The 142,531-nt window shown below is 37.0% G+C and overlaps 8 protein-coding genes, 1 long non-coding RNA gene and 2 other non-coding genes across 15 annotated transcripts; 7 read left to right on the forward strand and 4 right to left on the reverse strand.

Annotated features, from left to right (window-relative positions):
- Positions 1-1,118: 1,118 nt before the first annotated feature.
- On the reverse strand, positions 1,119-9,230 carry mtfr1l (mitochondrial fission regulator 1-like). 2 transcript variants are annotated; one of them, XM_055053476.1, is made up of 8 exons: positions 9,129-9,230; positions 8,543-8,660; positions 8,341-8,448; positions 7,797-7,906; positions 6,687-6,898; positions 4,864-5,254; positions 3,917-4,053; positions 1,119-1,416 (listed from the first exon to the last, which is right to left on the reverse strand). In XM_055053476.1, exons 2-7 carry the CDS (start codon positions 8,555-8,557, stop codon positions 3,936-3,938), a joined length of 954 nt encoding a protein of 317 aa, XP_054909451.1. In that variant the 5' UTR covers positions 8,558-8,660; positions 9,129-9,230; the 3' UTR covers positions 1,119-1,416; positions 3,917-3,935. The 2 variants fall into 2 exon arrangements, with proteins under 2 accessions (XP_054909451.1, XP_054909452.1); XM_055053477.1 differs by lacking the exons at positions 1,119-1,416; positions 9,129-9,230 and having other exon boundaries at positions 2,374-4,053.
- Positions 9,231-10,266: 1,036 nt separating this feature from the next.
- On the forward strand, positions 10,267-27,749 carry si:ch211-15d5.11 (nuclear receptor coactivator 7). 3 transcript variants are annotated; one of them, XM_055053466.1, is made up of 16 exons: positions 10,267-10,375; positions 13,298-13,486; positions 14,190-14,389; positions 15,046-15,110; positions 16,482-16,592; positions 18,054-18,212; positions 20,562-20,693; positions 20,763-20,947; positions 21,656-21,987; positions 22,433-22,571; positions 23,404-23,572; positions 23,648-23,764; positions 24,403-24,555; positions 24,626-24,721; positions 25,305-25,378; positions 26,202-27,749. In XM_055053466.1, the coding sequence occupies exons 2-16, from the start codon at positions 13,386-13,388 to the stop codon at positions 26,335-26,337; spliced, it is 2,169 nt and encodes a 722-aa protein (XP_054909441.1). In that variant the 5' UTR covers positions 10,267-10,375; positions 13,298-13,385; the 3' UTR covers positions 26,338-27,749. The 3 variants fall into 3 exon arrangements, with proteins under 3 accessions (XP_054909441.1, XP_054909442.1, XP_054909443.1); XM_055053467.1 differs by having other exon boundaries at positions 18,057-18,212; XM_055053468.1 differs by lacking the exons at positions 10,267-10,375; positions 13,298-13,486; positions 14,190-14,389; positions 15,046-15,110 and adding an exon at positions 15,330-15,411.
- On the reverse strand, positions 13,669-21,152 carry LOC129374833 (uncharacterized). Its single transcript, XR_008607553.1, has 4 exons — positions 21,066-21,152; positions 20,862-20,965; positions 16,452-16,569; positions 13,669-13,912 (listed from the first exon to the last, which is right to left on the reverse strand). It is a non-coding gene; the product is annotated as an uncharacterized LOC129374833 (long non-coding RNA).
- Positions 27,446-36,351, reverse strand: selenon (selenoprotein N). Its single transcript, XM_055053469.1, has 12 exons — positions 35,979-36,351; positions 34,521-34,638; positions 33,707-33,837; positions 33,425-33,637; positions 33,224-33,348; positions 32,502-32,639; positions 31,889-31,970; positions 30,813-31,001; positions 30,631-30,736; positions 29,807-29,919; positions 29,621-29,722; positions 27,446-29,227 (listed from the first exon to the last, which is right to left on the reverse strand). The coding sequence occupies exons 1-12, from the start codon at positions 36,162-36,164 to the stop codon at positions 29,060-29,062; spliced, it is 1,671 nt and encodes a 556-aa protein (XP_054909444.1). The 5' UTR covers positions 36,165-36,351; the 3' UTR covers positions 27,446-29,059.
- Positions 36,352-38,204: 1,853 nt separating this feature from the next.
- Positions 38,205-39,325, reverse strand: znf593 (zinc finger protein 593). Of its 2 annotated transcripts, none has more exons than XM_055053478.1 (4): positions 39,256-39,325; positions 38,810-39,025; positions 38,569-38,631; positions 38,205-38,492 (listed from the first exon to the last, which is right to left on the reverse strand). In XM_055053478.1, exons 2-4 carry the CDS (start codon positions 39,007-39,009, stop codon positions 38,366-38,368), a joined length of 390 nt encoding a protein of 129 aa, XP_054909453.1. In that variant the 5' UTR covers positions 39,010-39,025; positions 39,256-39,325; the 3' UTR covers positions 38,205-38,365. The 2 variants fall into 2 exon arrangements, with proteins under 2 accessions (XP_054909453.1, XP_054909454.1); XM_055053479.1 differs by lacking the exon at positions 39,256-39,325 and adding an exon at positions 39,235-39,243.
- Positions 39,326-41,220: 1,895 nt separating this feature from the next.
- rlf (RLF zinc finger) lies at positions 41,221-57,661 on the forward strand. Its single transcript, XM_055053465.1, has 8 exons — positions 41,221-41,408; positions 44,977-45,131; positions 46,730-46,811; positions 48,031-48,166; positions 48,987-49,189; positions 50,188-50,324; positions 50,554-50,695; positions 51,124-57,661. The coding sequence occupies exons 1-8, from the start codon at positions 41,229-41,231 to the stop codon at positions 55,636-55,638; spliced, it is 5,550 nt and encodes a 1,849-aa protein (XP_054909440.1). The 5' UTR covers positions 41,221-41,228; the 3' UTR covers positions 55,639-57,661.
- Positions 57,662-57,882: 221 nt separating this feature from the next.
- On the forward strand, positions 57,883-64,559 carry zmpste24 (zinc metallopeptidase, STE24 homolog). The gene is made up of 9 exons (XM_055053470.1): positions 57,883-58,343; positions 59,297-59,443; positions 60,229-60,432; positions 60,510-60,662; positions 61,480-61,621; positions 61,693-61,883; positions 61,952-62,053; positions 62,640-62,783; positions 63,418-64,559. The coding sequence occupies exons 1-9, from the start codon at positions 58,236-58,238 to the stop codon at positions 63,640-63,642; spliced, it is 1,416 nt and encodes a 471-aa protein (XP_054909445.1). The 5' UTR covers positions 57,883-58,235; the 3' UTR covers positions 63,643-64,559.
- Positions 64,560-65,528: 969 nt separating this feature from the next.
- atp5if1b (ATP synthase inhibitory factor subunit 1b) lies at positions 65,529-68,573 on the forward strand. The gene is made up of 3 exons (XM_055053480.1): positions 65,529-65,664; positions 67,427-67,539; positions 68,118-68,573. The coding sequence occupies exons 1-3, from the start codon at positions 65,596-65,598 to the stop codon at positions 68,257-68,259; spliced, it is 324 nt and encodes a 107-aa protein (XP_054909455.1). The 5' UTR covers positions 65,529-65,595; the 3' UTR covers positions 68,260-68,573.
- A 672-nt stretch (positions 68,574-69,245) lies between these two features.
- On the forward strand, positions 69,246-72,202 carry rpl13a (ribosomal protein L13a). The gene is made up of 7 exons (XM_055053175.1): positions 69,246-69,374; positions 70,346-70,418; positions 70,500-70,565; positions 70,756-70,857; positions 71,302-71,387; positions 71,570-71,629; positions 71,947-72,202. Exons 1-7 carry the CDS (start codon positions 69,246-69,248, stop codon positions 72,154-72,156), a joined length of 726 nt encoding a protein of 241 aa, XP_054909150.1. The 3' UTR covers positions 72,157-72,202.
- LOC129374908 (small nucleolar RNA Z195/SNORD33/SNORD32 family) lies at positions 70,606-70,687 on the forward strand. The gene has a single exon (XR_008607572.1). It is a non-coding gene; the product is annotated as a small nucleolar RNA Z195/SNORD33/SNORD32 family (small nucleolar RNA).
- LOC129374909 (small nucleolar RNA SNORD50) lies at positions 70,905-70,979 on the forward strand. The gene has a single exon (XR_008607573.1). It is a non-coding gene; the product is annotated as a small nucleolar RNA SNORD50 (small nucleolar RNA).
- Positions 72,203-142,531: the final 70,329 nt, after the last annotated feature.

The raw sequence follows: 142,531 nt of genomic DNA on the forward strand, positions 1-142,531 counted from the left end.
CTATGGCCTCCGTTATTCAACAACCCCCAACATGAAAAAGTTTTTCACAGGGATGAAAAGAAAAGCGGAGAGAGACAAAGATAATGAGACAACAGAAAGTCAACCGAAAGCTAAGAAGAGGAAATACGACGAAGCGTATTTAGCGCTTGGCTTCACTGTGACTACAGTTGGAGAAGAGGAAAGACCGGTGTGTTTGCTGTGTCTAAAAATGCTCGCAGCGGACAGCATGAAGCCAAATAAATTAGCGCGTCACTTAAATACGTTACATCCCAATCACGCCGATAAGCCGCTAGAGTTTTTTCAGCGAAAACGTGCTGAATATTGCCAACAGTCATCCCGCTTTGTGAAGGCTACTTCAGTAAACCATCGAGCGCTGCTAGCATCATATAAGGTGGCGTACCAAATTGCGCAGTGCAAAAAGCCCCACACCATAGCAGAGGAGCTGATACTGCCTGCAGCAGTAGACATGGATTTATTTATTAATTTCAGGCATTGATGCACTTAAAATCTTTTCTGTTGCAGACTTAAAACACAATTTAATAAAGTTATTCTTTGTAAGTTTGACCATATGTCTTTCTGTCTTTAATGTTAATAAGGAAAAAATGTTATGCAGAGATGGATAGTCACGGTGGGGAGTGGGGGCGCGAATAGTTTTCTTCTTGCTAGGGGGGGCGCAACGGAAAATAATTGAGAAGCACTGTCCTAATGTATGAATAATAGTCGATTAGTTTAATAGTTATAATCAATTAACTGTATCGTCGGCTGTAGTTTGGCCGCCACCCAGCAGAGGGCGCCGCCACTCATTCTTAAGTGGAGTCAGCGAATCAGTATTAAAGATGGCGGAGCGATACCAGAACGGAAAAGAGAACCAGTCGACTGGAGTCTGAAAAATCAATGTTTAGCAATATAAACTCTGGACAAACTCCTTAAGTTTGTCATTAGTGGCGCTTCATTCAGCCGAGCTGCGTATGAGCATCTCGGTCTCGCATGTCTTTCTTTTCGTCTTTTATTTTTCTTATTAGCAACTTAAGTAGCAACCATAATGCTTCGCATCAACAACGACCACCTTCCTAAACTTTATTTTGAGTAAAGTAAAAAAAACGCAGATTTTGTTACAGTTAGCTTTAATAATGTTTTAATCTGTTTTTTAAAGTTCTCTAGCGAGTGTTGATTTGAAGGCCGGTACTTATCGGTTCACCAGAGCCTCTTTTTGACACAAAGTCCCATTAACAGCCCTCCAAAGATATCTGCCCGCGTCTAAAATTGGCGGATGGATCTATTCTTCTTCACCTCCACGGCGGAGGTGACGAGGCACAAAGTAGGCCAAGGACTCAGAAAGTAGGCTGAGAACCACAGAGGAGCTGGATCATCCAGGGAAGGAGAGGAAATGGGAAAGAATGTGGGCCAGCGCTGATCCTGGAAATTTAGACAGAGAGAAATCAAATTACACATGAAAACCAGGGGAAAGAGACATTTGTAAGCTTCTTATCAATAATATGTTGGTTCTAAAGTTAATTTTCTTGTATTTAATGTTAGAGGTGGGCATTTTTACTGCGCTGTACTTTTCACTTTTACTCAAGTAGTTTTTCTATTAAGTATTTCTTCTTTTATTTGAGTAAAATTTCTGGATTTTCTACCCACTGAATGAAAAACAAACATGTTTTAGCCAAAAATTCACCAAACACACCTGCAGTTTCTTTTGCCTGATGTCTTTTTTTTGTATTTTTTGTAAAAAATTGTCACTTTGGTCCTTAAAACATCAAAATATCCACATAATCAAAAAAATAACGATGTAATTTGAAGTATTGAATATTTTGATGAGTTACTCAGGAATTGGACTTTTTACCAAATACATTGTTACTCTTATTTAATTTCTTGTAGTGCTACTTTTACTTGGGTACATTTTTTGTTCAGCTCAGGTCAATTTATATAAAATTGTCTGCATCAAACTTAAAAAAAGAGACAGTATACAAATTTTATTTAATCAACATCATATTCTTTCTTCATTTACTAAGCAACACATTTTTTAAAATTAATTTCAGAAATATTTTGTACTCCAGGATATGTAAAAAAAATGCAATTATTTGAGTTTTGGTACCCAATTTTATTTATCTCTAGTAAGACTAGCACTACTTCAAGATATATTTTACTCAAGGAAAATTTAAAATGCAATAAAAAGGCTATATTTAATCAGGTATTTTTTCATAAACGTTTTTACAGTATTATTCTTTATGTTTGCCTATTTTCAAACCCATCATGAAAAAGAAAAACTAACATTTTTATTTTGAATATTTAAAATGATTTATTTTGGTTGCACTGCCCCCAGGTGGTTACACACCGTTACTACACAATAATAAGAAAAGGACGCAATCATTTTGAAAACAGTCGCACAACCTTTATTTACAGTTACTTGCATGAAAAAACAAAACCATTAAAAACAACAAAAACAGAATAAACACATTTTGATGAGGTACAAGGGTTACACACTCATTCTATGGCAGAAAAACTCCCAACAAAACCAGGAGGTTCCCTTTGACCAAGCATGCTGTGGGAGGTTTACGACACATTTCACCTCATTTAGAATTAAAAAACAAAAAATGAGCGCTGTAGTGCCAAAAAGGAAAAAGGAAAAAAAAAGAGAAAAAAACAGATTTCCATTCTTCAAAACATCCAAATGACCAATAAAGAGAGAATCTTTATTTGGAGAAACAAATAAATCCCAGACAGATTCAGGAGAATCTCAACCTACATGGGAATAATCTGTTTCCTTTTTTTTTTCTCACAAAAACGTAACTAATTTTGTTCAAATCGGGCTCAGAAAGATGTAAACACACATTTTATTAGGTAGACCTGTTTACTGTTGAATTAAAGCATTAACTACTAACTTTACCGCTAATAAAAAAAACACTCATGCCAGGTTTCATTTGGTTTTCTAACAGTCAAAACAACAAATTCAACTCCATAAATTAGAATACAATCGCAAATTTATCAGTTTTAAAAAGTGAAACTGTTTAGTTTTAATTATTTCTTATATTTTATTTTAATAATTGTGTTGTATTTTCCTTTATTTGGTATTTACTGTTCAGAAAATGTGTATAGTTTGGTCATTTTAATGTTATTTTGTGAAACTATTGTTTGTTTTTAGCAGTACAGGTGAAAAAAATAGCCCTTTGGCTAATTCTAGATATTTACAGACATATTAATGTGTACTGCCTCTGCCAAAGAAATGAAATATATATGTATTCGATTCATTCTTTATAGTTGTACTTTTTTAGATTTATTCCTGCTTGTTTATAACATCAGAGCAAAAAAAGATTTTAATCGTTTAGTCTGTTATCAGAAATCCATCAAACAAGCTACTAAAGCTAACTGCTAAAGAAAACAAGTGCAGTGGAAAGTTGAGTGGAAGAAAAAAAATCCACCTTACATGTATCTGTGAGAGGATGAAGTATTGGAGTTATTTTTGATGTATCACTGTATAAAACAACAATGAATATATTTGATGTAATATATTTCAAGCAATAGTTAATCTATACAAGTTCCACTTTTTAGAGCTGAAATAAATCAACGTTGCAATCATATTCTAATTTGAAGAGATAAAAATGTTTCTGGAATCAAAAATAACAATTTTCTTCACTTTGACACAAGAGACTTTTATCCCAACGATGCAAAATGGAAAAGAAAATTAAAAAATTGCATCTTTTCTGGTGGAAATCAACAGCCAAGTCGCCTCATTTAGATCTAATAAACAATAAAAGTTTGGACAAAGCCAGAAAAGAATCTCGATTCTAAATCTCTTCTCCGTCTTTTGTTCTGGGATCAGATCAGCTGCTGATCCATGGGAATAAACTGTAAAGGCTAAAGTTAAAAATAAAAATTGAAAAGCCTAAAAAAATTCAGCTCTCCGCTGACTTACATGGCGCAGCAGGAAGTGGCTACTTCCGTTTCACAGCAGCAGAATCCTCGTCCTTCAGGACAAACTTTTTCCTCAGAGCTTCAGAAATCAGCGTGGCGGAGTCTTCCTCTCTGAGCGACGTGCAACCGCGGCTGTACCTGGGAGACAACGCATCGTCAGCGCAGAGCGCAGGCTGACAGATTTTATTCATGCAAGACTCATTTTAATCCACCTGTGTATCAGATCTTATTCTAATTGTTTTTCAATTAGAATAAGATTTTGATCTTTTATTACCGTACAAGATACGATTTAAATCAGTTTTTATTTTTTGTACCACATCTGATTTAACTTTTTTTCATATTATGTACAATCCATTTCCTTTCCTTTGATACCAGATTTAAATCGGATCTTGTACAAAAATTTTTTTACAGAATAACATTTTTTTGTACTAGATTCAATTTAATTCTTTTCATCCCAATTACGGTTTCAATCAGTTTTTTTGATGCCTAATTTTAGATCAGTTTCTCATAGAAATCCGATGAATTTTTTTAGTACCAGGTTTGATTTTAATTAGTTTTCTTTTTAAGAAAAGAAATTAGAAATGACAAAAAATATTTTCTGAAACTCTTTTTTTTTTATTTAAAGTCTCTCTTCTGTTTGCGGCGTATTAGAGCCCTGCAACGAGTATTTTAGTTTAAATGAGAAAACAGTCGAAATATCAGAATAAAGACAATTTTACCAGAAGAACGTCTTAAAATTATGACAAAAAAATGTGTTTTAGTGAGAAGAAAAGGTTTGATAATGAATTTAGTACATTTTCATGTTGGAGTTCTGATAAAGCGACGAGTTCTATGCTCATTATTTTTTAATATTAAAGTTTTACTCTCGCGTTATTTCGCCTGTGTGGGATCTGGTTTTATTCTGGTGAACAAACAGGAAGCTGCAGGTGAGCTCTGCGCGTTCCTCACCTGTCTTTGCTCATTTTCATCTTGTTCATGTCCTTCAGGATGTCCATGACGTCGGCGAAGCTCGTCGACTTGGACAGCGACACCGTGTCTTCCTCCGCCTCCCTGAACTCCATGCTGGGCCGGTCCAGGTCGAAGGTCGCCGACGCTGTCATGGAAACCGGCGGCAGCGGGTCGGGCAGCAGCTCCGACACGATGGAGACCACGTCCTTCTCATCTTCCTCCACTGGCTCTTCGTCGTCCTCCTCCTCTTCCTCCTCGGTGACGTCGCTGATGACGAAGGAAGCGGGAGCGGCGGCCGCCGGCTGGAAGGAGGCGGCCTCGAACGGCGCCATGGAGAACGCCATGCTGGTGTCGTCGGGGGAGAGAAGTTCAGGGGTCAGCGGGTTGGAGTCTGGGGGAAGAAGAGCAGATTGCTCCGGTCGATCACTTATTACCGATTAGAGGAACTTTAAAAGGATCAAAAACGGTAAAATCTAAATGTTGTTACGGTTTTTTTTTTTTTCTGCTAAAAACACAAGTATAATTTTTGGACAAGTTTTAATATTTTGCAGAATGGGTTAAAAAAAACCTCTTTAAATGTAACCAATCAGCAGGCGCTACACCGTTACCTAGCAACCCCAGGGGAATTCCACCGTTACCTAGCAACCAAGGCAAAGCTCCAGCATGTTTGGTCAGATTTAAAGTGACAGAGGCCCTAAAAACAGATGAAAATATCTAGAACAGGACAGAGTAAAATCTTATTATCTAATCATGGTTTTGTGCTAAAAATGTAAAACATGTTTTGAATAGAACAGAAAGAAAGCAGGCAAACAAGCCGACAAATGAATGGAGATACGGATCTTTTTAGGACAAAACTGGGAATATGATACGGAACTGAAAACTAAGTCAAATTCTTCCAGGAACCTTTTATGCAACTCAATCAGAAAACGTCGAAGAGAAAACATTTTAAATTATCTGTCATGTGATGTGCAGCTGCCGCTGAACAGAGGGGATAATCTTCCATCGCTGACCTACAAACCGGCGCCGAGTCTCTGCACCAACAAACGGCTTACAGGGAATCAGGGCGGCTGACTGGGCAGCAGCACAGAGTCACATGAAGACTCAGCTACACAAGGAAAACTAACCAGAAGAAATGAGTTATCAGACTTAAACAGCAGCAGGTTCTTCCACTGATACAAAACCGGAAGAAATGCGACTTTACTGGAAGTTTGATCAACAATAAACAGCATCAGGAGCCGGATGTAATAGCTTATTACAGTTTAGTTTCATTTTGTTGTGACTTTTTCGATTACATACATAGTTCGGTGACTAGTTTTTAAGAGCGTTTGCTAGTTAAACATTGTTTATTTATTATTAGCTATTAATAATTCAATGTTTAGTTTTTGTTATTTTTTAGATATTGATTATTTAAATATTGTTCAATTTTTCTTAGTTACTAAAATGTTTAGTTTTTATTACTAATTAGTTGAACACTGTTTAATTTTCAATTAGTTTTTAGTAGTTAATTTTTTTAACACTTGCAGAATTTATAAAGGACAAAGTATTGTATTGCGATTAGGTTTACTTTGATTGGTTGATAAATACTCAACAGAAAATAAAATTTTCAGAAATAAATATTCAGTTATTGTTGAATAACAAACTAACTGGTGTTTTCTTCCCGTTTTTAGTTGGTTTTCTTAACACACAGTATAGTTCCAGTTAGTTTTTCCCACATTAACTACAGTTTTATTTATTTCATTTAACCAAAATGTTTTCTCAGCTTCAGTTCTTGTTATTTTGCTAGTTTTATGTAAGTATAATAACTCTGTTCTGGAGTTACTGACCTGAGTCACTGGCAACGATCTTGGCGATCTGTGCTCTGAGGCGGCTCAGCTCCTCCTGGAGCGCCGTGGTTCGGTTCAGCGCCGTCACGCCCGGCTTCCTCAGACCCTCCATCCGCTTCCCCTCCCGCCGGAAATTCGGCACAGATGAGTTCCTGTGCAGAACGAGGAGCGGCGTGGGTCGCCACTCGTGTTTCAGGGGCCGCGAGTCGCTTCTGCAGAGAACAGGGGTTACTTTCAAAAAGCAGAAGACACGATTGTTTTAATTTGTTTTACGTTCCACGTACGCCGTTTTATCTCTCCTGTTTTATTTTTTGTGAAACACTTTGTGGTTTAATAAAGTTTAATTGGCACAAATCAAACCAAAAAGGAAGCAAAGTTTATCATGTCAAACCTCCAATTTGATGCATCCCAATTGAACAAAGAAGTTCCAAAAAATAAACATTTGGTTGGCAAAAAGTTTGAGAGGTAGAGTTTAATCAAATATAACTTTACTGTCACAATATCGGGGTTTATAAACTTTCTCCACAGTAAAATTCAAATACTTTTCAACCATTTTCAAGATAAGTCTTCAAACTTTTCCATCACTGCACTTTGGAAATAAGAACAATACAAAATAATCTAAAAAAAAAAAGAGCTTAACTTTACTGTTCTATATGATTTATTACTGCTGTTAATGATGCTCATGATTTACAGCAGAAATGAGGTAAACTAAAGTTTTACATTTTAAAATGTTTGTATTCAATTGCACAAATCAATAACTCATTTATCCATTAGGATTATTAAATATTCAAAATTAAATAAAAAAAAAAGTTCTTGTTAAGTTTTTTCTCATTTAGAAAATATGAATAATTTTGGTAACTGAACTAAAATAGAAATGTTGTTTTTCTCCATTTCTCAGAAATGGAGAAAAACAAATATTTGGCTTCAACATTAAAATGATTCATTTGGGCTTTTAATCAAACATTAGATTGTACTTTATTGCAAAACTGTGCAGTTTGAATATTAAGCACTAACAAGGACTTTATACAGAAATCAATCACTTTCTAAATCTTTAAAACTTCTAATTGTACTTTTATGCTGCTTTTTCAGAACCAGATTTGGATTTCAGACCTGACTCTGGCGTACGTCTCCTCCTCGTCTGCGACGATCCAAGCGATGTCAGCCAGGGTCGGAACGGACGGGCCGTCGAGCGGACGGAGCGAGGGCAGACCGGGCAGCTCCTGGTGGAGCAAGAGTCGCCATTTTAACTCATCCAGAAGTGGATTTATTGGTTAAAAGCATCAAAACACAGAATAAACATCCCAATAATATAGGACAATATTTTAGTAAAAAAATACCAACTAAAAGAGGTTTTTAACTAATAAAAGAGGCTCTCACCTGATATTATGCAGAATATCAAGTGATACAAAATAGATCCTGATAAAGAATCCAATATAGGAAGAATTTGACTGGAAATGGAAAGTTAAGTATGTTTACATCCCCTCTTATTTTTAATTTTGTAAAGGAACCATCAACTGCATGTTGTTGGAGAAAATGTGGGAAAATCAAAGACAATACGCATATATTCTGGGAATGTCCAATTATCAAAAAATATTGGAGAAATATTAAGGTAGAGTAAACAAAAACACAGTGCAACTCAGGATATGAAGCGTACCTGAAAACATGCCCTCTGTGGAGGCTTTAGGGGAAGAGTGGAACCTATCCTTCTGACGACGCTGCGGGCGGCTCCATGGGGCTTATTCTGCCAGATGGGAATCATTTCCTGCAGAATTAAAAATAAATAAAAACATTCCTGATCTCTCCTCATGGTGTATACCTGCTTTCTGCACAACTTTCCCACAGCAGCATAATCTTACTGTCTCTGTTTCCATGGTGACGGTGCCTCATTCGTTGCAAACCAAATCTTGGTTTAAGTATTGTCTGAAGAAGCAGCAGCTCAGCAAACAGATGTCATGCTGCTGCTAATGCCAATTCCTGGGATCAAACACAAAACTTACTGAGGTCAAATTTGAACAAATAAAAAAAAACTGTTACAAGGGTTTTCAGTTAAAATTATCTTTCCAATGTTTCATTAATCCATTAAAAATGTTTCCCAAATGAAGCAAATTTAAGTAACTACAGTATTTTTACAAAACAAAGAAAATTAAATTAAGTTTTATTTCAAACATTACTGTTACGACTGGCGTCGTAATTATTCTAACATGAGTCGCTTTCGGTGGTGCCAGAAAAGAATATTCACCAGAGAAAAGTGTCGTTGCAATAATTATTTCAACCGTTGGTAGAAAGTACCAACAGCCCGGCCGGGTGGCTAGGCTAGCATTAGGAACCCAGTTAGCATTCACCGAACCGACACCGACAACCCAGTTGACCTTCTTTACAAAGTGCACTCGGTAAACTAAACACTTCTGTCTAAATGTCACTATAAAAAAGAGAACAACTTACGGGATATAAAAGCTGAATCGTGAGAGGCTAACGAACAACTGCTTCTGAGAGTAACCGCTTCTCTTCTGTTGACGTTTATTAGGCCGGAAGCCTGAGTCTCCCTGTCCTGTAATCTGATTGGCTGCAGCAGGACCGGCTTCCTTTATGGAGCAAACCGAACAAAGCAAATACAAGCTCGCCATCTAGCGAGAGAAACGAATACTGCAGGGTGAACATGTTAACTCATCAGAATCCAAAATAACCCAGAGTTGTATCTAACAGGTTCCGTTGAGTTCATATCTTATGGTTCTTTAATTTTCTAATGTATTTTTCCAGCTGCTTTTTGTGTTGTGTGTTCCTTATACATGTTACCAAACATAAAAAAACATCTTTAGATGTACCTTTATTCAGCTTCGTTCAAGTTTTAGTTATATAACACAAAATTACAATAACAACAACAAACAACCTGACCTTGTTTTAAGATCATGTTTTATTAACTGATTTTATGGAGCAAAATATTTTAATTACTTGTTTTATAATTGATTGTAATTTCTGTTTGTTTTCAGCAAAAAAAAGATCTCTCGTAAATGAGATCTTGAAACTTAAAGTTCAAAAAACAAAATCCTGCAGAATAGACAAAAGGACATGTAAACATATGGGTTTTATTAAGGTGATAAGAAAAAGAAATCCAAAATTGTGTCTGAAAGTAATTTTTGTAAACAAGGGAAATGTGAGAGAGTACATTAAATTAAATTGTCTTGTCATATAGTGTATGCAAATTTGTAGTTTTTTTTTTCTGAATAAATAGGAAAAAGAATGGACTGAAACACTGAGCCTTGCGGTATTCCATAAAAAATCTAGTAAGACGAACAAACGGGACAAAAATTAACTTGTTTTCATAATTAATTTGCTCAATTGTGATTTATGTCGACTATTTATTTCAGCTGTATAATATTGCACATGGTTAGAAATGACGAGAATCAAACAGTGTTGAAACATTTAGTCTAAAAATAACCATAATATTCATTGTTTTCTTTCTTACTTTTATTTTTTTCAAAGATGTTTGAATCTACAAGATGTATCACTCCCATTACTTTATTCCGCGTGTCTAGAAGAGGAGGGGAACTATCTTGACAAATGGCGGAGTCGGCGCTCCTGACAGGGAGGAGCCTCAACTTGTTTCTGTTGTCTGCAGTGATATCATAACCCTGCAACATGAAGGTGCGCTCATGTGACAGCCGCTCGTCCCATCCTCGGGCTGGACTCAGGTCAGTAGAGATGCAGCTCACGTTCCCCTCTCTGTTCCCCGTTTGTTTTCATTCTGCTCGCTGCAGGGTGTCGCTTGCTTCTGCAGTAGCTGCTCTCTAGATCATTCTGTGTGATGTCGTCTGAAATGCTCACATCCTCCACAGCGATCATGTTAACGCCAGCTTTTACAGGAAACAAGTTCTTGCATAATCTCAACAGTACGACTGAAGAATGGAGGGAAATGACTAAACATGTTTTGGTGACTCTCTGTTGCTAATGAACCACCACACAGAGGGATGTGAGCCCGGAATACCAAATGAGGGCTGCAATCTAATGTTTATTATATTGTTATTATTGGCTCTTATTTAACTGAACCATATTATTCGAAACATATTCGACGATTAGGCTTATGGTCGAGTAATGCTGTTTTACAAAATAACAATGACCCGTCCATTAGCTCCACTTGACCCCTGAGGGTGTGCTGATGTTTAAGTTATGAGGTAGGGCCTCCCTTCACGGGACTGGTTTAGGCAGCAAATCCCACACATTCTGGACTGGAATGATATCTGAGGAATCTGAAGACCAAGTTAGCAGTTAAACCAGTTGTTGTGCTTTAAAAGTGCTAAAACTGGTGGTATGACAGTACCTTTGCACAGGAGTGCAGCTAAGTACTTTCTGAAGTGTATGGAGACGCATGATAGGTAATTATATGTTCATAGCACAAGCAGCTGTAAAATGCAGACTACAAATATTTTTCCATCATCTGGCGCCGGCTCTAGTGGCGCCCCTAAGCGTAGATATATTTTTGCGCCACTGTCTCTGCAGGATAACTTTTCTTACATGTTCCCCAATGAAGTGACTTGGTCATGTAACAATTAATCAAATGAATCGCGATGAAAATGATCCTCAAATAATTACTAGTCCATTAATGATTAACTGGAGAGTCAAAAAAAAAATAGATAAAGAACACAAATACAATAAACATTTTGCATTTAAGATGAAAAACCCTATGTTCTGGCCAAAACTGCTTACGTGGCAATTTTAGCTGCACTTGGTTCAGATTATGTAAAAAATAATCTCCTATTAGGCACCTTTTGCTATCCAATTATCAATGCATCAGCTCAACTGTAATGATGCTAAGTCAAGAAGAAAGGGCAGTCTTTGCTACAAATTATCAAGCGTTAACTAAAAAAATGCTATGCGATTGCATTTTAGGCAAGAAAATGTTTATTTTCTAATTTACAAAAGGACTTGGATAACTTTATTATTTGCATTTTACTGTATTTCTATTATTATATAAAATAATCTAAAGTGGTAAGCAAAAAACATCTGCAGATAGTGGCAATTTCTGTACCTGATTGTCAGAATAAAATAATAATTTTCTGTAACCCCAGGATATCTTTGTTCTAGCATCTATATTAAACAATGTTAGTCATTTCTTATTGGTCCAATAAGTAAAACTGTTTACTTCCATCTTGTTATTCCCTTCACTTATTGAAAAGTTTTGTACCTGATTGGTGAATTTTTCAGATAAAATAAAGTATTGCAAAATATGATGCATACATTTAGGTAGCAAACTAAAATAGTTATGTAATTTCGCAGAATTGTTGAAATTCAGCCACTTTGTAGCATTTAAGGTCCTGTCACATGATTTCAATCAGATTAATAATAAGCCTCCAGGCTCTTACAAAACCTTCATTTTAGTGTTTAAGCCATTCAGACGTGAATTTTCTGGTGCTTTGGATCATTTTCCACCTGAAAAATGATCCAAAAACTCTCATCTTGCTGGTCAGACGTTTTCTCTTGATTTTCTGATAGAGACTGTAACAAATCATCCAGACTCTGGGTGATTTGTTGATGCATTATTTGAGTAACTTTGGCTCCAACTGTGATTGATTGGAGATCCAAACCCTCAGAAAAAGCTTTGTACCAGGAGTCACTGTCATCAATATCATTCAATTAAATTCGTAACATTCAAAGGGTATTTTACAAGCAAAACCAGAACAAGTGGACGTGTTGGATTCTTTTCTATATTCATGAAGAGTGAAAAGTTAAAAGCAGAAGAATGAGCCACAGCCCAACTGAACGCCAGACCAGATTTTGCTTCTATGGAGAGAAAAACAGCAAAGAAAGCAAAACACTGACAGTTAACATAACAGCAAATGATACAAATTGTAGAGTAGAAGAAGAAGAAAGTGAGAATAAGTCTCCAGTTTGACCTCCAGCAGCCTGAGCCTGTGGCAGCGTAATTACAGAGACAGATCAGAATAACTGAACTGCCAACTTTATCAAAAAGGAAAGAATTAAAGACAGCATATTATGTAATCTGATCTTTTTGAGCTTTACATTGTGTTATAATGTTTCTCCCTCATAAAAACTGCTTTGATTTTTCCATGCATGTATGGAAACCAGTCAGAACGACTGGGTGGTCCTAGCTCCTCCTTGAAGGTCAAAGCTCCTCCACCACACAGCTCCTTCAGACTAGCCAGCAGAAATGAGCAAACACCTGGTGGAGCTACTCAGCCCATTATAGGAGCTACTTTTCAGTGAAATGCTGATAAAAACATTGATGAAGGTTTAATAAAGGAGCAATGTTGTTATTTAGATCAGGACATGATGTGTTGCATTTTTGCCTACTTCATGTCGTCAACAGGCTCTATTGAACTCATTTCTAGTTTCTTGCAGCAATCAGACCCATAAAATAGTTGAATTATGGTTCAACTAAGGGAGCGGGTTGGTTTTTCCAGCACCGCCTCGCAGCCTTGGGCTACCAGCTCATATTGATTGTCAGGCTTATGAACCAGTGACATGGGATGATTGGCAGTTTTCCTGAATTGATCGGCTGCCTCCATTATTCTGATGAGCGTCTGGCTCACGTCCTCCTGTCTGGTGAATGCAGGTAAACATCAGCTCACATTGTATGATTTTCCCGTCTCCTGCAGGTGGAGTAACAGGGGCTAAATAGTTAGCATGGGGAACAAAAGGAGGAAGGACGCCAGCTGAGCTCCTGCACCAAACCAGAAAACAGAAATGGCTCAATCAGTGAGACGGCCGGAGACGTTAGGAGCCGCCAGCCTCAAACCGCAGGCGGATAAAACCAGGAGCGGCTACTTCTGCAACGTGAAGAGCAGGTAGCTAAGCCAACTGACCGGCTGGCTGAAACCTTAATAAATGCTTCCAGAGGTCATAAAAGGTCAACTAAGCCAAAATCTAACAAAATTCATGCCAATTAACTCAATTATGTTTGTGCAGCAAACATTTTCATTTGCGCTGCTTTTGCTTTGAAGATATTCGGTAACTTGTGTGACTTTTTATTGATATTTAGTAACTTGTTATTAATATTTTTAAAATAATAGCAAAAAACAAAACAGTTTTCTTAGATTTGAGGACGGTGGGGGGCCGACTGCTCTGGGCCTCCATCATGTGGGTGAGAGGAGCCCCATCTTGGCAGGAAATGTTCGACGGCGCCCACTCCACTATAAATAACTCACAGCCGACTGCGGATGCTGCACTGCTCACACTTTGGCTCTCCAAGTCCGAAATCCACATAATAAAATCTGTGAAGAAAAATGAAAAGATACATGAAATCAAGCAAATATTGTTAAATCTTTCTTCTTTTTTTATGCTATTTATTGTAGATCCAAAAGTTTAAAACTTAGACCACACCCTAAAAGTATCCAATGTGGATAAGAGGAAAATACTCAGTGCAAATTTCCACAATGGAGATTTATGAATGCAAACTGTGTGGCACATTGCTCATTTATATTGTTAATAAATTACTTTATATTGGTATTAAATCAGTTTGTATTGGTAATAGGTCAGTTTGTGTCTCAGGTTAGGATCCAAGCTGCCTGCCGGTGTTTCTCAGCCTCCACGGTTCGCTAAGCCTCCCTGGGAGAATCGACCTCAGTCCCACATCATGCAGAACGCCACGGCCGGCGCTCCGCATAGCAACGACCCCGTCGCTGTGGGCCGAACTCTCGATCACGTCCCCCACATCAGGAACCCAAAGCTGAGGCAGTATTACCTGCAAGGTGCTGCTTGGCCGCATGATTTCAAATTTACTTCAGCATCAACTGCATGGTTTGAGGGAATGTGTGTTGAACTGAAATGACACTGTTATTATTTTTCTGGTAGCGCTTCAAGACGACATTAAACAAACTGAATTCAAGAGGTCATAAAAGGTCAACTCAATTCAAATCTGAATATTATTCAGATCCTGGTTTCAGTTTCATGGAGAGGAACCGGGCCACTGAAAAAAGGAAAACAATGTTGGACTTTTCACTCATAATTCTGACTTTAAATTAGACTTGAATTTGTTTGTCTTTGTACGACAATAATCTCAGAATGTATTTTTTTGTTTCTTAAATTTTAATTTTATTTTCAGAATTTTGACCTTTTTTCTGGAATTTAGATATTTTTTTTCAAAATTTTGCCTTTTTTAGAATTTTGAAAATTTTCTGAGAATTTTGACTTTTAGAATTTTTTTCAGAATTTTGACTGTCAGTATTTTTTTTCTCAAATTCTGATTTTAATCTCAATAATCTTGACTTTTTTCCTTCTCCAGATTAATGTCAAAATTACGTTTTTTAGTGTACCTTATCCTCTTTCGTACAGCTTTGTGTCCTAAGCAGATTTTACCCAGAAGTATCTTCAAAAAATGAAACAAGCTTAATTTTGTCCCTCACAGGAACTGCGTGGGAGCGAAGCAACACCGTGGCCACTGAGGTTGGTTCACCAGCAGATGGCAGCACTGTGAGTCACCGTTCATCATATCCAGTGGTTGTTACAGCAGCAGCTCCTCCATTGAAACGGATGAGCGAACTGATAACTGGGACATTTATGTAACATCTGTGTGGTTGCTAGGAATAGGACTTTTGGTTTTGAAATGCGTCTTCAGTTTTATGGCCTGAAAGTGTTACATAGGACGTGTCCAAGGTTCAGAGTTACGATTCAAGTTCAGCAGTTCTGCGACATCATGGGGAAAACGAGTCTGTTTAAGAACTTCTGCAGTAAATACAGTGGAAGAAACACACTTTCAGGCTTTTACTCCAAGGTACCTATCAGTTTAACTTTGATCATTTACTTATATTGTATTTCTGAGTTAAAAACGGGAAGCTTGGATTGATTTTTTATGAATCTCATATTCTCACACATTTAGAATAGCATTAATAGTTATTAGAGCTGTAAAACATTATATTCTGCTTCTTTGAACCTCTACTGACCCAGCAGTAAAATCTGAAACATCTGAAAATCTGAGCTGTATCTTGCTCCTATAAAGCAAGATATCGGAGGTTGTTTTAATCAAATAACAAATTAAAATTGCAGAAGAAGTTATAAGTGAAATCTGCCAATAGAACAAGGCATTTTTCCCATGTTATAGAAATAGAAATTACTTTGATATACGCTAAAAAAGCAATTAAATTAATACTTTTAAAAACTACAAAAAAGCTGAAATCACACTTAGCTTAAGAGTCTGCTATTATGAGTAAACATTTTCCAGTGGCAGATTATTTCACTTATAACTAGAACGTAATTAGGAAAACAAGGTTTTAAGGTAACAATCACTAAGTTAGTTTTGTCTTATTTCAAGTGTACTAAAATATTTGCACTAGAAACTAGACCAAAAATACTTGGTAAGTTTTTGTGTTTTTGCAGTGCGTTGTATCGTTTATAGCTGAATGCTTTTGGAGAATAATTTGCAGGCACTTTGTGGGGCTCATGAATGTTCTCATTATTAATTATTTACCACTGAAGTGTATGTTGAATGGAGATGTGTCAGAAGAGGTCTAAGTGTTGCAGGGTGGTAACTTTTCGTTTTAACTTGTCAGGAAATAGAAAACTGATTCACTGCATCAGTTAGTCACTGAGCGACGCTAACTGACCGCCGTATGTAAACCAGCTGCAGATGTTTTACATTTTCTTTTAATTTGCCTCCCAGCACCAATGAATTGCACAACACTTTAGATCATAAATTGTGATAACTGATGACATACACAAGACTTTTATTGTCGTTCAACGGACACCAACTGTTATTTATTGCATTAGCAAAGAGGTACATGTGAAGTGTTTGAACATGAGGTGATAAAAACCAACCGGAAACCATTTTGTTGCTGCTCGTTGCAGGGTCTCCCCGGGGACACGGTGTTCAGCGTTTCGTCTACGTTCAGCAGCAATGGATCCTCAGGAGACAAAACTGCATCGCAACTCAGCTCTGATACCAACGAAATAAAAGAGGTATGAGCCAGCTGTTAACATCTGATGTTTGCAGAAATGTGACTTGTGTCGATTTGTAATGCAAACGAGAACTTCCCCTGCTCTTATGACTAAAATATTCAGCAAGAAGGGAAGTTACTCCCTTAGTTTCCAGGCCTCACTCAGAACATTCAACTTAGAAATAAAAGCTAATATTATTTTAAGGGGTGCATGGTATGCCAAATTCACATTTTGCACATATTTGTGGTTCCATTCGGTATTCTGCTGCTTCTGAACACAAACCAAGCGATTATTAAACCCACCCAGCTGTTTTTTGGCAATAAATTGTTATTTTTGGTTGATTTGAAAACAAACCATTTCAAAAACGTCTCAAATGTAACATCACAAATCAGCAGACACTGACCTGGTAACCCCAGGGAAGCCCGACCCATTGCCTGGCAACCCCAGCAGAGTTCTTCCCGTTGCCTAGCAACCCCAGCAGAGTTCTTCCCGTTGCCTAGCAACCCCAGCAGAGTTCTTCCCGTTGCCTAGCAACCCCAGCAGAGTTCTTCCCGTTGCCTAGTAACAACAGCAGAGTTCCACCAGTTTCCTAGCAACCCAAGGAGAGTTCAAGGACATTTGGTCAACTTGTTTTACAAAGACATGGTCTTTGTTGTTGACTTTCCATCCAGAAACTACTTGTTGCATTCTTGTTGGTTTTGCAGGAGTATGGAGCTAAATTGGGACCATAAAGAAAAGGGGGAAAAAAGTTTAACTCATAAAAGAAAAATTTTATTTGAAATTATATTGAAACTGAAAAAAAATCTAAAAGAAAAAAAAGAAAAAACACTTTTGAATCTGAAAAGTAGATTTGAATTGTTTCCAGTTTTGAATCTTTTAATTTCTGTTTCAAAATGTTTTTTATTTTCAGTTTCAATTTTATTTATAATTTTTTTTTTTTTTTACAAATTTATCGCTCCAATTTAGCTCCATACAGGAGGCTCCACCTCTGCTTTTCAAAGTAGAGATATACCTTTGTGTAATTGCACATCTGTTTGCAGCCATTTTCATGTGGGAGAGTAAAGGTTGAGTAGGGGGGCGTGGCCAGCCGACGCTTATTTGGAATTAAAGTAACAAGACGCCGTAAAACATTAGGCAGAATTGTGCAGACAAAAATTTCATTATCCAAGAATAATTTTGTAAAAAAAAAAAAAAAAGTAACATTTAATTTTATTTCAGCTTAGGATAGGTTTTGCATTGATCTATCCTAACCTGTTCAAGACAGCACAGCAGTTCACCTTTAATCTGACATTTTGGAGCATCGCAGATAAAACAGCCGCTTCACATTTACAGCCCTCATCTCCCTCCTGTAGATCAGATGTGACTACAAACACGGAGAGGAGGGGAAATGCAGAAAGAGGAAGTGATCCCTCCTGTCTTCGTGGTGCACCGTGTGTCCATGTCAAAGTCAGAGTTAATCTTATCATGGCTTCCTTTCTGAAGCAGCTGGTCTCGAAGAGAAAAGATGCCTCAGTCAGTGGAAAATCCTCTCAGCTAGAGCTGGACTGCAAGGAGAAACCGGAGGCAGATGCAGATCAGGACTGTTTGGATTCGTTCCCGGCTCAGACGCCGTCTCCAGAGGCTGAATATGACAAACTTCTTGTAAGTGGAAAAATTGCTGCATGTTCTCCATTTTGCTGAGAAGTGTCTACAAGTTGCAACCTTTTAGAAAGAGGTGGTTTGCACCCAGAGATTGTTTATTAGCAATTATTTATTAGTTGGATTAATTGTGATGCACTAAAGAAACCTGCAGGTGTTTATGTTTCATATCTAAAATGATTTACAGAAAACAAACTTATTTACTTCATTAAAATATTGTGTTTTATAGAGCTGGAATGATTAATTGGATTAATTGTGATTAATTGATTATTTAAATAGCCATCAACTAATTTAGTAATTGATTAATCATTAGCATTTATTGATAAAACGACAGCAGTACTAAAGCCTAGACTACAAAAATATACATGCTTTGCATTTAAAATAAAAATAAAAACTTTTTTGTCTGTAAATATGTTCTACAGAATTTTGAACTTCAATTGGTTTCACATTCTGTTAAATAATTCTCCGATTAAGCACCTTTTGCTCTCCAATTATTAATTGGTTAATCCAAAAATCAATCACCAGATCAGACTTACTCTGTGATGACGTTAAATCAGAAGGAAACGACTGAGCTTTCCACATTTTTACTTATGCATCCTTTGTTTCTGCAAAAGTGACTCTTTTCAAGATGAAAAGAGTCACTTTAGGTAACAATAAATAAATAAATATGAAAAAAACCTTTATATTTAAAAAGGTAATTGAATTGTTTCATTTAATCTTTTAATGTATTTTTACTATTACACAAGAAGCCCTTTAGTGGAAAATCTGCAGAATATGGCAATTTTTATCTGATTAATTGATTAGTCGTCAGAATAATTGATTACTAATATATTAATGATTAATGTTACTTATATTACTAATAATCAATAACTAATATTATATTATACAAAAAGTTTTAAAAGGAATATCTGCAAAAGATGCCAATTTTTATTTGATTGATCAATTAATTGTCAGAATAATCAATACAATAATTGATTACTAATATTAGTAATACTATTGTTATTACTAATAATCCATTATAATATGGTATAAAGAGGCTTTAATAAAAAATCTGCAGAATTAATTTTTTTAATTTAATTGATTAATTGTCAGAATAATTAAGTACTAAAATAATTGTTACTTGCAGCTCCACTTGTGACGGTGCATCATGTCTGCCTTCTCATTTGAAAACTAACATAATCAATCCCAATACAAAGCAAAAGAAATCTTAGAAAAGCAAAGGTGGTTATTTTTTGAGCCTACAGACTTTTCAGGATTTATAAATAACTACTTAAAGAGGCCCAACATTTTGGTTTTGCATTTTAGACACATAAAATAAACAGTTTGGAAAGCATGCAAACTGCTCTGAAGGGACACTTAGAGGATCTAACACCATCCTTTATAAATCCTGAAGGACTCTTGGCTGAAGGAGTATTTACAGGCTGGGATACCTGCCAGAAGTAGGTTAGGGTTTGGAGGTATTACTGCTGTCACTTTAACTGGTGACTTTACAGCGTTGGTACCTGAGGTGGATGTAGTTTTTTATTCCCAATGAATAACGTGCTACGCTTCTCTTTGGAGATTTTTTTTACTCCCCTTATTGTCCTCCATATTGTGTGATATGGTAAAAACGGGTTATGTCCTGCCTTGCTTGTCACAGATTGTGCTGTTTTCACTGCTTTAACTGCTGTTCTCACTGTAGATATGGGTGAGTTCAGAGGAGAAGCCTTTCAGAGATCAATATTGTATTTATTGTAGCTAGAAAAATCATGAAGTCCTTTAATCCACGATGTCATTTTGGTTAACTGACTTAATGCTACTGTAGTCTTACATAAGCAGAGCCGGCCCAAGGCATATAAATTTAAAATTGCATTGAATAATACAAATTAAATACAGTTACTCATGGAAAAGTGATTTCTATATTATTTTTTTTATAGTTGTTACACAAATAAGTTAATATCTCCCTGCTGTTGACTGCTGCCACTGTTGATGGAAAGATAAGACTTCAACCTTTTTAACTTCTTTACTGCCAATTTAGTTTTTATCAGTTTTTATAAAACTGATAAGTCAGCCACAATTAAAATAATGTGGCTGACTTAAACACCGCTCTCATTTCAAAACCAATGTTTTTAGTTTGCTATTCCTGTAAGTTTGAAATCAACAGCCATAATAATACTGGTATGATGTAAGCTAATGATAAGATGTTACCACAAAGAGTAGCTTAGGAATGTTGGTATGTGGAGCCCTAAACAAATAGGGTCGGCCTTCACATAAGCTGTAAATCAATGAAAAAAACAAACTGATTCTTATATCTTAAGATAAAAAAAATCCTCTTGTTTTTATGAACCTGTTGATGTGACTTGCTGCTGGCAGGACGTGGAGGCGGTGCCGCTGCCAGATGGACACCTCTGCCTTCTGGCTCTCCCTCCGGAGTGCTGCCAGGGCGAGCGCCCGGCCGCCATGTTGTATCTCAAACTGTTCTGCCGTTACATCACCGACGGAAAGGTGAGGAACTACAAAATACAAACTCTGATTTCAAGAGTCTGAAACCCCATCTCCGTCTGTCTCTGTCAGGGTGTGGTTTCTGGTATCCTGGTGGTAACGCCCACTAAAATCTTCTTCGACCCGTCCAAAACCCATCCGCTGGTGACGGAACATGGCTTCGAGGATTACCTTCTGTCTTGCGCTGTTGACAGTTTGGCGTCCGTCTCTTTCTTCTCTGACGTTTCACACGTTCACTTCAGCGCCTCCCAGCACAGGTCGGCGCTGTTTCACTGCTTCGCACAAATCAGACAAATAGGTTCCAGTTAGGTCGATTAACGGTTTATCAGATTAAAATTAGTTGCAGTCGACTAACTAGTAACTTTTTAGACGTACTTTAAGAGCTGTAGTTGGGCCGCAGTCCAGCAGAGGGCGTAGCTGGTCACCCTTTTTAATTATGAAGACACAAAGATGGCGGCTGTGTAACAGAAGAGAAGCGTTCAGAGTCCGGTTTCGTATATAAAATGCACCTTATACGGTTCTGTTTTGAAGTATAAATACCCGACAAGCTCCTTAAGTAACATTATGGGGGAAAAATATCTAAAATTTGCAAGAAAAAACTTTAGATTAATCCAGGAAATTTTTGTGAGAAAAAATTAGGGTAGAAGAGTTTCAAAGATAAAAAAAAAAAGTTTACTTTTCAAACTCAGAAATTTTCTCTTTTTCAAGAAAATTTCTGAGATTAATCTCTTTTTTCTATCTGCAATGTCCCAAATACATCGTTGTATAATTCAACTGACAAAATAATATTGAAATTTAACTACTTATATTCAGCATATTATAAAAAATGATTTATGTTATGAAAAGATGGTTGATCTTCTTGTTACTAGACAAAACTGGTCTTTACATTCAGTTATTAATCGATAACTTGCCTCCTTAGCTCAAGGAAAAAGCTGAAATTGCAGATTTTGTTATTTTCATTGCAGAAGGAGAGGAAACGCAAAGAACATATTCCAGAAGCTTAAATCCACTAAGAGTCATGGAGGCAAAAAGCCAGAGGATTTCCCCCCGGCGCTGGTTTCTGCGGCTCCATCGGTGCTGCCCAGTCCCACCCTGAGCCTAACCAACCAGGTTTCCCAGCAGGACGAGGCGGACAGCAGAGACACGGACGATGTGGACGGGGGGCTGGACGGCGGCTCGCTCAGGGTGCTGACCGAGGATCCTGTGGGCGGTCTGGCCGTCCTGAGCAGCGCCGCAACTTTCTGCTGTGGTGGACCAGAGGACACGGAGAAATCCTCTGAGAAGAGTCAGACTGAAGGTAAGGCTGGATGACATGGTGTTTTAAAACTAAAACCATGAAGCTCAGCAATAAATTCAGCTTTTTGTTTATAGGTTAAATTTTGTTATTAGGATAGATTTGTATAGGTTACTAATATGTAAATCATTTCACATCCCAAAGTTAGAAATGTTCAGTGTATTCTAATCAACTAGAGCAGGATTTGTGTCACTCTTAAAAATTTACAATTTTAATTAGTGAATTAAGAAAAAGCGGATTTGGGAGAGTCTGCATATTTGGGGTCCTGTTTATGATAAAATCAAAATTAGAGTAAACATAGTTAATTTTAATTTATCAGAATTTTGCTCTTGTTGAAAATAACTATTTTCCAACTGGGCCTTATTACTGGTGGAAAAACCACCTGCTCTTTTACGTCTGCTGGTTTCATCTTGGCTTCTTCTTCTCTGGACGTCTGTTTGCCTTCCAGCTCCTCGAAGGCCGTCGGCAGGAAGTCTCGGCGGTTTGATGTTCTTGCGACTGCGGGTTCAGTCGCCTGCAGGGAAGAAGAAGAGTTCATCTAAAACTTTACCCAGGAGGGACACCTGGCTCGCTCTGACACAAGAAAGGTACAGAAAGGAAAAACAATGTCAACAGCAAAACCCACAGACAATACTACAAAACATGTGAAGAAATACTGACTTTTAGAACGGTTTTTCCTCAGCTTTTTTCAGTATTTCTCACTTTTGGTTAGCACAAGTGCTAACCTCACCTCTTCTGATTTCAGGTTGGTATGTGGGCTGAATTTTTTTTGTTTTGTAACTGAACCAAAAACACCAAATTCCACGTCACATCTACATGATAAGGTTGTCAAAGTGAAGTTAGCATAACTGAACTACTTCCCTCTCCCTCACTATTTTTTTCTCTTAATTAAAGCACTGTGTCCCTTTTCTTTGATATATCATGCATACATTTAAGATTTAGCGTGTAATATTGATAACCTAACAGCTAAAACCAATGCTAGTCATTGTCAGCTAGCAGGTTTTTGCTCTCCAGCTGGAAATGGGGGTGGGATCCATGCGACGTCATGCTGCAACTGGTCTATAAGAACTGATGGTCGATGTTGAAAGAACAAGAAAAACTGAAATGTTTTGCTGTTTGGCTTTTGATTTTGTCAGATTTATAGTGAATTTATTCTGCTTTGGGGGTTTTTTTTGTTGCAAGGTATTTCTGCTGTTTTTACTGAAGTGAATGAATGATTCCAACTCATTTAAAGTCACCACTTGTTAACAGGTGACTTTTTAACATGCAGATTTGCTATTTTTTCCTTGTTTGAATGAGAGAGGAAAAGCAGAGTTGATGTTAAATCCTGCCTTCCTCGCAGCAGCGTCTCCTTTCTGCTGCAGCTGTCGCTGTTGTTTGTCATCCCAGTAATCCTGACTCATCCTGCTCCCTCTGCAGCTCAGAAGAGCTGCGCTCCTTCCTGAAGCTTCACCGGTCAGACCTGCGTCTCCTGGACGGGGAGGAGGAGCCAGACCACGATGAAGAAGAGTTTGTTCTCATTGAGGACAAAGTAGAGGAGGACGCAGAGATGTTTCAGACGCTGCGTGGCTCTGGAGATGACTGGGAGGTGAGCAGGACCCTTTCCTACCTGTAGATTAAAAGCAAGAGGAGCTAATTTGGCGTCTGTGTTTCTTCTTTGGAGATGGTGTTGATGGAGGAGAATAAAGACAAGCTGGACGCAGTGATTGACAGGGAACCCGAAGGGGTCGGTAACGTCGTGGAGAACAGCCGCGTTTTGCAGGTTTCACATGTCAGAGAGGTGAGCGCCGCGCCGCCATGTGATCCCACTGTTGACACAAAGCACACATGCACTTTGAAAAGGCTCGACTCAGTTGAGCTCAAAGGTTTAATTACTGCTTTGTTGCTTTTAATTCAATTTAAAACTTAGTAAAGTTTTGATTACATAGGGCTGCAACTAATGATTAATCTGTTTATTCTGTACAATACTGGAAATACATTAATGAAATGCAAATAAAAAAATGATTTAATTCCTCTATGATTAATCGATTACTAAATTAGTTTCTGATTATTTCAATAGTAGATTAATCATCTCTCCTTTATTGGTTAATTTTCTGCAGATCATCTCGTTTTAGGAACTCAACCAGATAAATATTTCGCACCTTTTGACTTTAAATGCCAACATTGAAAAGTTTATGTGGGAGATACAGTCAAGGTTTGTAATACTTCAACTTTTTCAGTATATTCCGGCTTGTGCAAACGAATGTTGAGAATATTAATCAAATAAAACATTTACATTCTGCTTCTTTTAGACAATCTGAAAACAATAAAAACATTTATAAGTTAAAATGTTTCACAGGCTGCTGATTTGTTGCATAAAATCCCAGAAAAACCCTTTGAGGTTTTTGGTTTTCAAGTGAAATGTTTGTTATTTTCCAGCTGTGTAAGGAGCTTCCTGCCCGGACGGTGGGCCGCGCCTGGCAGCTTGCTTACAGCACATCCCGGCATGGCGCCAGCCTCAAGTCTCTCTACAGGAAGCTCAGCAGCACCGACTCTCCTGTGCTGATCGTCATAAAAGATGCTCTGGATGAGGTAAAAACTGTAACAGAAACTATAAATGTGGTGCCGGCTATTTTTAATCGATTGTGAACTAATCCATCAGCTTTTTGGGGCCTTCCTGTCTGATCCTCTGAGACCCAGTGAGACGTTTTATGGTACTGGAGAAACCTTCCTGTTCATGTTGCATCCTCGTTTTAAGGTAAGCTAATAAAACAAACTCTAGATTTTAATGTTATCATAAAGAGAAAACATTTCCAAAATGACATAATTTGTGCGATTTTTTTGTAACTTAGAGATTAGTATGGAGGTTACCAGAGAGCATTAACCAACAAACAACGATACAAAAATATGAGAAGAAACATCGACTTTTGGAAAGTTTTTACTCATTATTAAATAATTACTACATTCATTGGGCCAAAATACGAACCTCATGAGTCTTGTGGAGGAAAACTTCATTATCATTTAACATATTATTTTATAACACAATGTTTTGTATTATAATTTTTTTCGAAATACAATTTTGATTATAAAAAAATATATATTTCATATTAATCACATCCTTTTTTTCTTGTCAGAAACATTTCCATTACATGTAAATAAGTTACTTTATTTCAATGTATTTCATACTAGTTTTTCCGTGTCTTTTTTCTCATTCTACCAAAAAAGTGGATGATAAAAGTCTACAGTTTTTCTTTGGTTTTTAAGGACAATATAGTTTGCAGAGACTTAATAATTTGTTTCTTTTGGATATTTAAAATGTCTTTTCTTTAAAATGTTTTCAGAGCTTCAAGTGGACAGGAGAAAACTCCTTCTTCATTAAAGGAGACTTGGACTGCTTCGCTGTCGGCGGTGGAAGGTAAAAATGTTTTCAGCTTTGCATTTCGTCTGTTTCAGGATGAGATAATCCTTTATTAGTCACATGTGGGAAATTTAGGCTGCTTGGCAGAAAAGTTGGGACAATCTGCAGGTTTTTCATTTTACACTTGAGCCGTTTTTAAATACAATATAAAAAATACATAAAAAGATGTGAATAAACAAATAATTCAGTTACTTTTTAAAATAAGAAAATTTACATTTTAGAATAATGTAAGAATAATATGTATTGTATTGAAAATGTAAATCTATAATAAAGTATACCTTATAATAAAAGAAATATATAGAAAATATGTTTACTTGAGTTATCAGTTTGCTGTTAGATGTTCGCGATTAATCGATAACTATATTAGTTGACAATTATATCAAATCTATTAGTTTTGAATAGTCAATTACTAAGTTACTTAATGATTATTTTGAGATTTGATTAATTATGATCAATTGTGATTGTGAGTAATTTTAAATTAGTTTATTACTTCAATAATTAATTACTTGATTACTGAATTACTTCACAATTTTAATAATTGCTTAATTTTGACTAATCATTACTAAAAAAGTTGATAATTATTTTAATAATTGATTGATCATGATATTAATGTATTATGGATTACTAAATTAGTTGACAAGACAAAATCAATTACTCAAATTAATCATTACTAAATTAGTGAAGAATTGTTTCAAAGATCAATAAATTATGATTAATCAAATAATTTTTTTCATTAATCATGATTAATTGTATTAATCGTGATTAATTGGATTGATCCTGCTGCTCACTCGGCCTCGGTGCGTCTCTCTCTCCCCCCCAGCGGTCACTTCGGGCTGTGGGTCGATGAGAACCTGTATCTGGGCCGCAGCAGTCCTTGCTACACCTTCAACAACTGCTGCCTCTCTGAAACCGACGATTTCCGCATCATGGAGCTGGAGGTGTGGACGTTCAACTGAGGACAGGGCTAATCGCCCAGAAGAAGAAACCAATCACGTCTACATAGATCACATATATAGATGTGTATCACCAGACTGACCTCAGACAAACTGAGTGCTCTTAATGTAAATTAGCATCCCCATTGTTTTATAATTGAACATTAACACGTGTAAATACAATCTTGCCTTCTTAATGCATGACTAATGTTAAAATACGTACGAGATCTGAGGAGTTAATCTGCTCTTCATCAGCGCTGCGGGTTTTGGTCCAGCTGGAACGGAGACGATTCGTTTTTCTCTTCTACGCCGTAGAAAGTGGAGAACGAGCGTCATCACTGCTGGTCAGGACTCTGACCGATCTACCTGACTTACATCATTCAGGCGATTAATTCATGGAAATCTGCACAATGTGAATTTGAATGATTGTTCAGTGGATCTACACGGACAGTAAAACGTTTGCTTTGACCCGTCATCACCTCCAGAGACGCCATTTTGATCTGGGATTTAATGACGCCTATAAATTGTTTTGGTAAGTTGGAGTGATCACATACGATGAAGTATTACGGCCATACTAACAAAATAAAAAGTAAAAAATGTAATTTATGAGAATAAAGTCATGGTATTACAACTTTATTATCAATACTATGAATAAAGTACTACTGAATTAGTTTATTATTTCAATCTATTTATAATAATATGAATTAAGTTGTAATAAGAATAAAGTCATATTTTGAAAATAGTCTTATTACAAAAATGAACTCAAAATAATTCAAGACCAAGCATATGACTTTATTCTCATGACTGCTTTATATTACAACTTTATTCTCAGTTTACTCTGTTGCAAACAATTTACGAGACTTGTCACATTTTCTTAGTGTGGCCCTAAGGCTCTGTCACAATTATATAAAACAATTGGGTTTTTAAAGGCAAAATTTAATTCACAGCTTTGAATTTGTTGGTAATTTTCTCTAATCTAAACTCTGCCTCCTAATATTTGATTAAACATTTATTATCCAGCTCCAGAGAAACTGCACTTTCGCAGCTATCCATAAATCTGGATGGATATTTGACTTCTCTTTTAATGCTGATGACCAGAACTGTTAGATTGCTAAGAAGAAAAAAAGACTGATTTGTACAGAAAAACGTGTATTTATTATGGAAAAATGGCACCAATAGTTCAGGGAAGAACTTGTTTCTCCAAAAGGCTTTGTACAGGAAACTGAAATGACCTGGTTATCGCTCTGGGAAGTCTGTAGTAACCAACTTGTTTTATTTTCAAATGTAAATTAATGAAGTAACTGAGGCATGAGATGAAAACAAAAATGTTTGTCTAACACAGTAAAACAGGCTCTATACCCAAAACATCTTTGCACTCAAAACATCAGTTTTGTCTCCTGTAAATATGAAGCAAGTGGAATAAACCTGAAACAATGCTCTTTGGTCTGATCACATTGATATCTGCACACTACACATTTTTAATAAAATAAACGAAAAAAGAAAATCTACATTTTATGTGCCAGAGTTTGAGTGTTTTGCTGCTCCAGCCGCATCGGCAACAACATCAGGCGTCCCCCGGCTCGGAGAGCTTTCAGGCGACGACGTCACAAAATGCACAAAACACGGCAGGAGCAGCTCTGGACGCGAAGACGCTTCAATACCACACAGGCAGAGCCGCGAGAAAGACCCACTGTCTGCAAAAAGGTCCTTTAACTAGGGCTGGACCAATTAATCATGATTAATCAATCTGAAATAATCAATTTAGTAACTGATTAATTGCTAACTAGACTGCACAGTGAAAAATCCATCAGATTGATTAATCGATTGAATCAATAGGATTAATCAAATGTGATTAATTTCTGAAATAACCATGAATTAAGTAATTAATCGTTAACTGGTGCATACAGAAATACAAAAGAACTTGTGCACATCAGTAACTAAACAAAATTTATCAGCTGATGTTGATAATATCAACTGATTATATCAACATCAGTTTTTGTTTTTTTTTTTGTTTTAAATATCTGAAATACTAACAAACTTTTGGCACTTTTCTTGTTTTACCAATTTTTTTATTTTTAATCAGTTATGAGTCACTGTGGCAAAACTTTAAACTGCTGCTGTGCAAGTTACTCAACAAGCTGTTGCTAGGTAACCATAAGTTACTCAACAAGCTGTTGCTAGGTAACCATAAGTTACTGGACAAGCTGTTGCTAGGTAACCATAAGTTACTCAACAAGCTGTTGCTAGGTAACCATAAGTTACTGGACAAGCTGTTGCTAGGTAACCATAAGTTACTGGACAAGCTGTTGCTAGGTAACCATAAGTTACTCAACAAGCTGTTGCTAGGTAACCATAAGTTACTCAACAAGCTGTTGCTAGGTAACCATAAGTTACTCAACAAGCTGTTGCTAGGTAACTATAAGTTACTCAACAAGCTGTTGCTAGGTAACTAAAGAGTGAGTTAGAATATTCCACCAACTTTGCTGAGCTAGCCAGGAGAGTTTGAGTGAAATTATTTAACATTTTATCAAATGTAATATGTGTTTATCTTGATCTACAAAGAAATGTGTTGTTATTGATTATTGTCCTGCCCTATGTCAGAATAACTGATGGATTACTGAATTTGCAGCCCTAATTTTAGCACAAAAAGTGTGTAAGTAAATAAAAATTAAGTGGGAAAAAAACTTCTGCTGCAGACAGATCATAGATCTTCTCTAAATGCCAGTTGCTGTGAAATACATAGTTATTATTGGGTTACGTAGTCCTTTGCTTTCTTCAGTCCCTCCTTCAGGAAGTTGATGTACGTGGATGTGGAGGGGTCCTCGAACCCCCCAGAAAAGCTGAAAGTTGCCCCTTCGTCCTCTGGTTTCATTGCCGTTTGGTCGAGGAAGTAGTTAGCGTTGATGTGGTGGACCTGAGGAACACGCAAGAAAGCCATTTCCGTTTTTATCTGATCAGGAAAGGAGGCTGCACATCGCTGAACTGATACCAAGAGTCCAGAGCAAAAATAGTTCAGGGCTGTCTGGTTACAGAACAATGAACAATTATAACACTGAACGCAGGCAGCCTGCTGCACATTCCCCCAACATGCATTTACTAAATTAACATTTTAACACGAGTCGTATATAGAATACAATATACTGTATTGATCCCCACAGGGAAACAGCTCATGAGTTCACAAGCTACTCCATCTACAGTATTAAATATCAGTAAAAGTAAATAAAAGCCATCACAAGTAATTGCAGGTAACTTCTAATTAAAATTTACATTTACAATAAAATAAATGCATAGTTGACTCAATATTTACAATGGTTCCATTGGGCAACGCCACCAACATCTCCACTGGGAAGCTGTACTTCTCCAGATGTAACTGGGCCTTTTCGCTCAGCGCAGGGTTCTGCTTGTCAGCCTGAAACAGAAACAAACTGAGCACTTGTGTAGCTGCAGAGCAGGTAAATGGTTTCACTGGTTCTCCACTGCACTGGGAGCTTACCTGCATGTTCTCCAGCTCTTTGACCAGAGACCAGCTGCTGATGAAGCTCTGGTTGAGCAGAGCGAGGACGGGCGAACTTTCCAGGACCGTCTCCCGGAGAGTTCGCCCCGAACCTGCAGAGAAGACAAACTGAAGGTGAAAAAAGTAGAAAAACCTGTAGAATCAAGAAATAACATCAACCTGCCTGACCAGTGGGGGGTATAATTCTGCTAAAGTGCTAGCAGAGGAACACATTTTCAAGCTTATTGCTTTAGCTTTGCATGATTTCTGACCAAAGCCCTTCAGTAGTCAGCTAGGTAAAAATTAACAATAGAACTCACCAGCTATAAAACTGAAACCACTAGCAAAAGATGCTAAGTTTAGCATGGTTAAAATACTGCTTAGGAATTAGCTTCAGCTAAATAACGCATTGATGTAGCGCTTCATTGTCAGTAGAAGTAGTGGTCATAATTAGAGCTTTAAGGTTGTGCGCTAACTTTAACATGGTAAAAGTTAGCACTTTAGCATTAGCTTCCACTAGATACCATGTTGTTGTAGTTCTTTAGCATTAGCAGAACTAATATTTATGATTAGCACTTTTGGGTTGTATGTGCATCAACTTTATCATAGTTAAAGTTAGTTGCGAAGAATTAGCAGCCACTAAATACCATGTCAGTATTCATGATTGGATCCTTCAGGTTGGGCGCCAACATGTGCGCTAACTTAATGTTTTAGCATTAGCTGTCCTTGCTGGAAAGTGTGGGTGACAATTCCTCACTCATCGGCAGTTATTATTAAAGCTGGGTGGCTAATCCTGTAAATTAGCTCCTCATTAGCAACATTACCTCAGCAGGACTGATCATCTAAAGCTCCCCAGAGCAGAATCGAATGGACCAGCTTCTTCTCTGATTCTGCTCGTTCAAAAGCCTCTGCAAAAGGCAAGTAGGGGACCTGCAAACACATGAAGGTCAACAACAACCCGCTGCTGCCACCTACTGACCGTTCAGCCTCTCCAGTGGATGGTTACCTTCTTAAACGGGTAGAAAGTGACCTCCAGGCGGTAGGAAGCTTCCTCCTGACTGATCGCTGAGGTCCAGCGAATTTCCTCAAAGACGAACTGGATCGGTTCGCTGCGTCCGTCCCGGCTGTCGATGACGTTTCCATCCTCATCCACAATGACAGAGGGAGTGGAGGGGCCCGCAGACCGCAGTTCCAACTGCAAACAAAAAGGTTTTCTACTCACACTGAACTACAGTGGAAATAAATAGGGCTGTTGAATGACGCTGACTTCAACTGTCTTTCATATTTATACTCAGATCTGCAGGGGGGAAACTGCAAGAATTAAAAAATTACAATAAATTGGTTACTTTAGTACAGAACAAAATTAGGGCCTCTGAAAAATTCGGACTATAATCTCAGAATCCAACTTTTTCCCCCAAATTTTGACGTCAACCTCAGAATTTGAAATTTAATTTCCTCCCAGAAACTCGACTTTTTATCGAAATTCCAAATTTAATGTCAGAATTCTGATGTTTTTCACAGAAAACTCAAAATGTGGAGTGTGAAAAGTGCAGGTTTACAAATCCTCAGAAGGAACAATTTGAGGTCTAAAAACATCATACCCAAGAATATTTGGTTATTGTTTTGGATTTTGACACGCTGACAGAATTATGATTCTTAGTTCAAGGTCAAAATTCTGAGAAAAAAGTCAATTTTCAGTGAATGAATTTCATAACAAAATCAATAGTAATCCAACAAATATGCGTCGACTACGCTAAAAAAATGTTGCTTCATAAGAATATAAAAAGTTAATTTCTATCAATTTTATTTGCTTTTGTTAATGTGTTGAGGGGAAGGCAAAATAATATTTGGTGACTGATGGAAACTTGATATATTTGCTATAAATAGTTTCAATAGAAGTTAAACTAAAGAAAAAATGGAGATAAAACGGTTGCTTGTTTAAATGAGAAACAGAAGTAGTCAGGTTAAACTTGAACAATGAAAACTTTTATCTCCTAAGAAATTAGACAGTAATTTCTATTGTTACAGAGCAAGAAGTGATCTAGTGATTCCTGCATGTAAACAGTAAACGTTCATTCTCACCTGTGGCAGGTAACCGATGTCCACCTCCATGTTGCTGCTCTCGCTGGCGCCATACAGCCACTCCATGTCCACGTTCAGAGACCTGCGACACAGCGGGACACAGTGAGCGCAAAACTTCTGCTGATATTCCGCTAATGTCGAAAAAACAGAATTGCTGTGTTTCCATTAATTAATTAAAATCACATGTAAATAGGTTTGTTTATGCCGCGCCATCTTCCTCCGACCACTTCAGGCTCTTCCTGGTTTGCGCCAGTGTCAACTGCCAGTTGTTGATCATGTGACGAGAAAACGTATTTTGCAAAACACATTTATTTCAATGTGGCCAAAAACCATCTCGTCCTAGGGTCAAAAATTACAATTTATTTTTGAAATATCAAATTGCGCAATTTGGTCAATGGAAACGCAGCTACAGTAACTGCTGTTTCCTCGCATGGCATGGATGATGATATATGTTAATATAATCTCATGTAACTATTTACATCCATCGCTGCCATGATTTCTAATAACTTATCGCATGAACAAGCCAATTCAAATGTGACTTTAATTACGTTTCTTATTCGATGCTGGCGTGGCCGAGCACCGCAGAGGGAAAACGCGCAGCAGCAGCTTTTACCTGTTACTGGGGACATAAAGGCGGAAGTGACGGACGTGGGAGGCGTCCTTCGAGATGACGATGTTTCCGGTGAACTGACCCGGGGTGAACCAGAAGGGAAAGTTTGGAACATCATTGAGCTGAAACTCTGCGTGAATCCTGCACACAATGAAAATCTGAGTTTGCATTACACACATTTCAATGAAAGAGCTACGTATTAATATGGATTTGTGAGATCCACCCACTTCAAAAAGTCTAATTTCTTCCCTTTTATTCGTTTACAATTACGTGGTAAGGTTTCAGGTTCCAGAATTCTAAACAAAACCAAAAAAATATTTCTATAAACTAAGAAATTAACACCTAGTCCACACAGCTAACAAGCTAATTAATTACCTCATTAATGATCCCTGCAGCTGTTGATTAGCTAATTTAAACACCTGTTGTACCAATGATCTGTCAGAGTTGGTGTATACGTCGCCTTTTTTTGTCCACTGAACCAAAACACGGCAAATTCCACAGCACATCCACATGTTAAGGTTGTCATAGTCAAGCTAGCATAACTGACATACTTTCCTTTCACTCACTACTTTTTGTAATTGCAACTTTTTTGAATTACAAAAAAGTAATTTTGTAATGAAATAAAATTAACGAACTAGTTGTTATATAGTTAGTAGCATAACAACATGACACTGTTATGCTCCCAGCAGGAAGCCTGGGATGAATGAAGCTGCTAGCTTCCTCACCTGAAGACGATGTCATAGTAAAAGTCGCTGCTGGCTCTGATGCAAGCGACGGTTCCCTGCGGTGCAAACCTCGACTTGACGAAAGGCCGCGGGTGGAACATGCTCAGCAGGGAGTGGATCAGAACCTGCAGCAGAACCAGAACGTTGGATCAGAACAAAACCCAGCTAACCCAAACAGACCGAGCCGGAGCGCTGGATCACCTCTTTGCCCTTTGGGGTGGGAGGGTGGTACCGGTTGTTGGGCAGGTAGCCAGTGAAGATGTTGAGTTCGCTGGGAATCACCCACCATGCGTCTCCCGGCTCCGTTTTGCCCTTTGGGGGCAGAAACACCCGGAAGTGTCCGGCGGGGAACGAGGAGGAGGGAACGACAGGGTGCGTCCAGGAGCGGAGGCCGCTCAGCGAGCTGTGAGAAACCTGCACCAAAACAATACCGGTTCATACACTTCAACACCTTTTGGATGTTTTTTATTTAATGGTTTTTACCCCGAGAAAGCCGTCGCGGCTTTTTGTCATGGAGTCCAGCAGCAGGGGCTTCATGCTGGCCTCCAGAACCAGAGTCTCCCCGTTTGGGTCGTCAATCACATCCTCTTCCAGATCCACCGACGCTGTGATCCCTGCAAGGAAAACACAGTTACAGCTCCTTGGAAAAGTACTTTCATCCCCTAAACTCAATACAACCACAAACCTGAAGGGGTTTCATTGAGATTTTATGTGAAATGTTACATTAATCTGATTTGACTGACAAAAACAATATTGAGAGTTGGCCTATTATGTAACATTGCATTGTACTCATCATATTTTCATTTGGGTCTCTATTGCTTCTGAAAACAGCAAAGCATTTAAAAAAACAACAAACAGCCGTTTTTGACAATAAGTTAATGTTTTTTGGCAACATGATTATTCTACCTAACTCTGGATTCAATAAGTATTTCTTGAAATTAATTAAATTAACATCTTTTCACATTGATGTAATTTGTCAGTGTACAAATAAAAAACTGCTTTGATTTCACTATAAATTATCATAAAAATAATATCTAAAGAGGACCTATTATGCAAAATGTATATTTTTATACTTTCATCTGATAAAATGTTTTGGCATAAATTTAATGCTTCTGGTGTTTAGAAAACAAGCCGTTTCAAAAACCTCCTGATTGTTAAGTCACTTTCCACTGCGCCGTTTTTGGTCAATTGGTTTTACGTGAAAGCATAATGGGTCACAGCGAAAAGGTTGAATATTGCAGATAAACAGAACGACCAAAGGACTGGTTAGGAAATGAAAACAGGTGAAGAGATTGACCTGTGAGCTTCTCTGCGATGGGTCTGAACTCCTCAGCGCTCAGGTAGAGGTCGTGGTCCGTGTCCAGAGAGGAGAAGAGGAACAAGCCTTCGACTCCCAGAGTCTGAACCGCCTCTTCCTAATGAGCAGCACGGATATTTATTTACATAAAAACCATTAAAGATCACTAATGCTCAACCAAAAACTGGGACACGATGAGTCGTGACAACAGTTGAACTGAAATCCTCCAGGGCACAAATAGTCACAAGCTTAGATCATGGGTGTAGGCACACAAAAATGTATTTACAAAAATTCATCAGTATTCTATGGAGGAAGAATAGAGAATTATGATTTTTATGCAGATGGGCATCTGGGAGCAATCATCTAATGAAACAGATAGGAAGACAGCAAACATTCGGGAGGAACGCCTTAAATCTAAGGGACTTTCTCACATGGCTGAGAATATGATAATTATGAGAAAAAAGTCAGATTGGAGAGAATACAAGTCAGAAATCCAAGCTCAAACTCTGAATTTGGAGAAAATGACAATTTATAGATTGAAGTCAGAATTCTAATGTTAGTCCTAATCTTGATTCCCCCCTATGCCCCCACCCCTAAAATTTCTAAAATCAAAATTATGAGAAAGAGTCATAATTCCAAGGTTTAAACTCTGAAATCAGATTTTTTTTTTACCATCAGAACGCTCAAATTAAAATCAAAACTCAAGATTTTTTTTCCACAGAATTCAAAGATTAAAGTCACAATTCAGAGAAAAATGTCAGAATTCTGTGGAAAAAAGTCAGAACTCCAAGAAAAATCAAAATTATTTTTTTTATATTTTACTCAGATTTCTGAGAAAACTAGAACTCTAATATTTTTCAGAAAATTCCAGAATTAACGTCAAAATTCTGAAAAAAAAAGTCTGGATACTGAGAAAAAAAGTTTAATTTTGGGAAAAAGACAATTTGGAAAAAAGCGTTAGAATTTGGAGAAAATAGTCAGAATTCCAAGGCTAATTCTGATCTTTATTTTTTCTTTGAGATCCATTTACTTTCTTCTCAGAATTCCAATATTAAGATCTTTGAGGGAAAGTCATAATTCTCAGTTCATTGTCCTGGACGGAGCCTGAGGAGCCATTATGTCCAGTCTGACCAGCAGAAGATGCGTGTCTGCCAGCAGCTCTGCAATGGAGGGACGTTTAGGAGGGCTGCAACAACTTGGAGCCAAACTGCTGTGGACTTCAGGCTTTGTCATGTTTTAGCAGCTGGCAGGCAGACAGACAGACCTGCCCACCCAATAAAACCACAGCGGGGCCACAAAACTGCTGATGGGACGGATGACAGAAAAACAGCGAGTAATTGGAGGAAAATACCAAAATTCACGTTTTCTGATTAATCCCAGGTCATTAAACGCAACTATGAGTCATTAAATTATGTCTTTAAACGCAACTGAGATGGAAATCCCAGAAGTGGATCTTACATGACGCTTGAGAAGCTGGGAGTTCTGGTAGTATTTTATCCCAAGTCCAGCCAGAGGAACCGCGAGGACCGCCAGCAGGGACCACATCCATCCGCGGAACCAGGCTCCACATCCCGGACTCCTCTGCCCACTGCGCCCGCTGCTGCGTTCTCTCTCCGGGGTGCTTTTATCCACGTCTGCGGCCATGCTCGACCCCCGCTTCAGGAGCTCATTGTAGCCTGATTAGCTGCTAAACCTGCTGCAGGCAGGGCTTCAAATCAAACAACCGAAGAAGAAGAGTTCGCCGGGAGAAGAGACGCTTCCCCAGCTGTTATTTCTGCACAGATTTCTGTTTCCACATCCAGACTGGAACCATATGGATGCGGTTACACGAATAAAGTTAGTATCGCCGATCAACACGATAAAAACCGGATGTTGTGCAAACCGGGCTACACATTTAAAGCTCCGATAATCGAAAGACTTGTGGGTACACTGCAACTTCATTTGCTTTATGGAATCCAATTAATTTGTCAATCTTACTTTATTTATGTTTAGCAAGACAGTTGACTAAAATTTATATTTTTATTTAGATACATTTAATTTATTGACAACTTAATGGACAAGTTAATTTACTTAATTTGGAGCAAATGATCAAAATTGCCACAAGTTATGCAATTTTGTAAATTAGATTACATGTCTTCTTAAATTAAGAGATTTTTTGGGGGAAAAAAGTGGGAAATTCTCTGAGCTCCAAAACTGGTAAATTTGTCAGGAAGACATTACAAATTTTGAGACTAATTTCAGAAATATTCACAGAAAGAACAAGAAAGTTTGCCAAGCAAAAGTAAAAAAATATTCAACTTCAGATTATCTTTTCTTTAATTTTTTTTTCTTGAAAATATGTGAAATTTATTATAGATTTTTAAATTTAATTATTATTATTATATACATTTAATTTGTTTATGGTGCATTTATTTATATAATTTTGCCACCCCTAGCACTCCATACATCTCAATCAACTATGACTCAATATAACTTCTTGCTGCATTTCTTTTCATTGCAAATAAGTTTCTTGCCATTATTTGCACATTCTTATTGTTTGCAAAGTTATTTTTAAACTTTGCATATTTAAATCCATGTATGTCTGATTCATATATTTTTCTCTAAATTAACCTAAATCAACATCAACTTTATAAATGCATTGAATTCAACTATATTTTTGAAAAGGCTGCTGGATATTAATTTTCTTATCTTGTAAATTTGTCATTACTGTTTAGTTTCTTGTTCTTTTTAGTCCTTATTAAACTCGAATTGCCTCACTTTGTGTCACAACAAAAACGTTGAATAAAATACAAAAGTCAAGCTGACCGCGTATTTATTTTGAAAACAAACCGGAAGCTTTAACCATATGACTCGTAAATATTTGAACTTTGACGTGCTGGCTCGGGACTCCCATTTAAAGGGGCAGGGTCCCCTTGACCATCCGAAGAATGTCTCCCTATCCAGAGTCAATTCCACTTTTTGTGCCAGAAAAAAAACTGCTGTTAGTTTTCAACCCAAATCATTTGCTTTTCCAGCAGAGCTGGATAGACAAACTCTCCTGAAAATAATAAAACCAGAGAAAACAACTACATTTTGTTTACATGAAATCAAAATAAAACATCAACATTTATAGGTGTAATGTGAAAAATGTTAAGGTTATGAATTTATCAGGTACTGCAGTTCCGCATTTGAACTGAATCTTTAAAATAAATTTTTATATAAATTAAATAAGGAATTAATTTGTTTAAAATCTTGTAATTTCACCAATTAAGTTAGCATAGCCACCAATGACACTGGATAAACAGATATGGTGAGTCAAGAACAAAACACTTGTCTTTTCCAGCAGCCATTGTACAGCGCTGAATCACCTGACCAAATGCTGGAACTCAGTCGGGGTTGCTAGGTAACACAGCTAGGCTATGCTAGAGGTTGCTAGGCAACAAGCTATGCCTGCTGATTTGTTACATTGTATTTCTAGACACCAGAAGACATGAAATTATTGCCAGAAATCAGCCTGGTGGTTTTTAAGCACTTGGGATGTTTCTAGAAGAGAAAAATGGAAGAAATGTGCAAAACATGAATTGTGCATAAAAAATACGCTTTAAATATTTTATCAGTATTACCAAATAAATTTTTTATTTGTATACTGGACAATTACATTAACTCAAAATTATAATAATAATTAATTACCTTTAAGAATTACTCTGTAATTTCAACATTTTAATATGTAATTTGTAGTCTATTATTCCACATTTACATGGATATAGATGGCAGAAAGTTACAAGCTGTCATATACATAGCAGCTTTGTGATCATAATAAATAACAGAAGGATTCTGTTGATGAGAGTCCGTCCATTAAGCAGCGTTCAGTCCATGTTTTCCTCCACAGGTTGCGTTTTCACTTCTACGGTTTTCGGGGCGATGTAAGATCCCATCCCTGCGGCGCGCTCCGCCTCCGCCTGCGAGTACGGCTCCTCCCTCAGCTGCTTCAACCTGCAGACACACACAGGTGAGCCGCCACACTCCTGTGGGGACAAGCGTCTCTCCCCAGGATGATGCTGCCACCTACCGCTTCTTATGCACTTTGGTTTTGAAATGCTCCTTCAAGGATCGCATGTCGACAAAGTATCGCCTGCAGAAGAAGAAGAAGTCAACAAACACAAGACAGAAGAGTCAGGCGGCCATTAATTATCTGTGACTTTACTTTTGACTTTGCTTTGTGATGTTTATGAATACATTCATTTAGCCAACACTTACTGGTTTTAACATCTAAACAAACTTCTTTCTACCTATCAAGAGGAAACACTCACGCGCAGTGTAAGCAGTAGTGTTGTGCGCATCCCGTTACGTCATAGTCTACGTCCTGACGCAGCAGCTTGGCCGCAGTTTCCGGCTTCATGTCCGAGTGGATTTGGTCCAAATCTTTGGTCCGGCGCTTCGTCTTCCACTTCTTAGCGATGTTCTTCTTCTTGTCGCCCTTGTGGTTTCCAGTTTGTTTGGACTTCCCCATGTTGGACCGAGCAGGACTGGAGAACACGACATCATTACAACAGCTGGATGGAAGGGAATCTGACGTCACATTCAAACACAAACGCGTTTAAAGGACAACAAACGAGCTGAATGTCAGATTTAGCCATTCAGAGCTTTCCACTTGGCTCCAAAATCACAAACAAACCGGAACATAATCGATAAGTACAAACAGAACACAGTTTTATCTAAAAACCCAGAAACAGACCGAGTTCCAGACTTTGCTTACCTTCTGCACGTGCAACCCAGGGAGAGAGAATGTGCTTCCGGGTTATCGCGGCAGTTTATTTGCTCGCCTCCAGGGGGCGCCAAACATCTATATTTAAAGCGATGAGAGAATAAAGTCGCTAAATTGGGGTCATAATGTTTGAAAGAAAAAAAATTAAAAAGGTTTGAAACGTTTTACTGTTACTTAACTAATTTCTTAGACGGTAAAAATGAGTAAAAATGTGTTAAAGTTGTGATACCTTATACTGTTATATTTTTAGCTACTTTTCCTACATCTGTTCATTAAATATATATCTATTGTCGTACTTCAAATTTTAATTTTATGCAAATTTCAGACACAGAAATTAAGGTTGTCATTATCTGTAAGCCGTAATAATCAAGTAAGAAAGAAAAGAAGAAACAGTTCACTCTCTGTGTAACTATATGAAGTTCCATCATGGCCAAAAGTATATTTCTGTCAGTCTGTTGAAAAATTTTTTGGGTGGGGTTAATGTGCCAATATATTTCCCCTCCCTAGTCTAGTATAAGGATTCAAAGGAATAACAGGAAAATAACTTGGGAATATTTCCACCACAACACAAATTTTTGAATCACTGTTAACAGTTAGCACTGAATCAGACTCCAATGATAATAAACTATTTAGTTTCAATTCTGGAGCACAATTAAAGTCACGCATGAATAAGTTTGTTCACACAATGAGTAACTGGTTCTCCAACTACTTCCTGTTGTCTTCTTCTTCATGGTTTGTGCCACTGTCAACATCTGGTTGGTGATCATGTGACTGATGTGATGCATAAAAACATGTGTCCATTGCAGTTTTGAGAAATAAACCAAAAAACCACACCTCATTTGGTGGTTAAAATTTTTATTGAGTTTTTTTTTTCCAAATTGGCATGTTTCCATTAAACAAAGTTACTTCTAAAATATCAAATTGCACAAATATATGGTCAATGGAAATGCAGCGTTTGTAAGGTAAGTATGTATGCTTACGTAATGTAAGGCCTCTAAGTGCACATAAGCAGGCATGTAATGGAATCCCAGATTTGGAATCTATATTAAACACTGTCACGTCATAAAATTGCAGTTACAACTATTTTATGCCGAAAGTTGATTTGAGTCAAAACATTTTTTTTTATTTACCAAAACTGATTTTGGCATTATTCTAGGAAGGTGACAATATGAGTTTCACTTTCTGAAATGAGGGAATCTCTGTCCAGTATTTGTAGAATGATTTAATTTTATTACAGTACATCTTTTGTTACACATGAAATAGTGTTTGTATAGAAGATTGTGCTCATGGACACATTTTCTGTGTCTTTGGTTGGTTTTCCTACAGGTAAAGTTTCTCTGATATGTTTAAAAATTGAAATGAGAGTTTTTTTTTTTGTAGTACTTTTGTTTTTGTTTGTGTGTTTAAATTGGCACACTTTATTAAGCAAAGTTGTTTTTTTCAAAATGTCAAATCACAAATATATGGTCAACAGAAAACACATATTATGTAAGGTGCGCATGTATGTATATGTAATGCAAGGTGTATAAGTGCATTTCTAACAGACATGTAAACATATATTTGGCACTAATGGGATCTCATATAGCTTAAGTAAAGTAATTTTGGCAAACAAACAAACAAACAAAAAACCAACAAAAAGACAGAAAAAAAAATACAATTTCTTTTATGGCAAAATATAAATTAGGTTTTACAAAAAATATTTTCGACCAAAAAAAATATTTAAGCCATTATTTTAGGAAGGGGAAGAAAGGAGTTTACGTTCAACTTGTGTAATTTAATTACAATACTTTTTTTTATTAGAAATGAAACGGTGTTTGTATGGAAAATTCTGCTCACATTTAAATTTCTAGTGTTTTTGGTTGGTTTTCCCACAGGTGAAATTCCTCTGACGTGTTTAAAATTTCGGACGGCCCCTGAAGGCAGCACCAGGCGACACTGCATACGCGCCGTGGCGGAGAGCGAAGATGGCGGAGAATAATGTCGAAGCGGAGCACGACTGGAACGACTGGGCCCTGGATGCGGCCGAGGATACTGTCATCGCGATGGAAACCCTGCTGGCCACGCTCAGAGCTTTCGAAGACGTTCTCAGACAGCAAGAAATCTCCGTGGCTTCTTCCACGGAGTACTGCGACAACTTCTGTCAGGTAACGTGTATATCGTAGCTATCATTAGCTTCACGTTAGCTCAGCTAGGACTGTGTGGGTCTTTTTTCATAGAAACATGAAGAGCCGCTGCTGCTCTTCTCCTCCCCGTTATTTAGAAAACTGCTGTGTATTTGCTAATATTCCTCAATGCGTTCAGTTGTATGTATCTCATCCCTACTGGAGGGGAAATTCACAATATTTGCAGTACGTTTTGTTTACTGGTTCCGCTCATTATGTTAAATTAGTTTTAGCTGTACCGTCACCTCAATTAGCTTGTTTTTTGTTTCTAAAATAAATCTGAAAATGCAGAATTAGCTCATGACATCGCTCCACTTTGCACATGATGCCTTGCTGCATGCATGTGGGGCGGGGCAGCAGCATCGCGGTGTGTTTACCCCAAAATGTCAAAGGTTCTACACCTCACTGATAACTTAATCAGTTTATGGTTTCCAAACCGGTCACCACCCGGTTTGCATGGTGATCGGACTCTCTGCCATGTCGTTTCTGAATGATAATGACCATAAATCATCACGCAAACACTGGGGTGCTCAATGTGAAAGTGTAACCAGGACCTTTTGTGTTATTTCAATAAGGTTTTGAAAGCGCTGCACCAATCGCAGTATTCAGGCCGATCACCGATCTTTGAAAATCCTTTAAAAGTCATTGAATGTAGCAACAAAGTTGCTGAGTTGGCAGCAGTGGGATAAGCAATGCTTTAACTGCAAATATGCATCTCTCACAGGCGAGCAAAAGAGGACAGTAGCTATTTTTAAAATAGCGGATACAAGATCAATTTCCCAAAATTAAGAAAATCACGGCCAAATTTTTCAGTGCGTCCCTTATTTTAACCCTTTAAAAATATAAAATGAAAAGCAAAAGTCGTGTTGAGAGAGTTTGGTCGCCACTAAATACTGATTATTTATAAGGAATATTCTTAATTCATACGCCTGTAGGTCATCTTCTGAAATCAACTCAAATCCCAAAAATCAGAGCTGTTCAAAATATTGACATTAACATCTGTATATGCTAATAATTTTTATCATATCGGGCTAAATATCGGCTATCGCAGAAATATTAATATCGAATATTGGTGCATTTCTACCAAAAATAACATTATGGCACCTTAGAAATATTGTAAAAATATTAATTGCAAGATGTGAAATGCGTTTTTGATATTTTTCCAGGATTTTTATGTTAAATTAACTGATAAAGTAATATATTCTAAATCCATTTTCCCTAAATAAAATATTTATTAAAGGGCATTAATGACAGTGGTACATTTAGTAAATGATTTATTTTTTAACTTCATCTTATAAATTTGTATTAGTGACGATCTTTGTTGAGAAATTATTTGAATGAATAATTTGTTAAAGTTTGGCTCAGATGAACATTTTTCTGTTTTCAACCAACTTATGCATTTATTTAAAATAAAAATGAGAAAAATAATTCTAATTAGACAATTAAGTAAATCTTTCAAATTAATCAAATATCCCTTGAGAAGGCAAAATAATAATAATAATATATAAATTATTATTATTATTCTTTTGTTTCAATATTTCCTAGGTAATATTTTGTTTCCAAAGGTGAAGAATTATTGACTCGACAATCTTCCAACTGTGCAGTTTGATTGTTTATAACAATTAATTGGTTTATAAAGACAAAATATGGCAAAAATAAAAAGTTTCTGTTGAATATGAAGCTGCAAATTTTTCTTGGATTCAGCTAAAAGCCCCAGGTGAGTTTTTCTGTGTTCTGGGAATAAAACAGGTAAACAACGTTTTCAGAGTTCACGTTTTAACTTCTGGTGTATCAGAGTGGACTGAACATGAGAAAAATTATTTTAATCTATATATTCTATATTTCTTTTCTTGTGTTGTTAAGACGTCAACTAACCGATTAATCAGTAAAAAAATTTAACCACTTTACCCTCTTTATATGATATAAGAAATGCATTAATAGACTCAAATAAATACTTTCAATTTCTTTTCTAAATTAGAAAATATGCATTATATTGGCTATTATATAATAAGTTTCCTTTAGTGAACATTTGATCATTTGCAGCAAGAAGTGCATCTGCAGATAAAAAGATATTCAAATCTTTCTGCTTGACTTAACATCAATACAGTGTAGAGCTGATTTGTTGATTATTGTGATTAATTTACCAATAATTTATATCAAAATATGATTGGATGTTTTTCTTTCTTTAGCAAATTGGCTCTTTTGACTCTGTTTACTCCGATCAACAACTAATCGATTACTAAATTAGTTGACAATTATTTGATGAATCACGATTAATCGTTTCAGCCTTTCTGTTGATTAAAACTTGTCTCCATTCATTTTTAATTACTTTAACAATGTGCCATTTAATCATTTTCTTTTTTACATTTTGTTTAAGCTGTTAAAACTTTATAGTTTTAATTGGTAGAGAGACAAACAATTATGTGGGTCATTGAGTTTTGGTCGGAAGTAGTTCAGCGTTAATTAGTCTGCGGATGCGGGTCTCTGGGGTTGGGACTTTATTCCTGGCTGCTGTATATTTAGACAAGGGGGAATTAATTCAGCAAAAAGTTTCTCCTGTCTGATAATTGACACTCCTGAGATGTTTGTTGTGCTTGCATGCAGGTAAAAACAGGTGAAAATGTTGGGTCCTTCCGTTTGTCCTTTTCTGAAAAAAAAAAAAACGCTGCTAAGGATGAAAATCTTAGATTACTTTTCAGTTTGGTGTCATGTACTTTTGGTTTTTTAATTTTTACAAGTTTTCACAAAACCAGGAATAACAGTTTTTTTGCTGTTATTCCTGGTTTTGTGGTGCAGATTTAGGCGTGTCAATTCCCTTCAGGCCCAATCAAAAAGCAACCTTCAGTTTGTCAACTGGGATCAAACAGGTGCAGACTGGTTTCTCCCCATGGAGGAAAACCCCCAGTATTCCAGACAGAAGGTGTGTTAGGTCCATTTCCGATGGGGGGGAAAGAGGAGTACATTTATTTTAAAAAGACTGTAATTTAGTGATCAATCTGAGGTCATGAACATTTCTGAGCTTTAAATTGATCCAAATTTGCTTGGAAATTTGAGTTCGAAATTTTGAGATTGATTGATGACATTTTACAGAAAAAAAACAAAAATTTCTGACTTTGAAAAGTAAAAAAATTCTCAAATTTTGAGATTCACCTAAAGTTTTCTAGAAGAAAAATGTAGAAATTTCAGAGTTTAAAAAAGACAACAAAAATTCTAGAAAAACTCAAATTTTGAGATCAATCTCAGAAATCTTCTAAAAAAAACAAGGAATTTGCAAATATGCAAGAAGAAAACCAGAACATTTAGAAATTAGACTCAAAAATTTCCTAAAATAAACAAGAATATTTCTGAGTGTTAAAAGTTGAAAAATTGCTTGAAAAAAGTGAAATTTTCAGAGTTGGAAAAGATATTAAATTGAGAGAAAAAAAAAACTCAGCTTTTGTTAGAAATTTCCTCCTTTCTATCCAGAATGGCCTCCGGCGCCGTGGTACCAGGCACATTTGACCGAAACGTTTCCTGACTGTTTTGTTTTCTGCTGTCTGTCTGTCTGCAGGCGCTGATGCACTATGCGGGGAGCAGGAACTCCATAGAGCACGGTCTTCCTCTGCTGGAGGTCTACTGCCTGTCCATTAACTGCTTCGCCGCAGCCAGATCCCACCTGACCGCAGACTCCGACAGAGTGGGGCTCGTTTTGAAGAGGCTCGCTCTGTACGTAATGAAAATAATCCCCAAACATGAAACGTTTCGACCAGAATCAGTCACGCTTCTTCTTTAGCAGAGATCACACCAGATAAAAACACAGTATTTTTATCTACTTTTCTAAAGAAAGTATCGTAGTAAGTTACAAGTAGATTTTAAGTAAGATAAATGAGTTTAAGTCAATAATTCCTTAATTTTGACTTTTAAAACCCACAAGTTCCACTTGCAGATTATTTTTCAGTTATAAGACATTTTTTAAGTGTTATGTGTAAATGGACCTTTTTTCAAATCAAATTTACAGAATAATTAACTGAAAACAAGCTCCTACATCTTGCAGAAAAGCAAGTTACTTAAAACAGTTGCATGTTAATTTTGTCTAAATTCATGTGTGCTAAGATATTCCATACAAATTTGACAAAAAATACTTGGTGAGATTTTGTTTTTGCAGTCCAGACAATTAGCACGACTGTTTTCTTTGCTCTGCAATCTTAGAATATTTATTCCGATAATTTTTTTTAATTTACCACTTATCTGTACTTTAACAGCGTTCAGTATCTGCAACCTTTCTCAAGCATTCAGTTGAAATATAAAACAAGTGTTTAGCATAAATGTTTTAGATGCTGTCAGAAATAGAAATATGTTCTTGACAGGCAGCATTTTTATGTTTTGTATCTTTGAAGATATTTTGTCCCAGCAGGCCCTTGTGGTTGCGATGGATTGATAGTAAGATGACGATAGTAATTTTAAAAACGCTGCTGCTCTGGTCTTTGCTAAAGCAAGTTTTCGATTTGTCCCTTCCAGGCTTCGGTTACGTGAGAAAATGTTATTAAAATGTATTTGCAAATCATAATTTCATGTAATTCTGCAAAATCCTCTCCTAAATACTCCCCAGTTCACATTTAATTGCTGTGCAGGAAACAAAGTGTGTTCTTTAAATAAATCTAACAGCTCCGAAGAGGAAAATGGTGCCTGAAAATGAGGTAAAAATAGATCATTAGCATCTGGTTAGATACATTTTTTTTATCTTTGACTCTTTTCTTTGTCTCTGTCATAAAGAGGAAAATACAGGAACTCTGACTAGGTGTTGTTCTAGATCAAATCTGCTTCTCCTTATATTGTCAGAAATAAAGAAGAGACATTTTTTTAAATTGAAAAAACAAAATCTTACAGAATGTTTTTGGTGTAGTTTCTAGTGCAAATATCTTAGGGCACTTGAAATGAGAGAAAACTAAGTAAGTAGCTTTTTAGCTAAACGTAGGAGTTTATTGTAAGTAAATACTTTCTTGATATTGACAGAAAACATACTTGTTCCACTAGCAGATTATTTTACTTACAACATGTGAAAAATGTCTTTACTTTTAGTGAAATGATCTGACAGTTAAACTGAAAACTAACTAAACTAAAAATACTTAAGATTTTGTGTTTTTGCATTGCATTGTTTTTTTTTAAACATTGATGAATTAAACTTCATTATTAGAGAGGACCTTTGAAATATTTTATGCAAATATTGTATTTCAAAGTATTTTTACTGTAAAAACAAGCCTTACAAGTGAAATCCAGGCGGTTTTGGAGATGATTGACGGCCATCTTGTTCTTATTTTATGCAGGAGTTGCTTTGAACTGTTGCTGTCGGTGCCTGACAATGAAATCCCATATGAAGCCTGGCTTCAGTTCCACCACTCTGTCCAGGTAGGAACCTTCAAAGCTCTGCCTGTTGATGGATTACAGATGGAAATCATAAGGTGGATTTTTCTACCCAACCAGAACCAGTGTTGGTGCTTTATGCTTCTTAAACTGCTGAGAATGGTTCATGGAGACCAGCGACCAATCAAAATGTCCAGGCTGCCATGATTTGTTTAGTTTTTTTATTGGAATCTGAAATTCAGGCTGGAGTTTTTTTTTTTTTTGCATGGAGTTTGCATGTTGACCCTTCGTGAACTCTACACTCAGGCTACAAACAGTCATATTGGCTTTAGGGCTGAAATGATTGATTAAATAATTACCTAATTTATTAATCATTAACTGGAGCAAACAGACTCAGGAAGGCCATATTCTAAAAGTACAACACAGTTAGAGCAATTTGGAATACACATATTGGGTTTAAGTCTGAAATGATTAATCGTGATTAATCGATTATTGAAATAATGTTTGAAATAATTGGAAATTAATTAAGTAATTAATTATTTGTTAACTGGAGTAAAGAGACTCAAAAAGCCATTTGCTGGAACGACACAGTCAGACTAGCAAATATTTTCAAATACACATTTGAATTTAGGGATGAAATGATTAATCATGATTAATCGACTATTTAAATAGTCATTAGCTAATTTAGTAATGGGTCAATTGTTAACTGGAGTAAACAGACTCAAAAAGACAATTTGCTGAAAGAACAACACAATCAGAGCAGCAGATATTTCCAAATACTCATTTTGGATTTAATGCTGATTAATCACAATCAATTGGGATTAATCAATTATTGAAAAAGTAATCAAATAATTTACTAATTGATTAAAAACTGCTTTGGTGTAAAACCTAAATGAAAGTGAAACTTGCTGATCCAGTCGTGAATTTGTGGATCAAATTGGAAATTATTATACACTGAAAACATTGCTTAGAATAATTTTAGAAATCCTTACGACAGAAACATAATTTAAGGGAAACAAACAAGCTACAAATATTCAGAAGAAGTTTTAAAATAATTTTTATGATTCTCTTTTTTTTATAGACGAAGCTTGTTTTTGCACTGTAATGTATTGTTTTTATATTGATTGCAACCTGATGGCCTACAGATGAAAACCAGCTGTATGGTAATGCTAGCATCATATACTGTAATGTACATTATCACTTTTTGAAATAAACAAACAGCAACTTTAACTAATGGACCTGAATTTGTTTCTGTTTGCCGCAGATTGCTCATGACACACTGATCCAGTACGGAAGCACAGACCTCCAAGCACTTCTGCAGATAACGGGAGAAGGTGGCGCATGGAGCAACCCGATCCTGAACGCTCTGCTCACCGGCCAGACCACCAGCCCAGAGGACGGTGAGGCTCCGCCCCCTTTCTGCTGGCGGCCTTCACTCACCGTAGCAAGAGCGGGGAGATTAATTCATTTAAATTTAGTTTTTTAAAGAGTTTATTTTTGGAAAATCTGGATTTTTCCACCAAATTTCTCCATTGGTTTTCATAGTTCAGTGATGTCAGCATGATGAGGGCGGCCATCTTGTTTGACAAACTCATTTGTATTTGTTCAGAGTTTGAATTCAGTTCAGAATATTTGGACCAGGGTTATAAAACGTAAATAAAGTAGTAATTTTCTGAGAACTCCCAACGATAAATTAGAGTAACAAATGTTGAGCGTCTTTGGTATAAGTTTTACAGATAACACTTGATCTTTTAAAACATTATTATCAGTTACTATCAGTAGGAAGACTCTGAAACGATGGTGCAAAAAGAAAAATAACTACACACACTGAGCTAGTCACGCCAGATCATAACTCAGCCTTTTTTCTTGTTAAAGTTTTTCTAGAAATGTTAAAACTTTTTCTAGTAAAATTTTATTTTTCTGCTAATATTATGATAATATTCTCTTAACTGCCAACAGTCATCATCACCATCTACAATAATTTTGATGAATTTGAACTAATGTGAGTTACTTTCATATTTAATTTCCCTTTGGATGAATAAAATATTTTTAAATTGGCTCTAATATTTTGTCGTGCAGCTCAGGGAAAGGATTGAAATAAAATCCACTTTCTAAAAATATTTTCTGTCATTTGCAATTTGTTTTATTTAGAAAAGAAAGCAAGAAAAAAATGACTTTATCCTTTAGTAATGAATATTTAATCCTGTTTTGTGTTTGTAGTGAATGCGTACATTAGCCTGGAGGGCGAGGGCTTCATGGAGATGCGGGTGAAGCACCTGGAGAAGATGGGCGAGGTCGCCAAGGCCGGCGTTTTGGCCAAAGCCTGCGCCGAATGCAGCCTTATTTCCAACCAGGGGATGTTCCGGCAGATTTACGTCTCCCAGCTGTGCCTGCTGTTGCCCAACGAAGAGGCCATTATGGAGGCAAGGCTCCTCTTTATTTAAATTTATTCAACCTTAATTATTTGCTTTCAATTCACTGTTAACCTGTCAGACGTTTCCAAAGCTCTGACATCATCATGATTGTTTAAGATGGTACATTTCTGATTTTGAAGACATTACTAAATAAATCTCTGACATTATTGTTTTGTTTAGCAAATAATTTCAACTTATCTAAAAAAGAAGTTTGGTCTGATTTAACTTCAGACAGAGGGAGAAAAATGTATATACGTTGTTTTATCCAGTGTATGTAAAGTTCTGGTTTCAGCTGTATGTTTTCTTAAATTGCCACATTCCAACTATTTTTGTTTAGATTTTACAAGAGCTTTTGAAATTCTTTTCTTGCCCTTTTTCTTGATTTTTCCCAATATTTAAAGATGTAACCATTTTATTACTTCTTTTTTTTTCAAAATCAAAAACTGAAAGACGAATGTAAAATCAACCTTTTTGAGCTTATTGTCATGTTATCTTGTTATTCCCTCATCAAGAACAAACCTGGAGTGTCAAAAACGGCACGGTGGACCTAGCTCCGCCTTCGAGGCACAGCTCCTCCTCAGAAGTTTTAAGCTTCAGAGCAGCTCCTTCAGACTAGCCAGCAGCAATTAGCAAACATCTGCTGAGCTCATTATAGGAGCTGCTTCTCAGTGAAATGCTGCTGTAAATGTTGGAGGGTTAATAAAGGAGCCATGTTGTGATGACGTCCTGAAGGCAGTTACAGAGTTTTTTACGTTTTCAAGGAGACACTGTTCCAAAACACACCTAGATAAAACGTCTTGCTCTGCATAAAGAAGTCTGTTGTTTTTCTGAGAAGAAATGGAGGATAATTCAGTGATTTCTACAGAGTACTGATCTCCAAACCAGCAGAAAAATAAACTAACTGCACGTGTAGCCTTTGTTTTACCGTTTTCTGGCCCTTCTGCAACAACAGTAACTTTTTGTCTTTGGTTCCTCACGTTTGAATAATAAGCTGTTCGGTTCTTCAGATTTCCAGGCTGGACTGTAAGGATGTGCTGGACATCACATCCAGTTTGGAGTCGGAGGGAGAGGAGAACACGGCCTTCATTCTCTGCACAACTTTCCTAACGCAGCAGCTGCAGCAGCAGAGTCTTTACTGCGCCTGGTGAGCCCAGACGCCTCATTTCTAATGCAGCTAAAGTCTCCAATCAGACTTTCTTTTCTTGTGCATCTTAATTTTATGGCGTGCTTACGTCCCAAAGAGCCATTTTTTCCTCTTGGTTTAGATAAAATTAACTGGCTTAGAGTCACAAATATCGCATAATCTTTCAGCCGGCTTTAGAACTGGCTTTACTCTCCTATTTGAACATGTTTTTATGTTTCTTGATTGAAAGGGATTTGATATCGTTGTGGAGTAAGCTTCAGAGAAGACTTGACCCCTCGCTGACCTCTCTGCGAGAACGATGCCTTCAGCTTGGTGCCATTGCCAAAACGGTCCAACATCTGCTGTACCTGGTCCGTGTGATTCAGGCAGAGGTTCGTTCATCACTTTTCACATGTGCGCCACAGGCCAGAAGGATCAAACAGGGTCAAAGGTCACAAATATGTAGATTTACTTACATCAGACTAAATACGGTTACTACTGTATTAAAGGAGTTGCTTATTGAAATACATTTTCACTATGTATTTCTTTCTTACATTCTACTTTCTTTAATGTTTCACAGCAGCATGGCTCATAAGCGATACTGTTTCAGATGCTAGTTAAAGTTGCAGTTTCACATTTTTCAGCGTTTGTAGCTCTATTTTATGATCATCTTTTACTGTTTTCATAAAATTAGCAGAAATAAATCCAACTTGTGTTGGTAATGGCTGGTAATTGAACCACTGATGAAACAAGAGCATAAATTAGGAGAGCCACAGCACTGATTATAATTATCATTTTAACGTTTTTTTTCTTTTTTCAGGCAGAGGAAATTGGAATACTCTCCTCAGTGGGGCTTTGTGTCAAAGCCCTTCAACTTCCGAAGCAGGACGACTCAGAAACGAGAACATCCATATGCAAGATGGTGTCCTCCCTCCTTCCGAACGACCTGGAGGTTTTGCGTGCCTGCCAGCTGACGGAGTTCCTCCTTAGCACCAGCCAGGAAGCCTTCGATTGCCTGAAGGAGCTCTACATGCGGCCAGACCAAAAGTATGACCATGAGGGGGAGGTTATCCCCAACTCGCTTCGCTGCGAGTTGCTGCTGGCGCTGAAAGCCGACTGGCCTTTTGATCCTGAGTTCTGGGACTGGAAAACTCTTAAAAACCACTGCATATCGCTGCTAGGGATTAGGCCGGAGTCAGAAGAGGAGGAAGAGGATGAGGAAGAGAAGGCTAAGCAGCAGGAGCCACAAGGACTTCAAATAAAAGTAGAACTGGAACCCCACAACAGGATAAATGGGGGTCTTTATGTGGATAAAAATCAGATCAATAACCACATGGGCATTAAGGGAGGGTGTGAGGTGAAAAGGTCAAAGCTGCGGTGTCAGATTTGTAAGAGATCCATCATAGACATACAGATAATTCATCACTCCAAAAGACACTCAGAGAAGAGCAATCACCCCTGCCCGGTTTGCTTGGAGGACTTCCGGAGCAGAAAGGACCTGATTCCCCACCTGAGGAGACACATCCCGAACCACGAGCCTCCAGCTCAGCACAGCATAAAGGCCGAAGACACACAGAAGCAACTGGATGAAGACGATGACGTCGAACCGGGCGAGATCACCGTCGACCCCTCGTTGATGCTGTACTACGAATCTACGCATGACCCAGATGTGTTGCATCACATCGTCGAGCAAGCCAAGAACAAGGAGAAGCAAGAGGATGGCGACGAGCATATCACCTTCGACTACATCGACAAACATTTCAAGCTGCAGAACCGCGAGGTGTATCCCTGCCCGGCAACCAAATGCACTCGTATCTTTAAACACTCCAAGTATCTGTACGTCCACCTAAAATCGGAGCACAAGGGAGACGAAAATGTGAAATATTTCCATCAGATGCGAGATAAAAGGGAAAAATGCGTCTTCTGTAGACGCCACTTCGTCTCGGCTTACCATCACCGTAAACACAGGAAGGTTCACTACGGCGACCGGCCTTACATGTGCGTGGTGCACGGCTGTGGCGCTCGTTTCGGGACGTCCAATGAACTCGTGATGCACAAGCACACTCATGGCTTTCAGTTGAACTACCAATGCGAGCTCAAGGGCTGCTACATTACGTACTCTGACTTGGGACAGATCTACCACCACGAAGCGCAGCACTTCAGAGACGCCGCCTTTACCTGCAGTGGTAATGAATGTAAAAAATACTTCTTATCCAAAAAGGACTTCCTAAAGCATCTATCTACACACAACATAACGTTCACCGAAAATGACTTTGAGGCGCAGAGAAGGGCTAAGCGGAAATTCTTCAAGGCTGTCCGTGAGGTGATGGTCCGCCCTGTGAAGCCTGCGGATGTGACGGACGCTATAAACAGCGATATTCTGAACTCTCAGTCAGTCAGTTCTGGCTCCTCTTTGCAAGAACACGAGTTCAGTGAGCCCAAGGCGATGATAACGCTGGTGGCTGTGTGCTTTGATGGAAGCAAGTTCACATGTGGCTTTGAGAAGTGTGGAATGACTTTTACCAGAGCCAGAGATGTTCAGAGGCATCTAAAGTGTGCTCACCCAGAACACCTCAAGCTGGAAAACAGAGATCAAAAAAACGACAAGGAGGAGAATCCGCCGATGCTCAAAGAGATCAAGACGGAAATGGAACAAGAGATCGATGAGCATGGAGAAGAAGAGCACTCTCCATTGCTGCCCGTTGAGTCAGGCAAAGAACACGATGTGTCCTTTGATACCACACCAAATGAAACAAGTTCCTTAAGCCTTAACGCAAAAACTGATGCTCTTAACGAAATCCTTATCGGACTGAGCAATCTAACCCTTGACCCCTTGTCGTCTCGCAGTTCGCAAAATTCAGACTTTATATTGTCTCAGTCGCCTCTTCACCAGGCGATCATAGCGAAGCCTCCCGTTGTGTTGCTCAAGAAAAGACGCCATTTACTGGAGCAAAGGGTAAAATCCGAAGCAGAGCAATCATCGGAAACAGCGGAGGAGGATGACTCGTTAGCTTCAGCCAAGCCATATCTTTGCGAAATCAAACGGTGTGGCTTTCGGACTGCAAGGAGCTACAGCTTGCTGCGGCACTATGTCTCCATACACAACCACACGATCGATGAGGCCAAGCTGATGACTTCTTCATTCAAGCCTTACAAATGCCAACTTTGCACCAAGAGTCACAGAGAGAAGAGAGTTCTGAAGGCTCACTATCTTCAAACGCATAACATGTCTGAGGAAATGTTTGAGAAACTGAGCTTCGGGTCTGTGCCGTTTGAGGGAAACAAAGGCTCTCCAACACAAAAGCACGGTGCGAAAGTTATAAAGGATGCTGAGGGGACGCTGCAGCTGGAGGCAAAGGGAGAGACCGGGACCAGTGAGAACGGAGAAAATGGCAGCAATCACTCCTCAATGGAAGAAGGAGAGGATGAATCGGAGAATAAAGATGAGCAGAAAGAGGAAAACGAGGAGGATAAAACACAGCAGATCCGAACAAGGCGTGTCGTGGCCAAAAGCAACCTGTGTTACATGCTGGATAAACTCAGTAAACCTTTCCACTGTGTGGCCAAAAACTGCTATGCCTCTTTTTCCACTCAGGGAGGCCTTGTCCGCCACCTGCAGTTGGTGCATCACTACAACCGCTCCCAACTCCTTTTGGAGAAAGACGGTGATGCGCACGGCAGTCCTGAAGCCAGAAGGGAACCTGCAAAGAAAAGACCTCTCACAAACTCGGATGAACCTCAGCCCCAGTTCAAGTGTCACTTTGCCAAATGCTCTGCCTCGTACCACCTTAAAAGCAGTCTGGTGAGACACACAAGAGATGTCCACTCCCGGCCTCCAGAGCTCATCCGATGCAAATTCGACGGTTGCTCAAAGGTCTTCAGCCACAATGAGGATCTTAAGAAACACACTCTTTACAGCCACTTTGAGTACTATGACTCGCTGGTGGTACGGCTGCAGAGCACACACAAAGAGTCGGTTTCCGGCTGCCAAAAGAAGATGATAGTTGCACAAAGGAGTTCTCAGAAGGACGAAACTTCTGAACCCACCACTGAGAATTCAGAGTCCGAAGGGATGACAGAGTCGGAGAAAAAGGACGACAGTGACGCTGATGGTAAAAGGGCAGCGAGTAAAAACGAGAAGCCAAGGAGAAACGCCTTTAGTGACTTTGTGTTGAGATCTCACGAGGAAGCGCTACAGATGTGTCAGGACCGTTGTCTGCGCGTGGCGTACCCGTGCATGGTCCAAGACTGCGACTCGGTCGTCACCTACCTGCACAGCTTGCACCGTCACTACAGGGGCGTGCACCGCATGGAACAGGAAGATCTCTACAAACATGAAGACAAGCTTGTTTTCAACGCAGAGCAGCTGGAGGTTTTGATCCAAAGGAAGTCCGCCAGGCCCCCCATTTTGGGAGAATCGTCACCTGCAGTGGTTCAGACAACAGAGGTCAAAGCTGAAGTGGAAAACACAGAGGAGGAGCCTCCGCCTCAGAGTCCTCCTGCAGTCGAAGCCAAAACACAGGAGGAGGAACATCCCGAGCCTCTGGAAATATTAGAGAAAAGAAACAAGGAGGTTCCACCTGAGTTTGCAAATGACGCGCCTAAAGCGGAAGAGATCAATGAAGAGCCACATGAGGAGCAGCTTGAAGTTACAAGTCCAGACAGCGCCACAAAACAGGATGAAAGATCAATACTAGACAAATTCAAACCACTGCTTCGTCCTGTCACTGTGGCTCTCTCGCCTTCGTGCTCGCTTCATGTTGCTTCTGCGGCAGATGATAAAATAACCAACACTACGCCACCACAAACACCGCCGGCGTTTCCATCACCGCCACCCACTGCCCCAATCCACCAGCCGCTGAAACGGAAAAACGAACTCTCTGAGCAGCCTCTCGGCATCCAAGAAACCAAGCCGAAAAGCCCGTCTCCAACCTCTTTTGACATTGGCACCTACAAGCCAATGGGCTTCGAGGAATCTTTCTTGAAGTTCATTCAAGACTCGGCTCCGGCAGAGGAAGACGAACCGGCGAAACGCAAAGACACTTTGAAACGGGGCTGCTCCTTGAAGGAGAACAACCAGTTGGGAATCTCCCACACCCGCAGCCGGCGCGCCCACTCCCCACTGGTGAAGCCCCACGCCATGACTGGAGACTTCACCTCAGTACAAAACTTGAAGTCCATCCTGGACAAAGCTCTGGCCGGGTGTGGGGACCTGGCCATCAAGCAGCTACAGTACCTCAGACCGGTGGTGGTCCTGGGAAGGCCTGTGTCCAGCACCACTACGCCTGATCTCTTCCCGTCAAAGACTAACAGCAAATTGCTTCTTGGAAGTTAGTTTCACTGGGCACCTTTCCTTTTGTTTTTTTGTTAAATGACAATGAAAAGAACTTTTTCCCTACACAAAAGATGTCAGTATTTTAATTTCATCCAAAACATTTTTTCTGACCTTTTGTAGAACTTAGAATAGTAATAAAAAAAACAAGCCTCAGAGGTACACATCAGAACAATCTGAGGATTTTAGATTTATCAGTCAGATAACATCCAGTGTCTGAATTCAGTCACTAATGTATATTTACTACAGTCCTCCCGGATACATGTATAGCTTTTCAGATTGTTAGAGATGATCAGTAGCAAAATGCCAAGCCTTTTCAGTCTGGTGAAAATGTGACTGAAATGTTTCCCTTCTACTTCAGACCAGAGAAGTATGTTTGGTTATTTTTCACTTCCATTTATATAAACCAGTATTGGCAGAAGTTCTTGGACAACATGTATGTAATGATTTCTAATTAAAAAAAAATACATGTGGAAATAAGATTAGGGCATTTTGTAATCAATGACATTTTTAGTTTGAAGTTTGTTAGATTCATTAAGTGCCAATAATAATTGCATTTCGGTCTGTTTCGGATTTGGAAAAAAGGGGAAAAAAATTTGTACATTGATTTCTGTAAAATATAGTGTCATGTTATCAGTTGCATAATAGTATTTACATAGTCAGAAGGCTAGTAGAAGTAAATCATGTATTAAAGTCACAGAAAATCCAAAGAAGAAGAAATTATGCAGAATTATTTGCGACATCACTGTTCACGCACTTACCAAGATTATCTAAAATTATGGACAATATTTAATTATTCTTCCAGATACCAAACATTTTGAGTTCGGTCAAAATGAGGGTTACATTTTACGGTATCTTCATGCACAGTTAGAGGTCGGATGATGGTTCAAATTGTGTGTCGAACGTTGCCGCCATATTGTGAGTGGCGTTTCTTTGAAACGTGCTAAAAGTTTGGTTTTAAGTGCGAGTTAGAATCCGCTCAGATTTATTTTTGAGTACATCTAATCAGCAAAGCAGTTCAAAGTGCTTTAACAAACAAAACAGAGAAGTAATGAAAAGTTATAATCTCGAATAATGAACCTATTTTTTATGTGTTATTAGCCTTGATTTAAAGGGACTCAGTGTTTCAGCTCTTTTGCAATTTTCTGGAAGTTTGTTCCAGATTAGTGGAGCATAAAAACAACTCTGTTTTTCCATGTTTGGTATGAATACATTAAATAGTGCTATTTAATGTATTGGAATACATTAAATACTTGAAAACGAAAGTATTTTGAAGTCTATTCTGATCTACAGGAAGCCGGTGGAACAACATTACAGCTCTTAATCAGGACGACATAACCTTGAATGTAACCATGTGGTTCCTCCAAGCGTCCTTAAACCCTCCACAAGTTACAGCTGAGTGAAAATACAATGAGCCTCTTAAATGTGGCAACTGCTGCAAGAAGCAAACTAAACATTAGAGCTTTAATTCTGGAAATGTTCTTGGGTGATAAAATCCTGACTTTGCAATTATCTTTATATGTCTCTGAAAGTTTAGGTCAGAGTTCATCTTTACACCCAGGTTTCTTTTTTAAAATTCAAATATTTACATTTAGTATACAAAAAAAAAACACCAAACCTTTTTTTCTGACCACTTCAGATTGAACCATTTTTTATGTTTGTTAGGATTTCCAACACTTGTAGTTAAAAATATAATGTAATATTAATGTTAAAGTAGTTCTAGTCCATTCCATTAAAGATTTAATGTCCACATTTGTTTGAGGAAAATAAAGATCACATTATTATAAGAATGTGAGGATGCATTGTTGAAACATTAAATAATTACTGTTAGAAAAAGAGCAACTTTCAAACATCCAACAAAAAGGGATTTTTTTATTAAGGACTTTTAACTGTCCTAACATAGGAAAAAATATTGTTATAAAATAAACTGCTCACGATGCAACAAGATTTTCTCAATTGTTCTACAAGTCTTGCATTTTCTGAGGTAATTTAGGTTTTACATAGAATAAAGACAAATAATTAGCTTTATTCACCATGTTTTGTGGTTTTTCTTTGGGTCATTTTTGCTCTTAATAAAGAGTTATAAATATGTAAATAAATAACAAAAAGGGAGGGTTAATGCCATTTGTTTATAGCGACTCATTAAGAACGAGTTTAACACCGGTTTTAGAATAACGAGCCGTTAGTTTTCTTGCTAACTGCCAAAAGAACAAAACAAACCGTTAGCTCGAAGAAACGTCTCAGTTTTAATGACGCAACTGCGCCTCCTGGTGGCAGAAATATCACCCACTCGGAATTCGTCGCGCGGCGGAACTAACGTTAAAGCTGTTTGGTTGCGGACGGAAAACGTTGGAACACTTCACCCGACGGGCGCCTTGGGAATCTTACATGAATGGGAAAAACGGCGAATGTCGCAGTTGTGGGAATTGAAAGCCGGACGCGAAGCTTCTTCCTGTTTTTAGTCGGTGTCGGTCGGATTGTCGCGGACTCGTCTTGTTCTCCACTGCGGGAAGTTTGAAGCGCGTGAAGCGGAAGCGCAGCAGCCATTAGCCCGAAGCCTGTCAGGTCAGTTAGTCTGAGGAGAAACAACCAGAGAAAAGATGATAAAAACTCTCCTGCTGCTGCCCGTGGAGACGCAGATATTTTACTCAGTCCTGGTATTCTCATGGACGGTTTATCTCTGGGAGGCATACCTGTCCTGCAGACAGGTGAGTAAATCTGTTTCTATCTTTCTGTACAGCAGAAAAACCTCAAATAAACATTAAACATAGCTCTGTCTGCTGTAATATGAAGTAAACACATGTAAAAAGGTTGAATTATGAAATTATTTTCTCTGTTTTAAGGCATGTTTCATTTATTCGTGACGTTACAGCAACAACATGTGATTTTTAGGATTGTGTGATTAGATAAAATCAAAGTTATGTCATTATGAAGTGGGAACAATATACACAATGTTTTCCAAATATATTTAAATAAAACACCCAATAAGTTCTGCTCATTTAACTTTTCTTTTTTGCTAAATATCTCAAGGAATATTACAGTAAATGAGTCACACTTTATGAATAATGATAAAAACCTTATTTCATACCAAAATATTCCCCCAAAATATAACTTTCCATGAAGTTTGAGGTTTTTAAAGGTACAAAATGTGGAGAAGTTATTACTATTATTTATATTATTATTTTTTCAAGAAAGTGTTTGAGGTTGGGGTTACTAGATTTAATAAATATATGCTCTAAAAACAACCAGATCAACATTTATTTTAATCCTGAGTTTTAAAATGCAGTTTTTACAAGCTGTTGCAGACGTCATAACTCACTGCTGTTCTGGCTTCTGTTTTTGTGGTAAATGTTAGTAAAGTCACAGTGAAACAGCATTTTAGGACGGGAGTGTAGAAAGTGAGATTAAAGTTAACATCTGTTACAATTTTACAAACTGAGAACGCTTTTTATGTCTTCGGTTCATAGAGCAGAAAGTATCAGGTTTAACTACAAGATACTATGGATTACTGTTAAAAACAAAACAGAAACAACCTGTAATCTCTATTTAAAATAATCATCTATCTGAGCATTAGATAAAGATGTTTAAAACTTTAATTGTGTGAATAAATTGAATTTTATGGGTTTCTAAGTCTATTTTTCGACCTTTTCCTGCCTTGCAGAGGAAAATATACCGGACAACCATTCACGTTCCAGAGGAGCTTGGAAAGATCATGGATCCTGAAACCTTTGAGAAGTCGCGTCTGTATCAGCTGGATAAAAGCAACTTCAGCTTTTGGTCGGGGCTGTATTCAGAAATTGAAGGAACTGTAAGAAGAAAACCAGAGTGCTCAGTTTACACATATATTTACAATTTGCTGCTTTAAAGCTGCAGTCTGTAACTTTTGTTTTTACATATTTGTTTAAACTGTGAAGTTGTGTCTGTTTGATATGAAGCAAATAATCTGAAAAACTGAACTTCTCTGCCAGACTCTATACCATGTGTTAATGGTTTTCCTATAACTAAGTTATTTCTCCACCATTTGCACATTTAACAGCACTTGATTGACAGCACTAAGCCCCGCCTCCTGGCTCTGATTGTTTTTGGTTCAGCTGAAGAAGGAGGTGGAAGAAGTTGATTTTTCTTTGTCACAGATCAGATGTCTCATAATAAACTGTCACAACATGTTTAGAGCTTTAAGAAATATGCAGAATAAAATGTTTTTCTTAAAGTTAGATACTGCAGGTTTAACGTTAGGACGCACCGATCCACTTCTGAGGTTTAGAAAATATCTTGTTGCAGGTAAATGAATCTCCCAGTGGATCTAGTGCTTCTTGATCAATATTAAGAAATTAGCTGCTATCTTGCTGAAAAGTTACTGTCGATTTAGTTTTGTCTTATTTCTAGTGAACTAAGATGTTTTATTTGAAACTAGGTGAGATTTTGTGTTTACCAATTAGGAAGATAAATTCTGTGATGTAAAATATATAATAAAGCATAGAAATAGACTGAATAGATCTGCGTAGATCTAGAATGTTTTTAACCATCAGGACCGGGACAGATATTGATATGTGATCGGTGTATCAGTAAACTTAACGTTTTGTTTGCTTCCAGCTGATCCTGCTGCTGGGCGGGATCCCGTTTCTGTGGCACTACGCCGGTTCTGTGACGGCTCGGTTCGGGTTCGGCCCGGACTACGAGATCACCCAGTCGTTGGTGTTCCTGATGCTGGCCACGCTGTTCGGCGCCGTAACCGGACTCCCCTGGAGTTTGTACAACACCTTTGTGATTGAGGAGAAGCACGGCTTCAACCAGCAGGTTTTGCTCTCGTTCCTAAAGACTGAAAGCTTTTCCTGGCAGATTCATCGTCTCATTTCTCCCCTTCCTTCCGCCAGACGTTGAGTTTTTTCCTTAAGGATGCGGTGAAGAAGTTTGCAGTGACCCAGTGCATCCTGCTGCCGGTGAGCTCGCTGCTCCTGCACATCATAAAGATCGGAGGAGATTATTTCTTCATCTACGCCTGGCTCTTCACGCTGCTCGTCTCTCTGGTCAGTGAGGAGGTCGCCCTCCGTTTCCCTCCGTCCGTTTCTCTCGTTCAGTTTTAGGTGACAGACGAACAAAAAGGCTTTTAAAGTGGAAAAAAATGTTTTTTTAAATTTTATTGCTGTAGCTATTTTATTCTAGTTGAAATTATGAGAACAAAATAATTCGATCAGAATAAAGTTACAATATCACCAGAAAAAAGTTGTTTAATGAGAGCAAAGATTTGATATTAAGTTACTGAAATCAGTTCGTTTCTTTCATCGTTTCAAATTCCTGCTGGTAATAATTTAATAAAAGACAGAGTATTTCCCTATTTTAATAACTTTATTCATCTTAATTTGTTCCACATTTTAATTTGTAGGAGTTATCATTAAATTACTATTTGATTCTATTAATATTTCGGCTTTATTTTTGAATAATTATAACTTTTTTCTCATATTTTTGTGACTTTATTATCATAATATTGACTCTTTGTAATATGAATTTATTTGTTAGTTTAACTTTTTTCTTGTACTATTAAAACTTTGTTCTCATGAAATGTTATGTAACTTCTTGTGTAATTACAATTTGTTTGTATTATTGTGACTTTATTCTCTTAATATTAACTTTTTATCATACAGATTTATTCTTGTTACAACCTTTCTTGTATTTTAATTATTTTATTCTCACAATATTATGTCTTTATTCTTGTAATTGTTTCTTATTGTTTAAAATATGCAGAAGTTTACCAAATGTTTGGAAATACTCCGACATTATTTCATGTTTAAATGTTTCCTCAGTATTTTCTGCTGCACTGATCGGCCTTTGCTCTGGTGTTTGAAGGTCCTTGTGACCATTTATGCGGACTACATCGCTCCGCTGTTCGATAAATTTACCCCGCTGCCGGAGGGCGAGCTGAAGACGGCGATAGAGGACATGGCCAAGAGCATCAGCTTCCCTCTCACTAAGCTCTACGTGGTTGAAGGTAGAAATGTTTTGTTTAGATCGTGGGAAGTCTGAATGCTTCCCAGAAAACTTTGTTTTCCGTCCGTCCAGGTTCGAAGCGTTCTTCGCATAGCAACGCGTATTTCTACGGCTTCTTCAAGAACAAGCGCATCGTGCTGTTTGACACGCTGCTGGAGGATTATTCCCCTCTGAACAGCGCCGGAGAGCCGCAGTCGGACACGCAGTCAGAGACGGAGTCGGACCCGGAAGAATCGTCCAGCGAGACGAAACGAAAATCCAAGGTGGCAAAAATCAACATTCAAATCTTCCTCACACAGGAAGTTCTGACTAATTTTAATTTTCCTCACAGAAGAAGCAAGGCTGCAACAACGCGGAGATCCTGGCGGTTCTGGGTCACGAGTTGGGCCACTGGAAGCTCGGACACACTGTCAAGAACATCGTCATCAGTCAGGTGATCAAAATCGATCAATAACTTTCAATTACCTGTTTTCAAGGTTTCATTTCTGTTAAAAGTCTTTCAAAATGCAGTTTAGTAACAAAGTGCAATTAAAAACTAAAATTTGGAAAATTTACATTCACTAAATAAAAATATGTACTTTTTTTTATTATTGTCTGAAGTTAAAGCTGAACTTCTATTTCTAGTTCAAATTAGAAAATTATTTATCTTTCCTAAATTCAACTAAACTTAGCAAGAACATTTTTAGAGATTTTTTTACATTTTCTTTGTATATTTACTTTGAGCAGGAAAATAATTAGTTTTATTTATTATTCCTAATTGCTCAGTGACTTATTGATCTGTTTGATTGATTGAAAGGTCGCCTTACATTTTATACTTCAGCGATGTTATTAGAGTTGGAGGATTTTTTTGTTAAGTTGTTTTGTAACATTTCAAAACACAAGTTTTGCTCAGCTTGTCCCTGCTGCAGTTCTGGACAAGTTTGAGAAGTAATTTTAAGTTTTCCTGTGGGAAAAGTGTCTGAATCCAACAGGACTTACTGCAGCAGATCTGATTGATTGAAACCTTTTTGTGCCTGCAGATGAATTCCTTCCTCTGCTTCTCCCTGTTTGCGGTTCTGATTGGGCGTACAGAGCTGTTTGTGGCTTTTGGATTCACTCAAAGTCAGCCGACATTAATTGGCTTGATGATTATCTTCCAGTTCATCTTCTCTCCTTACAACGAGGTAAAGTGGGTCACCAAACTGTTTATTTCCCTTGTATTAAAGCTGAAAGTTGTCTATTAATTAGTTAATTTAAAATTAGCTGCTTGTAGTAATCGCCTCCGTAGCAAATCGGTCATTTTTAAATGAAAAGTGCTCCGTCATGCTGCTCGGTTGAATAAACACTATTATTTTAATATTTCTGAGGAGTTTTGTAGTGAACAGAACCGCATAATGTGCATTTGGACTGTTGTTGTTTCTGGGTGCCATCTTTGTTACTGTATCACTGACGTTGCTTCAGGCGCCCCCTGCTGGCTGTTGGCTTCACTAACAGGAAGTCCAGTTTGAGAAGCTGCTGTTGAAGTGAAACTTAAGGAGTTTGTCGACTGTTTATATTCTCAAACCAAACCCCATAAAGTGCATTTTGGATCCCAAATCAGAATCTGCTTGGACCATTTCTTTCCAACATCCTTTTTTGTATTTCTGCTTAAAGATGACCAGCAGCGCCCTCTGCTGGGTGGAGGCCAAGCTACAACACAAAGAATTTCTACTTGCACATTTTGAGTTAATCAATTGGAACCAATTTTAATCTTCTAAACTGTTGATCAACAGTTAAGTGTAAGTCGATTAATCCGTCTTCTCCTGCTCCGTTCTGCAGCTGCTGTCTTTCTGTCTGACGGTTCTGAGCCGCCGGTTTGAGTTCCAGGCGGACGCCTTCGCTCGTGGCATGGGCAAAGCCTCAGAGCTGTACTCTGCCCTGATCAAGCTCAACATGGACAACCTGGGCTTCCCTGTGGCGGACTGGCTGTTCTCCATGTGGCACTACTCCCACCCGCCCCTGCTGGAGCGCCTCAGGGCGCTGGGGAACGTCAAGCAGGACTGACGCGGCCGGGCGGGGGAGCGGCGGGCGCCGCCTCCTCCTGCGGGCCTCCGCAGACCCCTCCTCGCCCTGTGACGCTGCCTGGTCTTTTCTTCCTCCCACCTGTCCTCCAAACATTGAGTTTCACCGTATTTTAGCACTTCACTGTCCAAACATTCAGCAAAACCAAAACATATCAGCGAAAAGCGTTTTCTCAGTGCGACTTCCTACGAGGAATCATCTGGACAATGTTTGTTTAGAAAAAAATAGCCAGACTACAGTTTACGGATTGATTTGGCAGTTTGTTTTGTTTTCAACTTATTTATTAATTACATTCTGTACATATTTTAAAAGGAAAGAAAGACATTTTAGGATTATTTTCCAGTATTAGGATGTCAAACTAGTGAGGAATTTCTTAGAATAGTTTATGAATTAGCTATTCCAGTTGTTTATTGCTTAAGTAGAAGAACATCTGTAATTATGGCGACGCTTATTTCAGATAAACAGGTCAGATTCTGATTCTTGAACTGTCAATATCAAAACTATTTCTTTTGTTGTTTTTAATGAACAATCTGATTCATTTTCTTTAGGAGTGTAATCATCACAGACGTGAGTGCCTCTGAATGTCTTTCTGTTCTGATAGTGATGTGAAAGTTTTGGTTTCATTTTTTCTACATGAACTGATGGATTGTTTTTGTTTTTATTCTTATTTGCCTGCAGTGGAGGGTCCAACCAGCCCTGTACATAATGTCATTGGTAGTGAATGTGGTTGGAAATTTTACGTTTAGTTTCTTCCCGTGTTTCCTGGTGAGCAAAATGTAAAATGTTTTTGGGGACGTTGGGAGGCGAAAACTTTCCTTCAGCACACAAGGCAGAGTTTGGTTTGCTCAAAAGGGGGATTGAAGCTTTCTTTGCTGTGTTGAATAAAATTCTGCAACGCATTTCATTTTCCCATCTGGTTCTGATCATAAAGTTATTATAACTGTTAATTTAAATCATATTTGAAAGAATAGCTGCTCAGATGTTTGAAAACTATTTTAACCAAACCCAAAAATGAGGCAGAAATGAGTTAAGTGTTTGTTTAAAATATTTTCATTCAATTTACATGTTTTTTTAATCAGTTTTTCTATTCTTCTGAGATTTTATCTCATAATTATGACAATTTATTCCATAAATAAAATGAATTTTCAACCGAAATTGTTATAGTTATAAAATGTATCTTCTCTAATTTGTAAATAAATACCCCATTTTATTAGATATTTCCCCTCAAATTCTGTAAGTCATTTATTTCAGTAACTTAATCCACCAAGTGAAACAATAATATCTAGCTTAATTCTACACAAAGCGATGTTTTTAAATCGCAGTAACCCTTTGTAAAATAAAAAAATAAAACCACAACTAAAAATAAAATCTTGTTTATACCTAATTAAATTCTGATGTAATTGAGAAAAGTTTGATTTCAGGACCTGTTCCAATTTATCTTTTTAAAGATTTAGAAAAAACATTTTTTTAATGCTTTTTGTTTATAAATGTAAAATTTTCCACTGAAGCAGAATGTTATTTATAAAATGTTGAACTTTTTTATTCTTCATTGAGATTCCATATTTGATCCAAGTCCATTTGAAGATGAAATAAAAGTTACCTTGAAAGCAAAAATGACCCGTATCAACGTGGGGTCGACAGATGCGTAAATTACGTAAGATGTTACGCTGGGGGACGTACCATTATGTAAATTGAGACATTTTACTCTAAATCCGTTTATTTCTTCAAACTAATGTTTTACAAAGTTGCGTTCCAAACGTACTAAAGTGTTTTTTGCTATTCGATATGAAAAATATTATTTTCTGCGGAGTGTAGACCAAAAGAGCAGGCGGACTCACCCCTCCGTTTCGCTGCTAATGGTACGGCCCGCTGGCTGCTTTCTGTGGACAAGGACAAACCGTCACTGCCAGTCTGTTTCTGACCCGAAGGTCCAACATGGCGAGGCTGCTGAGGTTAAACGTCAGGAGTTTTGTCACATCTCAGCTGAGAATGTCCTCCGATCAGGTGATAAACGTCTCTTCCCTCCCGGCTGCGTTCAGAAATCATTCAACATGTTTTTTTTTAGCTAGCTAAAACCAAACATGGTTAGAATAACATCGGTTTCAAATAGCTGGTAATGGTTTCTAGATTATATTAGTGATTTGGATTAAATCTGACCTATAAAAGGTTTTAATTACCAGCTGCGTCATAACAGAGGATCTGTGATTGTTTTTGCTCAGGTTACACTGTATAACATTTCCGTATTTTATTATTTTTATTATTTCTAAACCTGATTTTGATCTTCTAAGTTGAGCTGACTCAGTTGTGTTATTGCATAATATTTTGAAAAATATTTTTTCTTATCAATAAAATATAGATACAGTCCTTCTGTTTCTATCAGAGGCTTTTCACATAAAACCAGAAGTAAAAAATAAAAACCCACATGAAAACCTCATTTCCTGCATTTTCAAGACTGAAAGCAGCAAAGCTGAAACATTATCTTTGTTTGATGTTTCAAACAAACATTATTTGAAACTACGTGAAGTTTGAGTTAGAACAGTTGTATTTTTTTTTATTTTTGCTGCAGTATCAGTTTTATTTTGTGTTTCATTAAAATTTTATTTACTGTTCTTAATTTGCTTATTTGATGACGGAAATCAGACATCCCTGAGCAACAGAGTGTCTTCATTCAGAAGCTTCTTCAGAAGAGCTGTAACAGAGACTGCTACAGAGGCATCTACAACAACTCTTTGAAGGAAATTAAGAGTTTTAACATTTTAATTTCCATCAGGGATTACTAAATCATTTTTTATAGCATTTTGAAAAATTTTATTTAGTTAAAAAAAATCATTCAGTTATTTTTTTTTCTGTATTCAATGCATCTTATTATTTGTAAATTTAGTTTGAAATCCTTTTAAGTATTTTAGCATGTATTTATTTGTTTAACTGGTATTTCTGTAATATTTCAAACCATTGCTACTTCTGTTAACTGTGCATTTCTGTTTCATGTCATTGTTTATAACTCTTTTATTGTCCATATATTTAAAAACAGGCTTGTTTTGTTTATAACACTTAAACACTTAAATATTGTCATATCAGTCAAAATGCATGATGAAGTTTTCAAATGATGATTTAAATTATTCATGGTGAACAAAAGGAAGAAGACATTCAAGCTGACCTGGTCCTGTGTGATTAAATACTCACTTCTCATGCTTTGACTAGGCCACTCAAAAGAAGTCAAGCCTGCAGTGCACCAGACGGTTAAATAGTTTTTGGTTCTTTAGGGAAGATTATCCATGTTTTTTGTAATAATGGCTCTTTTGTAGTTATTTTTTTTAATGGTAGCATGTCATTATGTATTGTGTGTTTTTAAATATTTTATTTTAGATTATTTTCCTTCATGCTGTCAAACATGTTGTTTTATACAGTTTAGACATGAATCAAACCTGGGTGTTAATTTCACAATAAAATGACAAACTTTTAACTAAATCTTAATCAAAAGTTGCTAGAAAGTAGAACGTGTATCTGCTGACCTTTAAATGGGACATTTGTCTTTGAAATCTCTAAAAATGATCATAATACAGAATATCAAAATACACCAACAAAGCAAATATCTATTTAGGTAGTATTTAAATTACTTACAGTATTCATTTCGTATATAATGTGTTGCCGATGATTATATTTGTATTAGTTGCTAATATTTAACGTTTTGGATGAAATAATAAGCGATTTTCCCTCTGGATTCAGCTCAGTCTTCTTCTCTGACTCTCTGTCTCGCCTGTTGCAGCTGGGCGAGCTGGGTAAAGGTGCAGGAAAAGGCGGAGGCGGCGGCGGCTCCATCAGGGAGGCGGGCGGCGCCATGGGGAAGAAGCAAGCTGCTGAGGAGGAAATGTATTTCAAGTATGTTTTTTTTATTTGTATATATTCAAACCAACAGCAACTCTGCAAATGTCCAGAAAACACAACTTCGCTATTGCGGTGATTCAGTTCAATAATTGTGGTTCTGTTTCATTTTCGGGGGAGACTGACAGGCGGATCAGCGCAGCGTCTGCCGATATTAAATCATAATATGTGTTTCTGTTATGGTTAAGCAAATTTGTTTACATAATTTAAATTTCACAATTTCATTGTTAATGGAAACAGATTTTATTTTAATCTTAGTGCAAAATGTTTTTAGCAAAAACAGTGAGATTTTTTTTTTCCAAGTTTGCCATGTTTCCAATGAGCGAATTTATTTTTGTAAGTTAAATTTCTAGCAAGTTATTTTAATACAGATAGAAAAACCACAGAAAAAGGTCAAAATCTTCTTTTTCAAAATTGGTGTTTTCATTAAACTTATTTTTGCAATTTAAATTTGCACAGTTTTATGGCTAATGTAGAAACACAGCTAATTTGGTGGATTAATTTTTAAAAATCTAACATTTGGTTTTCTCCCTTACTTTTATTTATTTGTGTTTCTCTGTGGAACGGCACAAAAGACGTAAAGAGCAGGAGCAGCTGGCGGCCCTGAAGCAGCATCACCTGGAAGAAATCGATCACCACAAGAAGGAGATCGAACGCCTGCAGCGCGAGATTGATCGCCACAAGGGAAAGATCAGGAAGCTGAAACACGACGACTAAGTGAAACTGTCCAAAAAAAAAATATTATTCTCCTTTGCCTTTATTCATAACACCTGTTGCTGCATGCATTTACTGGGCAGGACATGAATGTGTGGAAGTTGCTGAAAGTCATCAAATCTCCTCATCTACTGGTATTTTGGTTGTTTGCTGCAGTAACAATCTGCAATTTCTGACTGAAGTTCATCAGTGCATTTTATGCTTCAGGTCACAAACTGTCAAGAAGTACAGTTAAAGCTGCGTTTGTCAACATGAGCTTTTTTCACAATTTAAATAGATAAAATTGTGCATTAAACTGCAAGTTGGAATCACTGAAAGCTGGTTTTCTTTGTGTTATTTCAACGTGCTGGGACTCTAGGTCTTCTCTGGTACACCAAGGTGGTTATAAATTAAAATCGTCCAAACATTTAGATTCTTTTTCTGTAAAACTGCTTTCAATAGTTAATTTTAAGCAAAGTAATGTTCTTTAAACCAATGGATATTGAAAGACGATTCAATAACCGCTGCAGTAAAATTAAGCTTTTAAATGTTTCTACTTAATTACATACAGGATAGTAAAGCATAAAGTCTGACTTTAAAACATCACAAAATACCTTCTAAGCTGAAACTTTCTGTAGTTTTCACATAGAAAGGGTCACTGGTCTGTTAGAAATGCATGTTTGCAAATTATTTGAAGCTCTAAGAATATTTCTGTACAATGGTGATCAAAACTAAAAGAGAAAATGAATGACTGTCATTTTCCAATTCTTAATATCACTGGCAGTTCTAGATTAAAATGAATCGTTTATTTTTGTCAACATGTTTTTCCCCCTGATTGGAGATATTAATGTTTTACTGTCAAATTTCCAACCAGAAACAAATGTAAAGGTCGAATAATAATTATTTAATTTTCATATTATTACTAACAAAAACAATTATTAATATTATTAATGCAAATGAAAAAATAAAGTAGAAAATTACATAAAAAACGCAGCCTCCTCCATACATAGATGGCGCTATGGCAAGTCGTACATGACGAAGAAATCAAAATTTCGTCACTTCCGGCTGTCCCTGCCTTTTACCGCGAGCAGCCCCGTTCTTCTTTCTTTTCGCACATCATGGCGGACCGGTTCAATAAGGTGAGGAATCGCTGCGGAGCTATTTACTTTCCTAATTTAACTTTGAGTCGTCTTTTCTCAGCCCGTCATAGCAAATATGCTGAAAATAATCATATTCTATCGACATAATGCCTCTTTGATTCTCAGTTTTCTGTGAGACGTTGCATTTTTAAGGTAATGACAGGCGGTTGGCCGTAGCTGTGTGAACATGCCTTCTTCCATCATGGCAGCTTCCCTTACAGCACAGCACGTTCAGCTTCACTATCCGAACTGTTTCTGTTGTTTTGGGAAGCGGTCTTTAAGTTTAATGTAGTTAAATAGTTTATAGACTTGCACAGTTATAGCGGGTTTCAGCGCTTCTCTGAAGCGACTCCATCGTGTTGGTGGTTGATGCTAACGTTAGCTTAGCCCCTCGCAATGCTCATTTACCGACAACGTAGCAAGTATCACTTAGTTTGACAAACTATTAAGCATTAAAACAATTAATGTAGTAATAAAAAACATAGTTGCATATTTCAAATGAACTCTGTGTTTTAAACTGGTCTCAATTTCCCTGTCTTTGACGCTAAATCACAAACGTAATTTAGGTTGTGAAAGTTATATTTTTAAAATTAAAAACAGGACTGGAGGTTCTGTTTTTCAAGCAAAGGGCTTTCAGGTGTTTAAGTCTAATGAATGTGATGGTTTTTGCATCATGGGCTTTGTTTCACAAATACTTTAGGATTTAGATATGTTAATTTATTTTTTCTTTCCTTACATTTTGCATTAAAGATTTTGTCATTGCATCCCAGGCTTTGATTTTATTTAAACTTTTAGATTGTGGATAAATCAGCATGATTTCTTTTTTCTTTAATCCTAAGTGAGAAAAGTGTGATACCAAAAGTAATAAAAATGACTTGAGGATTTCATCTGTTTTTTTATGAAGCAAAATGCATCTAAATAAGAAAAAAGATCTTGATTTTTTTTTTTTGTGTGTGTGTTTTCTCTGACAGGTTCTGCTACTAGATGGCAGAGGCCATCTGCTGGGCCGACTTGCTGCCATTGTGGCTAAACAGGTCCTCCTAGGTATGATACAACTTGATCTTTTTCCACTAATCAAATTTAATGTGATTTAATCTTTAACTTATACATGTGTTGCTATGTCAGGGCACAAAGTGGTGGTGGTGAGATGTGAGGGCATCAACATCTCTGGCAACTTCTACCGTAACAAACGTGAGTCGAGGCCAAATTTTCAGTGTTTTTATTGGAATTGCTCGTCTGTGATGTTTTACCCAATGTTGTTCGAGTTTCATTGACCATGAGAATACTTTACATGCACTACCATCTGAGACAGGAGTGCAGCAGCAGTTCTAGTTGTTGTTTGGTTGATTTGATGGGTAACCGGATGTTTATTGTCCAACAGTGAAGTATTTGGCTTTCCTGCGTAAGAGGATGAACACCAATCCGTCTCGTGGTCCTTATCACTTCAGAGCTCCAAGCAGGATCTTCTGGAGGACTGTTAGAGGTAAAAAGGAGATTTTAATTTAAAATGGTGATAAATTTGGCGTTGCTCAACAGTGATGAGACTTTTTATCCCGAATCTGATCCTCGGTTGATGATCCAAACATCAGATCTGACTGCTGAGTTGAGCATCACCAGCTGCGTTTCCATTCATTGTATAATTGATCAGTTTGACACATTGAAGATAAATTTGCTTTATGGAAACACTGCAATTTAAAAAAATGTTTTTGATCACGAGTCACTTGATCAACAGAATGTTACTGCTGGTGGAAACGCCAAAGAAGACAAAGTAGTTAATTTCATGGAAATGCAGCAATTACAAAGTTGTATTTTGGATTAATGACAAGTATCGTAGAAATTTTTAATGGAAATGCAGCTAATATTACTACCTGTGTGGTTTGATACTAAAAAAGTTTTTCTTTTTAAAGAATAATGTTGTTGTGTTTAGGAATGCTGCCTCATAAAACCAAGCGAGGCCAGGCGGCTCTGGAGAGGCTGAAGGTGTTCGACGGCATCCCGCCGCCCTACGACAAGGTGGGTAAAATGTTTCGATTTGACTTTTATTGGAGGTTTTCGTCTGTGATGATGTTTATTCTTAACTCCCTTAGCTGAGTTTCAGATGAGAGAGAGAAAAAAATCCCTGAGACATTTAAATCTAGGAATAAATGGATGGAAAATTATTTTTTCCTTTTGTTAATTTTGGGTTTGTTTTGCAGAGGAAGCGCATGGTTGTCCCAGCTGCTCTTAAAATCGTGCGTCTGAAGCCGAGTCGTAAGGTAAATACAAGTTTTTTAAGCTGAGTTTTTTAAAAAAAATTAAAATGTCTAATTAGATTTTTCTGTTTTTAAGGTCTGAGTGTTAAATTTAAGTTTTCTGTGTCTTTAATGTTTAAGCTAGAATGTTAAATTTAATAGTTTTTTCATGTTTTTTAAGCTAAATGTTAACTTTAACTATGTTTTCTCAGTTTTTAATTTAAAGTGTTAAATTAATTTGATTTCCATGTTTTTTTTAAGCTTGTATGTTAAATTTAATGAGCTTTTTCATGATCTTTAGCTAAATTTTAGTGCTTATTTCCGTGTGTTGCCCTCCTCAGTTTGCCCTCCTGGGCCGCCTGGCCCACGAGGTTGGCTGGAAGTACCAGGCGATCACGGCCACCCTGGAGGAGAAGAGGAAAGAGAAGGGGAAGATCCGCTACCAAAAGAAAAAAGTGCAGATCAAGCTGACCAAGCAGGCGGAGAAAAACGTCGAGAGCAAGATCGCAAAGTACACAGACGTTCTGAAACAATACGGTGTTCTTGTCTAAACTGGCTTTTAGTGGCTAATAAAAATTTAAGTAAATGTTTACAGAACGCTTCTTTGGCTTTTTTTTTGGCCATATTTCTCACTGTGAGTGTCTCTTGTGCCACAGTGTTCTGGTAAAACCATTAAGTCTGCTGGATGTTCTTCTATCAGATGTTTAGTTTTATTTCTATCTCTGAAAAAGATCAAATATTTTATTTTCCAGATTTGCTCATCAAATCATTTTATCTGCTTCCCTCTGGTCTGTTTTTTAAAAGTTTCATATCAAATCTGTATTTATAAATTCAGAGATTCTTTTAGGGTTTTTGGTGAAGGGAGATGACTTATGCCAAAAAACGTAAAAATTTACAAGTAACGAGCAACTTTCTGAGATCAAACTGTCAGATTATGAGGAAAATAATCAGAAATATCCTGGAAATGACATTTTCTGTGATGAACAGCAAAATTTTCAAGTTTTGCAACTCAGAAAATTTCAGCTTTTTCTTGCAAATTTAACTTTAGGAACTGAGAAACTTGGAAGTTTTTGTTTTTCCAGCAAAATGTAAACTTTAAGAGCTCATGAAAGTTTTGTTTTCTAGGAGTTTTTAATGTCAAAACTTTCAGAAGTTTTTTTTTTCCACCTGCGATGGCTCTAAAAGCATCTAGTTTTCTAGTTTAAAAGTGTTTTTCTAAAATCCATCTTAACGTGCAACTCATTTTGTTCCAGCAGGGGGCAGCAGCAGAAATGTTCTCAGAAGTTTATTGAAACAAGCCAGGAAATTTGAGCTTCAAAACTAAATTTTGTTTTTTGAGAAAATGTCTGAAATTTTCCAGAAAAACAAAATTTTTTCACTTGGAAAAATAGGATAGTTTTTTTATTTTTGAAAAATTAAATCTTCAATTTTCTGAGCTCAGAAATTCCAGTTTTTCCCAGAAAGACTGACCTGAAAATGTCAGTTTCTGGTGAAAATCGTCTCATGTTCCTGCCTATAATGGCAGCAATACTCTCCTGTATTTCTGTAAGATGTCTGACCGCCATGTTGCTAAAATCCGTCTCTTTGTGTAATTTCTCCTTTCCACCAGCAGAGAGGCACGTCGTGCTTCACGTGTCCAGCGCAGCTGCTACTTCAGCACTGGTTTTTCTAAAATCTTATAAAACAGAACCAAACCTTGGTTCAGTGGGTCGACTGTCTAAAATTATTCAACACCACAAATAAATCAAAATCCTTTCCGCAATTAACCTTTTTACAGTGAGTATTTAAATAACCGCTCCATTGAATATCAATGCATGTGCTGGAAGTATTTGCACTCTGCAGACTGAAGTTATTAGATATCTCTGCAGGGCGGCTCGGTGCTCATTTGAATTTCTCCTGCTTGTGAATCTCTTGGACGGACTGGATGGCTTCCAACTGAAATTAGGACAGACTCTCAGGTTATTACTGACCGATTACATCCTGTTAATCACACCTTTAAAATACTGAAATTAAAGATTCAGAGGACTAAATGGCTTTGTTGAAGCTCGGATAGCGTTAATACTTTCTGCTCTGTAGGAATCAAGGTTGGTCTAAAAGCAAGAAGGTGTTAAAAGTGGGGGGTGGGGGCCATTTGCAGACCCTAAAATGATTTTGTGTGGCCCAAGAATACTTTTTGACAAAATTGTAAGTTTTAAATGAAAATCTACTAGGATGTAACCAAAGATGGTCAAAAATTACACCGTAGAAGAAGAGCACTACTTAAACATATTCTTACTTAAATAAAGGTCCAAGAAGTTTGTCAAGAGTTTAAAAAAGTATTTGTCCAGAGTAACTGATCAAATCATTTAGTATTTATAAAATTAACAAACTCATTTTACAGTTTTCCCCAGCAGGTCCATCCATGAACAGATTTAAAAAAATTACATTTAAGTGGAGATTTTTGTATTTTAAGAATGGAAATGACAATAATTCATAGAAGTAATGAAAGATAAAATAAAATCAGTTTGATTTCATTAAAAACTTATGAAACTTTAGCAAAGTCTGCAGGTGTGTGTCTGGTGAATCTTTGGCTGAAACATGTTTGTTTTTCATTCAGTGGGTAGAAAATTCACAAATTTTACTCAAGTAGAAAAACTTCATAAATTACTCAAAAGTAAAAGAAGAAAATGTTTTGTTATAAAGTGAAATAATCTTAAAAGTGGATCCACTTAAAACAAACTCATTTATCTCGCAGACTTGTTAGTTTTGTCTTATTTTAAGTGGACTAAGATTTCTACTAGGAACAAAAAAATTCCTGGTAAGATTTTGTGCCTTTGATTTCTCGCTGAGTTTATTTGAAATAAGTCGATGCCAATGGCCGTTTTCCAGCTTCAAGGCTTGAAATCCGTATTTGATCCTGTTTTTTTGTGACGTTATTTCCTCTCTGGGACTCTTAGACCTGAATTGGCCGCAGTAAGTCAAATCAACGCAGAACCCTTTGCAGTATTCCCCAGCAGGTGCAGCAGATTGATTTTGGGATTTCTAAACGGAGCAGCGCTTTCGCTGCCTGGTTTGTTGCAGCTTAATGATGACGTCTAAACGAAGCAATTTGTCAGGATTAGAGAGAAAAATTGATCCTTTAACGGCTGGCAGACAGAGAAGTCAGAGTTTCTGCAGACAAAATAGTATGTTTTGTTTTTATTTGCGTTGTTTCAGCTACTATTCTGAAAGTATCATTAAGGTTCAATTTTTACTGGAAGAGATTCTCCTTTAACAACCCACCTCTTCTGCAGTCGATTTAAAAGAGCAGTATCATTATTTTTTTTAGCTTTGCATCATGTTACGACGTTATTCCCTCATCAAGAACGTACATATAGTGTTACCTTGATACTGTCATGCATGTGTGAGAAACCCTTCAGTCTCCATGCCAACCACATAGCTTTGCTAAACTGCTGAGTGGACCTAGCTCCGCCCTCAAATCGTAGCTCCTCCCCAAATATGGCTTTTTATGTCATATTTGAAATGTAGCATTTTTCAAACAACTAAAGTTACTGGACTATGATGTAAAATGATACTATGTGCCTGGAAAACATAATGCTGCTCCTGTGAATACCTTGGGATTAGGCTGTGCATTTATCATGTCGTTTATCATTTATTGTGAACTATTTTGATTTGTTGTCTTGATAAATTTCAAATTTCATGGCTCCTTAGAGCAGACAGAGACGTAAACGCCGCGGCGACGTGATGTTCGGCTAATTGGGCCGGTCCAATCAGCCGAAATTCTGTTTCCACAGGGGAACAATATTTCGCACAAGACCGGCTCGCCTCGCTTCACGAGGAGCGAATCGGTTTTTTGATTTCCTGAGGATGCCACTGCATTTCTGGAATCTCTTGAATGAGGTATTATTTTTAATATTCTTTTTTCCTGCTTTGTTTTAAAGAGTTGGAGAAGGATGGATTCACAGTGAGACTCATTTATACCATTTCACTTATAACTGGGGAAAGTTTTTTTTAAGTTTCATATTCTGTCAATGGAACTAATAATTTTTCAGCAATATTAAGGAATTATTGACTTAAACAAACTCCTATATCTTGCTTAAGTCTAGTCTTCAGGCCTTCCACCAAGAGCCCAGGCACTTGAAGCACCACGATACCGTTGGCAGCAAATTCCTCCAGGCCAAAACCTCTCAGGCGGCGAACCACGGCGGTGCCCTAACCCAGCCCAAAAGTAACAAATAAAATAATAAACAAGGTCGTTTAAAACAGAGTTGCCAAAAACACAAGCATCTGCGAACACTTACCTATTACAAAACAAAAAAACTTCTCTCTCCCTCCTCCAACAAAAGTGCAAAAATCCTCATGAACCTCCAATGACATACATATGGAACATCAAAAGTGTCCAAAATCTAGTAAGGTTCCAAACACCTTAAACTCGCCTAAAAACCTACAAATAACCTGCAGCACAGGAAAATCAAAGTTAGGGGCATTTAACCACAACCTGAACACAAAGGAATACTTGAAATGAGAAACCAAAATAGATTAATGCAAAAACTCATAACTAACCAGAAATAAGCAAATACTAAACAAACCTAACAAAATCCAACCATAAAATACAAACCAAACAGAGTTCTGAGGAAGGAGAGGGAAAAGCCTCCTGTTTGCTGCATGCATGGCAGCTTTTAAAGCAGCAGAGCACTAATCAGGGCAAAACACAACGCCTGCAGAAGGCTTGCCTCCAGACCTGCAAGGAAAACGGGCAGAGACCCACTGCGGCCGTAACATGCACCCTTTGTGGAGGTAGAATGCATCACAAATCTGCACTCCTGAAATTTTAACCATCGCAGAAGCTGGAGAAGAAGTACAAGGATTGCAACTCAACAAAACATTGGAAAGTAAAACTGTTCAAGATAACAGATAAATCTTAACAAGCCAATAAAGGAAACTATTGACCAGTCTTTGAATTTGTCCAGACAGAAAGAATTAAAAACAAATCAGCGCATTAAGGCGTCGTCTTTTGATTTAGAGAATGAAGAAATACAACAGCCAGACAGACACAGCACCTCAAAAACATCGCGAAAAAAGTTGGCATGATGTCCATCCAGCGAAAGTCTCTGATTAAAGCAAATGAGGAGCTGAAGATGCAAGTTATAAACATGAAAAACGCTGCGCTTGAAATAGACCGTCTGCTTCGGGAGAAAGACAAGGAATTTAAAAAAGTTTGACGCAAACAGAATTTGAAAGAAGAATCTCACAGCCTTGGAGGAGAAAAGGCTGTGAGACAATAAACAGTCTTGGAGAAGAAGACCACTCTGGAGAAGAGAAAGACCACTTTGGAGCAAAAAGTATCGCATTGGGTCAAAAAAACATGTTTAACATCCAAAGAATAAATATATTCCATTTCCAAGTGAAGAAAATACTGAAGTCACACCAAAAAGTTTAGCTGAAAGAAGATTTCCAAAACAGGTGGGTTAATGTTTCTTGTTCGATGTGACAAAAGGAACAAAGAGGATCAATATTTGGGATATATTTAATTTATATATTAAAATATTAGTATCTGAAGATTTATATCTTCTTCTTTAGGACAGAAAGGCACCACAGACCTATTCTATTAATTACATTTGCCTGAATTTTGTTGTTGTTTTTGCAGCAGATTAAACCTGTGACCCGATGTTTCATTACTGGGAGTTTAACACGTTCTGCGTGACAAATGCAAACAATAAAAAGGTTTTTCTCCGTGCCGGCATGAGCCGATTGGTTTCTTAAGCTATCAGATATCTGCCTCAGAATTATTCTGTAGAGTCATTATTGAACCAGAAATGGCTCCAGAATCAGATTAGCAGCGAAGGGAACGTCACAGAGCAGCATTTTAATATCTAGTTGAGTCCTGGTAAAAGCTGGTGAGGAAACGCTGCAGAGATGCAGCATCGTTCCAGTGTCTCCTAATGATGACAAATTATCCTCACGCTGCTTAAAGAAGTGAGAAATAAGAAGTAAAACAGAAAGGCAAATTGGAAAAACAGACTAAACAGAGTGCGTTAGTCCATAAATCAATAATTTAGCCTCAATTTTTTTTCATGCTTTGAAGGAAATGTGATGTTTTGTCAGACAAATATCTCCGTACACTTAACATAAGACAAAACTAACTTATAGGAAACTTTTCAACAAGACATAGGAGCTTGTTTTAAGGCAATAACTCATTAATATTGCCAAAACAGTAGAAGTACTAGCAGATTATTTCACTTATGCTTAAATACTCCATGATCCCTAGCAGCGGTTGCTAGGTAGAGCTCAGCACATTACCTAGCAACCCCCGCCTGTTACCTAGCAACCCAGGTGGAGCTCTAGCACATCTGGTCAGCTGGTTTTTTCGCTGGAAGAAACTTTGTTCGTTGTTGACGTCCTGCTCAGAAGCCAGACTGCAAAAATACCAAATTTTACCAAGTATTTCTGGTTTAGTTTCTACTGCAAATATCCTGTTAAACAAAATTATTTTGTCAGATTTCAAGTTTAAGTAAATAATTCCTTCTTATTAATGAAGTCATTTAATTTACCGCTGGATATTTTTTCCATGAGGAATTTTAGCTGTTTTTTTTAATTTAAAAAAGTATTTTAAGAAATAGTTTTATTTTATTTGTATTTAATTTCCCTTTGGGATTAATTAAGTATTTTTTTATATTTTAATTTGAATGTGAAATAATCTGCTAAAGGAACCGGTAGGTTTTTGTCAATATTAAGGAATTTCCTACTTCAAATAAAAGTTACTTTCACGTTAGTTTTGTGTTATGAATACTCAACAGAAGATACCGTTTTCAAGAAAATATTCAGTTACTGTTGAACAACCCACTGACTCTGGTGTTTTATCTAAACTTTTGCTGTCGTCATGTTGTGAATTCGCATAAATGGAGCGCTGGAATTTGCCGACATCGGACGCAAACTATTTTCTACTGAATTACAGGCAGATTGAACGCACCATAGAATGCTTTTAAATCTCTGCGTACGGTGCCAGTCTGCTATGTCTCCAACATATCACTTCAATGGATTTCTGCTTTTAACCTACATACAGTTTTACACAAATAAGTGTTTTTATAGAAGTGCTCTCAGTTGGCAGGGTAATGTATGTAAATCCAAATGAGCTCGTTAATCTCTGTAGAATAAACAAACCCACACAGAGCCGATGCGGTCGCAGGTCATTCGAACAAATCACATTTTGCATGATAAATGTCAGGTGTGAAGCAAGCAGTAATGCATTCTTGCGAAGATGAGGTGCAGCAGGGCATGTCTGCGCCGTGTTTTCATTTGCTGACCCCGGGTGTAATTGAAATGATGATTTAGAGCGAGAGCGGCGCGACTCGATTCGCTCGGTCGTTCCGAACTCATCACATCCATCCGAACACAAAAGGCAGCTGGAACAGAAATCGGTCGGCGGAGACTGCTGTTGGACTCGCAGGGCAACAAATTGAATTTAGGATCTGAAAATGACCTGTCAGAAACCTTTATCAACTCCTCTTTAACGAATCACAAGCAAAATACGCACATTAGCTTGAAACGCAATGAAGGGCCAAATTCAATTGTCCTTGAGCAACAAAAACCAAAAAGCAGCTGCAGACGATCACTGAGTGTCTCATTGTCTACAGCAAGAAAAATAAATAAATCATTATTATAATCAATGATTAATCTAATTAAAAAAAAACTGGCACATTCTTCATTTAACCAGTAAACTATTTTATACAATATTAGAAATACAATGCTCTTTTAAGTATGAAAATAAACATTTTATTGAATAAAATGCACAAACAACTTTCCTTTAATGAAAGCTTCAATAAAGATTAATCGATAGCAAAGAAAATCTTTCAATAATGTGAAAAACTCATTTTAAAACCTCTTTCTGCTTGACTTAGTTTAAACACAGTTTGAAAATGATCTGATTAGGATGTTTAGAAATTAGATAGAAGATGTTATTAATAGGAGATTTTATACAGAATTGAATTATATGAAGCCAGAAATATAACTTGGAGTTCTGGGTTGAACATATTTACAGAAAAAACTCTTTTTTTAATCTTCAAAGCAAAATGTAATTTTTAATCTATTCATTTCTTCATTGTTTTACAATTTTGACATAATTAAATCTGTCACATGTATAATAACAAAATATCGTAAGAACATTCTTCGTTAGAAAGAATAAGAATGTTTAGATATTTAAATAGCACAGTTGTATAAGTAAAATGTCTGAGAATATTGCCTTTTGGCATAAGCTAAAGTTAATGTTGGCCACAAAGTTTAAATAACTTTATAGTAAGACTCGCCTTTGCATCCAGGAATATGTGACGAAACGTATATAAAACATTTTTCCAGTTTGCCTGATGGGACTTTGGATCTCGCCTTACAGAAACGATGTACTTGGTTAATTGTTAGCTTTGGCAAACCCTGCAGACACCGACTGTAAAATTACATTTTTAATAGACCGGAAAAACCGAGCCACTTTTCCCCAAACACGGAAGCTGATGGGCAAGACTTTTATGCTCACATTATTACGACTTCATTCTGGGAATATTTTGATTGCATTCTCGTATTTTTTAAAATTCTGACCCTAATACTCTGTCTTAAACAATGGCCATTGTATGCAAACAGCTAAGGGAACTACAAATATGGCCGCGCAAGGGAAGCAGCTTCCTCTCAATCAGAGATGATGAATAAAAAGGTTTTCCCCAGGCTGACTGAATACAAAGACTTTCTCTGCTCAACAGAAAGAAAAACAAATCTTCCAAGAAAACAGGAATGGGAATACTTCTGTCTTCTCTTTTGTACAAACAAGTAAACAAAAAGCTTCATTTGCATCAATGCTGAACCTTATTTATCTATCCTGGCTTCACACACTTCCAATCAGTTATAATAATAAAAGATAAACATTTTTGTTTGGTATTTGGTTGTGAATTAATAGACGAAGAGTCGTGTCGCGTGAAGAACTGCCATTAAATTAAATGGCATTCTTGAAATAAGCGTGATGGCGCATGCCTGGGGTTTTAAGTAGATGATTGCCAAAAGAGAAGCCATTCATGCTGCAAAAATGTAAAACAAGTGTATTTCACAAGGATTCAGTGTTTCTGCCTGAGGCATTTGACTTTCCAGTCTGGACTGAGGCCTTTAAACTGGCATTTTAACAAGAACGCAGAGACATGTCGGCAAAGCAAGTGAACCGCCTCAAAGCGCAAAAACACAGGCGAATCCAGAACAAAATCCATGTCTAATGAATCAATCCCAGCTCTTGTGAAATCATGTTTTATCTTCTGTCGGAGCCGGATGGTAAATTTGTGTGAAGTTGTTCTGTAATGAGGAAGGTTCTGACTGAGACGGTGAAAAACAGTCGCTGTGCTGTTTGACTGTCAGCTGCATAATAAAGAAAGAAGAATAACACACACACACACACACACGCACGCACGCACGCACGCACGCACGCACGCGCACGCACGCACGCACGCACGCACACACACGCACGCACACACACACACACACACACACACAATCCGCAGCTGGAGTGCACTTTAAAAAATACCCAGCTTGTTTTTCACAATACATTTATGTTTTTTGAATCTGGAAAACAAGCTGCTTCAAAAATCTCCAGACTAAGTCACATCCCATGGGTACAGTGCCTGTCTACGTTTCTGAGATAAAGCTGGCAAAATAACCTTAACATTTAACGCCGTCAGGAAGTTAAATGTTAAGGCAACCCCAGCCGAACTCTGCCATTTTTGGTCAGCTGTTTTTATACCAATGGCTGCTGGAAGAGACAAGTGTTTAATTATCGACTTGCCATCCAGAATCCACTTCCTGCATTCTTGTTGGTTGTGCAGGAGGCTCCACTTCTGCTTTTCAAAGATGTACAGTTGCGAATCTGTTTGCAGTCATTTTCACATGCGAGTTGAAACACTGAGTTTGGACAGCAGGAATTTGTTTGGATTTAAAGTGACAAGATGCCCTAAAACAGCTCAAAATATGGAGAACTGACTGAAATCTCAACAGCTTTGTGTAAAGAATCTAACAAGTTTTGTACAGCTGATAAATCTATTCAAACTTGTTCAATAGCTCACCTTAAGTATCCCAATACAATAAAAGTGTAAAGTAATCCACTTTAACTCCTATTATTAAAGTATATATACAACGTTTGGAGAAAATAAGAGCAAGATAAGGAAACATGGGCTTCTAACTCCAGAATACAGAAATAAAGTGAATATTATGTTCACTCCTTTATAACTGTAAGCCATTTGATAATTCCCAGCAGTTTGTTTCTTTGTTAACTCGCTCAGTCAGGGCTTAAGATGCTTGGATGCTGACATTAGTGTCCGCGGTCCTTCCACTGAGCATTAGGGGAGATGTTTTGAAAGCTGGGAGCTTAATCTCTAAAAAGCCCAACACCATTTGAAACGTGCAATTTGCATGACGTCCCCTGTGTGTTGGATGGTGGAGATTGTAAAGCAGATCATTTGCAAGGCTGCTGTTGGTGCTAAGTTAACTGTACTGTGTGTGATACATTTTGATAAGCTTCCAGTGGCCTTCAGACTGCTAAACACTTCAGGCTAAAAATGTCATGGGGATTGCAGACTGTTCAAACGGCAAAGGAGGCAGGCAGGTTTATTTTTATTGTACCAGTGTTGTAATTCAAAAATAGTTTGCAGGGAAATACAGAAACAAAAAAAGAAAATGACACTAAAAACAATAAATACATGGAAAAAGTTAGTGCTAATTCTAAAGCTCTAATCATAAACATTAGTAGCACTAACATGCTGTACATCGTGGTATTTAGTGGAACTAAAGCGCTAAATTCAAGCACATGAACACCCACCATGTTTAATGACACAACATGTATTAAATTGTCCTGCACAGGTTCAAATAGAAGAGCTGCGTAAACGGCTACCACACGTTTCAAAATTAGAGTAGCAGTATAAACGGTTAGCTACTTAAAAATAGTTCTTAACTATTAATCATTAAAACTTCAAACTTTATTCTGCTAAAAGCTTACCAACCAACAAGTGAATTGGGATTTATCTGGAAAAATTAATTTTAGGAAGCTAATTGTGGTGAATATTTTCAAAGTTAGCTAAACTGCTAAGCTAAAAATTAGCTGTGTATTAGTGCAGATGTTCCACCACTGACTAAAATAAATATATCCCTAGAATGTAGCCTTGAGGAACGCCATGTTTAATTTTTGTTTGCACAGACTAATAATTGCCAATATCCACTTTTTAAAATAAGATCTCAGACTGGTTAGCATATTATGAGACACAAAGCGAAGGACTTTTCCAATCGTTTGGCATGCTAACTTTACCTCTGCAGCCTAATTTCTGTGCTAGAAAACCTCAGGAAAAAACACACAAGGTATTTTCTTCTTCAAAGAAGAAAAGACAAGTTTACTTGGATCTTTATGTGAGATATGAGACTTTCAGGTCAGTTTATAGCTAAGAAACACGAGTACCAACAGAAATAGGAAGATGTCATCATTATTTATCACCATAAAACAATTCATGATGTTTGTTTTTCAGCAAATTCAAGATCTGGAGAGCGATAAAAAATAATCAGAAGAGAAAACCTTGCTGCTGAGAGTATAAAAATATACAACACTGGTGTCAGGCAGTGGCGTAATAAAGATTAATGGTTCACACAGAGCTACAATAAAAGAAATGAACAGTTGTATCGCTGTGAAACTTTTTATGTTGATTTAAAGTCGGTGAAGGAGCAAAGATGAAGACCTTTCAAAGTGAGGATGTTGTTTAATCAGGACTTCGTGATTTAGATCTGCGGATCTGTCCATCATGATGAGAAGCTTCTGGGTCTCCAGAGCCAACACACACACACACACGCGCACACACACACACACACGCACACACACACACACACACACACACCCACACACACACACACACACACACACACACGCATGCACGCACGCACACACACACAACTATTTTCCTTTATTAGTTTGTCCAGTTTCTCGCTGTCGGCTCTGCTCTGTTTCTATCCAGCCGATATGTTGAACACTCACAGGTTTCTGGATCTTCTTCAGCTTCATCTTTTTTCACAGGAGAAAAGTGATGAAGTTCTTCTTAAAGCTGCAGTACGCAACTTTTATTTGTATAAAAAAAATGTTTTTTACATATTTGTTGTAACAGTCACCATGCTGTGACAGTTTAATAGGAGACAAATAATTTGTGAAAAAATCTATCTCCTCTAGTTATCTACTGTGGTAATGCAACGCAGAAAACAACCAATCAGAGCCAGGAGGAGGGGCTTTGCGCTGTCAATCACCGTCACCCATCCCTGTTGTTTCTAGTTACCTCTAGGAGAAACAGAACAGCAATTTTTTTTAAACACTGATTTAACACTGGAACTATAAAACATTTTAAATAAATAAAGAAAACAAAAGAAACAAATTAAATGAATTATAGTTTCTGTACATAAAATTGTCCTTCAAAAAACTGTCTGGTTGAGACAAAAACACCAGACTGAAGACTTTAATTATTCAGTTTTTGGTAGAAAAGCAATGTATCATGCAAATCAAAATTATTGAGCTTATTTTAATTTATCATGCGATTAATTGATTTATTGTTAAGTTCAAGAGGTCCAGTTGTTGCTGTTTGTTTCTGCTTTTTGTCTCGTGTCAAAATGGTGGTGAAAAATGTATATCAGTAAATATCGTCCATAACGGCGTTTTAATATCGGATGTTGATATTGACTGAAATTTTCATATTAGTTCATCCCTATTAATTATCTTAAAATGTGGTCAAAACTAATTTTTAGATATCTGGAATGTAATTGCAGAGAGTTCAGGCAACATTCATATTATGATAAATTGGCTTACCGTACACGTCCAACCTTCCCACCGGGAATTGTCCCGGTTTTCCCGATTATCCAATCCGACTTCTGCTCCTGACGGATTACATTAAATACGCACTGCCTTGCAAAAAGTCTTTTTCCCCTTTCTTCACATTAAAGCAAATTATTTCTGTGACAGACAAACTTTCAAAGAGGAAACAAGATGGATTTTATTCCCAGTAATGGAAAACGCAGCTCAAGATGTAACAACCTGATGAAATGTAAGGACAATCAGAGGTTGCACTGAGTTACAGAAGCCAGTTTAAATGAAGATGATAAATTTACATGTTTCATGGAGGAAAATGCTTCAACTGCATTTTAACATATTAAAAAATTAACCAACGTACCTTATCTGGTTCTGTTTGCATCCGATGATGAAACGCAGGAGAGACATTTTTCATAAAAACAGTTTAATGAGACGAATCTAACCACATAATCTACAGACACCCAGAGTTTCCTCTTTTGTTCGCTTTAAAAAAAGAAAGATCTGTTTGAATACAGAAACCCACGCGGCTCTGAGCGTCTCTAATGAGGATTTCCTGCTGGTTTTTGTGCTTATCCGTGAAACAAAGCTCTGCACTTAACTCGTATGTGCAGCTAGAGGGAAGGAAAATAACTCATGAGATTTCAGGATACTTTTAAACACTTTAAACAACAGAAAAAATAGAAAAAAGAAGCAGAAATGATATTCAGTATTGATCCTCTCTGCTGCTAGACAGCGTGGAAACGTTTCTAAAGGAGCTTTAAAGTTTCACTTTGAGAAGAACAAACTTTAACAACATCAAGTGTTTACAAAACTAAAACATACCAAAATTATAGATACATCTTTTGTTTCGTGTTTATGGATCTGTTAATGTGAAATAAATTGTGTCAGCTGCCAGTAAAAGTTAAACATTTGTGAGATTACAGGCTTTGGCTTTTGGAGCTCAGAAATGTTTTTCTTCTGGAACATTTCTGAGTTTTGTGGCAGAAATGTACTCCCGTATCTCTATCTGCAGTCACGCCATCGTAAAGAAGAGACTGGATTTGTGTTTTTGTTTGTGGAGCTAATTTAGGGAAACTGATATTTGCACTAAATGTGACTTTTTTCTCTCTACGTCAATCACAGATTATGACTGACATAAAGTAAGACTGAGGCAGCAGCGTAGCAGAAATAGGAGTACTGCCACCTGCAGGTGGGAGGTAGCATCACCTCTTAAGCCCAATGTTGTTTTGGAGGGGGCTTTTACGTTTTTGTGGAAAATTTGCATTAAATTTTTTGAACTTGTTTAAAACACAAAATTAAAGTGTCCTTCAGATGCTTCATTTCCACAGCCGACCAGCTGCAGCATCATATTTTGCTGTATTTCTATGTTGGACTCATTTTTTATCTCCATTTTGTGACATTAAAAATATTTGGTTACTGAAGAGAATAAAACTGGGTGTCAAAAACGTTTAATCTCTCCACTCTTTCACGTCTCTACAGTTCACTTCTTAATCTTAAAATCAAAAGAGAGAAAGAAGTGTCTCGATCGCCGTCGCGACCTGAAAGGTCATCCAATTCTTTCTGGAGATGTGAGAGGAATTCACTTCCCGGGTCTTTGTGACACAGAAGTCGGAGGAATCCATTAACTCTGCTGATTTAGGGTCAGTGAAGCCGTTCGGTTCAGTCCAATCCCGTAAAAACGTGCGGCTGTGTTTTTTATGATCAGGTCGTTCTGGTGCCGGTTATGGATTGAACGATCCGATCTGTTTTCATCTGTCCAAGGCTTGAGAAACGTCCGTTTCTCCAGAAAGACTCGGTTCACAGAAGAGAAACTGTTTCAGAAACAAAGTTTAAAATGCTGTTTATCTTTTTAAGTGTTATTAGTTTCAGCTCCTCTGTTGGTTTATTTCAGTCCTGAACTTTGGATCGAAGGCAGCAAACATTGTTAACGTTTGCCAAAGTAAATTAAAACTTGATCTTTTCAGCTTCATTTTTAGCTTAACTGTAGTTTTTTAATGTAATTTGTCTATTTTTTAAATTTTGTGAGTTTATTTTTAGTTTTCTTTCATTTTCGATTACATTGTATTTATTGATTATCTTTTTAAGTCAGTTTTTAGCTCTACTTTAGATTTTATCATAAATGTAATTTTATATTTTATCTCTTCATTTATTTGTCTTTTCTGATATTTTTCTAAATCCCAGAATATTTATTTATCATTTTGTTTGTTTCTGATGTTTTCCTCATTTGAGGTATTTATTCAGCTCTTTGTTCATAACATTTTATGTGCAATAATTTGCCAACGTAAGCGGCCCTTTTAATCAAGATGAAGGAATTATTAACTTTAAACAAGATCCTATTTTGCTGAAAAATAACTTGTAAGTTGCTTTTGTTTTATTTCACAGGAAACTAGAACAAAAATACTTGATAAGATTTTGTGTTTTTGCAGTGTTACTCAGCAAGTTGTTGCTAGGTAACGATACAATGAGTGAGTTGCTAGGTAACGACAGAATGAGTGAGTTGCTAGGTAACGACAGAATGAGTGAGTTGCTAGGTAACGATACAATGAGTGAGTTGCTAGGTAACGATACAATGAGTGATTTAGTTGATTCAACCAATTTGAAAAAATTAAAAAACCTAAAATCACGAAGCTCGCCAGTAAGCGAAGCTTTGAGTTTTTAGATTTTTAAACTAGATTAGAGTCGTGTGAATAATTCCACATCCAAAAGTTAGAAATTGTTCCTGTTGGTCACGTATGCTCAGGTTTTCTCTGTCCTACCGATTGGTTGTTTTCTTGTTTTTAAAAACCTGTTTGAAATAAATAAATAGTGTGTCATTGATTTATCAATATGCTGCACAATTAGTTTCTTTTCTTCAGGTAATGGCTTTCACCAGCCTAAGGTCACAGAGCGGATCAATGAGTCGCGCAGTGAAGCGAGATTTTCTCTTTGTGCTCTTACTTAGAGCTATGATGTTAAGAAGAGGATTTATTTGAGCTACTTTACAAACATCAGTTTTTTCCAGTTGATAAATGTAGAGAAGAGTTACAGCATGAATAGAAAGTACCAAATATCTCAGCGAGGCCCTCGGAGAAAAGCAGATTTACATGCAGCTCCTCTGGTCCGTTGGGACGACAGAAAACAATCAGAGAGCTGCGTGTAAAGGCTCACCTAACTGAATTTATTCATGATGCTTCAGTGGAAATGTGTGAGAATAAATCACTCCTCCTGCAGACCAACACGTCCCTCCTCATTCTTCCTGACTTCTTCCTTCCCTCTGAGAGACGTGGGAGCAGCGGAGAGGGACAGGACAGGCAGAACTCCCATCAGCCCTGGAATTAATTACCAAACTCTTGGCGGAAAACCTCGATGTGAGTTGCAGGAGGAAGAATAAGAAGCTGCAGATTTCAGGAAAGTTTTATATACATGTAGAAACTCAGAGCTGCAGCGTTTGGAAATGTGAGCTGGGAGACACTTGGTGTCAATCTGGAGGTTAAAGAAAGGATTTAGATTATTTGCATAGAAAATAAAAACAGGAGTTACATCTCCACACAAATTGAACCTATTAGGTTATTTATTATGCTTCACTGAACTGGTTAGGATAAATAAAACAACTAATAAAATTAATTATAAAGTTTATGTAAACAAAGTCACCTTAAAGAAGCGAGTTGAGCCCAAAACACCAGACTAATGACTTCAGTTTTTGTTAAAAATAAAGAAAAGAGAAAAACAATAACAACAAATGGACATTTTGATCTTTTTTAAATTTATGATTTGATTTACTGTGACAGGCTTATTATGCATTGCTTGTTAGTTTTGGCTCATTTCCAGCCAATTTGCACATTGAAACACATTTATTTTCTTCCAGTAGTGATCTGTGTTAAATCCAGAGGGAATATAAAATCCTTGAAGGTTTTAAGTGTCACTAAACTTTTACTGACTCCATCCAGGGAGTTTAAGGTTCAGGCAGAATCATATGTTTAATAATGCTGAAAAGTGCAAACCCTCCAAAAACATTGAGGACAAACCAGAAAAAGCTGAATTAACTCTGTGGAAAGCAAAGTGTGCGTCCGATAGGTGGATCAGCCGTGTCTCTTTCTGCTTCCTGTCAAAACCTGGACTATTTTCAGCCTCTGCGTCGTTCTCCGTGCGGCTCTGCGGGAATACGGAGGGATTCAGCCAGGAATACATTTTCTAAATCTGAGAGAAATAAACTAAGCCAGGGGAATCGCCGCCTGTAAACCCAGAGGGATTCACAGAGACAACTCAATTCTTTCTCTGCTGTCAGATTATTTCACCTCAAACAGGAAAATTGTTTTAAAATAAGTGTAAAAAATATCTACATTAAATGATTATTAATTTAAAACAAGCTTATATATCATTCTAAAAAGATTTTTGTTTAAATTTTAGTGCAAAAATTTTTGTTCACTTGAAATCAGACAAAAACTAAACACAGAAGGTTAATTCTTTTTATATACTTTTGACTAGTGTTTCAGCAAATGACATTTTTGAAAATCTGTAAAGTCTCTGAACAATTAATCAGTTACTAAATTAGTTGACGATTATTTCAATAGTCGATTAATTACGATTAATCGTTTCAGTCCTGAACACAAATTTGTAAAAGCACAGGTGATTGACACAAGAGTATTATTTCAAGTCAAAATTATTTGATACAAAATTAAAAATCCTTAAATTGTAAAATGTTTGGTAGAATAAAAAGTATTAGTCTTTTCCTGACCACACATCTGGGTTCAGATGTTAGGAGAATTTAACTCTTAAGTTTCTGAATAACCGTTAAACACAGAAAACTCAATCAAAGACGGTTTTGATTTGACGGTTTTGCATTATGTGAGGAAAAATCTAGACCTTATAATACATGTTTGCAGTTTTAATAGACTTTCTATGAATAATCCATCAGTCTGTTTCTTTGCTTTCTGTGTTTGTTGACAGAGTTCTGCAGGTACAAACGACATTTCATCCCCTTTGCTTCTACAGTGACCTAAATGTGAACCTTTCTCTCTCTGGTGCAGATCCACCGATGCTTCAAAGGGCCCTGAAGGCACCGTATGCCAAGGTAAGAGAAGTGGAGTTGGGAGATAAAGCGCAGGCGGTGCATACAGTAGCGTGGGTGTTCGAGGTGCAGGAAGCAGGCAGGGCACTCCGGGCATCAAAGGGGCTTTAATCATCTGAAGAGGAGGAAAGAAACGTGTCGAAACTAGACGCATTGTTGCAAACAACAACCTGAGGAAAGGCTTATGCAACACTAATGTCTGTCTTTACGTATGGATGTAATGATGAGTGAGCATTCGAGTCTCGCTGCTCTCTCAATAAACCGTTTCTGAAACCGAAGTCTCTTCATCGTTAAAGAAAAAGTTCCTGCAGTGACTTTTCACCAGCTTGTTCATAAATTCTGTGGTTTTTGCGATTCTCTTGTAGTTTCTCTAAAAAGAAATATTCTCTCATACAGTTGAATGAAGGTTGTTAGTAAACAAAAATTCAAGTTTTTCTTTTGAAAGAAGAGGAGAAAACTGGTGCAAAGGGATTTGAAAGTGAACTTTTTGTCATTTGTAATGCCAAAATGAAAAACTTTCACTTTTGAATTGGGATTTAATGAAAGAGTGAATAATTGTGAAGTGAGAGCAAACATTATGCTTTAAATTATTTTACAAGCAAAAAAAGTGAGAAATGCATTTGCATACACCCATTTACTCTGACACCTGTAAATAAAACAGACTGTCAAAGACCGTCAAAGTCTGATGGAGAACAAAAGTGAACAAACAGGATCTAGAAAACAAACGCTGCATTCATGCCTCAGTTTGTTACATTTTTACGTTGCATTGAGTCAAACGGACCAAATAATTTAAAAAACCAACTTTCTTCTTCACGAAATGGAAACAAAACTGTAGTGGCGTCAGATTTCTCTTTTGCTATTTATGAAAAACAAGGAGCCGTTTCTCCCGCTAGTGCGAGGCTAGGATGTTTGTTTAGGTTGTATTTACCCAGAATGCCCTGCGCTGTAGTCCACTTCCTGCCTTCAGAGTGGCCTACAGGCCGCTTGGCATTCACAGATATATTCGAACCAAATCAGAGTTCACTTCAACCAAATGAATACAGGTTTACACGTCTCTGGTTCCCAGCAGAGTTAGATCACGCATTCACAAAATTAACAGAAATCTTAGTGAGATTAGTTTTAATTTTGTTGCTCTTGCACCAAGAACTGCAGATTAGTCAGTTAGTTGAACCTCATTTTTGTTTTTAATAAAACTAATTCACAGTTTTGTCTCACAGAAATACTAAATCCAAACTAACAGGAAACAAATCCCACTAAAGCTTGAAAACTGAACGAATCTGGCACCACTGCAGGGGAAACTTTGCCATAGCTAAACAATGCCGCGCATGAATCAAAACGTTGAGAGTTAAAAGACACAGCAGGGAAAATGCCCCAAGGAAAATCACCCTGCTTGACAATCTGGCTGCAGACACGAGGCATCTGCAGAAAAATACCGAGCACACAGAGTGAGACTGCTAACCGGAGCTAAAACCATTGATCTGGAGGAACTGGGCCAATGAAATATTATCTGCATGTGCAAAATATGAGAGGAAACTGAAAGCAGCTCTGCTCAGCAATAGATGATTGCAAATTACTTTCCTCTTTGGCTCAACGCTCAAATCGCAGGCCAGAGTATTTGCTTATCAAGCGGCTAAAGCTGCTAAATGATCACAGGCGCTCCTCTTCCTTTGGGGACAGTAAAGAAAATCGGAAATTGGATATGAAACTTTCCTGTGACGCCCTGCCAGACCGAAGCTCAGAGGTCGGCTCTGCTGCTCAGACAGGGAACAATCAAAGGCTGTCACTGGGAGGCTGCATTTCACATTTCTGTCTGGTTTCATACCTTCACTGCAAAAATACTAAATCTTACTCTGTAGTTTTGGTCCAGTTTCTTCTGCAAATGTCTTCATACACTTGAAATTAAGAGAAAACTTATTAGTAACATCTCAGCAAATTATAGAAGCTTGTTTTAATTCAATAATGTTGATGAAAATGTACAACCTCCACTGTCAGATTATTTCACTTGCAAAAACATATTTTTCCATGTTTGAACCAGGAATTTTTCATCAACATTAAGAATTATTATGCAAAATTCACATTTTTGAACATTTTTGTTCTTCCATTTGAGTCTCTGCTGCTTCTAAAAAGCCCAACTGTAAAAAGTTAAAGCTTCTGAAAAACGAGTTGTTTTCAGAATCTGCTATTGGTACAGCTTTTCAAAGCTGTACAGTTTTTAAAGATACTCTAAAATACCTCCAAATTTGTGATAACACATTTTGTTGGACAATAAAGTATTGCAATAAGTAATAGTATTGTATACATTGTTCAAGGAATATATTGACCATAATGCATGTTCACTCTCTCAAAGACCAATAAAGTTTAATTTTGCAAACAACACATAATATTGGAACTGTTTTAAATATACAAAATAATGCAGGACAATCAAAAAATAAACAAATTAAACTGATATAAGATCCATACACAACCAAAATCATAAATAATTTGTTGATATTGTGAAAATCATTTTTAATCTAAATTTTGGGCTATTTTTTCTCTCCACATGTAAATAAAGATTCAATAAAGTCATTAATTTTAATTTTTCTGCTCTGTTGGTTGTGTACGGTTCTAATTTATTTAAATTTATAATCTGTTTTTCATATGTGACTCAAGGCTGCATGGATAAAAATATGTGTATGCAGAAAAAAGCAATAAGTTTAGGAAGTCAGAGTGATGCAAGAAAATAAAGGAACATGATTTTATCTGTGAAGGAAATGTGAAAAAGCAGGAATGGCTGCATTTAAACGTTGTTGCTACTGAGAAAGCAGGAAATTCATGAGCTGTTTCCCATCTTGATTACTTTATGGTGGAGTTTGACAAACGATGTGCAGGACGGTCGGTGCTGTGCATCGGTGCATGTCTGCTCTACTTAGACGGCCGCCGTAAATCACTGCTACATTTACGCCGCGGCGCACAAAATGGCTGCCTGACAGCGAAACGTCTGGGACGTTTAACGGTCCGGATCATGAAAAACAGTAAAGCACAGAGGAAATGAAAAATAAGTTCTGATGTTGATTCAACAACTTTCTCAAAATATGACTTTAATATCAGAATTCAGACGTTTTTCTCAAAATTCAGACTTTTTTTTTTGCAGAATTCAAACTTTTATTCAGAAAATTCTGACTTTTTCTTTAAATTCTGACTTTTTGCTCAGAATTCAGTCTTTTTTTTTAATTTAGGAGAATTCTGACTTTATTTTCAAAATTCAGAGTTTCTTCTGAAAATACTGACGATTTCTCAGAATTCTGACTTTGATATAAGAATTTTTATTCTCAGAAATCAGACGTTTTTTAGGCAAATTTTTATTTTCCCTCCGCCCCCAAATTTGACCTTAATTGCAGAATTCCAACTTTATTTTAAAATCATGACTTTTTTCTCAGAATCCTGACTGATGAGCGCCCGGCAGGAACAGCTTCAGTGACCAAGGTGAACATTGTGGAGGAACATGACGCATTTAAGCCAGGGTTTTCTGTGGCGTCCTTAAAGATGCCATTTCATTAACAGAAGAGCAGCATTTGCTTCAAAGTCAGAAGTCTAACTTTAATCTCAGTAAATTCCTTATTCCAGTGGCCCTGAATCCTCTTCTGCAAAAGCAAGTCAGCTCTTTAAATGAGAAAATATGCAGAAAACAGCAAAACGTCAGGAATGGCATTTTCTCAATTGAGTTCTGCAAGTTATTTAAATTGCCTGACGGAAAAAGAAAAAAAAAAACAGGCCCAGAATATTTTTATACTTCAATTACAACAATTTGAATAGCAGACTCGACTTTCAGCTGGAATGGAAACCTATTGCAATTATGTGAAGGAGAAAAACAAAGCATGGAAAAAATGCATGAGCTGGACAGGAATTTGAATAAATAACCGGCTATTTGGTCCATTAGCTTGCATGTCTGAGAGTGTTCCTCTCCACTGAGCTCTGACAGCCTGCAGGCTCGTGAAATATCATGAAATGAGCATGGCTTAAAATGCAAATCTTTCCTTCGCCTTGTCAAGACGAACAAATACACTTTTGTAGCATAAAAACGAAGACATGATTGAAAGCAGGCGGCGTCTCGGACTAAAATTCTCCGGGACAGCATGGTGTTCAGCATGACAGCCTTGATAGCCTCACTTCAATTTGTGTCATGTTACTGTATGAGTCTCAATCAGCAGGATAACAAGCGCTCAAATTGTCGCCGCCCTCAGGTGTTTCGCAAAAGCAGTTCTGCGTTCGCTGGAGTAACTGTGGGAGTAATTAGGAGTCGAGGCGCCACTGGAGCAGCGACAGGAGGGACAGTTAAACAAAGGAAAAGAAAGATAAAATCAGTTAGGAGAGAAACACAAAATCTTACCAATTAGCTTTCATTTTCTAGTGTGAATAACTTAGCAGACTAGAAATAAGACAAAACTGACTTACAAGTAACTTTTCAGCAAGAAATAGGAGCTTGTTTTAAGTAAATAATTCTTTAAACATAATTAATTTGAGCATTTAGCATGCTGAGTTGAGCTGAGCACCTGCATAGTGTTGTGTAGCATGAAATGAATGCATGTAGCAATTGTCTATGTGCAGCTGCTAATGAAACTTTCACTATGCTGCTAGACTGAATTCTCCCTTGTGATCAAACTGTGAATGTTGTAAAGTCAAACGTGTAGTACACTGCAAAACCACAAAATCTTACCAAGTATTTTTATCGAGATTCTATTTCAAAAATCTTAGTAGACTTGAAAAAAGACAAAACTGACTCACGAGTAAATTTTCAGCAAGATTTTAAATCAATAATTGCTTAATCTTGATGAAAAATAAAGTACTGGTTCCTTTGGCAGATTTTTTCACTTAAAAAACATTTTTTTTTCATGTTTTAAGTAAAAACTCTTAAAACCAGTGCTTTTTAAAAAATATTAAAATATAATTTCAAATTATATATTAAATTATTGACTGAAAAATAAGATATTTCTGGAAGATTACTTATGTTAGTTTTGTTTTATTTCAAGTAGACTAAGATAGTTGCACGAAACACTAGGCAAAAAAAATAAAAAATGAAAAGAAATGGCTCATGGTTTTTTCCAAAAACAAGAGGGAAATCTCCATTTTTGTTTACAAAAACTCTTGCGTTTAGTGTCTTCAGAGGTTTTTGTGTGGTTTCCTTTAGTGGCTCTTGGTGCAGCGCCCCAACTGGCCAGGAGGGGAACAGACCAGACCAAAACATGAACATTTAAGTTTATGTTATTTATTTCTTGCGACAATCATAAAGCAAACTGGAGCCAAAAACTGCTCAAACCTTGAAGACATAATTTTCTATAATCAGAGAAAGTCAGAGGGCAGGATGGATGGTAGATTCAGGATCTTTATTTTAGTTTCTGTGGTTTTAAACAGCAGATGTTTCAGTGGGTTTTCCCTCTGAGCTCCAGAAAACAGCATCTGCTTCCTTTCTTGTGCCAGTAATTTCAAACATCTTTCCATCTGCTTTAGTTTTAGGAAATTATTTTGCACAGGTTTGTGATTTAAGTAGAATATTTGCAGAATTTAACAGCAACATAACCTTGCAATGACAAAGTTCGGTATCAAAGGCTTGCGGCGGCCTTTCTTTCCCAAAATGTGAAGATCTTTGAGGATAAAAATCACTTTAGAACCAGAGCAGCCGCTTTTATGTTCAAGATTTTAATCAGGGAGAATTTAAAAAGATTTTGTTTGTGCTTGCGAAGGAAGCAGAGAAGCCAACTCTCCCGTTTCAGCGATTTCATCATTCTAATGTCGGCTCTCACATTGTGAGAGTTTGGCTGCTACATGCTGATGGCTGTTGTGGCCAATCTGACTGATCTAAAGCGCAACTGTTTTTATTTTTTTAATCCATTAGCCATTTGTGGTTTATGATATAAGACAAGCTTTCATCTGACAGCAGTGTGGGTGTGACAACACGCCAAGTCGTTGTACAACCAGCTTTGAGTCATCTGGGTCGCCCAATGATCAGGAGGATAAGGAACGCTCACCTTGGCTTCCGCGCCAAACTGTTACATAAATATATTTATGAAATGATAATAGCTGTCACAAAGTCAATTTTCAACTAATTATCAATTCAAATCGAATCACGATGATTCTTTCTCTTTGGACCATTTAAAGCCAACAGACATTTTATCCGTTAGAAACTGGAACAAGTTGTGCAAGAAGAGCATTAAAGTAATCCATCTGTTAAAATGGATTTTTAAGTTTTTCTTTCTGTTTTTTTTAAAAGGGTCTATTATTATTATTATTATTGTTATTATTATTATTATTATTATTATTGTTGTTGTTGTTGTTGTTGTTATTATTATTGTTATTATTATTATTATTATTATTATTATTATTGTTATTATTATAGTTATTATTACACGTATAATTTGTATATTTTCATTTAGCTCTCTACTGCTTCTATAAGCAGCCAGTAAAACCTGGACTCGGACATTTTTCTGGCAGTTTCGGAAACTCCCGAAATGAAACGTCACGTAGCAACAGACATCGTTACCTAGCAACCCCGGCCGGATTCCACCCGTCACCTAGCAACCCAACTGCAGCGCCAGCATGGCAACAACAATCACAACCTACAGGAAATCTCTGAAGGATTATTATGGCAACATTTAATTTCCCTTTTTGAATTTGAATCTGCTGGCAGCCATTTTCATGTTGAGTCGGCCAGCAGCAGGTCGCTTTGATTTAAAGTGACAGAGACACTAAAACAGCTCATTCTGGAAGGACATCAAGATTTAAATCTCATTACCTGAGATGAAGGATTTTGAGCAAAGATTCAACGTACAACCCACATCTGACCGAACCTTGGATGGACAAATATGATGATTAATCAACTACAAAGTTTCCCAATTTCTCAAAATTGTCAAGATAAAAAGTCATATTTTTAATTAAACATCACACTGTGATATCTTGTTGTTTACCAACTTAATAATGTTTTAACTGCATAAATTAAGAATTTAGGTTTTTCTTGTTTGAAAGAGAAACATAAAGTTTTATTGAGCTAAAATTTAAGAAGGGTCTTAGTGCAGAAGAGAATTAGGGCTACAAAAAAATTACAAAAAGTCTGACTTTTTTTTTTTATATTTCTGACTTTAATTTCAGAAAATTAGAGTCAGAATTATGGGATTAATTTCAGAATTCAGACTTTTTTCTCAGAATTATGGCTTAATTTCATAATTTTTACTTTTGATTTCAGAAGATTAAAGTAAGAACTCTAAAGTTATATTCGAAATTTTGAGAAAAAGTAAAAATTCTGAGATTAAATTCAAGATTTGAAGAATAAAGTCTGAATTCAGATTTTTTTAAAATCTGAATTTTAAAAAGTCCAAATTCTGTGATTAAAGTAAGAATTTTTCCATCAGGTATTTATTGAAAACATATTTAGTTTGTTCGGAACAATAAAAGCAGAATTTAGATCATTTTTGAACTGGATAGATTTTTTTTCTTTGCATCAGAATGCAAAAAGTGCTTTAGTTAAAAATAATTTTCCTCGTCAGCTCAAACCATTTGATTACAGTTAGAGGCCTCACAAAATCACTTCAGGAGCCACAAACGGCCCTCGCCCCACACTTTGATCGTCCCTGCATTAATTAGAATATGTTTCAGTCTCACCTCCTCATCGGTATCCGCTGTGTCCTTTTACAGTTGCAGTGAAAATAAAGTCACTTCTTCAGCGAACTCGTCCTAAATATTCGGTCTCCCAGCTGTGACTTTGTGCATCAGCGTGACCAGAAGCGATTCATCAGATTTGCTAAAACCGGCACATTTTGGAACATACTGACCATCTGGACAGAGAAGTGTAGGAGGAATACGCTTCAGAGGTTTTCCTTTTTTTTATGGACGAATTTAAACTTCGTCCTCAACGGAAACCTGTCAGAATGAGGCATCTTGCATCTGACGTTAATTGAAGCTGAGACGCAGCTGCGGTTTCCTAAAAACTGAGAAACTTCAAACTTTAAACACTGAATCTTTAATCAGGACGGTGAGAGGAGTCAGAAGCTGTTAAATCAGCTGCTGTAAGGTAAAAGTGAACTTTCAGGGGTTTTTCTGAAACTCTTTTGTTGCTTTTTACTCTCTTCAAGGATTAATAATTCTGCTCTGAAGCAGAATTATGGGGAATATTTAATCCTATGACGTGTTTTGGAATAAAACACTGCAAAACATAAAAGTCTACCAAACATTTTTTATTTAGTTTTAGTGCAAATATTTTAGCACATAAAACAAATCTGACTTAAAAATAACTTTTTAACACAGTAGAGGTGCTTTCTGACATTTTGTGATTAATCTCAGAAATTTATGGAAAAATTTTCAAAAGAAAATTTGACATTTTCAAGTTTTTTAGAGAAAAATTCTCATATTAATAAAAAATTCATATTTTTTTCAGTTAGTGTCTTGGTTTTACCTTTTGTTAAACCTTGAATGAACATTTTGTGTTGTACTTTACATTTTCCGGTGTAAGAAAATTATTATTATAACAATTTTTACCCTGATTATAAATTAAACGTCTTCATCTGCATCTATGGGCTAAATTTGTTTAATTTTTTTAATTGCAGATAGGGGCCTGAAAAAATCTGTGTAGGGCCACAATTGGCCCCCGGGCCGCACTTTGGACACCCCTTCCTTAAAAGAATCATAATAATCATATTTTCTGCATCACCTGAGTTACATGATCAACAACAGGATGTTACTACTGGCGGAAATGACACAGAGGACAACAGGAAGTAGTCAGAGGATTATGATTTTTAATGACTTGTGTTGTGATTTTAATTTAGTTTCTCATTTAATGGAAACACCAAATTGTGAAATTGTGCTTTATGGACATTTGAGGATTATCTACAAAGTTTTACTCACATTTTAATAAAAATGCAACTACTGTTTTCATTTGTGTCTTTATAATTTTCTGTTCAAAACAAAAGTTCTCAAATTTTACAACAAAACAGGAAAATCCTACTTTAATTTTGGTTGAAGATGTTGTGACTTAAATTTGGGTTTTCACAATTTTTACTTGACTAGAGCGACTGAGAAATGAAGAATGGACCATTACAGACAAATATCACTGCAATTCAAACTGGTTTTCTGCAGAAATATTTGTTTGTGTTTATCTTTTCTACTGTCAGCAAAGCAACTGAATAATGACAGTAAACACAGATGTTCAATGTTCAGCCACTGGAAGAGCCGTTTTTAAACACAACACTTTGTTTTGTGATCAAAATAAATATGATCAGACTTGGAACTCTGTTAAATGATCCGTATTTACAGCAAACGAGTCATTTAACAACCGTCCCAAACAAACCATAACAGAGGAAAGTTTAAATGCTTTGTGAAAAATACTGAGCTGCAGTATTTGTTGTTGATAACAACATTAACATTTAGTGTTTTTTTTACAGAAACTTAATTAAATTATCAGTAATGAAGGCCAAAGAGATCACTATAAAATTAGTTTTAAAGACATTTTAATTAAAACTTTACTGTTCTTCTGTCAGATCTCACAAACACATTAACGGTTTTTAAAGAGACAAACTAAAGTTCGTGTCATTTTAATAAACGTTGTTTATCACTGCTTCACAAACGGTTCGAGTGACGCAGCAAGCTGGGCCCTGAGCTGCTCTCACCAGCACATTTAAAAAAAATTATTTCCATAATTACATAAGATAAAAAATCTAGTTTATAAAAGCGAGGAGGGGAACAGCTTTTGCAAAGGCTTCGGTTGGTTTGACTCACTGCATTTTCAATGTGAATTACAGCAGCTGAAAATGTAACAAATGTTGCAATATTCTTTATACCTGGGAAGGTATTAAGAATGAATGGACTTTTTCCTTCCACTCAATCTTCCATTAATAGTTTTGGATGCAGCGCTGTTTTGACCAATGGAATGTTTTGGCTAACAGCCCTCACTGATATCAGTCACTTTCTGAGAAATTACCATCATAATCATCAAAATTACCAGAAAAAAAAATTATTAAAAATGATCATCTAGCAATGAATCGTAGATAAAAATGAGTTTCACTGTAATAATTGAAATAAAAACAACTTTTTAAAGGATATTCTACTTTATTGAGATACTATTACAATGTTGATAAACTATTTAAACAGTGGAGACACAAACAAAAGGCTGTGAGCCTCTAAGTTGTTGCATAAATGTTTTATATGTCTGGCTTTAAAAAACATAAACAGTAAGACAAATGCTTGTGTAAAAACCCAGCTGGTGCCTCTAAAGGTTTTGTTAAACTTTGCTCATGTTTTCTGCTCCACAGGCTTTTTCATTCAACTTCTCGCCATGAAATATTTATTAACATCAAAACAGCCAGAATATGAAATGTATGTATAATGATGCTTTGGATGGGAAACAGAACTGGTGCTTTGTGTTTTATATTGGGTCGTTCTGCGCTGCCAGTTCGCGCTGCATGCAACATTTAGGGAAAATGAACTGATTTTTGCCAAATGAAACATTTAAACGCAGAAGTTTCACCCTGATAAGAAAACAGTGTCTGCAGCTTTAAGTCTCATATAAGAACATTTTTAAATGTTGCAGCTTCGCTTTGGCTTTTAATTATATTTTGTTTCTGTGGAAACTTGTTAATTTTGATTATAAGCAGCAATTTGATGCAACAGTTGAGTGAATTTTACTCTTAAAAATGACATCCACATAAATATTTTCCGTCAAGGTATATTGTCCAAAATTACAACAAATCATTACAGATACAAATTAAAAACAGAAATAAAGTTCATCCCAAACAAAACAGAGAAATTCTGAGCTGGAAATTTGCAAGGAAAAACCTTTTGGATTAATTTCAGATGTTTTCAAGAAACAAATTGTGGAAATTCTAAGTTTGAAAACTTCTAAATTTGCAAGAAAGAATCCAGAAATTTCTGAGATTAATGTCAGAAATTTTCAAGAAAAACCAAGAATGAAACCTGAACTTGAAAAATTGTAAATATGCAAGAAAATATGAATAAATAAAATTAATACATTTTTAGATGAATTTAGAAAATGGCTACTTGATCAACAATTCAAGATTGTTTTAAATTAATAACAAAATTTCAGTTTTGATTGATTGGACTTTGTTAAAAACTACAAGTGCTGACTGACTTTTGTTGTCAACTGTAAAAAAATGACAAAAATCAGGACAAGGAACCAAAAAGCTTGGAAAATATTTACCTGCCATTTAATACATAAACAAGATTTGGTGATTTTTTTTCTTTTCTACAAACACAGACAACTTTGCTTTATTGAAATATTTAGAATTTAGTGTGTTACTGTAGAGCTAAAAACAACTTTATGTTTTAATTAAAAAAAAATAATAATTATTGAAATTCTCTCAAGTTGTCAATTTTGGACACCATTGGCTTACCGTAGAAATTGGGCTTTAGAAATAAATGACAAATGAATGGAAGTCAATGCAAAGTCCCTGTGAATATAAACCGATTGACACACTATATCCATGTGTGTGTGTGTGTGTGTATGTGGGTGTGTGTGTGTGTGTGTGTGTGTGTGTGTGCGTGTGTTTGTGTGTGTGTGTATGTACGTGTGTGTGTGTGCGTGTGTTGGGGTGTGTGTGTGTGTGTGTGTGTATGTACGTGTGTGTGTGTGTGTGTTTGTGTGTGTGTGTGTGTGTGTGCGTGTGTTGTGTGTGTGTGTGTGTGTGTGTATGTACGTGTGTGTGTGTGTGTGTGCGTGTGTTTGTGTGTGTATGTACGTGTGTGTGTGTGTGTGTGTGTGTGTGTGTGTGTGTGTGTGTATGTACGTGTGTGTGTGTGTGTGTGTGCGTGTGTTGTGTGTGTATGTACGTGTGTGTGTGTGTGTGTGTGTGTGTGTGTGCGTGCTGTTTATAGGACACCCAACAGGAAATTAAGCGACTGCTGATTATTGGACTTTCAGGAAAGAAAACGGCGACTGTTATTAAAAAAGGTTCAGATGCTGCAGGTTGATGTTTCACAGACAGACCTCCCTGAACTCCCAGTGCAGTTTCCTTTCTCTGCTGCCTGTTTTCTCCCTTTAAACACTGGAAATGATCAGACTTTTTTCATATTTGTACATGTGTTTGTGAGGCAGACAGATGTGATCTCCTGTAATCTGATTGCCCAGCAGAGCAGCAGAAATGTCAGCCATTGTGAGGAAAACAAGCTCCATCGTCTCGACCTCACTGCTCCTTTCTGTCGTTAGCAATCACTGACTTCTGTTCAAAGATGTAAAAAAAAGGATCAACAACTGCAGATTTTATTCCTACTGCAGCAACAAAAACCTCCAGAAATCTTATTTCAAGTGTCTTAAGACATTTGCAATAGGAACGAGACCAAAGCTACTTGGTAAGAGTTTGTGTTTTTGCACAAATAGCACTGCTAAAACACACAAAATAAATTAAATAGACCAATTAGATTCATTTTTATCATGAAAATTACATTGAAGAGGCTGCTAAAGATGTTTTTGCTACCTGCTCATATATTGTTGTGCATTTATTCAACATCTTTGTGGTTTTAATCAAATTAAAATCCTTTGACTTTTTTCTGGTACCGTTTCTGCCCTCGGTCCTTTTGGATTAGCTTCCCGGACGCGGCCAGCTCACCTGAAGCGCATTTCCAAACTCGTTTTTGTTTCCCTTTTTCATCGCTTTCCTGTACGTTTAATTTTCTTCCTCAAAGCTACGTCCTTTCAACACTTACAATCAGACTGCAGGCAGTGAAGCAAAAATGGACTCAAGCAGGAAGCCTTATGAAACTGGAACACTCTGTAAACATCTGTACACAAACGAACCGGGAAACTAACATTTTTTAACATTTTCCTCTTCGCATAATGAATAGAAGAGGGAGTTTGCATTAACATTTCCCTGTGAACATTGGAAACTACAGCTGTCAGGGTTATTTGAACGCTTCAGATTCACTCATAGCTGAATTTAATGCATTTTATTCATATTTCCTGAAGCACTTAATTATTTTACAGCATATAAACAGACATTTTGAATCTTCCCAATGCATGTTGGTTCTTCTCTGACAGCATATTAGGCTAAATGTGTAGAAGTGATTTTGTGAATGGATGTTTTTCTGGCAGATATTTTTCTCCTTTGACCTCTGGGTTTTTTTCTGCACAGAATAAATTAACTTTGTAATTTAATTCAGGCTGTGAAGAACTGCAAACGTTGCTGGATTTGTTCAACAAAGACGTACAAACGGCGAACTGTCAGAAAACGTGAAGCTTCATTAAAATTACCATGAGAGCAGATTTTTATTTTTTTTATGGAGTAAACACAATCACAGTGTTGTGTCATTAAATCTGCATTTTAAATTCCAAATAAGACATTAAGAAGATATTAATGTAAAATGTTTTATTTTTTAATACATATAATAATTTGATTTAATAAATTATGTTCCTATGCTGAAGTACATCATGAATTATGAGCTGCATCAATAGTTGCGTTTCCATTGACCATGTGATTGCAAATTTAAAATTTAAATAATAAATTTACTTATTGGCAAAACTGCAATTTTGAACGTTTTTTGAACAATATTTTGCATTAAACGAGTCACGTGATCAACACCTAGATGTTACTACTGGTGGAAACCACCAATAAGAAGACAGGAAGTGGTTGGAGGAAGATGGTGCAGCATGTTTGAAATGACTTATTCACATGGAAACGCTGCAATTATGAGATTGTTTTTTTTCCCAACATTATTTAAAACTTAAGGCTGTTGGGTCGAACTCTACCCCTTTGGAAGGTTTTACTGTTAGTAATTTATTTATCTTTTCACCAAACAGTTTACTGTTTCTGAAATATGTTTCTATTAGCTGTTAAAATTTAGCCGGGTGTTTCTGTGTGTTTCGGTCCGTGTCGGGCTTTTCTCCAGTTGAGCCGGTTTCCACCCAGAGTCCAAAAAATGCATATTAGGTTAATTCAGAAAGTCCAAATTGGCCTCAGGTGAGAGTCTGTGTGCATGGCTGGCTGCTGAAATACATCCAGCTCCCCCTGCAACTGAGAGCAAGATTAAACAGAAACAGGAAATAAATGCATGGATGCTTGGATGGTTCTGTCTTTAAGGGTTTTTGTTTCTTTCCCGACACCAATGGGGTATTTCTTGTTGTTTCTGCCATATTTTTGCTCTCCTTCTTCTTGTTTTGGCAATATTTAAATTTATGATATGAGTTGTTGTTTTTTTAATCACGTCCTGCATTAAGGGTTTAAAGGCATTAAGGGTTTTATTTGTGTGTGTTTGTGACAGCTCTTCAAAATAACAAATTTATTTAACTCTTTAAATCAGAGAGAAAAACTCAAAATTACAATTTAACTGATGTAATTGATTTAAAGCATAATTTTAGGTTATGCTTCCTGGGTTAGGGTCAGGGTCAGGGTTAGGGTCAGGGTCAGGGTCAGGACTGGTGCTGGTTCCGATCTCCGGCTCTCAATGTTTTTAACAAACACAACTAAAACCTAAAGTCGTGTGAAGTTTCACTGATTAGGAGGAAGATTGGGTGAAGATCCTGTTTCTGCTGATTCACTGAACCCCGCAACATAATTTAGGCTGGCAGATTGCCTAGTTAGCGTTTAATCAAAGTGACGTTTTATCTTGAGAAAACTGGTTCAGATCTGCCACATCAAAGCTTTGGGTGATTTTTTTTTTAAGGAATCATCATTATCAAGCAGCATCATTACAGGAAATTCAGATAAGTCAGACTTAAGATGCAAACTTTTCTCATGAGTGACCTGAGCCGATCATTTAAGTTAGATCCCTTCAGTAAACCAGATATTTACTCCCTGAGGGAAACTGGGCTGGATTCACAAACGCTTTTATTTTCCTCGGTTCAAACAAATGAAGAAACTCGACCTGCGGCTGTTTTCTCACTCTGAGTCGCTACAACGCTCTGTTTTTTAAATCGATTGAGAAAAGAGAAATAAAAGGTGGAAATATTCCATAAAAATTGAGAAAATGGGTAAAGAGTTTAGTTTTTGAAGCATTTCAGATGTTGTGTTTCAAATTTAGTGGTTTTACTGTAATTTTAACCATTTACAGATGAGACACTGTGAGATGTACAAACAGCAAGACTGAAACATACAGAATATTCAGGAGGTAAAATTTGGCAATTAGAGCCACGCTAAGAAAAATAAACAAAAAATAAAACATAAATTCATAACAGTATGACTTTATTCTGGTTATATTGAAACTATTCTTACAATAATACAATGTTATTCTTAAAATATTGACTTTATTATCATATTGTTTAAACTTTTAAATATGAATATTAAAGTTTTTATAATTTTATGCCTTTATTTTTTATTAGCAATACTCTGTTGTAGTAAAACTCATATTATACACATTCTCGAATGAAAATTTTAATACTGTAAAAAAAAAGAAATACTGGAAACCATAACAAGCTAATTAACTTGTAACACCTGCAAAAGTTTTCTGAGCCTCCAAATAAAAGTTAAAGGGAACGTATTATGAAAAAATTTGTTTTTAGTTTTCCAACAGCAGGTAGCGTTACCTAGCAACCCCGGCTACAATTCACCCATTACCTAGCAACCCAACACGTTTTTTTCATCTGGTTTTACTGCTCTGTCTGCTGTACAATGGCTGCTGGAAAAGACAAGTGATGTGTTTCTGATCTAGAAGCCACCGGCTGCCTTCTTGTCAGTTGTGCAGGAGGCTCCATTTCTGCTTTTCAGATGTATACTAGTGCATCTGAAGGCAGGATGATGTACTTGGTGAAACGAGAAAGCTAACAGTTCAGTGATCAGAGGTGTTTTGCGTTTTTCAGGGCTAAAGCAGTGGAACGAAGCTAGATAAAATCTGAACAATCCGCATTTATCCTGAGTGGGAAACTTTGCGACAGGCAAACCGTAACTGTCCTCCAGCCATCGACCACTGCAGAACCCTGAACTGATCAAACAGGGATGGAAAATGGATTAATGAGCGTCTTTGCCTCGATTCAAGAGCCGGTTTATGGAGATGATTTCAGAACAGACCTGCCGTCCCTGGATGATGGACGCTCTCCTCTTGGTTTTGCTCTGCAGTCAGTTTTCAGGCAGGTCAGTAAATAACAATGATGATGATGATGATGATTGTCACGCTGGATGACTGAATTTCCACCTGCAGGTAAAATGTTGCAGAAACATTAATGGAGTTCCTTTGAGCCGTCCGTCGCTCTGGCGGAACCACCTGACCCGTCGCTGAGAGGAACTCTGAGATTTGGAAACACGTAACGGAACAATAGGCCATAATAGACTTCAGCTACTGGCTGCCAGCGGGTGACACCCCTATTATACAGACAAGTGGAGCAAAGCGCAGGGCTGCGTCAGCATAACGGAGCTGCTTTCACCAAAAAACTGAGATGGACGAGACGGGGATACAAATCAGGTGTAAAAAGATCCAGAAGGTGCAGAACAGACAACACACTTTTATCCCTGCAGAGTGTGAATTGGGTTTTATTGCTTAATATGCATCTTGAGCTATCAGAAGTTAGCAGCGCTGAATTGAAATGTGAAATGTTTTATTTGGGGTTGAGCTCAAAAAATGTTTTACATTTTTCCAGCCGTGATCTACGGAAGAGGATTCGGGCCACTAAAAAACAAATCTGGCTTTTTCTCAGAAATCTGACGTTAAAATCAAAATTCTGAGAAAAAAGTAATGAAACTGAGAAATAATGTGAAAATTTAGAGATTAAAATGAGAAATCTCAGAAAAAAGTCAGAATACTGAGAAAAATGTACATTAAATGGGAATTGGATTAACTCTGTGCAACCCTAATGAGCACTGTGGGAAATTTAGAAAAAAGTAAAACAAATTCATCCATCAGTGGGGTTATTATGACGGACTCTTCACCGCTAAAACTGCATTTTATACATGACTGCATTTTTCATAACAACCTTTTAAGGATTGCAGAACTGAATAAAATTATGGGGTAATTTAATGGGACTATATCACAGTTTCAGCTCTTCCTACATGTTTTCTGGTGAATGTAAACACGTCCCCAAATGTCCCGTGCCGTTGGACGCTCGCTGACCTTAAATGTTTCTGTCGAAGCTTCGGAAACGACGGCTCTAAAACATGGACCTAAAAGAGCACTTTACCCAAAGTGCTATTGATTTAATGTCTGATGCAAAGCGGCGTATCAATGTGCATAACTGTCAGATCCAACCAAACCTGGCAGATAGTAGATTTGATTCAAAGTTTAGCTGCAAAAACACAAAGTCTTACCAAGTATTTTTAGTCTGGTTTCTAGTACAAATATCTTAGTAAACTTGAAATAAGGTAAAACTCATAAGTAGCTTTTAAGCTTTTAGTTACTTAATGTTGACAGAAAGTTCTGCAGATTATTTTAAGTTTGTATCATTTCAATGGCAGTAAGATATTTAAAACTAGAAACAAGACTAAAATATTTGGTGAAATGTTTTTGCAGTGTAGCTACAAAACAGTTATGATAGATGCTAATAAATTTCCTTTTATATTGGATAATATAAGAGGAAATGTAGTGCCGGTGAATTACATCATTCCTGTAAAATAAAATGTGTATAACTCCACTTTTGGTATGAATAGTTTTAGTAACTATTCACTTTAATAACTAAAAAATGATTAAAAACAATTAATCACAAATTGATAAAAGCTTTTTAATGGTTAGAAGGTTTTATAAGCCAAATGGAGCTTTTCTTTGTGAATTATTAAAATTGGTGTATAATAATTATCTCTGTATTTGGTTGTGACTCTATAGGAAGCCTTGAAGTTTGTTAAAGTTGAAAACATGGAGGAAGGTGTTAAAATAATCTCTTTTTGTCCCTCACCTAACGTAAAAAATGTGTGAAATGTCTTTGAAAAGTGATGGAAAGCAGGAGGGGACATATTTAGATCAACCACTCAATTCCTCTGGGAAAATAAGATCAGATTAATGCCATAAGCTTCGGATTTACTTCATGTAAAACCCAGATTTGCATTGAAATGTTTGTGTTTGCCGGGTCGCATTTTGGCAAGTGCTTCAAGGCGGCCGTCCAAATAATTTACGCCGTCCATCACTGCAGCCACTCACATGTTATTGACTCTGGGTGCGATCGGCTGTTAATCATGTCTGAGATTTCAGAGGCCTGTTTCAGTTCTTACTCAGGCGTTGATCCCACGCTGAGATGCTTATTCAGCTGTGAAACAAGGCCCTGCTAACGATACGCATCCCTGACGGCGCGAGAAATGACAAATGAGGTGCGTTTGCTCACCAACAGGAGAATTATAGCGTTATAATGAGAAGAAGACAAACAGATCGTAGGTCCAACTGGAGCGGCTTCACAAAGCGACCCGTCTGCACCGCGGTGGCTGCTGCAAAGCTGCTTGGCTTTTAAATTAATTTGTTTAAAAGTCGATTCAGTGCTGAAATAAGTGGGACATTATAGAGTCTGTTCTGATGTAACTTATCAGGGCTCTGGTTAAACATCAATAACTGCATTTACTGTATAATTGCACAAATTACAGTTGGTATAAATGTTCTTATTCACATAAGATAAGTATTTCTTAAATAACTGATGTTGTGTTTTTCTCATTATTGGTGAAATATTGACAATGTTTTCTGTACATCTTTAATGGAAATGCATGAGAAATAGGATCAGGAATGAATCACTAGCTGTGTTTCCATTAACCATAAAATTGTGCAAATTGGAATAATGAAAATAAATTTGCCAAACTGAAACAAAGCAATTAAAAAAAACAACCTCATATTCGTTGATAAAAAGTTGTTTTTTATTTAAGTTGTAAAACAGCTGTAGAAACACTTTTGTCGCTTCACACGAGAACAGGAAGTTACTACTGGTGGAAATTATGAAAAAGAGGACAGGAAATGGTTGGAAGATTGTGATTTTGATTTAAATGTTTATCATTTGAACAAACATGTGACTTTAATTGTGTTTCTGATTTAATGGAAACAACAAAATTTAGAAAATGTGTGTTTTGACTTTGGTGGAATATTAAAAAGGTTTTGTGTATATTTGTAATATACGCAGTTTATTTAAGGATCAGGATCAAGTCAGTAGCTAAAATTCAAATGACCATAAAATTACACAAATTGAAATTGGAAAATAAATTTGCTTGATGGAAACACAGCAATTTATAAATAACACAATTTTATAAAGAAAGTTTTTTGGCTAAAACTCAGCCTTTTGGAGGAGGTTTTATTCTGCTGCTTTGGGAAACATTTTGTTCCTGTTTGTTCTGCTAAAGCAGTTTGACGTTGCTGCAGATTTATTTTCTCAGGCTAGAAGCTTGTTCTTTGGAGGCGTGATTCTCCCTCTGTGTGATTGTTCTTTGCCCTTTTGGGGTTTTTGAAGATACTTTGTTTGTTTAATTTACATTTTAAATTCTTCTGTTTCTTTTTCCTCCTTGTTTTTTTTATATTAATTGTGTTAAATTGTGTTTTGGTTTTGTGAAACCTTTTTGTAATAAATCCTTTTACATTCCAGTTGTTTCTTCTGGACACATCTTTTTGTTGCCTCCCCTGAAGCTCTGGACAACGGTGGCATAACACTTTGCGGTAGCCGCAACAGAAAGCAACAGAAAGCAACAGAGAGCAACAGAAAGCAACAGAGAGCAACAGAGAGCAACAGAAAGCAACAGAGAGCAACAGAGAGCAACAAAGAGCAACAGAAAGCAACAGAAAACAACAGAAAACAACAGAGAGCAACAGAGAGCAACAGAGAGCAACAGAAAGCAACAGAAAAACAGAGAGCAACAGAAAGCAACAGAAAGCAACAGAGAGCAACAGAGAGCAACAGAAAGCAACAGAGAGCAACAGAGAGCAACAGAAAGCAACAGAGAGCAACAGAGAGCAACAGAAAGCAACAGAGAGCAACAGAAAGCAACAGAAAGCAACAGAAAGCAACAGAAAGCAACAGAGAGCAACAGAAAGCAACAGAGAGCAACAGAAAGCAACAGAAAGCAACAGAGAGCAACAGAGAGCAACAGAAAGCAACAGAGAGCAACAGAAAGCAACAGAGAGCAACAGAGAGCAACAGAGAGCAACAGAAAGAACAGAAAGCAACAGAGAGCAAACAGAAAGCAACAGAGAGCAACAGAAAGCAACAGAGAGCAACAGAAAGCAACAGAAAGCAACAGAGAGCAACAGAGAGCAACAGAAAGCAACAGAAAGCAACAGAGAGCAACAGAAAGCAACAGAAAGCAACAGAGAGCAACAGAAAGCAACAGAAAGCAACAGAAAGCAACAGAAAGCAACAGAGAGCAACAGAAAGCAACAGAAAGCAACAGAGAGCAACAGAGAGCAACAGAAAGCAACCAGAGAGCAACAGAAAGCAACAGAAAGCACAGAGAGCAACAGAAAGCAACAGAAAGCAACAGAGAGCAACAGAAAGCAACAGAGAGCAACAGAAAGCAACAGAGAGCAACAGAGAGCAACAGAAAGCAACAGAAAGCAACAGAGAGCAACAGAAAGCAACAAAAAGCAACAGACAGCAACAGAGAGCAACAGAAAGCAACAGAAAGCAACAGAGAGCAACAGAAAGCAACAGAGAGCAACAGAGAGCAACAGAAAGCAACAGAGAGCAACAGAAAGCAACAGAAAGCAACAGAGAGCAACAGAGAGCAACAGAAAGCAACAGAGAGCAACAGAGAGCAACAGAGAGCAACAGAGAGCAACAGAAAGCAACAGAGAGCAACAGAGAGCAACAGAAAGCAACAGAAAGCAACAGAGAGCAACAGAGAGCAACAGAGAGCAACAGAAAGCAACAGAAAGCAACAGAGAGCAACAGAAAGCAACAGAGAGCAACAGAAAGCAACAGAGAGCAACAGAGAGCAACAGAAAGCAACAGAAAGCAACAGAGAGCAACAGAGAGCAACAGAAAGCAACAGAGAGCAACAGAAAGCAACAGAAAGCAACAGAAAGCAACAGAGAGCAACAGAGAGCAACAGAAAGCAACAGAGAGCAACAGAGAGCAACAGAAAGCAACAGAAAGCAACAGAAAGCCTTAAAAGAAACATTTCAGCTCTCTGAAATTGTGGCACAGTCCACAATTAGATCGCTGAAACCCTGGCTAGCTAGCTTGCTTTTTCTATGTACATTTATCAACACTGGCTTACGTCTGTTCTGTTATACATCTATAATCTGCAAAATATTCCGTTTTCTTTTGCTACAGGTCTTACATTTAATTATTAATGGTCTTAAAAAGCATTAAATTTGATTCAATGAAACCCGAAGAAGCCAAGATGTTCCTCCAACAGCAACTATTGAACTGATTTTTTAAATATTTTTTACAGCAACATAATTTCTATTCCTTATTGTTTATTTTGGTTAATTAAAAAAAGAACCCAGCTGAAGCCTCTCCACTGCTTCAGAAACACTAAAATAAATTAAAAATATTAAAATAAATGCAGTTAAAAGCAAAACACTATAGGTTAAGGAAGCTCTTTGTTTTGAGCCTTTAAATCTAATGTTGAACAGCGTTTTCATCAGCTCTGCTCTCTGGTTCTCCCTTTCTCTCCTGCAGCTGCAGTCAGCGGATCGCAGCCCTCTTTTCGTTGTTATGTGAGGCTTTGCAGGATCAGAGCGAAGTTTCCCACAGGATTTACTCCTCCTGATCGGCAGCGGCTTGCCACTGCCCTCTGGCTCACACTGATCTCTGGTTCTTCCATTTATTTTTCAGAACTACCAGAACACTGTGACCACATGACCTGTGCTCTCCGGCTTCTCCCAGTTTTACAACGGTCCTAATAAATGCTTCTAGCTTGAACCTCCGTGTATTTAATCACTGGAACAGCACTTGAGTTGGCAGAAGGTTATGTTCACCTTATTGCACCCATTTCACCAATCTGCCTCCACCTACATGTATGCATAATGTGAACTTATTAGCTTTGTTTTAGACGTGTGCGCTCTGCAGTTGTTAAAGCAGCTCCAGTGGGTAATCTGTGGGTTCAACAGCAGACAGATACATGAGTAATAACCTCTGATAATGATCATACACTCAGAGCCTTGCAAAAATATTGATGCGAAGGATTTTAAGTGTGCATTCACATCAGCCATGGTTAGTTTTGCTTTCGTCAAATCCCAGGGAGGTGCGAATGCATAATCTGACAAAAAAGCAAAGTCTGATATGGACCTCAGTCGCGTTTTGGTTGAAGTGAACTCTGGTTTGGTTTGATTGAATGTGTGAACGCCAAACAGACTGGAGTCGGCTCCAAAAGCAGGAAGTGGACGACAGTGCAGGGCATTCTGGGTAAATTCAAACAGGACAAATGCGTTAGCCGAGTGCTAGCTGGACAAATGGCTCTTAGTCTTTACCAAAGACAAAAACATGTTCAGTACATTTTCTGCACAAAATCACGTCTAATGAGATTTTAGTTTGATCGGTTCTGCCTGTTTTTGAGCTCCTTTTGTTGCTAGGTAACAAACTGGGTGTGACTGGGTTGCTAGGTAACGGACTGGGTGTGACTGGGTTGCTAGGTAACGGAAGTACCCTCTGACACATTTGTGACATCATAAAGTTTTTAAAACGGCTAGTTTTCCCAAATCAAAACAGACCTTAACTTATTGCCAAGAACCTCTGAGTGTTTCGTTCATCTGTTCGTTGAAGTGATAAAAACCCAAACGGAAGTAAAAACACGTGAATTTTAACCGTGTTTTAGTGACCAACGTTGTTCTCTTTTGAAACGATAAATACAATATTCATAAAAACATTTTGTGAACCACTTCACAGTTTAATGTTTGTTTATTCTGCCACATAACATCCCAGTAAAGTTTGTATTGTAATATGACAAAACTGAGGGCGAAGGCAGCGCAGATGATCCGAATGTGTAAATGTGTTTGTGTCAGAATGTAAACATCATCTGAAAGCAATCAAAACGATCAATCCGAGATAGAAATAACTCATTTTATCAACACCTGTTCTTGCTAAGACGGACTCCAGAGAGAAGTAGGGGGTCAATATGTATCGTCTCAATTTCGCAGTGCATTAAAACATAATGGCTGCTGAGGATTAGTTTTGTCTCAGCTGTACAAAGGTGCACATGCATTTCTTTATAAGCTCATTATGTTTCTGTTTATTCAGAAAGCAGAATCAGAGATTTAACTCCTGTTTTTTGTTTGTATTTTGCTCTTTCTGCATTTAAAACCACATTAAATGTTTTAATTAAATATTATCTTTTCTAAGTGGAAACACTGTGAAACATAAAACTGTTAATTGTTAATTGTCATATGTTTGAATTGTTTTCAAATCTTCTCTAATCCCAAACATAAAAATACACAATTAAAGAACCATTGGCGTAAAACAAGCTCCTATATCTTGCTGTAAAGTAACTTTTATGTTTGTTTTGTCTTATTTCAAATGCACTAAAGTAGGCAAAAGAAATTTGGTATGATTTTGTGTTTTTACAGTGTAATAAGAAATTAGGAAACCTGGACACAATTAATCATCAACTTGAAAATAATTTTTGGAATATAAATTTATGTCGATGTTGACAGAAGTTTAAATATTGTGAAATAAACACAAAATATTTGGTTTATTTTAAGCTAATTTAACTGATGGACATTTTTTCTGACAGTTTTCCAATATGATATTTGAAGACGGTTTCATATTTCTTAGCAAAACAAATGATGTTTTAAGCAATTTAAGTATTTTTTCCCTGGGATTCTCCATGTGGTGCGTCTGTTTTGACCAATTTATCTGTTTTTTTGCCACACCTGTTTAATCAGTGACACAAGAGTTTTATAAAGCGGGAAAAACAGAGTGACACCAAACTAATGGCCTGTAATGATCATGATATGTAGTCATTCTGTATATTATATTTCAGAGTGAATCATATCTGTGAAGTCATGCATGAAATTACTCAGATCATCAGATACACTCAGGTAATAGAAAATATTTCTGTTCATAAAAGCTGCGTTTTATTGAAGCTTGTTTTTGTGTCATAAAGTGCAGCAGAGATACATTTTATTTTACACGACTTCGGGTTCTGGAAGAGCCGGACCGGTACTTTGTACTTGAATGACAAAAAAACTCATTAAAGTTTCAATGACATTCAATAACCATCAGTATCAGATAATAAAGCATCACATTCAGGTATAAACTTCAATTAAACTGCTGGCAAAGTTTGATGCAGAAACTTCTACTTTAAAGTTCAACGGTTCTGGTTTTTTGAGTCCAGGCGACGGTTCCACTGGAACAGAAATACAAATGATAGAAGATGTGCGATTTTAAGTATTTGCACAAATAGATGAATGAATTTATGATTTATTCACATTATTTGACACCGTGCCTTTTATCCTGCTCGTTAAAGCAAAGAAATCATCCCCAGTTTAATTTTTTAGTGAAGTATAAATTATTGTAAAGCAGAAAAAATATATTTACAAATAAATAACTGAAAAGTGTGGCATACATTTGTTTTTTCGGTATGCCTCTACCACGTTTTTACTTATATAGTCTAAGGATGCAAACAATTAATTGATTTGTGATCGTCAATTAATGGTTTATTAGATTAAAATAACTTCCAACAGATAAACTTCTAACATCCACTTAAATCTTCTTGTAGTGCTGTAGTTTGGCCGCTATCCAACAGAGGGCGATGCAACAGAGGTCATCCTTAAGCAAATGCAGATGAGAAAAGAGTAACGGTCCAAATGGAGTCTGTCTCCAAATATAAACACTTGTCAAGCTTTTTCACAATTCCTTTAAAAAACCGAGCATGCAATGCAAAACATGTTCATAACATTTTTGTACCAAATAATTATTATATAATGAGATTCTAATCTCCCACTTCTGCCTATTTTGAGTTTTTTTCAGAATGAGCTGAAAAAAACTCAACGTCTGCACTTGCATGTGAAGGTAGCGGCCAACAGATGCACAAGATAAATCTTGGAAAAGCAAAAGTGGAGCCTCCTGCACAACCAACAAGAATGCAGCAGGTGGTTCCTGGATGATAAGTTGACAACAAAACACTTGTCTTTTCCAGTATCCATTGTACCACGGACACAGCGATAAAACCAGCTGACCAAACGTGCTGGGACTCAATTTGTGTTGCTAGGTAACGGGTGAAACTCCACTGGGTTTGCTAGGTTACGGGCTGGGCTTTGCTGGGGTTACCAGGTGAAGCACAGTGTCTGCTGACATTCTAGAAGTTTAGGTTAAAAAACATAAACTTATTGCCAAAATCCAGCTGGAAGCTTTTTTTTTAGGAGTAAAAACTCAAATGTGAATTTTGTGTAACAGAATGCCTGTAAGGATTTGAACAAATAACACATTTGGTTTTATCGATGGTAGAACATGTCCCATTACACTTTTAGACATGATTGTTTTTGGCTGTGTGACAGTCTTCATTACTGAAGTTAATTTTGATTCAATGGTGTGGAAAAGGAAAATGTTCTCCGTTTTGGTTGGCTTAACATCTTAATGGGTTTAAGATCGTGTGTTAATTTGACAGGTAACAGTCATGAATCTTTACTGCCTGCAAAACTGGATCACACTTCACCTGTTCTTACACTTTGTTCTTTCCTTAAGTAACAATATATTCAAGTCATTCTGTCTGAAGGCGTTTCCTAATCCTTTGTTCTCTTGGATCACAGTGAGAGTCGGGTTTTTATTGCAGTCTTACTTTTAAGAAGTCATGTTAGCTCATTTTGTTTTGCTAAATTTAAATGTTCTGTTGGAGATAATGTTGTATTGTGAGATATTTATCAGATCTAAATGTAAATACCTGCAAATAAAAGCACAAACTTTTGGGTTTTGATGTAAAACCCAAAGTTTGTAAAAATTAGCTTAGTTCTGGAAGCGAATTGAAATCCAAACCTCCAGTCATTCATTAAAAAAGTCCATCTGAATCTGAACACTGGATTAACAAGGCGTGTTCATTGCTCCGTGCAAAATGTGTGTGTTGCACAATACTTATTCAAATTGGAAAAAATGTTGCTTCTTGCAGTTAAAGCCCAGAGGAATAACAGACTGGCAGTTTTGTTTTATGCATAACAGCAGATGTAAAATAACACCGAAGGAGCAATTAACCTTTTTCTTATTTCCTGGTAGCTGCATTCCTTTGATACATGCAGAAAACTCAGTAACTGTATGCTGAAAGGGAAGCAGCGAGTTTCTCTGCTGCTCTCTGAGGACCACCAGCAGTGAATGACATTTCAACTGGCTGTAGTTGCACTGAAGTTCAAAATATGAAATTACATTTATTATCACTATATAGTGCAGAATTAGCCTTCTTGTCCTTAAACTATGCTTTCAGTTTGTTCTTTTTGTAATTAAGGAGCAATGAACCAACAATAACAGTGAGTAGAGTGAAATGGATTATACTCATTGTCATAACACACTGGATTTGGGTCATTATTTATGATGCAAATATTAGATATAAATGCCAAAAATGCATGTGATAAATGAGCTTTTTAGAAAAAAAATCATCAAAAACATTTTATACTTACTATGAATCACAATGTAAAAAGCTACAAGGTGGAAAACCTGCTGTCAAGTCAAATGTGGTTATAAAACTAAATTATTTGTTTTGTCTTCATAGAAAAGAATCAGTCAGAAACAGGAGTTTTTCTTGATGAGTCTCGTTTGTCAGGGAAAAGTACCTTTTGAGACTTTCTGTATTAAATATATTTTTATTAAACCCACATTTCCACATTAATCTGCGTGTAATCACTTAATATGGTGATGTAATATGTTTCACTTAACAGTAAAGTTTATTTAAAAAATTAATAAATTGGATTTTCAGTAATATTCCAATTATTGAACGGGTTTGTAATTAAACCATCTAATAAATTAGAATTGCATTGAAAAGTTGCTCAGTTGATTAAGTGAACATAAATAAATTACAAATTTATGATTTTCCTCTAAAGATTTTACTTTTCAGATTAAAATATTGCATCAGATCAGTAAAAAACATTTTTAATAAAAAAATATGGAATCAGTAAGAGCTATGTTTAATACCAGTTTAATTGTTGTGATTTAAAAAAAATTATTTTTAATCTAACATACGGTGCATATGGAAAGTATTCGCATTGCTTCAGTATTTTTATAAATAAAAAAAACAGATAAAGAGAATATATTATGCATAATTCACAGCCTAAGCTCTTAAAAAAAACCACCAAGCTGGTTTTTGACAAGTTGATGTTTTTTAGTGTCTGGAAAAGGAACCTTTTCAAAAACCTCCTGATTGTTAAGTCAGCAGGCATGACCCGTTACCTAGCAACCCCGGCGGAATTCCACCCGTTACCTAGCAACCCCGGCGGAATTCCACCCGTTACCTAGCAACCCCAGCGGAATTCCACCCGTTACCTAGCAACCCAAGCCCAGCCCAAGCTCAAAATAGATTGGACTAAAATCTCATGATCAAAAATGATTTTCTTTTGAAAAAATTTAATGAAGATGTTTGTGTCGCCCATAAATCCTGACCTGTTCACAGAAACATTGGAAGTAGGTAAGAAGTTGAATCTGAGGTTTGGCCATCTTTCTTCCAATGCTTGTTTCAAACAAAAATCACCAGAAACAAAGAATGTGTTAAAAAGGAACAGTCAAAGTTAAGAGCTCACGCTGGCTGAAATAAAGTTGTGAGGTTTTGAAAGTTTTATGGCTGCAAACTTCAGTGAAATCACTTTGTAAAGAACAATGTGAGAGACAGATTATTAAAGGTCATAGCTTAAGGTCACTGCGTCTTAATGTGCAAAAATTGTTGACTCAGGAGATTTACTGAGTTTCTTTTTAAAGACGTTGACATTATAGAGCGATTATAAAGCTCTGGACTATTAAACTAATACGTTTAGAGGCTGTATGATATAAGATTTATTGTCACATTAACACAGATATCTTTATTTAGCTAAAAAGCTAAAACCTCATCCCTGAAGCGAGACGCTGGCAGCATGTCTGGCGTTGCATTCACAGCTGCCGCTGACTATTGAAGGTATTTGAGGTTTTTCCTCCCATCAGGTGTCAGCAGACAGATGTAAAAATAAACCATTCATAATGCAGAGATGATTTCTGTGAGGAGTTTAAACATTTCCATTTTCCAAATGACTGAGTCAATTTATCAAAAGCTGCAGCAGCACATGACCGAAGCCAGGCATGTTTTCCACCTCTTACCCTCAATATGCAGCATTTCCACATTGTTCTCATCAGGCTTGTTTTCAGCTATTTCTCATTTGTGATCCATCATCTTCTTACAGATATTTAAGCTGGAGCTGAAGTTTCAGTTTAATGACTGGCCTTTACACTTACTGCAGCAACATTTATACTTGTCTGCATTTTCCCTTCAGTGTTTTCATTGAGCTGCTTGAGTTTCCTGGAGAATAACTGGGATGATGTTTAATTTATTCTGTAAAGATCAGGCGCCTCATGTACAAAGCGTGAATAAATAATCAGTAATTATTTTATGTTGAAGAAAAACTTATGCAATTTTCTTATGCTAATTCATTTTGTTTGCAAAAAAAAAAGTATTTTGGGGTTAATTTACAATGTAAATAATTCATGAAACTTGAAATAAGACAAAACTAGAAAATAACTTTTCAGCAAGATTTCGGCGCTTGTCTTAAATCAGTAATCGTTGAATATTAACAAAAATTATTAGTTCCACTGGAGGGTTATTTCACTGATTGAATTTGAGCAATTTGACATTTCTAAGATAAATTTGCTCTCAAATTAAAAAAAAGAAAAATCTTTTTTGTTGTGGTTTGTTTTTCTTGTATCATAATTGGTTTATTTAGCAAAAACGCAATGGAAATCCTTTTTGCATCACAAGAGTCACATGATGAACAACAGGATGTTACTACTGACGGAAACTGCAAAGAAGACGACGACAGGAAGTAACTGCAGCATTATGGTGTGGCATTTAATAGATGGATTTTGAGGGGGATTTTTAACTGTGTTTCTTGTTTAATTGAAACACCTCCATGGCAAAATTGTATTTTGTCAACATTAGCAGAATATTGACAAAGTTTTACAAAGTAGATTCTTCATTTTTAGCGTCTGGTTTTATTTGGCGGTGTCAGACCTCCTCTCATTGTTAAACCCTCGCAGCCTTAATGAGTGATTTTGCTGAGCGGCCTGTGAATAGATGCATTGTCTCATCTTTTTGGTGCTCTAACACCGTGGCTGACAGTGAAGAAGTGGCTGTGAGTTTGGCAAAGGGAGCCTGAGCACAGAGCAGCGGGCAACTCTGAGCTTCTGACAATATTAATGGACCATGTTACGTCAGCGCTGGGAGTTGTGAGCAAACGTAAACTCCACGGAGATCAATGCTCTGCAAGGCAAGTCTGCGAGTTTCTACCTTTCCAGGCCCAGCAGCTTCAGACATTTGCTTTTTACTGCAGCGTAAAAAAGCAGCGGGACGTAGAAACAAAGAAAATTTCTGAAAAAATGTCAAATATTCTGGAAAAAACTAGTGCATTTTGAAAAATCTAAAATTTGCAAGAAAAAAAAAGAGACATTTTGACACTAATGTCAGAAATATGGACATTTTCTGACAATTATTATTGTTTTATTTAATTTTATTTTGAAACTAATACATTTTTAAGTTTAAACTTAAAATATCTGAGTTGTTTTTCTTGTTTTTCCTTGAAAATTTATGTGATTAATCTAAAAATGTCTGAATATTTTGTACATTTTTGACTTCTTAAACTTAAAAAAGTTTTTTTTTGACGGAACATTACTCTTTCTTTTTTCTTCTATTTACTCTGTCTCCAGTCTACTGTTGTAGTTTTGATCTAGTTCCTGTATTTTGTATTTGTTTATTTTTGTAGTTATTTTTATTTATAATTTTTGTGATCTATATATACTATGCATTGTTAGTTGTTTATGACGAATAACCCACATCATTACGTGGTAATTCTTGCAGACTCGATGCAGAGATGCATGGAGATCCAAATAAAAGTAAGAACCAAATCGCCGTTTCATCACAATTCTAGATGAGTCAGTTTGGTCAAATATGGCATTGATGTAATATATTTCTGTAAGTGTTTCTCTTTTTATGAAATCTTAATGTTCATATGAAGCGTTTCTTGTGTCTCAAGCTGAGTTTGTTTTGCACCAGGTCCAGGGAAACGTCCAGGCGTTTCCAGCTCATTCTGACTGATTCCAAGACATAATAGATATAAAATGTTCTGGAACGACTGCAGAGTTTCTTCCCAGTGAGATGCCAGGAAAACCTGTTAAATTGGTACCAAAACTACCTCAGCTGCCTTCTATCCTCTTGTGAAGGAGAGATGGCTTTAAAACAGAAAACATGGGGTTAAAGGTGACATGTACATTCACTTCAACATATTAATGCAGGATTAAGCAGAATCATCCAGATTCTGTTTTCCTTATCCTCTTAAAGATGTTTCAAATTCATTCTTCTGATTTATGTCCAATATGTTTTTGGTCATTTCTTCCATGCCGAACCTCCAACCCTGCAAGAGTTAAACACTAATTGTTCTAAATGTAAAAGCTGCAAATATCCAAACCTGCAGTAAATATTGTTACATGAAAGGTTTTTAAAAGTAACTTCTGTGTAAATCAATGCAACTGAATAAGAAATGAGCTTTCAAAGCAGCAGCAAACTCTCTGTGTCCATTACAAACGCTGCAGCAGCTGCTGCAGAGCGTATGGATTAAAGGTAAAACTCTGAACGCTGCCCAACTGGAAAGAAATCAACCGTGAAATTCCTCAGTCTCCAGGGCGGCGATCTTCACCTGCTTCTCCGTTGATGTGACAGCTTTTATCATTAGAGACAGCCGTCCGAGGCCAGAGGTACCATGTAAAGAAACGAGGAGGAGAGTTTATCCACCGTCATTTCAGAGTCTCTCAACCTGCTTAGGAACCCGAGGGAATGCAAGCCAATGATAAACCTGCGTCAACACCCGGCGGTTTGATATATTGACAATTCAGGCGTAATGCCTCCCCACTCCGTCATGTTATCATCACAACATCAACCTTATAATTCAATTTGCAGCCTGAATCCGTCTTAAATGGCATTTAAGGTGGTTCTTCCATTCCTCTTATCGGTGCCTTTCCATTCCCAGAGACTTAATGTTTGGTCTATTGTGAAAAACTCGTTCATTAAAACGGGGCAGAATATTTAATCAACTTGAACTTTTCGAGTTATTTCAGGTCTTTGTGTGAAATTAAAGGGTAAATTTGACGCCTGTTTTAAAGAAAGTCTCACATTTTCAAGGTGAAACATAAAAAAAATCACAATGTTTTGTAGTCAATAAGTATGAAGAGCCTTTCGAGAAATATAATGCAAAACACAGAGTCTTATTCAGTACTTTTGTCGAGTTTGTGCAGAAAATATCCTAATTCACCTGAAATAAGACAAAAATAACTAACAAGCTGCTTTTCAGCAACAAATAGCAGCTTGTTTTAGTTCCTAAATATTACTGAAAAAGTACTGGGATTATTTCCCTTTTAACATGTTGAGTTACATTAACGGGCCCTGCGCCGTTACCTAGCAACGCAAACCCATCCCGGCCCGTTACCTAGCAACGCAAACCCATCCCGGCCCGTTACCTAGCAACCCCGGCAGAGCTCCAGCTGGATGCGCTTTACAATGGCTGCTGGAAAATGATAAATGTGTTGTTGTTGACTTGCCATCCAGAAACCACTCAAAGCATCCTTGTTGGTTGTGTAGGAGGCTCTACTAATGCTTTTCCAAGATGTGCAATTGCACATCTCCAACTTCACATGGGAGGGTAAAGCAGCAGGTTGTCAGGATTTAAAGTGCCAAGGTGCTTTAAAGCAGCTCAATATGACTGAACTCTCTTTATCTAAGAAGGATTTTGTGCCAAAAATGTAATGAACATGTTTTGTAGGGTAATGGGTCGCCTTTAAATAATCCGGACACCGTAGTTCTTTTCTCATGTCGTTGAGTTTCCTTATAAACGTGTTTGTGAGGAACCGCTGGAGATCAGACGCAGATGCGGGACGCTCCAGCTCTGTGTTTACAACCTGAGCCCTTGAGTGAAGCCTCCAAGAAACGTCAATACCAAAGCTTATTGCAGAGTCACCTCCAGATCCAAAATTGACCCTGAACTCATTTAAGCAGTTGTCTGCTCGATGCTTCACAGGGAACTGAGTGGGGTGGCACAATGAATACAGATGCTTCAGGCTTTTATTGTGCTGTCCTCAACCGTTCTGCTGGGTTTAGTACTCTGCTAGTTCTGTAGTTTCCATTGGATTCACTCTTTTTTAATGTGGTTGTTCCAGCAAAGAGAAGAAAAATACAAAAATTGCTATTGATAATTGAATGCTGAGCGGTTCTAGCAGTAGTAAAGATAAAAGAGAGGACTGAACGTGTTGCATTCAGTAGACCTGCACAAGCAATCCCATAACCTCTAATAGCATTTCATTATTATTTACAAGCACTCGTTATTTCCTTGTAGTTATGTTGCTGCTAAAACTGCACTGTTTGCTGCTTTAGCTAATTCAAAACCAAATTTAATCTGTTTTCATGACACGCTTGTGTTGCTGGGTTTGGGCTGCGCACTGGAAGTGCCAATAATTTAACATTACATTAATGCAAATAAATGTCAGGATGGAAAAAAGCCTTTATTTTAAATCACAAAATAACTGAAGACTCTTTATTACGGCTTGATCTTTTAAAGTTTAATCCTCACCTTGTTCTGATGAAAGATGTGAGGAAATAATCCACTGTAATCCAGAAATAATTCCTTTGTAAAACATTCAAGACTCAAATTTAATTTTATTGTGATTGTGAACAGAAATGTCAAAAATCTAAATAAAATTGAAAAAAAAAAAATATTGTGCAGCTATTGCTAATCCCAATGCTAATGCTGATGCTAATGCTAACTGCTTCCAGTAATACAGAACTGTTTGTTAAGTTACACTGTTAAAACTTGACGCTGATATTATGGATTATTTAGTCAGATAAAGAAAAAAAAGTGGAAGTTAATTTTTCACCATGTTATTCATTCATCTATAAGTGTCTTAAACAAACTAAGTATTTAAATTAAATATTTAGCTCCAAACAAAATATCATTTGTAAGCTAATATCTAGCTTGAAGCTAAATACTTAGCATGAATATAAATATTGAACTTCTAACTAAATATGTACTCAGTAATCTTAACATTTAGTTTATGAACCAAATACAAAGCTGCAAACTAACTAATTGCTAATCTAAATATTTAGTTTCTAAAGTAAACATCTGACAGCAAACTCAATATTTGGTTTGAAGCTAAACATGCAGACTGAGGCTAATCATTTAACTTCAAACTAAATATGTAGCTAGTAATGTTAATATTTAGTTTGGAGCTGAACATTTGCCTCAGAATTAAATATTTAACTAATATTATCATGTTTTATTTTAAAATTAAATAAAAATAAATAAATATTTAGATTGAGGCTAAATGTTTAGCTTCAAACTGAAAATTCTGAAGCTAGCTATTTAGTTTGAATCTACATATTAGGTTCACATCTAAATATTTAGCTAATATGCTAAATATAAAATTGACTGAAATGGATTATCAAAATAAATCGTGGGTTTTGCAAACTTTTCTACAATTCAAATTTGAACCAAATGTTGATCCAAACTGAATAGTTTGGTGAGAAACTAAGTAATCTATATACTTAGCTGATGTAGCTTGCAAACTAAATATTTAGTTTGAAACTGTGATGTTTATAAATTAACATTGTGAAAATTTGACTTTAAAAAACAAACCCTGTTAAGTCCTAAATAACCCAAATTATTGCTGCTAATTTTGACTTTACAAATGGCTCCCATTGGTCCTCAGCGTTGTGTAAATATGTTTTTATTATTATTTATCGACTCAAAGTTGCTCCACAATGGATCACCAGGTTGACAGAGATTTTCACACGCTCTGCAAATTGCTTCAGGTCTGGCGTCTCAGACGGAGGAGTTTATTCTCTCGTGCCAATCGATCAAAGAAGAAGAGTAAGGATAAAGGTCCAGTTTTCCCAGCCTGCAGCTGGGCGGCCATTACTACAACATGTGACAGCTGATTGAAACGCTGTGGCTTTAGATTCACTCAGACTTTTCAAAAGAGATTTTTTTAGGCTAGGAAACAGTTTGCTGCAGATTCTAAAAGATTTTTTGTAAAATTTTTTGTTACGTGTTAATCTAGTTCTGTATTTAAATAAAAAAAAAAAGTAAGAGGGATACAGTTCAAATGTTAATCTCTGTTACAAATGATGAAAATCCCAGATTCTGTTTTAAAAAGTTTTATTTTGCATCTAAAAAGCTTTAAAAACTATTTTTAATAGAGAAATATTTTCCTCAAGATTGCTAAATCACTGACACCTTTCGTAATTATTCAGAAAATAATATTGAAAACTAAGCTGGAGAGAGCCCCATTTCCAAATGTTGACAGAAAATTGGGTGGAAGGAAAAAGTGTGGTACAAAATTGTGTGAAAGTAAGTCTTGAGAGCATTATTAAGCGAACCTCTTTTAGATGTTTATTGGAGAAATGCTGTAAAAGATTCTGTATCTAATCTTTAAAAGTTGAGATGAATTATTGAAAAATAATTTGAATCCTTTTTTAATCCACTATTGTCAGTTATTATAAGAACAAGAACTCATAATAAAATAAGGAAAAAGTAATTACATTATGAAAAGAAAGATACATTTTTCTCAGTGTGGCCCTAACTCTGCTATTCTCTGAAAAACCAGTTCCCCTCCTCGCCTGTGGGGGCGCTGAACCAAAAACCACTGATGGCATCAACACAAAACCACAGAAGGAGACGCTTCTTCACCAAATGCAAACAAAAAGGGAATAGCGACCGATTTTAGCGGTTTTAGGATTTCTCTTTTGTTTGTGGTTAAGAACCAGGAGTCATTTGTGTTGCTAACGCTAAGCTAACACGTTAGCTCTGGTTATATTTACACAGGAAGCCCTGAAAGATGCTAGTAGCATTGTTTTTATTTATTTCTGGAAGTGGAGCAGAAGGACTGTGGGTGAGGAGTGTGCATTATTAAAATGTGCAGGTTAGAGACGCTACATGAATTATAAAAGATGCTATCTGAGCTTCTTGCTGCCTCACGGCTCCAGGCGTCTGCAGCAGAAATTACCTGGAAATTCAACAAATCGATCAATAAATATGGAGGATTGTGGAGGAAAACATTCTCTGTAGATCCCAGCATTTTCTATCGCATATGAGGAGCTTTACCTGGAATCATGTTTTTGTAAACATCCTGCAAACTATTAACATTTTAAACTCATAAATTTCCTTTTTTTCAAGAAAATTTCCAAGATTAAACTAAAAAATTTTTACTCATATTTTTTTTATTCTTAAACTCAGATGTTTTCTGTTTTTTCTTTGAATATATGGGATTAATCTGAAAATGTAATTTTCCTTGTTTTCCAAGAAAATATCTCAGGTTGATCTCCAGAGCTTGACAGAAAGTTTTTATTTACTTTCTTCCAGCTGAGAATTGCTAATCTAAATGCACCAAAATGAAAACTTTAATGTTCTTTAAACCCAAAATGCATTTTAATCCAGGTTATTCCTGCCGGTCCATTTGCTAAATGCTGACTGGTTCCTGGTTGTATTTTCCCTCTGCAGCAGCGGCCTGCATGTTCTAAGCTAACGTCCAGTTTAATACGGGCCATGGAGATAAATCTCTGGAGATCTCATTACTTAATCAGTCCCAGTTACAGTGTATTAATTAGATCAATTAGATCTGTTTGGGTCAAAATGTCCCTTTAATGTCTAAAGAAGTCGATTAAAAAAGATGGCTTGGTTCCACTTTATGTGTTTGAAAGGAAACGAGAGCAAAGCCTTTGATTTTCCTCTATGGGTTTGTAATAAATGTGGAAGTCGTACATTTTCACCTGCATGTCCACATTTCCATTTGTCTGGAGTCTCTTCAGATTTCCATAGGAAGCGTCCCCATCCCTGTTTCATCTCTTATCAGGCGGTTCATTAATATTAATGGGAAAATCTTTGATCCCTTTTAGAGTGAATACTATAGAAGAGAGGAGAAACGCCTTGAAGCTGCAATCACTGGCGGCGTTCAAGTCGTGTCCAAACTTTTTGCCTTAAGGGCCAAAAAAAAGTGAAGCGGAAACCATTGGGGTTTTTATAAATATACATTTTATAACAATAATTTTAAAAGATTATTGAGCAGATTAAATGAAAGTGAAATAAAGGCACTCTTTCATTGAAGTCAACAAAATATTCAGATTTGTAGAAACAAAATTAATGAAAATATTATTATTTTGGTCCAGCAGAGAACTCAAAAATTGTAATTGAGTAACAGCTTCAATCTAATTGTTTTGTTATACATTATATAGGAAGGAGGCCAAAGCTGGTTATTGTTGTCATAGCAACTCCCTAGCAGCAGCCTACCAAGATGGCCGCTTACTGGGAGATTATTTCACTTCTCTAGTGAATTGATCACATTTTAATCAAAGTGTAGACATATTCAAAACCCCTTTTTGCTGATGTGGTAGACATACACTGCAAAGTATTTTTGGTCTAGTTTGTCCTTCCAATATCTTTGTATGCTTGAAATAAGACAAAACTGACTTATACGTAACTTTTCAACAAGATGTCGGAGCTTGTTTTGGAGAGAAATCATTTGTTAAAATTGATGGAAACGTTCTTGTTCTCCTGGCAGATTATTTTATTTATAACATGGTAAAAATGTTTAATCATATGTGAAACAATCTGCCAGTGGAGGTCATCAATATTAAGAAATTATTTACATAGAACCAGCTGTAAGCTAGGTTTCTGATTTTATGCGCTCTATGATATTTGCCCTGAAAACTCTATAAAACTACTTGGTGGGATTTTGTGGTTTTGCAGTGTGAAAGATAAAAAAGTGTCCAACCAACAGATGGCCCTGCTCCACAGGTTGGACTCCCCAGGTGATCTGGTTGACGTTCTATGGGCCCACAGCGTTAGCCGACTTCAATCCTGGCTTTTCTTTACGCTTCATTTGGTTGTTTCTTTGTCTGAAATATTCAGACAATTCACAACCAACTGCAAAGGCCCTGCGACTTAAACCCAAATGACACGAATCCACATCTCAGGTTGCAGAAGGCTGCTGGGACTCGTAATGTGTGAATTTCCTCTGAAGCGTCGCTTTCAGACATTCTGCCTGAGGGAGTTTCTGTTCCTGCAGGATGTGCTTTGCTGCCCATGTCAGTGCGCCTGGTCTCGGGATGGTCACTGACAAAACTGGGCCAGATATTCTGGAGTATAAATAGCTGCCAAGCTTGTGCAAAGGCCAGGATTTGGTATAATCGTCTCTGCATGGAGACCATTTATGCTGCCAGCTAAACGATCCAATCATGTTGAATTGACAAAACGCTGACAGCATAAAGCAGAGTGCAGCATTTTGGTGAGTTGGACCAGAAATGGCAAAGCTTTGAAAAAGCCTTGCCATCGTTTGGGATTTTAATATAATAAGGTATAATAAAGCCTAAAGTTTATGGGTTTTTCTGATCATTTAGTCGGTCGTTATCTTGCATGTCATTGTTTATATCTGAAAAAATGTTCATGTGCACAAAGCTGGAGAAGAAAAAGAGGATTTTTTCCATGCCGTCCGTTATAACCACTTCGCCGCAGTAAAACCATCCAGTTAACTAACAACTCACCATCAGTGGACAACCAGAATCAGTGGCCATGCTAACTAGCCTTAGCTAATAGGACAGAGCAAAGGGACGAGAGTGATTGACAGCGCCAAGTCCCGCCTCCTGGCTCTGATTGGTTGTTTCTAGTTTGGTTAGAACAGTTTGATTTTTTTCACAGATTATCTCAGATTAAGGATTTTATAAAAGTTATATTCTGCATCTTTAAACACCAAGTGCTTTCTATGGTTACAGAAACAGAAATTTGGTCATTATTGTGAGATGTAAACTACTTCTTCCTATTTCTTCTTTTTCTTGCCTTTTGAAATTCGACTTACAAACCAACAGCAGAAAATGTGAATACTTTAATAATCTAGCATTATATTTGAACACATTTTTGTTATAATCTGTCAGAAATTGAGGTTAGGGTCATAATTTCAGCACCATTTTCAGCATATTTCATTTAGTTCCTGTCTTTGGCTACTTTTCCTTCAGTTTCTTGGGTTTTTTCCAGTTTTTAGCAATCTGTCTATTTTCTCACAGGTGTGAAAAACAGGAATCAAAGTTGCCTGTAAACATTTTCTCTGGATTTTTGCACAGAAATATGACATATTTATGGTGTGGAAGAATAACAGTGGGTGTTTGAAAGCTTCCTGCCAGGTGTTAGTCGGATTTCTTTGACATTATAATAACCAAATCCACTTTAGGTGTCTGACCAGTCACACAGTTTTTGTCAACAACACATAAAAAAAATGTCTTGTTCAATATTTGTGAATAACAAGCAGAAACTACCAACAAACTTTGGCTGCAGAACAGAATCGTGTTGTTGTTTTCGGAGGCCTGTGACACAGAACCGACGTTTTGGTTATGAACAGTATTGTAATTAATGTCAGAATATTCTGCTCAGATCCGGAAAGTTTAGACAGAGAGAATATTATATTCCCAAAACACAGGAAGTAAAAACTCCTGCCAGAGTGTCAGGAGTTTTTAAGGTGGATCGGGACAGGAAAACATAAATAAATTTAAATAATTTTAAACACATGAAGAAGAACCAGAACTGCTTCCAATAAACCAGTGAAGCAGTTTTACAATTCAACCTGTGTCAAATATTTATTATTTCCATTGTTAAGCTGTTTGCATCTTTCACTTTAAAGGTTTCTGTCTTATCTACATGCAACTGAAATGTGAAAACATAATCCTGTTTCAGAGCACAGAGTTACTTCTAACACATTTGATTTATTTACAGGTTTATTTTGTCTCTTGTGTTTTATTTTCTGTAAATTTCCCCACTGAGAGAAAAAATAAATAATTATTAACTGTTTATTAAGCATTAATTAATTGGGAGACTTTGCTAAAAGAATGTTTTTCAAACATTTACAAGGAAAAACAACTCATAGGGGAACACATTTGGTTCACATAAACTGGTAGAAATAATCTTAATTCATTGATTGATGCTTAAAATTAAAATACATTTTAATACATTAAAATACATTATAATTTTAAGCAAAATCCCAGGATTAATAATTGCAATTCTTTGTACAAACTATTTTTATTTTAGTTTGACCCTTTTCTGTAAATTCCCCTGAGGGAGAAGTCCAGGATTATTTTATGGTTTTGTGGAGACAAGCTGTCACCACTGCCAGCATCATGTTTTCCTCTTGAATTTGACAGTTATCTGCCAGTTTCCAACATTTCACAACTTTGTCACTTAAAAAAGGTGCATTTTTTGAGCCATTATTACAGAGAACTAAATATTTACTTTGAATCCAGCCGAGAAAGTTTATATAACATGAATTGTCCTGAAATATTGAGGAAACATTGAGGACTAGAGGCTGCAGACCAGCTGGAAAATAAAAAATCCTTGAATGAAAGGTTGAAGTTTCTTGACAGTGACGGCGCCGCCTGGCAGCCCGACATCCTCACTGCAATAAACTGGCCTCTGCTGGATGACCTTTGACCCCTCTGAATTAGTGATAGGGTTTGCAGAGCGAGCTGCAGACCAGGCCTCTTCCAGGCTCACCGATAACCAGACGTGACGAAGAGCGAACAGAAAGCAACAAAATGTGCTGCAGGAAATGACACAGACACACCTGCAGCTTCTGTTTCAGAAGTTTTTAATGGAAAGAAACTGAGTATGGAAACAGTTTTTTTTTCTGATTTTCTTATTTTAGTTACTTATATAAATTATTGCCATTTTTGTCCTTAAAATACCAAAATTTCCACTTAACTTCATATTCAGAGCTGTCTGATTGTTAATTTTAAATATGGAGTCTATTATTCAATACTTGAGTCGTTTTTTTGTTTTTTAACCAAATACTTGTTTTTTTTACTCTCATTAAGATAATTTCTTTAAAACTAGTTTTTAAATGAAAAAAAACTACTAAATGAAATCAAAATAGAACAGATAAACATCTCTGGTTGTAATTTTTCAAGAACAAATCACCTTGTGCATTTAAATATTTTTATTTTTTCAAATGTCTTGTGCTATTATTACTAAATTATGGAACAGTTTTAATCTCATAGCTAATATATTCATAAACATCGAATGTCACGTTTCTTTCCTCTGGTGTCCAGTTTGGGTCAGTCGAGGCGCCGCCATGTCGAAAAGACGGAGATGAAACGGATTTCCTGTCAGGATCAATCTGTAATTTTCACACTGATCATCATAAATTGGTTTTTAGTGAATCAGACCTGAAAGCCTTTTGACGTCTTGAATTTAGACTCGCAGGTCTGAGGCAACCTGGATATGACATGCAGGTTGCATCATATTGGGCCTGAACCGGCTGGGGAAACCGGTAGTCTGTCTGCCTGTCTGTCTGTCTGCCTGTCTGTCTGCTTGTCTCTCTGTCTGTCTGTCTGTCTGCCTGTCTGTCTGCTTGTCTCTCTGTCTGTCTGTCTGTCTGCTTGTCTCTCTGTCTGTCTGTCTGTCTGTCTGTCTGTCTGTCTCTCTGCCTGCCTGCCTGTCTGCTTGTCTCTCTGTCTGTCTGTCTGTCTGCTTGTCTCTCTGTCTGTCTGTCTGTCTGTCTGTCTGTCTCTCTGCCTGCCTGCCTGTCTGTCTGTCTGTCTGCCTGTCTGTCGGTCTCTCTGTCTGTCTGTCTGTCTGTCTGTCTGTCTGTCTGTCTCTCTGTCTCTCTGTCTGTCTCTCTGTCTCTCTGTCTGTCTCTCTGTCTCTCTGTCTGTCTGCCTGTCTGTCTGTCTGTCTGTCTGCGGCGTCTTTTTGCTTCTTAGGAAAACCGGATTGTGAAACGCGTCACGCAAAATGTTGAGACGTTGAGTTAAGATTGTTGTCTTTATATCAAAATGTTCAGCTTTTTCTGCTGTATCTTCTCGTATTTTCAGCTTTTAAACTGTTTTAAATTTTTTTTACTTTTATAAAACTTTCAACTCCATTGAAAACATTAAAATTCTTCAAAATTCAGCAAAACCTTTTGGTATTTGACGGCTTATTTATTTATGGCCTTTGCACTTTGAAATGCCTTGCTGCTGAAATGTGCTGTACAAATAAAATCTGATTTGATTTATTACTTCTGCCTCCATCAACCTATAAACTCGATTCCACTTTTAACAATTCACAAGATTTCATTCCATCTTCCACTCATTTGGCTTTTTGGTTTCTCTCACGATTCTTCAATAACTGCTATTTAAGTTTCATGCAGATTTTCAGTTTTTCAGTGTAATCAGTGACGGGATGTGCACTCCAATAAGAATGTCAGGTTGATTTTTCACAAACAAAATGCTGCTATTCGGACGTATTTCACTCTACAGAAACAAATTATGCATCAAAACGTTGCCATGGGCGTCTGCTTTGAGGAAATATGGGGATAATTTCTGTGGGTCTCATGGTTTTCGTTCAGATAATTCCAAAGCGCAGCCACTTCACACTTCTTCCCATTTCTTTCCTGTGTTTCTCCATCCTGCTTCAGATCTTCCTGTCTTTCTGTCTCCAGTTGTCTCGTCTCTGTCCCTCTCCAGCGTCTTTGGTTCGTTCATCCAACAGATTCTCTGCTGACTTCCAAGGGCCAACAAGTTTTCTACTAAACTCTTTCCTGCCAGCAGCAGGTAACTGACAGTCAAGTTGTGTCTGAAAAGACGGAAATAGAACAGTAAAAAAAATCAGCAGATTGTCAAGCAACAGTTCTCCAAGATGCACCTTCCTCCTCATCTGAAAGCTGCACAGATGGAGCCGCAGACTTTAAAGCTACTGACTTGGTCTCATTTATATGTCTGGCATGGCCTGAAACACTATCAGTGGTGTTTACTGAGTCCAGATTGCTTGTGTAAATGTCCGTTGCACACAGTTCGGTGTAGTGCATCTCGCTGACATAATGAGCAGCTGCTGGCTTTATTTGACACATGCATGGAGCCAGGAACACCATTACTGACATTCAGAGCGCAGCGTGTGAACAGCACAGCCCTGAACACATGTTTTCACTTACAAACACAAATGCAATGCTAAACGTCATCAATCCAAATGTCCCGTTTCGAGCATGATACAAACTGGCACAACTCAACCTCCATCTGCTTCCAGAGCAGCAACTGGGCTCAGTCCAGACACACCAGTTAGTTTGTTTTATGCTCAACAATTTAACCCTTACAGGGAAAGCAAAACGGAATGCTTGGATTCTGTTTTAACAATTTGTAACGTTGCCATCACAAACTTCTGTTCATTTTACTCTGGTTTGGTTTGAATGCATAGTTGAACACTAAATGGACTGGAAACCGCTTCAAAAGCAGGAAGCGGAACACAGCACAGGGCTTTCTGGGTAAAATGCAACCAAAACAATCGTGTTAGCCAAATGCTAGTAGGAGAAAAGGTTTCTGGCCTATACAAGACATTCATGTTTTGCACAAAATTTTTCTTAAATAATGTCAGAATGAGCTGTTTCAGGGCCTCTTTCCACTTTAAATTACCGGCCATGAACCCCAAATTCCATGTTTACGCTCGCATGCGAAAATGGCTGCAAACAAATGTGCAATCATACAACTGTACATCTTTGAAAAGCAGATGTGGAGCCTCCTGCACAACCAACAGGAATGCAGGGAGTTATTTCTGAAAAGAAATTCAATGACAAAACACTTCTCTTTTCCAGCAGCCATTGTACAGCGCATACTGATCAAATGTGCTGAAGCACCCCTGTAGTTGCTCGGTGAGCCGTGTCTGCTGATTTGTGTCGTTACATTTGGGAAGTTTGTGAAACAGCTCATTTTACCAAAAAATTTATTGCCAGAAACTGATTTGGTGTTTTTATTTTTTTTTAGAAGCAACTGAGACCCAAACTGAAAGACACACAAAAATGTGCAAAAAGTAAATTTTACACAAATAGCCTTTAATAATTTAGCAAGGCACAGTAGTAAGAAACGTAAGGCAAGCAGGATTATTATTCTGATGTCTGCCTGCAGTGTTTCATCTTCAAACCCAGTCAGTCTTACAGAAAGGCAGATGAGGATTCAAACACGCACAACAGTAAATAAAGCTTCGGTAACAGGCTGAACCTTCTGGGTGAAGATTGCTCCGTCTTTTAATTGGTAGGAGTAGGAAAAATGAAACATGCATGCTGAGCAGCAGCTCTGACATAATTATACAAACTTGAGAAGTGAACAAAAGTAATTAGTTTGAGAGTATTTTCTCCTGGACACAACGGCGTTTCTTTCTACCTGTAAAGCGACTTTGTGATGGTTTTTCAGCAGAATTTAGACTTTTAATTTCCCTGGAAAAGTTTTGTGAAATGCATCAAAAACTCAAAACTCTAATTAGTAATTTTTTTGTTGAATTCCCAAACATTCCTCACACAATAAACTTAGAACATTGCAACTTTTGTTCTGCTTTCCACTGCAAAATCTTTGTACATTTGAAATTGATCCATTATTTCACTTATAACAAGACATTTTTACCATGTTACAATTAAATAATCTATCAGTGGAAATAATATTTTCTCTCATTAATAAGGAAGTATAATAAGTTTCTTCCATTTTTGTTGAACGTCTGACCATGAAACAGATCATGTGTGAAAGAAATCCCCCAGTGCTACTAATGTAGTCTGCAGCAATGCATCGCTAACGGTCAGAAACAACCAATCAGAGGTAGAAGGAGGGACTTAGCGCTGTCAATCAGCCTCATGTACGCTATTCAATGTGCTAATAGTAGAAACACGACCTACCTGTACAGTATAAAGACCTAAAAATAGTAAATGATTGAGTATTTTAAGAGCAGATCTGTATCTATTCCTGCTGAATACCAGATTCCAGCAGCTCAATAATCTTTGCTCGCAGTGCGATTGACCTCTCCAGAATGTCCCATGCATTTTTAATAACTGACAGATCTGTACTACTCACAGGCCTCTCAAACACACTCTCTGTGTCAATGAGGCGCTGCTGGGGTGTGAAGTTCGGCATTGACCTGCTGGAGTCACCCTACCAGGAAAACGCCGCCTCGCTGTCAGTGTTTGCCTCTCCAATGGATGCTGATGTAAAAAAAAAAAAACAGCCTTTTTTGCACCTTTTACTGAGTTGTGATGTTTTTCTTCCCAGAAAAAGGTTGACATGTTCCAGCGCTTTGTAAGGACACTGACATTTAGGGAAGAGCTGATGCTTACAAAACCTGGCTGCTTTCCTTTAATTACTGAGGGTAAAATAAGTATTGAATCCGCCAATGAATTTTTTTTCTTTAGCTATTTGCAGAAATGTCTGTAACAAGCCAATTATTTTCCTTTTAAAGGGTAATCCACACCTGCAAACCTGCAAAAACTCAAAGAAAGTTAAGAGAGGATATGAAATCTGCAGTGAGCAAATTAATATCAGCTTTAGAAATAATTGGACTCAATAAATGTTTGCTCATTGCCAAAGTTTCACACAAGAAGCACGTCATGGTGGGTAAAAAGGAAAAGCTTGTTGAAAACACAAGTTAAAAATGAATGTACACATTCACACAAAGATTAAGACCTGCAATCCATAAATGCTGACTATGCAAGACTCCACTGATGAAGAAAAATGAAAACATAATCTGGTCTGGACTCTGTATGTTGTGTGTCCTGCTGATGACATAATGACCGTAACACATTGGGGGCTCGTCCGGGATCCAACAGGTGTTTAATAACCCTTCAACGTTGTGATATTTATGGCTGTGTTTTTGCTTGTGGCGGCTTCTGAATGTTTGTTTGCTGTATGTTTGGCAACATTTCTTTGAAACAGATTCCTGGGGTGTTTATGGAGCTACATTATTTAAATATGAGGACAAATTTCCCAAAGTTTCCAATTTGTCTGGTGCTTGTTTTAGTTTTGGCGTATAGGATAGCTATTTACCAAAAGTTTGAAATATCTAGCTTAGAAACTGTATTCTTGTCTGTTTGTGCAGCTCCTTATGATGTTTTTACAGTAAACTCAACTAAATAATAGCAATATTAGGCTACCTAGTTAACATAATCTTTTTGATGACAGTCTTAAAAATTACTTCAAGATCACCAATGATTCATTCACTCAAATATTTTCCACATTCAACGGATTTAGGCCAAAGTGACCAGTCCAATTCTGGGGATTATTTAATTTCCTGAGAGAACTGAACAACTGGCACTACAACCAGAAATCCCTCAAAAGTTAAATTCTCTCTTTTTTCTGAGACGACATTGTTTCCACAGAAACGTTGGGTGCCTCGTGTTGGCTCCGTTTTCCAACGCTGACCCTTAACTCGACCGGCCGCCATCCTCTGTCGCGTTTAAAGGCCGCTCTGTGTGTTGGGATTAGATCCGAGCAGCGAAATTCAGGAGATTCCAGTGTAGAGTCAGGATTAATGAGCTCAAGCTGATTCCACCGTTTCCACCACACAACGCAGCAGTAAGGAGCTGCAGCCTAACTGTAGCGTTTCATGTGTTTGTGCTGCAGGTGTGTGTGTGTGTGTGCAGTGCAGAAATGAGCAAATGGCAAAGCGGACCCTTCATTCCTAACTGCATTAGACAGGTGAGTCATGTGGAAACAGCATTATCCTGGGGCAAACTAAGGAGAACAGAAGCTCACTGTAGTTGAGAGAAAATGCACAAGAAAGAGCAAACAAAAAGAAACGGTCCATGCTTTAGCAGGAAGCTCGTTAGGAACTTTTCTTTCCAATAAATCCGACAGTGCTTGAATCTTTGGGTGCATTAATGTCGACTTAAGGTAAAGATTAGCTTTGATTGCTCTAATTGCAGCCCAGCTTAATGAAGAACAAAGAAAATCTGAAATACAGCCGTTTAGAAATTCATGAAAACTGCAGCGACAGCTTGCTGGTTAAACAGATTCAGTACTGAAGCTGAGAGGGAAAAAAATAGGAATCTGATTATTGTTTATTTCATTTTCATTAGAATTGTTTTCACAAAGACAAATTAAAACAAATGTTATCCAGAAGTGCCATTATTATTTTACCAAATCCAGTTAGTCAGAAACCAATCAGATGCAGGACTGCAGAGTGTTCAGACCAATAAAACATAAAAAAATAGATTACGAGATTAAAGTCGAACTGTTGCAAGATTAAAGTCTCAAGAAGAATAAAGTCGAAACAAAAGTAAGGTAGCAGGAAAAATTTCCTTGTTTCTTCTAGAAAATTTCTGAGTTTCTTGGCAGAAATTTACTCCTTTATTTATTTATTTATTTATTCTTTTTGTCCATCAAAAGCCCTAAAATGCCCTCAATGGCGACTCCAGCAAACATTCACAAGTTGCTTTCAAAAATTCCTGATTTATGATTCTGGAGCTTCTCAGTAGCGTTTTAGATCATTTCAGACTTTTACTCTGTCATTTTTTCTCACTGTTTTTGTTCTAAAGAGCCGATTTTATTTCAAACGGGACAATGTTTACCACCTGTGTGGGCAATAAACGCTTCAGAAAGCAGAACAAAAACAGAACCTGGTTCAGGGAGCCGGGCCAGGTGAGAATGTTTAACTGTAAAGAGTTTCTAATCAGTTTATTTTCCTCTTTCTGTTGTTGGGAGGCCCTGAACACCAACACGCCAATCATTACACAGAACAGCAGCGGCTTTGTGCTGCTATATTTGACTGTGTTTGCTAAAGCGTGACGCCTGGAGCTGCGAACCGAGGGCCAAATAACCCTCATGTATTGTTCAGGGCTGAGATGGGACAAACAGATTCATCTGTGCTGAAACTTTAACGTCGTCCAGTTTGTGTGTGTGGCAAAAGCAAAGAATGCAACAAAGACAAATCAGAAAAACATTATAGACATAAAATCTGCTACAACTGCAGCAAAACCTTTGGGCTTTGGAAAATGCTGTTTCTTTGAGTTCAGTTTGCAGTAAAACCTTAAATTAAAGGTTTATTCCAACATGCATAATTTAAATGATTGCCACAAATATTTTAAGAGTAAAAATCAGCTTTAAAACATTTACTTTGCCTGGCCTTCTGCTGACTCTGTGTTTGTTTTTTTTATCCCAGACTTTTCAACAATGGTTGCAGAAATATCATCTGTTTCAATTTTCAAAATAAAATTAGTGTTTTGTTTTAACCTCAAGCAAAAAAGGAACTAAAAAGTTGTAAGTAAATGTAATTCCTTTACAAAATGTAAGTTGTGTTTCCTTTAAAAAAGAAATGCAATTCAGTTCAATTCCAAATCAAAAATACTTTATTGACCCCAAAGGGAAATTAAATAAAATGTTGTAACTCAAATTGATTAATTCAAATGCTTCAAAAGGTTAATTTAGATAGTGGTGACTGACCTGTAGCAGTCTGTGTTGCAGTGATTTTGAAGAAGCCTCTGACTGAAGACTGTTTTATGTTTTATGAAGAGGACGATCAGAATTGTCAGTAATTTTCTTGATTTTAAATCAAATATAAATAAGTTTGTCAGCACAGTAAGTCATTAAAAAACATTTTCGTACCACTTCCTGTCGTCATCTTTGTCATTTCTGCCAGCAGTACATTCAGGTGAACCCATGGATCCTTCTGTGGACACCTTGCATGTTATTGTTTAGATCCAGGTATTAATTCTGTAGGCGAAAAGACGATTCTTTTACTTGCATCCATTATATCTGCAGTAAAACGACTGTTGGCTAAACGAAACCTGGAGATGGAGGCATTATTAATTCAGTCCAGTGCGCCTCAGGAAAGGAGAAAATAACCCAGAAAAACGGTTAAAGAACAACTCAAAATCAGTTTTTGTTTGCTCTCTGTCGGCTAAGCTACGCGCACACTCGTTGCAATAGCAACTGACAACAACGCCACTTTATGTATCAGGATTCAACACCAACAAGAAAACACTCAAACATTTCCCCACAGTAAACAGAACATTCACTCCGTTCCAGTTTTACGCTTTCAGGCGCGATGCTTATTTTTGTGATTATCAATAAGCGATCGCTGTGATCGATTAGCTACCGCTGCTAGTAGCTAAGCTGACGCAGCTGTGGTTGATTAGCCAGTTATTCTCTTTCAACTCTGCAAATTTTGTCAAAACAACAAAAGATCCTTCTGGAGCAGCTCGAAGATGTGAACTGGAGAATGAATGTTGTGATTTATGCAACGAAACAAATTGTTGCATCTTTTAAATGTGTCCCTAAAGCCTCAACAGCTAGGCGGCAAACATAATATTTAATTTAGCACTTTAATAAAGAATACTCTTCTGAGAACAGCAAAGAAAGAAAGAAGTCTATTATAAGATTGTAATAATAAATCTAAGCAGCAGATTGTTGATTATCATCACTTTATTGATGCATGTAGAAAGTCGGTTTACATCGTGTTTCCATGTTTCCTTCCTGTTGGCAAACTTTAAAGCGCCGCAGTTTATTTCAGAATCTGCAGAAAGTCCAAACAAAAGAGTAGAAAAAAAACACTTTAAACGAGAAAACAATTCTCTTTTGGGATTGCAGGTTTGTTGTGCATAAATTGACCTGAAGGGTCAAAGGAATCTGTTTGAGCAGCGCCGATGTTCTCCTCAAATTCAGTCCATCAAAGTTAAAGTTGGGCTTTCGCCCATCAGGAGTTCAGACTGATCCGAGGAAACGAGGCACAAAATGAGGAACCGATACTGACAGAAAACCACAAAACACAGAATTCTCTGTGGGAAGAGACACAACCTGCATCTTCTTTTTAATGGTATCTGAAGATGAAGCTAGAAAAAAATTTTTCTCATGTTTCAAGGAGACTTTTTATTTTTTATTTTCATTTGAGTTTCTGCTTCTTCTAAAACGTTTTTTCTAGCAAACTCCAACTGCTCATACTGAAAATTTTGTCAAAAAGGCAAATGTTTTAAATTTTATATACTCAGAAATGTCTGAGTTTTGATTTTTTTCATGTTTTTTCTAGAACATTTCTGAAATTAACCTCAATTTTTTTTTATTCTCCTGGGGAAATTTACTCATCATTTAGTTTTGTCCCTACTGTGCACAGTAAAAAAAAAAAACTTGAATTCTCTTTATTTATAAATCATTCTATAATGTAATCACCTTATTAGCATGACGGCTCATTAAAGCAATTTAGACAGAAAAAGAATAAATTTCCACTACAAAAAATGTTGTGAAAAAGCTCAGAAATTTAGGGGTTTGAAAAGCCAAAACTCACACATTTTGAGATTAATCTAAACAATTTTCTAGAAAAAAAAATAGATCTGGCTTTTGAAACTCAGAAAATTTCCAAAAGTTTAAAATTTTAAGCTCAGGAAAGCTTTTGAGAAAATTTCTGAAATTAATCTAAAAGCTTTTGGTTTTTGGGCAGAAAGTCACGCCTCATTTATTTTTGTCACTAATGTGTTCCCATACTCAAATAACCACTTTGATTTTCTGCATTTATTCACAAATCATGCTTAATTGAAATTCCACAATCATCTTATTAATATTAGAAAGTATTAGAAAATTTGAAGTCAAAAACTTGCAAAAAAATTTCACATTTTGAAATTCATGTCAGACATTTTCTTGTAAAAGCAGGTGGAAATTTCTTGATTTGAAAAGTGAAAATTGAGCCAGAAGAAATGTAGAATTTTTTCACTAAATCACAAAACAGATTTTTTGGAAGGACATGAAAATTTTGAGGTTTGAAAAGTTAAAACTTTAGAGAAAAAAATCCCGGAAATATTTAGATTAATCAAAAAAATTTTGTTGAAAAAACTCAAAAATCTCCCAGTAAAAATTTCTAACTTTTGAAACTAATTTACAAAAGTTACAAAATTTATTTTCTCCTTTTTGTCCCGAATGTGTTGCCATACCCAAAAATCCACTTGAATTCTCTGCAGCTATTTACAAATCATGCTAGAATGAAATTGCAGAATCACATCAAAATGTTCTCAGAGAGAAATAAACTGGGTTACATTTTCGTATTAATTGTAAACTTTTAAGCCTAAAAATGACAGCAGCTGCGTAAGACAGACTCCCGTGTTCCTGTCCTGGACTGCCGCGTCCTCCGTGGGTCCACAGGGTCTTAACAACCTATTGCCTCACGCCTTTCTCTCCGTGTTTTTTTATGTGCGTGGGTGTAGTTTCTTTAACTGGTGGAGGAAGGGAGGGGATGCAGTGTGCGCTCCCATGTACCCAAAACTAAACCTGCAGCGCAGATCGAGTCGCTACCTGGTGAATTTCCTCTAACATTAACGTGGAGTGGATCTTCTGGTTTCATCGCACGGCTGCGTTTTGCAACATGACCCACTCAAGTTCCGTGGACCGCCAGCCAACTGAGCCCGGACTGTGAGCTTTCCTCCGCGATGTGAAGTGAAGCTCTGACTGCACAGCTGGAGGATCCGCAGAAGCTGCTGCGCTGAGTGACTCCGCGTCCCGTTTGTGCGTAAATTCAGGACGCCGCTTCTGTGCGGTTTGCCACGTTTCTCTTGTGCTCCGCGTTTAATCAGAAAGCTTTTACTGAGCCGGGACGCGCGCACGGTAAGTGGGACACTGTTCAGTGTCTGCAGCCATTCTCTTCACCATTACGCACGGGTCTAATCTGTCTTACTCACAAACATCCTCAAAAATAACCGGAGGAAAAAAGCTCTAATCTGTGGAGATGTCAGCCAGGAAGGAGATGATAAGGTTCAAAAGGTTCCTGAAGATCAGGATGTTATTGGCATCATTTGGAGGAAAACCTAAATGCTGTGCATGATAAAAAGCAGAAGCTCCAGCTCTGTAAGGTTTCAGGATCTTGAACTCAGATGACATTTTGCTCAGCTTTTGCATCCCAGTTAAAGTTTACAAGCTCCTTAATAAGAACAGCCACATTTAGGAGATTTTTTTACCCCTAAATGTGGTTCAGTCTAACCTGTCTGTGCCATTACATTCTCTATATCATAAATTATAAGAAGTAGTAGTTTTTCCGCCACCGCAGCGCCCCTCCAGTTCTACCCACTTTTTGCGCCAACATTCATTTTCCTTTGAGGCCTTCGCCGTTTTCTGATTTTTGCTGACTCAGTTGTTTAAAAGGGCTTGAAATCAGAAGTTGTGGGTTCGATTCCAGCTTCCCTTTGAGCAAACGAATGTGCTGCAAGTTTGAACTCCAACAGAAAATGAAGAAACTCATTTATTTTCCTTGTTTATGCATCAAAGCGTGACTTTTACCTTATTCTAATAGATCAGAGAGGAACGTGATGTGGTTTTAGAGCGATAATGGAGCGAATTCTTGATTTAAACGATCTGATCACATTCAGAGAAGGTTCTTCTTTAATATCTGGGTTTTGCAGATAATTTTATGTCTAATATGAAGAAAGAGAGTTGAAAGAAAGTGAAATGTTGAATATTTGTGAGGGAAAAACCTATAACTTAACCCAATCCTCTGCCTGCCTGAGTTTGGAGAGGCATTGCATTGAGAATATTCTTCTCTGCATTAAATGGTGAAAAAAAGGCAGTGAGCAGCCTCCAGTCCAATTCAAGCTGGGAGGAAAAATGGATCTGTCGTCTGTGCTCTCAAGCTTTTCAGAAACCCACACTGGTGTCTGTTCTCGGAGCGAGAGCCGCATTTCTGCTTTAAGTAGCAGGCTGATGCCAGAGATATGAAAAAAAGGATCAGAGGCTCTGATGTCCCTCCGTTTCGTTTCCACATCTGGATTTTCTTCTGAATCAATGAAACAACACAACTCTTTAATTTGTTATTTTCATAATGAGACGTCCAAATTAAAATAATATTGCTGAATAAGCAAAGAGCGATGCAGCATTCTCCCTTAACATCAGGCATGACGCAGCACATTGTAAGGAAGCCTCATTACCATCTCCTTATGCAAATTGAGAAATTAAGTATTAATATTTAATGGTTGCTTTAACCGTCAGTGCATAGTGGAAGGAGCCTCTAAAATAAATATCTGTTTACCTGAAAGGAAGGACAGTTGACATTGATTTGTAATTCACTAAGTCGCCTCAAGGCAGATTATAATTTCCCCGACAGAATATTGAGCTAAAAGTGGATTTGTCGATCCAGAGCAGGAGATGCAAATCAGATCTGAGGGAATTCAAATAACAGAAGTTTAAGGAGAAACAACATTCAATAATGACAGAGAATATAAAAAAATAGCACAAACAACATTTTAAGGCCATGAAATCGGCTTTTTTAAAAATCGAAAACACACCTGGGGTGTTGCTTTCATTTTTTCTTGCATGGTTTAGAAATATATTTAATATATTTCTGTCTCAGAGTGCGAATCCCTCACTCAGCCCCTTCAGACTAGTGGCAGCAGGAATTAGCCAAACTCTTTATACGAACTCCTCAGTCCAATGCTCCTGAAGTAGGAGCTTCTTAAAGAGACGGAGGCCCAATTTCAAAGTCAAATGTAACATTAGCTATATTTAAATGGACCATATAACTGTGCATTTTGGAGCTGTGAAAATACATTAACTTAATGGAAATATGACAAAAAATACCTTAATACAACGTTTTTGTGCTAGAATTTTTACATCAGACGAGTTACATGTTCAACAACTGGACGTTGCTACTGGTGGAAACCACAAAGAAGATGACAGGAAGTGGTTGGAAGATGATGGTTGTTTTTAATAACTTATGGAGTGAACAAACTTATTAAGTGTGATTTTGTTTTGTGTCTTATTTATTGGAAACAAACCAATTGTTTAATTGTGTTTTTTGGCATTAGCAGAATATTGACATGAGTTTTGCTCACATTTGTAATAAAAACGCAGCTACTGTTTTGTGGCACCATTTGGCTGGAAAAGACACATAGTAGTTCAGTAAATTTAGTTCAATTTGGGACCAGAATTTGTTACATTTCCAGCTGCTGCTGTTCGCTTTCTCACTTCACTGAGTCAAACAATCCAAGCTAATTGAAAAACTTGTTCTTCTCCTCGCCTGAGGGGGCGCTGCACCAAGAACGGCTGAAAGAAACAACACAAAAACTTCTGAAGAAGATAATTCAGTAAAAGACCTTTCTCCTGCTAACGCCAGGCTAACACATTTGTTTTGGTTGTATTTACCCAGAATGCCATGAGCTGTTGTCCATTTCCTGCTTTTGGAGCGGCCGCTGGTCCACTTGGTGTTCACATAAGCATTTGAACCGAACCAGAGTTCACTTCAACCGAACTGAGACTGAGAGTTTGCTGTTTTGGTCGGTTATACATTCACACTTCCCCAAGTGAACCGGACTTTCTAGACAAACGAT

Source organism: Poeciliopsis prolifica, unplaced genomic scaffold, assembly GCF_027474105.1.
Source record: "Poeciliopsis prolifica strain line A6 unplaced genomic scaffold, Auburn_PproV2 SCAFFOLD037, whole genome shotgun sequence".
In the NCBI taxonomy this organism is placed as follows: domain Eukaryota; kingdom Metazoa; phylum Chordata; class Actinopteri; order Cyprinodontiformes; family Poeciliidae; genus Poeciliopsis; species Poeciliopsis prolifica.

Bases quoted from the DNA above. Each gene is read 5' to 3' on its own strand.
- rpl13a (XM_055053175.1), top strand. From the start codon at position 69,246: ATGGCGCTATGGCAAGTCGTACATGACGAAGAAATCAAAATTTCGTCA. The intron at 69,375-70,345 runs GTGAGGAATCGC...TTTCTCTGACAG, and splicing joins TGGCGGACCGGTTCAATAAG to GTTCTGCTACTAGATGGCAG. The intron at 70,419-70,499 runs GTATGATACAAC...TTGCTATGTCAG, and splicing joins GGCTAAACAGGTCCTCCTAG to GGCACAAAGTGGTGGTGGTG.
- mtfr1l (XM_055053476.1), bottom strand. The intron at 7,907-8,340 runs GTACGCTTCATA...TTGCTCCACCAG, and splicing joins CACAGAGGGCATGTTTTCAG to GAGCTGCCCGGTCTGCCCTC. The intron at 4,054-4,863 runs GTGAGGAACGCG...GTTGTCTCCCAG, and splicing joins ATGAAAATGAGCAAAGACAG to GTACAGCCGCGGTTGCACGT.
- znf593 (XM_055053478.1), bottom strand. From the start codon at position 39,009: ATGGGGAAGTCCAAACAAACTGGAAACCACAAGGGCGACAAGAAGAAG. The intron at 38,632-38,809 runs GTGAGTGTTTCC...CTTCTTCTGCAG, and splicing joins CACTACTGCTTACACTGCGC to GCGATACTTTGTCGACATGC. The intron at 38,493-38,568 runs GTAGGTGGCAGC...GTGTGTCTGCAG, and splicing joins ACCAAAGTGCATAAGAAGCG to GTTGAAGCAGCTGAGGGAGG.
- si:ch211-15d5.11 (XM_055053466.1), top strand. From the start codon at position 13,386: ATGGCTCAATCAGTGAGACGGCCGGAGACGTTAGGAGCCGCCAGCCTC. The intron at 14,390-15,045 runs GTGCTGCTTGGC...TGTCCCTCACAG, and splicing joins GAGGCAGTATTACCTGCAAG to GAACTGCGTGGGAGCGAAGC. The intron at 24,556-24,625 runs GTAAAAACTGTA...CTAATCCATCAG, and splicing joins TAAAAGATGCTCTGGATGAG to CTTTTTGGGGCCTTCCTGTC.
- zmpste24 (XM_055053470.1), top strand. From the start codon at position 58,236: ATGATAAAAACTCTCCTGCTGCTGCCCGTGGAGACGCAGATATTTTAC. The intron at 59,444-60,228 runs GTAAGAAGAAAA...GTTTGCTTCCAG, and splicing joins ATTCAGAAATTGAAGGAACT to CTGATCCTGCTGCTGGGCGG. The intron at 60,663-61,479 runs GTCAGTGAGGAG...TGGTGTTTGAAG, and splicing joins TCACGCTGCTCGTCTCTCTG to GTCCTTGTGACCATTTATGC.
- atp5if1b (XM_055053480.1), top strand. From the start codon at position 65,596: ATGGCGAGGCTGCTGAGGTTAAACGTCAGGAGTTTTGTCACATCTCAG. The intron at 65,665-67,426 runs GTGATAAACGTC...CGCCTGTTGCAG, and splicing joins TGAGAATGTCCTCCGATCAG to CTGGGCGAGCTGGGTAAAGG. The intron at 67,540-68,117 runs GTATGTTTTTTT...ACGGCACAAAAG, and splicing joins GAGGAGGAAATGTATTTCAA to ACGTAAAGAGCAGGAGCAGC.
- rlf (XM_055053465.1), top strand. From the start codon at position 41,229: ATGGCGGAGAATAATGTCGAAGCGGAGCACGACTGGAACGACTGGGCC. The intron at 45,132-46,729 runs GTACGTAATGAA...TATTTTATGCAG, and splicing joins GTTTTGAAGAGGCTCGCTCT to GAGTTGCTTTGAACTGTTGC. The intron at 50,325-50,553 runs GTGAGCCCAGAC...CTTGATTGAAAG, and splicing joins CAGAGTCTTTACTGCGCCTG to GGATTTGATATCGTTGTGGA.